General features: G+C 45.8%; 1 protein-coding gene across 1 annotated transcript; it reads right to left on the bottom strand.

Moving 5' to 3' along the window:
• Nucleotides 1-4,217: 4,217 nt before the first annotated feature.
• Nucleotides 4,218-72,822, bottom strand: NSD2 (nuclear receptor binding SET domain protein 2). The gene is made up of 23 exons (XM_083151292.1): nt 72,664-72,822; nt 55,795-56,373; nt 45,617-45,776; nt 43,122-43,288; nt 42,253-42,708; nt 41,711-41,855; nt 40,141-40,218; nt 38,949-39,049; nt 36,378-36,453; nt 35,285-35,406; nt 34,012-34,113; nt 33,565-33,688; nt 33,051-33,248; nt 31,716-31,895; nt 30,648-30,804; nt 29,968-30,173; nt 29,774-29,877; nt 29,432-29,701; nt 27,693-27,809; nt 26,356-26,497; nt 25,565-25,671; nt 24,045-24,246; nt 4,218-6,408 (listed from the first exon to the last, which is right to left on the bottom strand). The coding sequence occupies exons 2-23, from the start codon at nt 56,311-56,313 to the stop codon at nt 6,164-6,166; spliced, it is 3,978 nt and encodes a 1,325-aa protein (XP_083007418.1). The 5' UTR covers nt 56,314-56,373; nt 72,664-72,822; the 3' UTR covers nt 4,218-6,163.
• Between the last annotated feature and the right edge of the window lie 36,681 nt (nt 72,823-109,503).

Raw genomic sequence — 109,503 nt, 5'->3', positions numbered from 1 at the left:
CCCACATAGCCAGCTTGCTGCGTGTGCCTCCCTGGTGATTAAGATATGCCACAGCTGTGGCGTTGTCGGTCTGAATCCTTAAAGGGAGCCTCTGTCATCTTTCTCCCGCCAGAGAATTCACCTTCCACACAGCTCTCAGTTCCAAGATATTGATCGGCAAGGCAGACTCCTCTGGGGTTCACCAGCCTTGCAGACGCCGGTCCAAAACTACTGCCCCCCAGTCCCTGAGACTGGCATCGGTAGTGACTACCAGCCAGCTCCAGGACTGCAGGTACCGACCCCACTGAAGGGAATCCACCTCCGTCCACCATTTCAGGGAGGATCGAGTTTCTGAAGACAACACTATTTGTTCTGACTTCATGGTCTGAGTATTTCCTGACCAATTTGTCAGAATGTTCCACTGGAACACTCGAGAGTGGAACCTGACGAACTGCAACGTCTCGAAAAACGTCACCATTTTCCCCAGCAGCGCGAGGCACCTCCATACTGATGTGCTCTTAGACCCGAGGATCTCCTGGACCAAGGCAGCCAGATCCCTGGCCTTTGCCTATGGTAGAAATACCCGATGTAGGTGGGTATCCAGAACAACTCCCAGGAATTGGAGTCTCTGTGACGGCACCAACTGAGACTTTTGGAAATTTAAAAGCCAGCCGTGAGCCTGCAAAAACCCGATGGTTTCTGCCCAGTGACTCTTAAACATGTCTGCTGACTCCGCTTTGAACAGCAGGTCATCCAAATATTGAATCACCGTGATTCCCCTCAGTCGAATCACAGCCTCCATTACAGACATTATTTTGGTGAATACCCTTGGCACTGTGGCCAGGCCGAAGAGCAACGCCTGGAATTGTAAGTGCAGGTCTCCTATCGCAAACTTCAATAGAGCCTGATGTTCTGGGTTGGATAAGAACATGAAGGTACGCGTCCTGGACATCCATGGACGCCAAAAATTCTCCCTGGTCCAGGCTTAGCAGCACTGACCTTAGAGACTCCATTTGAAATGGTCTACCCACAATTGGATATTTAATGACTGTAAATTGAGAATCGGTCTGAAAGACCCGTCTGGTATGAACCCCAGAAACAGAGAGTGAAACAAAAGTCTTTTTTCCACTCCGCTCTGGGAACCGGGATCACCACACCCTTCTCTAAAAGAGAATGAGCCGCTCCCAAGAGAGCTGTACGGAGCCGAGCCTCCTTTGGTATTGGCGTGGGAATGAATCTTCTTGGAAGAAGACCTTTGAAGGGAATTCAGTAACCCTGGATTATAATTTCTAACACCCAAGAATCCCGGTCTAACATTGCCCATGCGTCTTTGAACAGTGTCAGACGTCCCCCCACCTCGACCACCGCCGAGCAAAACCCTTGGCAGTCATGCAGAGGGTTAGTCCTCTCCATTTGTGTTTGGGTTCTTATGAAAAGAACCAGATTTAGACTTTTGGGGCCTTGCCCCTGGAGGACTGAAACTTTCCCCTGAAGGGCTGCCCTCGAAAGGACGCACCTCCTATAGGGGAGGGCCGAAAGGACGGCCTGAAAGCAGAAAACCTTGATGTCTGCTTGGCTGCAGGAGCTGGCAGGAAAGTACTTTTGCCACCTGTGGCCTGCTTAATAATCTCTTTCAGTTCCGAAGCAAATAACAGCTTTCCTTTAAAAGCTAATGCCTCTAAGGCTTTCTTAGACACATTATATGTCTCCCAAGCCTTAAGCCAGAGCACTCTCCTGGCATTTACAGACACTGTGGAAACTCTGGCAGCCATTTTGAGACCTTCCTCCTCAAACTCCAGTACATGCTCTGCAGCTGCTTTTAAGCTTCTCCGCAAGCAATAACACACAAGGGTCAGCGTGTAAATAGTGCACAAATTACTGGCCCACACGATCATGGCCTTAGAGACCCAGGCTGAAGCAATCAGAGGGCGTAGAGTGTATCCCACCCCTACAAATATTGCCTTGAGGCTACCCTCCAGCTTTTTGTCTACGGGGTACTTAAACGCTGCTCCCCCTTGTACTGGTAACACAGTGGCTTTTGACAAACGTGCCACAGAAGCGTCTACCACTGGAACTTTTTTCCAGAGGTCAGCATGCGCCTCAGGCATGGAGTACAGGCTTGAAAATCTTTAAGGCATCTGAAGCCTTTTATCAGGGGTTTCCCAGGCCCCTTTGCCGGGAAAGTAACTGTTTCTTTATTCTGTCTTTGCAGGAGTTTTATCCTCCACAGACAAATTCAATGCCTGTTTAACAGCAGTAATAAAATCCTCCCCCCTGATGCTGAGGAATCTTCAGAATCATCACCCTGCACCCAGGGAATGTCTGAAAACTCTCCTTCCTCATCAGCAGCTAACATGGCACTGAAAAGGACCTTTTCGGGGTCCCCACAGAATCACCATCAAACTTGTCCAACAAGTAATTAAACCTGCTGAATCCCTTAGCAGTATCCTGCATAATAAGACAGGATCTGTCTGGATCAGAGGCAAGGAGCCAGAGGACTGCTGAGATAATGGCAATGGTCTAGGGGAAGTTACCAGCACATCACTCTGCCTGTCCAGCAATGCACCAAAGCATTAACCGACGTGCCCAGGGACTTGCCCACACGGGTTCCGATAGCACTACCCTCTGGAGTTCACTCCCCATGGGTTTCACAGCAGCGCAAGCAATACATAAGCCCCCCCTGGCCATCTGCTCAGGGACAAATTTCAGTATACAACCACAGCGCTCAATGCATTTAAGGCTCCCTCCCCCAGAACTACAGACTGTTACTCAGGCATGATGTTCTCAAATAACATAGTCACAGTGCATTAAATATACAGGCATTATATACAGTGTACTCAGTCACTTGTCTGTAGTCTTCAGTATGGGGAAAGCGATGCCCAGGAAATCCAATCACTCTGTCAGGATCTGTAAGCCGGCTCAGCTCCGCTGCAAGCGTTCCGAATGGCGCCAAAACAGAGTGAGGGAAGAGACTTCAAGTCCCTGCTGCTGCGGGGTCCGTGACTTTAGGCGCCAACCACCCCCAGACAGCCGCTCCCATTGCAGGATTTCCTAGTTCCCCCTCAGCTGGGGACCACTAGGAACATGCCTGTAACACACTGCTGTCCTCTCATATAGGAGCTCAGTGTGTAAGCTCCGCAGAAAATGGCCGCCGCCATCACGGAGCGCCTGTCCCCCATGATCCCCACCTAGCGTGAAGCCGGTTTCAGAACGCTCCGGAGCCCAGGCAGCTTCTTAAAAGAAGCTGTAAGCGCTGCACAGGGAGGCCAGACAGTGTCTCCCATGTGCACAGTAAGCTGACAGGACGCGCTTCTGTCAGCTCCTGCTGCGCTAGCAGTGTGAGGATTCACTAATGAGAATCCTCACACTGTGCCTACCTAGCTAGAGTAAAAGTTAATAAAACAATAAAAACCCTAACTAACTCTAATTCTTCAGCTGCTCCAGCAGCCCTTTAGAATAGCACCCACTCCAGTGGGCACCTAACACGAACTGAGGAGTCTGGGATGCAGTAGGGGAGGAGCCTACCCTCTAAAGCTTTAGGATAGGTACCTGGCTCCTACGGACCCTCCTACATCCCAATGTGAAGCTGTGTCACCAGGACCATTGAAAGAGAAATATATATATATTTTGTTTTAATTAAAATATATATTGATGTGCTTTAAGCACATGAATAAAAATAGCATGCCCCTTCACAGATAAAATTCCTGATTTTTAGACACCAAAATTAAAACAAAAAAACTTTTATTTATTTAAAAAGTTCACATTCCACTTCTCCATGAAAAGATGGAGAATTGCTACACGGAGAGACACGGTGAAAATCACTCAGAAAGACGGCGAGAAGTGCACGTTGAATAGGGTTGCTCGCTTTTTGAGAGCAAAAGTCACCATCCAACGCGAGAAAAGCACAAATTCGCCATAAAACACGGCAAATTTTTCTCATTGAATACCGCCCTTTGGCATGTTTGGCTGTGTGTACAGGTGAACCGCCAAGCACCTGTGCACTAGCCCCAGAGACTGGCATCCCAGCTGGGAGGGAACAACATTTAAAAGTCCATTCAGTTGACGTTTGCACAGACATATCAAGAGGCTGATCAGTTAGTACGTATGCTTACCAAATTGACGGATTTGTCAGCAATTTCACACTGCCTTAGGAGACAGATTGACACATTAGCGCGCGCAAGTGTGTGTGTGTGTGTGTGCGCATTTATGGAAATAAAAAAAAACACACTTAATACGAATTAAGTAACAAAAAACATTCTATTCAGACAGCTTGTGAAGAAGATAACAAACTTTGTAAAGATGTTCAAGTTGCAGTAATGATTAAACAACAAAAGCATTACAAGTAATAAAGTGCGTCTTTTATATCTCTGTTCATTGTAGAACCACCACTTTAGAGAACATTTGCAAAAAAATAAAAATAAAAAAAATAATAATCTTTTTCTAGGGCGTTCAGATCCTAATCTTCCACATGCGTGTACTGGCACGTTCGCACCTTCAGATGTATCGGGTCTTCATTATTCTCATCATTTATTGTTTAGTCTATTTCACAACAGAGCTCTTAAAAATTACGTTTCCCCCCCGGGCACCCGTTTGCATTTGTATTTCTGCCTGCTCAACTACAATCAAAATTCAACATCTACACAACATTTCTGAAAACTTTGTATGAAATCACTCACAATAGGATTGGTGAAAGCAGACTAAGACCGAGGTAAAATTATAAGTTAAGGAAAATAAAATTTAACAGGCAGCAGTTCCATGCAATGTTTTTGGAGGAAACTGGCATGAATTTACACACAGGCAGCACTGTATGACATCATCACAAACCTGATTGGATAAGGCCAAGAACACTATCCAATCAGACAGTGCTTTCATGCTATTCTTTAAGCGTTGATGATTTCAAAAAGATTTACTAAAGAAAAAATGACAAACCGGTCTATTAACCTGAAAAGAAAAGAAAAAAAATCCTTGCAGAAGCGAAAAACAAAGCATGGAGCTACTGATTTAGATCACAAATTTAGTTTCGGCAGCTGTAGTCTAATTACACAGAACCCAAAATAATCGCACATTGGATTTTCTCCCCGACACTAAGTTAACAAAGGGCACATACATTGCGCCTATTCCCTTCAAGATCATAATGCCTGGTGCTTAAACCAATTGTTTAGGATTCCGGGATGAACACATGCAGGTATGTGCTAGACACATTGAAGTTTAAAAAAAAAAAAAAAAAAACACAAAACGGGGAGAAAAACAAATGAAAACAAAACATAAAAACAATGCGAGCCCACCCTTTCCTGCATTCGGTCATCTTAAAAAAGGGTGTTTGGAAATTTGAGATGATGCAGCATGTAGTCTTGGCAGACTGATTGCACATGGAAACCCCTGCAGCGTTGAGGAAAGTATTGCAGGCCCATCTCTTAAAATAAAATTAAAATAAAAAACATTTAAGTGGGAGACACTTTTTTTTTTTTTTTATAAACCAGGTGAGGTAGCAACTGTACATTTGTAAAAACAATCACACACAATATATAGCAAGTCGCTCCCACAGTGAAGAAAAATAAAAGGGCGTAATACTTGATCCTGAACAAATACCTAGAAAAGGACAACAATTTGGCCTCATCCGTGACACCGTTGATATTACGGGTTATTTGGCAGTGCGAACACTGTTCATCGCTTGCAGCAAAAGCCTTGATTAAAAACTATTAAAATATTATGGTGTTATATGTACCTATATTCTGTTAAGAAAGTATTACACAAAGACTTGCCTGGACTACATAAAAATAAATCCCTAATATATAAGTATTTCCAAGATGGAGTCAATAGTGTCGTGTTAGGAAGGGTAAATATCCGCTTAACTGGTGTACGTATAAATCTGCATGCAGTTACAGACTTTTACCGATACACCGGCCTTTCCTTTCTTCCAGGCGGGTGTACCGGTAATGGAGGAGGGTGTAACGGTAATGCTGTGTAATGTGGGTTTATCCCGATGGCTATGGGAGCGGTGATTAGCACGGCTCAGTATCAGTGCAGACGCAGCTTCGGCTGCAGAAGATGGCTCAGTGGGTAAGTTTTTGTCCTGAATCAAGGTAATATATAAGAAACCTGTACAGCATTATATGAAAATGGCTATTTTGTTCGACCTTATCCACAAATAGGCATCTATGTACAATAGTGTTGCAGTCCGCTGTTATCTGGATTTCTGACTCTTCTTGTACTTGGCCTTAGAGTGCTCTTTTGGGCCAATTTCAGCAGCTTGTACTTCATTGAATTCCTTCAGGTCGTGTTCTAAGCAGCACAGCTTGCCGCCGGCAGTCCTCCTGAACTGTTTCTCGTCATGGTGACTCTTGCAGAGGGAATTCGGGCAAAGGCAACAGAAGGTCACAGACGCCTTTCCACATACGTCACAGTGATGCCACGGACACTCCCACTTTCCTATGGAATCACAGCAAGAAATGTCTCACAAATGCAGAAAAAGCAAGAAGTTTTATTTTCGAATAACGATGAACTAAAGGATTTTATGTATACAAAAAAGAAACATTAACTCACTCATATGTCCATTTACCCATGTGTGCAAATCAAGTATACCAACCTCAACAATAAACTGGTCAAACCCTGGCAGAACCACCTTTAACAAATTCAGCACCAAGGATGAATGGAACTACTGGTCCTTCAGCATATACCTCCATACTTACTCCTGAGAGATTCGGGTTCAGCCTAGTTATGGTGATCACCAAGCATTAAACACCTACACCATAGCTTCTATAGTGGTAATGGTCTAGTTATTCTTGGTGTCAAGTCCATGGTAACAAACATCGCATTTTTGACTACAACAGATCATGTGATATATTTTTTTGAGCATGTGTTTTGAGCATTTTGTGCAAAATAAATGTTGTTTGTTTGGTACATGATATGCAGTAATTTTGATCTAAAGCTTGTCATGAAAACGGGTAGCAAACTTTACATGAAAAGGACATTTTCATGGAATGACCCAACCACTAGACCATTTTGTGCAGACTCTTAGCTGTGTTAGGCAAAATAAGCAAATTAATGCAATTTCTCTTTCGTCCAGTCCGGTGACACAGCTAACCTTGGGATGTAGAGGGGTCCGCCAGGAGCCAGGCACCTATGCTTCAAACTTTGGGAGCAGGCTCCTCCCTTCTGCATCCCATCATGCCTCAGTTTCGTTTAGGTGCCCACAGGAGTGGGTGCAATGCTGAGTGGCTGCGTGCAGCCACACTTTTATTCTTTGTTTTTTTTAGTTAGGTTTTATTATTTTCTTAACTTATAGTGCAGGTTTTGCCAGCATGAGACTTCTGTGGAAGTCATTACATGCTGAGAGCGCAGCAGGACACAGACAGAAGCGCGTCCTGTCAGTGTCCTGTGTGCAGGGAGGTACATTCAGGGAGAATGTGCGCTCTGCACAGCGCTGAGCTCCGCTCAGACGGAGACTGGTCCTGGGCCACGGGGGACCCCATCCAGCGCCTTGCTAGAAGGGGATCTTGGGGAAGGGTCCTCCAGCGATGGCAGACGCCATCTTTACTGGTTTGGGAGCTGAAATCCCCCAGGGGAGTTGAGGCTCCTTACAGGACGCCCAGCGTTTCTGGGCAACTCCAAGTGATCCCTAGAGGGGGAGTCACTGGAGATGAGAGAGAGACACGGTGGGTGCGCCTGAAGGGGATTTGGCGCCAAAAGCGCGACTTCCCTCACTGTTAGGAAGATTTGGACTCTTCCACTCGTTTCTGGCGCCATTACTGTGCTTGCTGCGGAGCTGAGAAAGACAGAGCCTGCTCAGAAGTCTCTCTGGAGAACGCTTCCTCCACTATATCGATAGCAACAGGAACACAGATAAGTACACTGGGTGCATTGCTCTGTGACTTTGCCTGAACGTTGTGCAGTGTTTAATACTTTTATTAACATGGCGGATGAGTGCAGTTCTGTTGCTGGGGAGGGAGCGCTTGAGATGTTTTATCATTGCAAGAAATGTAATGTAAATATGTCGGTTGAACAGTTGGACCAGGGGGAATTGTGCCCTTCCTGTGAAGCTGTCCCCTGTGGTACTCGCACCACAAGTCCCAGGGAGGCTGAGCCGGCCTGGGCTGTGGCTTTGGGACAGTCTGTAAAAGCTTTGGCAGAGGCTTTAAACAGGCAGAGGGGATCGTTGGTGGGATCACCAGGTCCTATTCCCTCATCTCAGGGATCTCTTCCCCTTTCACAGGGAGACCCCATGTTGCTGCAGATTATGCAGGATACTGCTCAGGGGGTGCATAAAATGTCTTCCCTTTTGGAGCAATTCACAAAGGTTTCTGATGAATTTATGCTACGGCAGGGGTCTCCAGTGGTTCCTCCTGTATATGCTGATGATGATGTGGAGGAAGAGGATTTAACTTGGTCACAGGGGGAGGAAGCAGATTTCTCAGCCTCTGGTATTGAGGACCTCATTTGGGCCGTCAAACAGGCATTGGGTTTACCTGTAGAGGAAAAGTCTTCTACACAGTGTGTGTTTAAGCGGAGTAAAAAGGAACCAGTTTCTTTCCCATCCGATGAGGGCATGGTGGCTCTGCTGGGTGAGGCTGGCAAGGCCCCGGATAAGAGGCTATTAATGGCTAAAAAATATGCAAACATGTATCCCATGCCGGAGAATCATGTTAAGGTGTGGGAGAAAGTTCCGTTGGTGGACTCCTCCGTGGCCAGATTGTCAAAAGCCACGGCACTGCCAGTGCAGGGTGGCGCGGCCTTTAAAGATCCAGTAGACAAAAAGGTAGAAGGCTGTTTAAAGGCAATTTTTGAGGGAGTGGGTTTCACTATGAGGCCCATCATTGCCTCGGCTTGGGTGGCTAAGGCCATGATCAAGTGGACTGAGTCATTGGAGAGTCATTTGCAGCTTGATGCAGAAGCTTTGGCCATGGTTGAAAAGTTAAAGTGTGCCGCTGAGTACATTGGTGAGGCCAGCGAGGAGGGCGCCAAGATGGCGTCAAAAGTCTCGGTCACGTCTGTCACGGCCAGAAGGGCTCTCTGGTTAAAAGCTTGGGACGCAGATAGTGAGTCCAAGAAGTCCTTAGAGAATATTCCCTTTAAAAGGGGAGTTGTTGTTTGGCTCAGAGTTGGATGAGATAATCAAACAGGCAACGGGTGGTAAGAGCACCTTTCTTCCTACTACTTCAAAGTCTACTGGGTCGAAGTTTGGAGTGTTCAAACAGTCCTTTCGTCCCACCTTTAGGGGGGGAGCATCTGGCAGAGGGCAGTCAGGCCGGGGAAGATTTCAAGCCGCCAGAGGTAGGGCTTCCAAGTCCAGGTTTGGCGCCTTTAATAAGAAGCACGTTGCCAAGGGGGAGGACAAACCCTCGGCATGACGGGGCGGAGACTCCCTGTTCTGGAATCAGGGTAGGGGGTCGACTCCTGCAGTTTCAGGACAGTTGGAAGGTAGCCACGGAGGATCCGTGGGTGCTTTCCATTGTTTCAGAAGGATATCGGATAAAACTAAGGGGGCCGCCCCCTCACAGATTCCTTCCAACGCCCTTACCAAAAACAGCCTCTCTCAGAGCTTCTCTTTTGGCAGCAGCCATATCTCTAGAGGAGAAGGGGGTAGTTATTCCAGTGCCCCTAGGGGAGAAAAGAAAAGGGTTTTATTCGATACTCTTTTTGGTTCCCAAGCCAGACGGGTCTTTCAGGCCCATTCTAAACTTAAAATCTTTGAATGCTCATCTCTGGGTGGATCACTTTCGCATGGAATCTCTACGGTCAGTGCTGCTGAGTATAGAACCAGGGGAGTTCTTAGCATCAGTAGACATTCAAGATGCCTATCTCCATGTTCCCATTCACAGGGAATTCCAGTCTTTGCTAAGGTTTGCAATAGGAGAAAAGCATTGGCAGTTCCAGGCACTCCCCTTTGGACTAGCCACGGCTCCGAGAGTATTCACCAAAGTGATGTCCATTATGGCGGCAGCTCTCAGGTTGGGGGGGATAACTGTTATCCCTTACCTGGACGATCTGCTTTTCAAAGCGGAATCGGCAGAGAAGTTGAAGGTCCACCTGGAGAGGGCGACACAGTTTTTGAGAGATCAGGGTTGGATTTTAAATCTACCCAAGTCCCACTTGACACCAACGCAAAATCTGAAATTTTTGGGGGTGATCATAGACACGCATCTTCACAGGGTGTTTCTCCCAGAATCCAAAGCGCTGGAAATTCGGCTGATGGTTTTGGAAATCCTCAAGGCTCCGGCACCATCGGTGTGGCAGGGAGTGAGACTACTAGGGAAGATGGTGGCAACCTTCGAAACCTTGCAGTTTGCCAGGTTCCACTCCAGAATTTTTCAGTGGAACATCCTGGCTTGTTGGTCAGGAGATGCCAAGAGGATGAAAATGGAGAATCTTTACCTGTCCACAGAGTCCAGGAGGTCTCTCTTGTGGTGGACGGATGTGGAGAATTTACAACTGGGAAAATCTCTCAGGTCTTGGGATTGGCTGGTCATAACGACCGACGCCAGTCTGAAGGGCTGGGGGGCAGTGACCCTTCATTTAAGACTACAGGGACCAGTAGAGGAGACAAAATTGCCCATAAACATCCTAGAACTGAGGGCAGTACTGAATGCCTTACTGCAGGCGGAGACGTTTCTCAGAGGGTCTCCACTGAAAATTCAGTCGGACAATGCCACGACGGTGGCCTATTTGAACCATCAAGGCGGGACTCGCAGCAGGATGGCGATGGCCGAGGTCTCCAAGATTTTCAGCTGGGCGGAGATCAATGTTCCAGCGTTATCAGCCATTTTTATAACGGGAGTCAAGAATGTGGAGGCGGATTATCTCAGCAGAGAATCCCTCCAGGAGGGAGAGTGGTCTCTTCATCGGGAAGTTTTTCAGGAGATTGTCAGTCGTTGGGGTCTCCCAGACATAGACCTTATGGCAACGAGATCGAACCGTCAGGTTCAGACGTTTTGCTCCCGAGTAAGGGATCCTACTGCTTGGGCGGTGGACGCCATGACAGTTCCTTGGGAGTTCCAGATGGTGTACATCTTTCCACCTTTGCCCATGCTGCCGAGAGTCTTGAGGAAGATAAGGGACCAAAAGGTACGAGCAATTCTGATTGCTCCAGACTGGCCCAGGAGGTCTTGGTACTCCACTGTTCTGAGGTTGTCGAAGGAGTCCTGGAAACTACCTCTGCGGCAGGACCTGTTGTTGCAAGGTCCGTTCCTTCACGAGGACCCAGCTCGTCTAAGTTTGACGGCGTGGCTTATGAAACCTCCTTATTGAAGAAAAAGGGGTTTTCTGATGAAGTTATACAGACCATGTTGAGGGCCCGCAAGCCAGTGTCTGCGGCTAACTACCATAGGGTCTGGAAAATTTACATTAGATGGTGTGAGAGACAGAAGCTGCACACCTCCAGATTCAATTTATCTAGACTTTTAAATTTCTTGCAGGATGGTTTTTCTTCAGGCCTTAGTCTGCAATCATTAAAGGTACAGCTGTCGGCATTATCCATATTTTTTCAAAAAAGGGTAGCTTTGTTGCCGGAGGTTCAGACGTTTTTACAAGGAGTTGCTAGGCTCAAACCACCTTATAAGCAGCCGGTGGCACCTTGGGATTTGTCTTTGGTTCTATCCATGCTACAGAATCCTCCTTTTGAACCGCTTAGATCTGCGGAATTGAAGTATGTGACATGGAAACTTACTTTTCTATTGGCTATTGCATCAGCCAGACGTGTGTCAGAGTTGGGTGCTTTGTCATGTAAGTCACCGTTTTTAATTTTTCATGATGATAGGGCTGTGTTACGCACAGTTCCAAAATTCCTACCTAAGGTAGTGATGTCCTTTCATTTAAATCAGGATATTATACTTCCAGTTTTTGTTCCCCCAGAAAGGGTTAAAAATAGGGACAAAATGAAGAGATTGGATGTTGTTCGCGCCTTGCGGATATACATTGAGAGGGTAAAGGACATTCGCAAATCGGATTTACTCTTGGTGCTATATGATGTGCATAAGATTGGGTGGCCTGCTTCCAAGCAGACCATCGCACGTTGGTTGAGATCTACTATTGCCTTTGCCTACTGTAAAGCGGGTAGACCTGTTCCATCTCGTATTAATGCACACACTACCAGGTCGGTTGCTTCTTCCTGGGCGGTGCGCCATGGGGCTACGGCGGAGCAGTTGTGTAGGGCTGCCACCTGGTCCTCTGTTCATACCTTTACCAAATTTTACAGGTTCCATGAGTTCGCGTCGGAGGACGCTTCATTCGGACGGGCAGTGATGAGAACTGCTGGTCTGAGCGTACCCTCCCAAAGGACCGGCTCGTGAACGTCCCAAGGTTAGCTGTGTCACCGGACTGGACGAAAGAGAAAAGGGGATTTTTGTAAGAACTTACCGTTCGAACCCCTTTCTCTGAGTCCAGTCCGGTGACACAGCGATCCCTCCCTTACGCTCAGTTAAGTGTACCGTTCATGTGTTGCCATGTTATGGTTAATGTTATGTTGCCTTAAAAGATATATATATATATATATATATAAACTTGAGGAATCCGCACACCTTACAGGGGTTAATTTGGGTGCCAGGTCAACACAAAGATATAAGAAAACTGTGTATCAAGAGATACAGAGATGACAGCACTCCTTGGTCCTTTTTTAAAGTCCAGAATGACAAAATTTATTCATCCATAAAGTTGAGCATCAGACTTAAATGCAAAATTAGTAATAGTGGGGGTCACAAGCATAATCACCCATCCTTGCAGCTTATGATATAAGCAGTCGGCAGTCGACGTTTCCGTTTCGGCTGGAAGCCTTTCTCACAGACTGACCCAAACATACTAACACTCAAACCGTGTTAAATAGCCACCAACACCTCAAACAATTAGCTCACACAGCTGTTGTGTGTTGCACATCAGCCAATCATAGCTAGACAGCCCAGCCGCACCTTTGCCCGGAACTCCATAAAAGGAGACTGAGTTTACACAGTGATCTGTATGTGTGCCGCTCCCCCACACACGTGTGACCCATCGACCAATAGCCAGCTTATCGTGTATCAACTCTCCACAGGCAGGCGTGTGTACGGAGACGGAGGTGGAACGCAGCGCATCGCGCCGCGTCACCCGCGTCATCACGCAGTATCGGGGACGTCAGCTCCATACAGGGCAGCCGGTGTCCTACGTCATCACCTGGCGTGGACCCGGCTTAGCCCCTGGACCGCATCCTGAAACGCTCGGCCATCTTGGAGGGGGTACGATGCCATAGGGGAAATTGGGACGAGTGATGCGGACGCCATCTTGGGAGGGTCGTAACATGCGACCTACTAAGTACCATAGGGGACAATTCCTGTAGTAACGGTACAAAGATAGGCAAAGAAGTGTGCTGAGGCATGGGCATGTCACTAGAAAGGCTGATTGGGCTGATCACAACAATATACTAAGACATGATCACAACAATATACTAAGACATAAAACTAAGTGAATCTGACATACATAAACGCAAATATTTACAATAATTTCATTAGGGACCAGCACATTATGAATAATGCTACTGGTACAAGTCGGCATATTGAGCCCATTAGTCATAGAGACAATTGAATGCACTAGAAACAGAGTTCTCGAGATGTCATGTCACTACAGATATGCAGTGATGGGGTATTCCTCATTAAGTCCCGTCGGGGATAAAGTGTCTAATTTTCGTATCCATTGACACTCTCTTTGCAGGAGTATCTTATGTCTGTCGCCACCCCTCCTAAGTGGAGGAATGTGGTCGACTATCATGAACTTGAAGTCTCTTATGGAATGTCCGGCAGTCACGAAATGTCTAGCCACAGGGGGCGTATTGATGTCGACACCACTGAGTGCTTTTTTAACAGAGGATCTGTGCATTGCTATTCTTTCTTTTGCCATCCTTATCGTTTTACCTACATAAAGTTTATTGCAGGGACATAGGGTGACGTAAATGATGAATTTCGAATCACAATTCAATCTGTGGTAGATAGGAAAAACTTGACCAGTATTAGGATGGGTGAACTGCGTGCCTGTGACCAAGAAGCTGCAATTGGCGCATTTAGAACACTTGTATGTGCCATTTTTTGTTGCTAACCAACCACTCGATGGTTTTGCTGGACTAATGTCCGAGTAAGATATTCTTTGTTTAAGGTTGTTACTCCTTTTAAAGCTAAAGAGTGGAGTATTGATGCAATCCGCACCTAGTACTGGATCAGTGCTCATGATGTGCCAGTGCTTTTGAACTGCAGCTTTCAAACTTCTAGAGTTGGTCGAGTAGGTTGTTGGAAACACAATTCTTTTCAAGGTGGTATCATTAGAAGAGGGTTTTAATAGATCTTCACGATTAAGCACCTTACATTTCTCTACCGCGGTGCGTACCTCGTCCTCATCGTACCCTCGGTCTAGGAATTTCTGTGCCATGTCTTGAAGATCCTTCTGTAGATCATCTCGGTTTGAAGTAATTCGTGCCACCCGAATGAGTTGTGAAAAAGGTAACCCTCTTTTTAGCGGCTGAGGGTGAAAGCTGTCATAAGCAAGAAGTGTGTTCTTGTCCGTCTGTTTTTTATACACTTTGGTGTTGTATTGTCCATCCCTGGCTGTTATTGTCACATCCAAGAAATTTATCGTGACCGGGTCATTGCTGCATGTGAACCTGATAAGGCCTGGAAGCCTATTCAGGTGAAGTACAAATTCTTCCAGTTGTTTTTTGGTGCCAGTCCAAACCATAAAGAGGTCGTCAATATACCTCATATAGAGGGCTATATACTTGGAATACTGTTTGTTAGACATAATATGAAGTTTTTCATAATGGTACATGAACAGGTTGGCATACGATGGGGCCATATTGGACCCCATCGCAGTGCCAACCAGTTGAAGAAAAAATGCATTATTAAATAAGAAATAGTTCTTATGTAAGATTATATCGATGAGGAGTAGTAAGTAGTCTATCGGTGGGCCCACATAGTCTGTACTCACTGTCAGAATATCACGAACTGCCTCTATACCTTCTGTATTTGAGATGTTGGTATAGAGGCTGCTGACATCTAATGTGACTAACAAGCTGTCAGTCGGGGGTCCCCCAAAGTCTCGCAGCTTAACCAAGAAGTCTGTTGTGTCTCGTATGTAATATGGAGTTTTCTGGACCACTGGTTGCAGTTGGTAGTCGACATACTGGGACAAAGGCTGGCTTAAGGAACCCCTGGCAGATATAATAGGTCTGCCAGGGGGTGCCTCAAGGCTCTTATGAATTTTGGGGAGTATATACATGAGAGGAATCTTAGGGAAGTCTTGTTTCAGGAACAATGAAGTTTGATTGTCAACCCACCCATTGGTCACTCCTAAGTCAATGACTGAGTCTATCTCTCTTTTGTAATTTGATGTAGGATCGAAGCGAAGTTTTTTGTAACAGGTCTGGTCGTTAAGTTGTCTCATTACCTCAGTTACATAATTGCTGTGATTGAGAATAACAATACCCCCGCCTTTATCGGCGGGGCGGATCACAATGCTCCTGTTATCGTGGAGTGAACGTACAGCACTAGTTTCTGCTCTTGTGAGGTTCGATCTGATCCTGTCATGTTTTTGGGAAGTATTATGTAAATCAGTCTTTACCAGTCTGAAAAAGGTGGCTATGGAGGGGTTCACCGTGGGAGGGTCAAACGTACTTTTAGGTTTAAAGGGACGCGTGGTGTTATCCATACTGGGGCCCTGTTTCTTAAAAAAATCCATGATGTTAAGTTTACGTTGGAACTTGTAAAGTTCGACCTCTAAATCTATTGGTTTTTGTTTGAATGTCTGAATAAATGTCAGTCCTTTGGATAGGACTGTCATTTCTTCACTGGTAGGTAAGTAGTCAGAAAGGTTGTAAACTACTTGTTCCTCGGTCCTGTTTTTGTGGCGGTTCCCCTTCCCCTTGTGTCGCTGTCCCCCTCTTCTTGTCCTTTTGGTGTGTTCCGATTTCGGCTGCGCGTATGGACGCGCTCCCGAAAAAACGGCTGTCGTCTAGATCTCGAGGACTGGTCTGAGTCGCTATGTGATGTGTGAGAGTCAATGTCAGTGAATTTTCTCTCGTAGCGTCTTCTAGGTCCCTCGTTGGCTTTCCAGGGGCGTCTAGTATTCTGCTTGTTAAGCCAAGGGTAGACCCGTAGGTCCTTATAATCCTCTTTTACTTTTTTGTACTTGGTTTTCTTAAAAGTCAGGAGTTCGGTTCTAAAAGTCTCTAGTCCTTCAGTCAGTTTTGTCACCCAGGGTTCGCAAATACTCGCTATAGCGAGTATTTTACCCACTTTTGGGCACCAGGGACTCATTTTTTATGAATGGCTGGGTCCCCTGGGACTCGCTCCGCCCATTTCGGCGTGCACGCCGTGTTAATATGTGTAACAAGGACGGAGGGATCTGTTTCCCCCTCAGTTGTGATGCAACCGTGGAGAAGACACAGCGTGATGGCCGCTTCACACATCTGCTGGGCGCGAAAATGAAAGGGTCCCTGTCACCGCAGTCATAGGCAGCGGTGCACGGAAGCCGTGTAAGCTGGCTCCTGCACTGCGCCTCAACAATGCTGGAGCCAACACCAGAAGCAGCTGCTCAGAAGGGGAACAGAGCTGCGGCTGGTGTGAGGACGGAGCATGAGGAACTGATACCAGAATTGGGGGCCAGAACCAGGGAGGTGTGAAAAGTGAGGACGGAGCAGGCCCGGGCAGGAAGTAGAGGTAAGAGGGGTGCGTGGTTCATTTAGCAGGCTGCTTGGCTGTGTCATGCAAGGGGATTTATTGCTATCAGGACTCAGGCTGCAGACTTCCCTCCTCCTCTCCTACCTCGCGGTGCTGCTCTCTTGTGTGTCACTGTCACCTCCTTCAGGCTCTGAGTGCTGGCTGTTATTAGCCCACTTGTCCCCTCCTCCCCTCACTGCACAACTGCACAACTGGCAGGCTGCAGCTCACCAATTAACTCTTAACAGGCAGAGCTGCCTGTAGGAGAGGAGCCTATAGACTCTGCTGGGATTTCACTCACCCTATCCCTCCTGTTCCTGCTGCCATTACTTTTAATTTTGTTCTAGAAACAATGGACAGGGGCAGAATCCTGATTGGTGCAGCACAGGTGTCCCTATTCCGACATTATGCCTTTTTCTAGTATATGTGTATCTTGCTTTATGTGTGGGCAAATTGCCAATTGATACACCCCCCCCCCCCCCCCCCCCCCCCCCCCCGCAACCCACAGTTTTGGGGTGCCCAAATCTATGTTCACTTACCCAAAAAAAAAATCTCAGCTCAGGCTGGCCCTTGGCTCAGGGTATATGCCATATGTGGAGGAGAGGAGGAGGCTTCTGTATGTGCCATGCAGGGGAAGGGGAGAGGAGGCTTTATTCTTTTGGGACCCAGAAAAGGTCAAGTAGGACCCCGAATTTTGTAAGTGAGGGGTCCCAGGGACCCATCATTTTGGGGGCTTTTCGCGATCACTGGTCACCCATGCACCTCCGTCATCTGCAGTCATAGTCTCAAGTCCACCCCGTTCACATTCAGCAATGTCAATTTTTAACGCATCTATTTCACTATTGACCTGTTGTATTACTAGTATCATTAAATCGAGACTACATTGGTTGAGATCATACACCACTGTTTGCAGAAATCAGTATTCCCTCTGCCTATGGTGTAAGGTGCTTAATCGTGAAGATCTATTAAAACCCTCTTCTAATGATACCACCTTGAAAAGAATTGTGTTTCCAACAACCTACTCGACCAACTCTAGAAGTTTGAAAGCTGCAGTTCAAAAGCACTGGCACATCATGAGCACTGATCCAGTACTAGGTGCGGATTGCATCAATACTCCACTCTTTAGCTTTAAAAGGAGTAACAACCTTAAACAAAGAATATCTTACTCGGACATTAGTCCAGCAAAACCATCGAGTGGTTGGTTAGCAACAAAAAATGGCACATACAAGTGTTCTAAATGCGCCAATTGCAGCTTCTTGGTCACAGGCACGCAGTTCACCCATCCTAATACTGGTCAAGTTTTCCTATCTACCACAGATTGAATTGTGATTCGAAATTCATCATTTACGTCACCCTATGTCCCTGCAATAAACTTTATGTAGGTAAAACGATAAGGATGGCAAAAGAAAGAATAGCAATGCACAGATCCTCTGTTAAAAAAGCACTCAGTGGTGTCGACATCAATACGCCCCCTGTGGCTAGACATTTCGTGACTGCCGGACATTCCATAAGAGACTTCAAGTTCATGATAGTCGACCACATTCCTCCACTTAGGAGGGGTGGCGACAGACATAAGATACTCCTGCAAAGAGAGTGTCAATGGATACGAAAATTAGACACTTTATCCCCGACGGGACTTAATGAGGAATACCCCATCACTGCATATCTGTAGTGACATGACATCTCGAGAACCCTGTTTCTAGTGCATTCAATTGTCTCTATGACTAATGGGCTCAATATGCCGACTTGTACCAGTAGCATTATTCATAATGTGCTGGTCCCTAATGAAATTATTGTAAATATTTGCGTTTATATGTATGTCAGATTCACTTAGTTTTATGTCTTAGTATATTGTTGTGATCAGCCCAATCAGCCTTTCTAGTGACATGCCCATGCCTCAGCACACTTCTTTGCCTATCTTTGTACCGTTACTACAGGAATTGTCCCCTATGGTACTTAGTAGGTCGCATGTTACGACCCTCCCAAGATGGCGTCCGCATCACTCGTCCCAATTTCCCCTATGGCATCGTACCCCCTCCAAGATGGCCGAGCGTTTCAGGATGCGGTCCAGGGGCTAAGCCGGGTCCACGCCAGGTGATGACGTAGGACACCGGCTGCCCTGTATGGAGCTGACGTCCCCGATACTGCGTGATGAGGCGGGTGACGCGCTGCGTTCCACCTCCGTCTCCGTACACACGCCTGCCTGTGGAGAGTTGATACACGATAAGCCGGCTATTGGTCGATGGGTCACACGTGTGTGGGGGAGCGGCACACATACAGATCACTGTGTAAACTCAGTCTCCTTTTATGGAGTTCCGGGCAAAGGTGCGGCTGGGCTGTCTAGCTATGATTGGCTGATGTGCAACACACAACAGCTGTGTGAGCTAATTGTTTGAGGTGTTGGTGGCTATTTAACACGGTTTGAGTGTTAGTATGTTTGGGTCAGTCTGTGAGAAAGGCTTCCAGCCGAAACGGAACCGTCGACTGCCGACTGCTTATATCATAAGCTGCAAGGATGGGTGATTATGCTTGTGACCCCCACTATTACTAATTTTGCATTTAAGTCTGATGCTCAACTTTATGGATGAATAAATTTTGTCATTCTGGACTTTAAAAAAGGACCAAGGAGTGCTGTCATCTCTGTATCTCTTGATACACAGTTTTCTTATATCTTTGTGTTGACCTGGCACCCAAATTAACCCCTGTAAGGTGTGCGGATTCCTCAAGTTATCATATATCTACCGTCTCATTGGATCTGAATCTGCACCCAGATTGGTCTGTGTGTGTGATGACACACGGATACTATTGTATATATTTGTACATTCTGTATATATTTGTGTTTAAGTGTTTGTCAATTGTCCACTGGAGTGTAGCTATTTTCTCCCTATCAGTTAGCTCATATTTCTGAATTCTTTTTACAAATCTTGTCATACTATGGAATCAGATATTGGGGATCTAACTGGTACTAAGAGGTTTCTGGAGAAAGATATATCCAAAATACTTTTTCCTGACACCGATAAGTTGGCATTTGACATAGATAGCCCCAGCGAGATATATTCTGACCTGCTAAAACTTAACAAGAGACGCATTGAGCTTGAATTACACGGACTGACACTCACTCAGTATTACAAAGATAAACTCCTACCCAGGGGATTTCGCATCAGAAATCAACCCACCATAGGCAGAGGGAATACTGATTTCTGCAAACAGTGGTGTATGATTCTCAACCAATGTAGTCTCGATTTAATGATACTAGTAATACAACAGGTCAATAGTGAAATAGATGCGTTAAAAATTGACATTGCTGAATGTGAACGGGGTGGACTTGAGACTATGACTGCAGATGACGGAGGTGCATGGGTGACAAAACTGACTGAAGGACTAGAGACTTTTAGAACCGAACTCCTGACTTTTAAGAAAACCAAGTACAAAAAAGTAAAAGAGGATTATAAGGACCTACGGGTCTACCCTTGGCTTAACAAGCAGAATACTAGACGCCCCTGGAAAGCCAACGAGGGACCTAGAAGACGCTACGAGAGAAAATTCACTGACATTGACTCTCACACATCACATAGCGACTCAGACCAGTCCTCGAGATCTAGACGACAGCCGTTTTTTCGGGAGCGCGTCCATACGCGCAGCCGAAATCGGAACACACCAAAAGGACAAGAAGAGGGGGACAGCGACACAAGGGGAAGGGGAACCGCCACAAAAACAGGACCGAGGAACAAGTAGTTTACAACCTTTCTGACTACTTACCTACCAGTGAAGAAATGACAGTCCTATCCAAAGGACTGACATTTATTCAGACATTCAAACAAAAACCAATAGATTTAGAGGTCGAACTTTACAAGTTCCAACGTAAACTTAACATCATGGATTTTTTTAAGAAACAGGGCCCCAGTATGGATAACACCACGCGTCCCTTTAAACCTAAAAGTACGTTTGACCCTCCCACGGTGAACCCCTCCATAGCCACCTTTTTCAGACTGGTAAAGACTGATTTACATAATACTTCCCAAAAACATGACAGGATCAGATCGAACCTCACAAGAGCAGAAACTAGTGCTGTACGTTCACTCCACGATAACAGGAGCATTGTGATCCGCCCCGCCGATAAAGGCGGGGGTATTGTTATTCTCAATCACAGCAATTATGTAACTGAGGTAATGAGACAACTTAACGACCAGACCTGTTACAAAAAACTTCGCTTCGATCCTACATCAAATTACAAAAGAGAGATAGACTCAGTCATTGACTTAGGAGTGACCAATGGGTGGGTTGACAATCAAACTTCATTGTTCCTGAAACAAGACTTCCCTAAGATTCCTCTCATGTATATACTCCCCAAAATTCATAAGAGCCTTGAGGCACCCCCTGGCAGACCTATTATATCTGCCAGGGGTTCCTTAAGCCAGCCTTTGTCCCAGTATGTCGACTACCAACTGCAACCAGTGGTCCAGAAAACTCCATATTACATACGAGACACAACAGACTTCTTGGTTAAGCTGCGAGACTTTGGGGGACCCCCGACTGACAGCTTGTTAGTCACATTAGATGTCAGCAGCCTCTATACCAACATCTCAAATACAGAAGGTATAGAGGCAGTTCGTGATATTCTGACAGTGAGTACAGACTATGTGGGCCCACCGATAGACTACTTACTACTCCTCATCGATATAATCTTACATAAGAACTATTTCTTATTTAATAATGCATTTTTTCTTCAACTGGTTGGCACTGCGATGGGGTCCAATATGGCCCCATCGTATGCCAACCTGTTCATGTACCATTATGAAAAACTTCATATTATGTCTAACAAACAGTATTCCAAGTATATAGCCCTCTATATGAGGTATATTGACGACCTCTTTATGGTTTGGACTGGCACCAAAAAACAACTGGAAGAATTTGTACTTCACCTGAATAGGCTTCCAGGCCTTATCAGGTTCACATGCAGCAATGACCCGGTCACGATAAATTTCTTGGATGTGACAATAACAGCCAGGGATGGACAATACAACACCAAAGTGTATAAAAAACAGACGGACAAGAACACACTTCTTGCTTATGACAGCTTTCACCCTCAGCCGCTAAAAAGAGGGTTACCTTTTTCACAACTCATTCGGGTGGCACGAATTACTTCAAACCGAGATGATCTACAGAAGGATCTTCAAGACATGGCACAGAAATTCCTAGACCGAGGGTACGATGAGGACGAGGTACGCACCGCGGTAGAGAAATGTAAGGTGCTTAATCGTGAAGATCTATTAAAACCCTCTTCTAATGATACCACCTTGAAAAGAATTGTGTTTCCAACAACCTACTCGACCAACTCTAGAAGTTTGAAAGCTGCAGTTCAAAAGCACTGGCACATCATGAGCACTGATCCAGTACTAGGTGCGGATTGCATCAATACTCCACTCTTTAGCTTTAAAAGGAGTAACAACCTTAAACAAAGAATATCTTACTCGGACATTAGTCCAGCAAAACCATCGAGTGGTTGGTTAGCAACAAAAAATGGCACATACAAGTGTTCTAAATGCGCCAATTGCAGCTTCTTGGTCACAGGCACGCAGTTCACCCATCCTAATACTGGTCAAGTTTTTCCTATCTACCACAGATTGAATTGTGATTCGAAATTCATCATTTACGTCACCCTATGTCCCTGCAATAAACTTTATGTAGGTAAAACGATAAGGATGGCAAAAGAAAGAATAGCAATGCACAGATCCTCTGTTAAAAAAGCACTCAGTGGTGTCGACATCAATACGCCCCCTGTGGCTAGACATTTCGTGACTGCCGGACATTCCATAAGAGACTTCAAGTTCATGATAGTCGACCACATTCCTCCACTTAGGAGGGGTGGCGACAGACATAAGATACTCCTGCAAAGAGAGTGTCAATGGATACGAAAATTAGACACTTTATCCCCGACGGGACTTAATGAGGAATACCCCATCACTGCATATCTGTAGTGACATGACATCTCGAGAACCCTGTTTCTAGTGCATTCAATTGTCTCTATGACTAATGGGCTCAATATGCCGACTTGTACCAGTAGCATTATTCATAATGTGCTGGTCCCTAATGAAATTATTGTAAATATTTGCGTTTATATGTATGTCAGATTCACTTAGTTTTATGTCTTAGTATATTGTTGTGATCAGCCCAATCAGCCTTTCTAGTGACATGCCCATGCCTCAGCACACTTCTTTGCCTATCTTTGTACCGTTACTACAGGAATTGTCCCCTATGGTACTTAGTAGGTCGCATGTTACGACCCTCCCAAGATGGCGTCCGCATCACTCGTCCCAATTTCCCCTATGGCATCGTACCCCCTCCAAGATGGCCGAGCGTTTCAGGATGCGGTCCAGGGGCTAAGCCGGGTCCACGCCAGGTGATGACGTAGGACACCGGCTGCCCTGTATGGAGCTGACGTCCCTGATACTGCGTGATGACGCGGGTGACGCGGCGCGATGCGCTGCGTTCCACCTCCGTCTCCGTACACACGCCTGCCTGTGGAGAGTTGATACACGATAAGCCGGCTATTGGTCGATGGGTCACACGTGTGTGGGGGAGCGGCACACATACAGATCACTGTGTAAACTCAGTCTCCTTTTATGGAGTTCCGGGCAAAGGTGCGGCTGGGCTGTCTAGCTATGATTGGCTGATGTGCAACACACAACAGCTGTGTGAGCTAATTGTTTGAGGTGTTGGTGGCTATTTAACACGGTTTGAGTGTTAGTATGTTTGGGTCAGTCTGTGAGAAAGGCTTCCAGCCGAAACGGAACCGTCGACTGCCGACTGCTTATATCATAAGCTGCAAGGATGGGTGATTATGCTTGTGACCCCCACTATTACTAATTTTGCATTTAAGTCTGATGCTCAACTTTATGGATGAATAAATTTTGTCATTCTGGACTTTAAAAAAGGACCAAGGAGTGCTGTCATCTCTGTATCTCTTGATACACAGTTTTCTTATATATATATATATATATATATATATATATAAAAGATGTTCAGGCATTGTTCTGAGTTATGTATCCTAGTGTGCTTTTGAAGTCGAACTGAGCCATGATGGGATGCAGAAGGGAGGAGCCTGCTCCCAAAGTTTGAAGCATAGGTGCCTGGCTCCTGGCGGACCCCTCTACATCCCAAGGTTAGCTGTGTCACCGGACTGGACTCAGAGAAAGGGGTTCGAACGGTAAGTTCTTACAAAAATCCCCTTTTTATAAAAGATTCTAACAGCGTAATAGGCTCAGCATAGGGGTGAGAAACACAGTACATCTGGTCATACTTTTTACCACCAAAACCCATACAGAAATTCAATATAACAATCTTAAGTGACTAAAGCTACAAAGTTTCTGATTAGTTTTAATCTAGATTCATGGAACTCACCGAAAGGTCTCTTGTCGAGATCTAGACAAGAAAGATGGTAAGTCTTCGTACACAGCTTCTTATCGCATAAGATCAGCTCGCCGCCGTCGTTACAGCGGAAGCAGTAATCCTCAGACTCCTTTTTCAGTTCTCTGGTTCTCCTTCGCTTTGATTTCTTCTTCGTTTTTTTCACTTTCTCTTCATGAGATGCTGCAGAGGAATTCTAAAATACAGGAACAAAAACACAAGTATTTTACATTGTTCTAGACCAGTGGTATCACACATGCTGCCCTTCAGCTGCTTGTGGAACTACACATCCCAGCATGCCCCAAAAGCAGAAAAAAACTGTAGCAGGTGCTGGGATGTGTGGCTCCCACAGCAGCTGGAGTGCCACAGGTTGACGTTCTAGACTAGGCATCTACCATATTCACACAAAACAACTATTAAAATGGCAATACGGAGTCGTATAAAGCATAAGTGGTTTGTATATGCAGCGATGTGTGACATTTGCTTTCCTGTGATGTAATATAGCGTGGAAATAGAACCAAGACAGATTGTCTCAGACGTACCAGCTCTCACCCTTCACATAGAATGTGACAGCATATAGGAACCTCGGCCTATCTATTCTGCCCCTTTTTTTATCCTTAAGGCAATTTCAACCCTTTTTGAATCCTAGGTCATCGTAAGGATATTCATAGGTCTATCCCATGCAGTGCTCATTTAAAAAATGTAGCCGAAAACTATCAAGTCCACAAAGGTTTTCTCCGTGACTATAACAAAGATAGGAATTTCTTAATAACGAAAATGTTGACTAAACGTTAGTCCAGGTCGCCACGATGAAATACAAAAACCGCGGTATCCTTTTTCTCTAGAGACCTTCAGGTTGTATTTTTAGAGTCACTGATCTATTGCATTCTTTAATACTGTATTTTACCCATCCCCTCTGGCCCCAGATTTACTTACTAGTGCTGCGGCTGCTCAACAATTCTTGGTCATGGGAATCAGTCAGTTTAATTAGTTAATGGCTATATATTATAATATGCATCCATACAGAGCTCAAAGCTGCCCAGTGTGTACGGCCCAGCGATGCGCACTCCCGCATCATCGCCGGGAAAGCCGCTCATCTGCTGGTATTACCAGCAGAGGAGCAGCTTTGTGGACGGCTTTGCATAGCGCTGCGCTAGGCAAAGCAATCCACCCCACTGCCGACAGCCCCAGGCAGGGGGAATGTACCGAGCGCCTTCCCTCCCAGCGAGGACAGCGCTCATAGCTGTCCATACACGCTGGGCATAATCGCCCAGCGTGTATGGACCTTTAAACTTAATTGAATATCCTTGCCAAAGTCAACACTGATTCCATACGTGTTATAGCCTCTGCCACCTCTGATGAGAAGCTATTCTTCTGTTTATCACAGACTGTGTCAAACAGTTGGAACCATTCCTTTTGCTCTATGAAAAGGAACCAAGATCTGTATACTCTATGTGACACTTGAGATCAGTTACTTTGGCTTGTGAATGGGAAGAGTTCAGGCTGCAACCAACCTTTGGCCGGTCACCAAGGAATCCGCTACAGTTTGGCGCTCCACATCTGCAGACTGTTTTCTCATTCCCAAGGCAATCTAAGTTGTAGTTGAATGTTAATTCCTCGCCTGCATTAAAAAAAAACAAAAAAAAAACAAAAAACCCCATTATCTTACTGCACCAAAACAGCACAAGCGGTCTGATGCTTAGCTGAATATGGACACATTTCAAGTTCAAAATGTAATCATGACACACACTGGTAGTTTACTAATATGCATAGAAAAACACACAACTACACAAAAAGATAATTTTCACACACACACACACACACACACACACACACACACACACACACACACACACACACACACAACAGCTGAGCTTACGGGGGTATTCAATTGTTTCCGACAGCATTGAAGGCAGATTCCATCAAAACAGGTCCGACTATAGTAATCCCCCCGCCCCCCTTCCCCGTGTCACGGCTCCCCCTCCTGGCTTCAATCAATGCTATGGAGACGGACCACAATAAAATGGCCGCCCCATAAAGCAGACTGTTCTCAGAAACTGTCTGCGGTATGGGGGCGGCCATTTTATCGTGGTCCGTCTGCATAGAATTAATTGAAGCCAGGAGGGGAGCCGGGACGCGCGGACAGGTAAGCCTGCGGCAATGGGGGGGGGGGGGGGGGGGGGGGGGGGCGCCCCAAACAAAGCTATGCCACTGACCCCTCTAAGTCTAATTTGGAAGCCTCCAGTGAGGAATAAAAAAATAAAAAAAATAAAACACGGAACAGCAGTCGGACCTCAATCTTTACCTGCAGGTATGTCCCGCACCGCAAAGAGGCCTACTCGCGTGTCACCATTCACAGTCCATTTCTGAGTCTCGCAGTTTGGCTGACAGCTGTGATTCATAAAACGAGACAAGTTCCCTTTAGGTCCCGCATCTATAATTCGGTCCTGTAAGTGAACAATGGTCAGAAAATGGACTCACAAAAATTTGATTCCCCCCTCCTATTTTGAACTAGGTTTTGTTACTTTAAAGAAATTGGACACAGACTCATGTCATGTCATGCATGTGACATCTGCATCAAACACACATGCAGATTGGCTGACCAGTAGCTGGAAACAGGAGATACAGGACTGCTGAATACACAGAAGGTAGTTCTACAGGACCAGGAATTCTTTGCTCATGCCACAATGTCCTAGACTTAATAATTTAAGGAAGTAGTAAAGTATATGGGGCTGCAAGATGACAGGGAGAACACTGAAACAGACTATCGCGTTTCTCCTAAAAAAGTAAAAAGAGTGCTGAAAGGCCATTGTGTTTCTCCTTACAGAAGCTGTAGGAGGAACGCGCTGGTATATTTATAGTGGCATTGCTCTAGTAAAGAGAAACGCGATGGAATGATTTAGTGCCATAGCTTCTGTAAGGAGAAACGCGGTGGTATGTTTATAGTGCCATCATTCCTGTAAGGAGAAACGCGGTGGCATGTTTATAGTGCCATCATTCCTGTAAGGAGAAACGCGGTGGCATGTTTATAGTGCCATCGCTCCTGTAAGGAGAAACGCGGTGGCATGTTTATAGTGCCATCATTCCTGTAAGGAGAAACGCGGTGGCATGTTTATAGTGCCATCGCTCCTGTAAGGAGAAACGCGGTGGCATGTTTATAGTGCCATCATTCCTGTAAGGAGAAACGCGGTGGCATGTTTATAGTGCCATCGCTCCTGTAAGGAGAAATGAGATGGTGTGTTTTAGTGCCATCGCTTCTATAAGGAGAATCACGCTGGTCTGTTTTTAGGGATATCGCTTCTGTAAGGAGAAACGCGCTGGTTTATTTTTAGTGATATCGATTCTGTAAGGAGAATCACGCTGGTCTGATTTTAGTGCCATCGCTTCTGTAAGGAGAAACGCGCTGGTCTGTTTTAGTGCTAACAGAAGAGATAACACTAAAATATCCCAGCACGTTTCTCTTAACCGGGCGCAGGGCTTACTGTTATACTGGCCACTGAGATGTCATATATCACTGGATATAACACTCCCAAAGCTGTACAGAAATAATGTAGCTCAGGCTCACTAGCTGCTGCAGACATGGATAGATAGCAAGCAGAGCTTTGTGCAGAGCCTAGCGTTCCGCCCCAGATTTACATATACCTTGTCAATAGTCAGCATGTAGAAGTGCGAGATGTCGTTCTCCTGTGCGCGGCGTATTCTTGCCATACATTCCTCTTCGTCTATTAGTTCTCCAATATACTCATTCACAAACTCCCCCTGCAAAATACACCGTGCCAATGAGAATAGGTCTACCAGACGCAATAGATTTATCATCAAGTCTCAGTGCATAAGCCGACATGAGAGAGGGGTCTTAAAAAATCCATACGGTAATTAGTCAGTAAGATGTACAAGCAGTCTCTGCGGCTTTCACCACAACCATTCTCTACTAAAGTGGGGCCCATCTGCTAGATTCCAAGGCCATTGGATCTAGTTTTCTGAGGACACATGGTCAACAATATAGTATTGTGGGTGAGAATGGACCTTGCAGGCCCAAACCCTCCCCGCCGCTAAGAAAATCTTATATCCATGGGAATTCCTGCTGCCTACTCTACAACCTTGGCTTCAAGACAGCGCGTCTGCTCCTCAATATATGGTCTTGCCTGGGTTCTTCTGGTGGGAGAGGGCTTCCACAGGCTCCTCAGTAGTGCCTCTAGCAAAGCTTCATTTGTGCGCTGACACCCTTTCTCCCACTCTCTGAACAGATCATAGGGCTATAATATCCTTTGGACCAAATTAATTAGTATGCCCAATCCACAAAGGTCTGTCCTTCGGCTGACTCCCCCTCCCCCCAATTATGAATGCTGAGGCCTCTTCAGTAAATACCTCTCCTGTTGAAGACCCCCCTTCCCCTTCCTCCATGCACTCTCATTTTGCTATAGTAGCATAGAGAATTTGATGGCAAATAAAAACCGCTTGGTCAATATGCTTATGTCTATCCCATGTAGGTTTACATTTCTCTATTGTCATAGCCACTACCACCCTTTCTGTAAAGCTTTTTTTTATTTTTTTTGCGTGTGGTTGGCTGCACCTGGCACCTCTACAATATTACTTTCCTGCCATCTTCTTACAACATTACATCTGTAAGATGGGGTTCACTTCTGACAGCGCCCCCCCCCCCCCCCCCTCTCTGCTCATGTTGGGCTGTCTGTGGCTTTAACAATAAAATTAGTCACGTCTTGTACCAGCCCATGTAGTATAGCTCTGAGATTTAGGGGGTATTCAATCATCGGCCGCAGCTGTTGAGCTGGCCCGACAGCTGTGACCCTGTCCCGTTCTCAGTCGGCTCAACAAAGAAAAACAAGACGGGATTCAATGTCCCACCTGCTGTGGGACAAGAAGGGGGCGTGGCCGCCTGCAGAGGCGAGCTGCAGCCGGGAGCTCATCACTTCCTGGCAGAACGAGCCCGACTGCCTGTGAACTCAGGCTCGTTCTGCCAAGATACCCTGTTCAATGCGGTCGAGGAAGACAGCATGGAATAGGGCCCCGCAGCCATCTTCTCCGTCGGGAGATGGTTGCAAGTGCTTGAATACCCCCCCTCTGTGCTTCTTGGGGACCAATCTGGATGGTGTTCGGGTGCGGGCTTTGAAAAAGCAGTGTATTGGCTTGGATGTATCCGTCTACTTGTTCCCATCATCTAAACAGGACATTACGGACAGAGGCTTGTGTCTGCAGCAGCAGCCCCCAGTTAAAAAAGTAGGTATGACTTTTGGGCCACAAGGCTCTCAATCTGAACGTCAAGGCGGGCAGGACGTAAGGTAATCATGAAACCGCTTTTAAACTTCACATTTTATTATGCCCTTAGCCTACGGTTTGAATGCAATTCTTTTCAATGCAATTACCTTTTTGATGTCTCTTATCGCAATGAGACCCCATCCTTTGCCTTCAGTCTTCACGATCTTGGTCTCTGGATACTGGCGCTTGGTGAAGCCCTGATTCTGACACCTCCCCCCAGCCGGGCAGACTTGGGGGTGGCATTCGTACATTAGCATCCGGTTCAGGCATTCAGAGTCATAGCCACAGGGTTTGTCGCTGGACGGCTTACAATTGCACTTGGGAATTTCCGATATATCGGCAGTGTAAACTTGAACTTTTCCATAGGGCTTATTCACCTAGAATAAAACCAACATTATTATATCCGTCAAGCAGAAAATGAAGTGAGCGCAATTTCTGCAGGACGTTACCTTGATGTGCTTATAAGGCGGAGGCTTCTTCTCGTTCTCCTCCGTTTCTTTTGCCTTCCGCTGTAACTTCAGCTCACAGTATCGTTCTTCTGCCTGCTGCAAGGCTGAGAAGGAAATAACGTTATAGTGTAGCGCCGACTCCCGCCAAGCACTCCCTTATCGACAAGCGCTCCAAGGTAGAGGGGAACAAGTACCATTTTTGAAGACGTTGCCAATGCTTTTAACACCATGATGTTTGCTGCCCTGATCCCCCTCCACATACGGAAATACCCGCGCCTGGTGCGTCCAGTAATAATCTTTGGACCCGAAAAAGAAGACTGGAAATTCTCCAATTTCATGCTTCAACTTCTGGATGTTTGTTGGGATGTTCTTCGGGTGACACACCTCTGCAGGCCACCATCTAGTTCCAACAGAAGCCAATTAGCATCAAACACAATAAGTGAAGAAGAACGGGATGGATTTGGGTAAACATCCAAAACTCAACAAGAAGACCAAGGACGATGATGAATAGAAATGGTACAAGACTATAACATCATACATTCAGGGACAGCATCTAGTGAATACGGTTATGTAGGCTACACACCAGAACGTTTTGGCCTAAAAAAAAACCCAGATTTAGATACAATATTTACCGTTTGTATGTAAATTGGGCATGTTATGAACCATTTCCGATCCGTGGGTCGTATGGCCGATTCTCTGATCCTACGTGCAGCAGTAGGATTTGAATATGACCCCTTCAACAGAGTACCAATCAGGAGCAGATCATGTGCTTCAACAGATCGCGAGACGATCGTAAGATCGTCTTACAATCTGCTCCCGATCTCAATCGTTCTGGTGTGTACCAGGCATAAGACATCCCCTTAAAAGGTCGTACCTGTAATTCCCCAGTTTCACCCAAATGATGTCCTGATAGCGCGGCTTCTTCCCCAGCCTGCAGTCATTGCAAAACCAGCTTCCATCTGGCATTTCAATATTCAAGCAGTCAGGGTGGAAAGCGGCAGGGCAGGACTCGCAGCACAAGAGGCTTCCACCTGCAGCCGGGAGCAATGACATTTACACAAAGGACTCGCTCAGATCATTGAAGGTCTGCAACATGATAAATCTAGAACATTAGTCTCCACCGTCCCACGTATGAGCTACCTGCTTCTGCAGGATCGGCTGCCAACTCTGTGGCCAGTCACTGCCCACAGTGGAGAATATTGTCATTGAGAAAAGCAGTATTCCCAACACCATTTTTCACAGCATACATACATACATTACATTATTTCACCAGGTAACCTTTTACATTTTAAAATAAATGAATAAAAAAAATACAGTACGAAACTAAAAAAAAATATCATCCATCAACTGTTGGTTTGTTCTTAAATAGTTCACAAAAGTGTTTAAAAAAACTCTTAATAAATGCAATATATAAAAACGGGAAGACCATATACTGGGCCCCATTTAGGTCCTGACATACATCTATGCGGCTCAGGCCGCAAGAGAACCCATGATCAGTACTTTGCACATGCTACGGGCCCCGTATGGCGGCCAAAATTGGGAACAGATTAACGGCTGAAAATTTGTGGGACAGCAACTGCCTCGGTTTCCTAAAACACTGGAGCATGTCACCAGTTTTGGGGTTGTGATGAGCCAATACTCTCCATCTGAAGATGGAGGTATAATAAACTCTATGCTGGATCTTCAGCGATCGTTTTGAGATACCCCCATGGATCACTCACGCGGCTGGCCGGTTGTGTTGCAGGTGATCAGATGCTGCATCCTTGGACACCGCACAGATCACCAGCGCAAGCAGGAGGCAGCTACTTCTATATAAGACGCCTCAGTCTGCATTACCATATTAGTGCTACCAGTTCCTCCTGCTCCAAATTAAATAAACGTTAAATAATGACAGCAATAATGATAACAATCACAGTAATAAAAACAAGGACACAAAACATACCTTTGGAGCAGATAAAACACCAGCACACGTTGATGTGGGTGTGATGCGCTTTGCCCTTTGTGGCAGCAAAGTGTGCGGAGCAGATGATACTGGAGGGAGACAGTACTGCGCACCCGGCGGCTATGCAGGACTCTCCGCCGTGGTAGGCAACTGGACAGCGGACACAGCGCATCAACTTTGCTGCAGAAGAAGAATCGCAGCTTAGACTTTGTCATCATTTGTCCCAGAGGACGTTAGATAAACCATGCTATAATTGTCACACACAAGGTTTTCTATTGTGTTCTATACAATTCACAGAACACACAAGGTTTACTAGTTGCTCAAGCTAATTGTATGAACGTTCAGCAGAGTGGTCATGCAGGATCTCAGAACCATTTCCACAGCACCCAGCGTGTAGCCGAATAAGCCCATAGGGGTTCTAATGTGATCAGAACAGGGGGGGGGGGGGGCAGCAGATTTATTAAGCCTGGGTGCATGACCCCCCCTGTTATGCACCGCTTTCAGTATAAACTAGTCATACAAAGTAAAGTATTTCTGCTCAGATGGGACTTAATAATGAACCTGCCCCACAACCAGAACCCACTTCAGGCGCGGACTGGACACAGCTACTTATAAGCTGATTATAGCCAAAAGACAATCAGCATTTGAGTAACACAAAACATCTTGAAGATTTACTAGTTAATCAATATACCAAATGTATCACCGACCGCGCAGCCACTGGTTATGTAGGCTGACTTACAGAAGGGACAGACCAGCGATTATCAAGCCTCACAACCATAACTGGGAAAAAGAACCAGCCAAGCACCTTTTATAGGAGAGTGCAGGCGATGTGTTTCCAAACAGGCTGCAGTAAGAGACAGGAAGACGTAAGTGTGACTGAAGCAGTTACATGGAGAGAGTAGTGGCAGTGTGGGTCTATTCTAATGCAGAGGTATACAACATGCGCCTGTGAATCTCAAGTGGAAACATTGGGGCAGATGCCTTAACACGAGATAGATGCAAGGGTGATAAAGAGAGATAAACATTCAGCCAATCACATCCTAACTGCCATCTTACAGGATGTGTTTGAAAAAAAGTCAGTAAGGAGCTGATTGGCTGGACTTTTATCTCTGTATCACCCTTTGCATTTATCTCTTGTTAAGGCTTAAAACATCTGCCCCATTGTCTTAAAAATGTGTCACTCCATTATCGGACAATCAGTGGATCATATTGGGGTTCCAAGGCCGAGCACCAGTATTACTGCATCACTCCAATTCTGCACACTCACACAAACACCATCTACGCACGAACACACACACACACACACACACACACCACATGAAACTAAAGGCTCACCTTTGATAGTCCTGGCATTTGAAGGGTTTGAGAGCAGGCAGCTGGCACAGCGGTGAAGGGGGCAGCGGAACCCTTTGTCAAATACGGCATGAGGGTATTTTCTCAGACAAGAATCGTGATAAAATTTGCCACAATTTGATGCATTACAACGTTTAACTGCTTCGTTTTTTTCCTTGCACACAAAACACGTGTGGATACCTAGACGGGGAAAGGAAAGGGCAGGAGGGTGAGGAACAGAACTGCAGCTCAATAGAACGACCATTAAAGTGAACTAAACCAGAAAACTAAAAAACATTTACATGGCTGAAGAGAAAAGGTAGAACAGTACTATGCCATGGTAACAAACGTTTCAGAGTCTGAGGAAACGCAAAAATACTTCATGAAAACACATTTATACATATATTATTTTATTTTACAGAGCACTTTTTTTTCCCCCATTTAATTTCATCCTGCACCTTACGGCCATTTGTGTAGTGAGATCTGTATATATCCGCAAGAGAACAAGGCTTCCCACCTGATGTGCATTCTCCACACAGGAACTGTCCAGAGGGCTTCCTAGTGAGGCCGAGGCAGGAGACATGGAAAGCAGAAAAGCAGAGGCCTTCACACAGCAGGAGGTCCCCAGGCTTCTCACAGACCTAGAATACATTCGTATAGATAAAACACATAATAAAACTAATCTCACAGAATACCAGAATGTGGTAAACGTACACTGCAGAAACATACCCATGCCTGCAACACTTACATACTGCACCAACACACACACATGCAGTCCAGCATTACGGATGCCTGTGAATTGTAACAACGTTAAAGGCTGTCGGTTTGTGGAATAGTTACAGCTCAAAGGGTATAAACCAATCCCATCAAATTAAATGGAAAAATCCATGCAGTGTTGCATAATTGTTAGCAGGCAGGCTAGGTACATATATAACGGTGGGGTGGGGGGGGGGGGGGTGTTTACCTGGCAGACTAGTTCCTTTTTTGAAGATCCTTTCTCAGACTTCTTGCAGAGCAGGGACTCGTCTGCACTATCAGAGGGTGACTCGGATCTCTCATCAGACACCTACAGTAAAAGTACATTCCACATTAGCAGTAATCAGACATTACAATATGTTTCCCAGGTCCTGCTAGGGGGTTGGTCACTAAAGGGGGGGAATGATGTAATCAATAGGTCACGGGACATAGCGCAGCCTTTTATCTCCCAGGTTAAGTGCTTGGAATGATTATATTTGGTCCCAGAGCTAATATTCAGTAACAGAGAATTGGGGGTAAAAGCCAGGAGCTCTGCAAGGACTGCATGCAGTAAGCCTCCAGTGGTGAAGTTAGCGCAGATTTCTGTCAGGCACGTCCAAGTTATGGCCCCTCCAGCTGTTGTGAAACTACACATCCCAGCATGCCTTGCCATAGTTTTAGCATTCCCTAATAGCAAAACTGTGGCAAGGCATGATGGGACTTGTGGTTTCACAACAGCTGGAGGGCCGTAGTTTGGATATGCCTGCATTAAGTGAACCCTGGTTGTTATTGTACAAAACTCGGGTCTTTTGGAACGATGTGCGGCAACACACTTGTTAACCAAAAGCCGAATCCACTATTTACTAAGACATGGACGCAATAATTATCAGAAATACAAACCAATTCCTACCATTATGGGACCACGCATCAGGCCGCTATTGGGTCAATTCCACGTGGGTATGGGTTGACCAAATTAAGGTCGGTAGACGACTGAATGACCTTCAGTCGTCTACACAGGAAAAGGTCAAAATGCCTAAGGACAGTCAAAAGGTTGGAGGTGGGTTCTCACTTTTTTTTGCCCCGAATGTCGTCACAGTCACCTTACCAGGGCACCACGTGTGCTCGGAACACTATTATATTCTCCCCCCACACCCTAGTGCAGTGATGGCTAACCTTGGCACTCCAGCTGTTGTTGAACTACACATCCCAGCATGCCCTGAATCAATTTTAGCATGACCAAATAGCAAAACTGTAGCAGGGCATGCTGGGATGTGTAGTTCAACAGCAGCTGGAGTGTCAAGATTAGCCATCACTATCCTAGTGGATGGTAGAGCATGAAATATGAACCTTTCGACACGTTTGACTCTCGACCTCCCCGGTGTTGACCTAAGGCCTATCGACCTTCAGTGTCGACCTAATGACCATATACCTTCGACTTTCTGCTAATGGCTGTGGGAAATCCTTTAATTTGCAGATTACAAAAAATTTATAGGGTTCTTTACCTCATTCTCAATCAGAGAAACAGGAGATGAACTCTTGCTGACCGCATGCGTGACTGAGGCAAGATCCGGATTGCGGCTCCGCTTCTTTAACGGCTTGCAAGCATCAGAGAGGTTGTGTACGGCTGTAAAAACAAAGATTTAATTACAGTCTACATTCGCAGCACGTGCTCCGGACGATACACAAGATCCAGCTCCCTCAGATGCTACCAGCGGAATAGTTACACAGGTGAGATTGCTTTGTGCTGGCTTCCTGATATCAGGGAGAGAGTGGACACTAGGGGAAAGCTGCAAGAGAATGATAACGTTACCAACAAAAGCCGCAATGGGCATTTGACAGTGTGACTACGTATCAACAACAGAAGGAAAGACTGCAAAACACACGGTTTCTTGCCTTTAACTCAGGAGTGCATCTGGTAAAACAGGGTTTATCTGATCAGTAACCTCCGCTACAAACTGAGTTAACAATGCAAACAATATAAAGCTGCCTAGGCCTTTGTTTTCTCTGCACAACAGGAAGCATTTTCCATATGTACGGTGTAGCACCCCCTTTTTTATGCAGACATTAGCCCAGCGAAGCAGCTTCTAGCTTTCATATGGCTAGCCCAATCTAGAAAATGACAGTGAGCAGCTGATTGGTTCCTATGGGCAAATGATCCACTGTCGATTGCACAGCTTGTCAGATCTCCTTGTTTATAATAAAGTTTTCTAACTATAAGCTCATGTTGCCAAGCTAGCACAAGAGTGTCAGAAAGGATCCCAGACAATCAAAAATAAAATCACTGCAATCTCGTAATAAAAGTATATTTTGCCGGATTGCTGGTTGACCGTGTTAAGACACACAAGCAGAAATCACAGCAGTAATAGCACTGGGGCTGTACGATATATGAAGTAACCAACAGGTTACTGCTGAATAACTCGCTGATCAGAAATATCAACCTCAAGTTTGGATTCAATTAAAAGTTATAGTTGAAGGACACAGCAGAGAGCCTACAATATCAGTCGTTTCCATCCCCGTTACCCAGCACAGCAAGTGCACACACTAGTAGTCCCTAATAAATGTAAGAACCAGTGCAGTTATATGGAATCAAATTACCTGCTTGGGGCTTTACAGGGACGGTTTCTCTGCCTCTACAGGACTTTGATGGCTTTTCAATACTGACTTCCACTTGCTACAGGAGAAAAACAAGACAGCAACGGTTGTTTATAATGGATCGGACGAATAATAAAATCCTCTCGCTTTAGCTGAAACAGGAGACCAAGAAATAAGAGTCTTATCTGGCAGCCATACAGTACAGCCATATGCAAGCACATTCCACCGCTAGTAGCCTTTAGCACTTCTAAAAAGTCATATCTGTTTAAAGAGCCATTCTCAATGTCAACTGGTATCGCTTATCCATGGATATTCAGATATTGAGGGGGAAGGATAGGGACAAATTCGGTTTGTTTTTATTTTATTTGTTTTATTAAAAAAAGCACTCATCCTTCACTGCCATCTAGTGGTAGACTTGAGCAGCAGCAGCATACTTATTTAAAGCTACGCATGTCATCTCAAAGCAGGAAGTGATATGACGTTACACGTCTGTAGGATGAAGAGAAGGGGGGTGGTGGGGAGAGGGGGAAAAAAATCCAATGCAGGTGTCTCATGGAAAACTAAACAAAATAAAGACTGATTCAATATATCGCTTAGCTGGATTCAAATGTCCTGACAGCGCAGTGGCAATATGATGCTCATATTACTATGTACCGCATGCATGTACTGAATGTCGTTAGAATTCAGATCCAAAAGGCTAGAAACACAGCCTGCAGTTGATAGAAGGAAAATAAAAGGATCCAAACCTACTGCATATTGGTCATGGCATTATTAAGTAATCACAGGGAGTTAAGAGAACATGGAAAGGACCGTGCTCTGCAACACATGGTTAAGTCTTTAAGTAGGACACTGGAATCGTGTAGACGGTGCCCTCCAAATAACGGAAACCTTCCCTGTAATTAGATGGGATTAGGGTGGGAGCCGAATACACATTTATTAAGCATTTTGGAGCACTGTAGCAAAATGCTAAGCAAATCTGTTCCTAGCATATTACTGCAGTGGTGTGTGTGTGTGTGTGTGTGTGTGTGTGTGTGACAGCAGACTATTTTGATCACGTGCTTCAGATTTTTTTTTCCCCACGAGACAAGCTTCATCCTATTCACACTGTGGGGAGGATTCGGCACTAATTTGCAATCTGCCAGTTATGTGGGGGGGGGGGGGGGGGGGTGTCATGGCTGAATTCTAGCGACAGTAACATAGTATTTGTGTGCAGGAAAAATACTGGCTGTTCATGCAGCGCACCAAATACATTTTCACCGCCTGCATTAAAGCATGTTACGTCCAGGAGAAAACTAATATATTTTTTTTTTGTGATCCAGTCTCTGCGATAAATCAGTGCAAATGATATATTGCAGAAGTCAAATGGTCAATCATTTATACCATCCCCACTCACGCATTTAGGACTCATCCTTCAGAATTTCATCTGACTTGTTTACAAAGAGTCACCCAGGGCCTTCATAGGAACACTAATTGCCTACAACATCCCGTGTTGATTGCATATGGTAGATTAAACCAATATTATATTGTATTGTGGATTAACTAATACTTGAGTGTGCAGCTGATAACGTCACCAAGTGATGCCACCGGATCAAAGTGAACGGTTAGCTGCATTCCAGCAAGAACCGGCCCATCCCTTACATACTGCAGACACCTCTTTACAGGAGGTAGGTGTATTATATCATTGCTTATGTAATAGGTGATCTGCACATCAAGCTTATGCCATACAGCCATGTCTGACTGTATATGTACGTGTATAAGGGGCACTAGCAAGCTGTAAAATAACATTTTACTAGAAAATGGGGGGGTTTAAGTTGTCAAAACAATCTCAGCACTCAGTGAACGGATAGGCCCAGCAATCCTGAAAGGGAGATGTAAAGCGGCTCCTTATAGACACAGCACTCACTCATTCTCAGAGTAGCTCTCTGTACACACTCTGTATAGAAAACGGATGCAAGTCTATTAAAGGAGCAGGAATCACAGAAATCATTCATTCGTTCCAGCCTTCTTCCTATAGCTTGTTCGTTGGAATGGGGCAGTTACAAAAATACTTGAGTGAAAGAGAAAAAGGAGCGAGGTTTTGTTTGAGTCTGGCATCGGCAAGAATCTGAGCAATGAAAAGGGACAATGGACACTTTATTTTTAGAGCGTATCCCTTTTTATTTACTTTTGAGCTTATTTACCACTATTCGTTAGAGCTTACTTACCACATTATTTTAGACCTTAGAACCCAGTTTGTTCTACACGGTTTACATTAACATTTTTTTGAAGATACATTTTTGGTTGTGCGCAACCTCTATGGGAAACATTCCTGCCCAAAACGCTGTTTAATTGCTTCAGGTGGGGGAAGTTCCCATTCTTAAACTAGACTCATTTCGGTGTATACAATAGATTATTAAATAGACAATTTGTCATTGAGCTTGAAAAAAATGCTTCCTTCTATAATCTCACCTCCGAAACCGCTTCCTGGCGCGTTAATTAACACAATGTATAAGACGCGACTGACGAGCTAGCTGAAGTGTTAGTCTTTGCTACATTGTTAGTACACAAGGAATAAAACACGTGGAAGTTATTTACCTTCTGACTATGGTTCCTGAGCCTCTTCCTAGGAGCTTCGGCTTCGTCGGGCAACTTGCCGTCCGTCTCTATGTGGTTTCGTGTATTTCCATGCAATCTACCTTTAGGGGGAGGGTGTGAAACTTGTGTGAAAAAAGCCCAGGAATATTACCTACTACCCGCGCTCTTTTTAAATGTGGCCAGAGAACCCACCCCCCCATCCCGCTTCTACCACAGCTCTAACTGCAGCAGGTCAATGTTTGTGTAGTAAGCATGAAGACAAGACTTTAACAAAAACACGTAATATAAAAAAATAATAATAAAAAAAAAGCCTTCATTTTATTTATTGCTGGCTAATGTTACCCATTTTACCTTCCAAAATCATAACCTTTGTCAGCACAAGGTTCACAGCATACAAGTAATCGCACGTCTCCATCCGCCACCACTGTGCAAGCATGATTCAGTGACACTCGACTTCAGTATACACCAGAAGTGGGTGCGCTGTCCACGCGTGTTTCGCAGAGAATGCAAAAATGTGTTTTGTATCCAACATAACTACGCAATCTGCACACCACTATAGTCACTCCATGTACAAAACAGATGAAAATGATTTGTTTATTAGGATGAAGTGAGATTTGCCCGTACATATACCATTAAGTGTTAAGATAATCACTGAGCTGTTACTTATGGGTGATTACAACATATGTGACTGCACAATTAAGAGGGGGGAGGGATAGGATAAAATCACAATAAAAAGGTATTTACAAAGCGGTCTTGCAAACAGATCTCCTCATTGGGTGGGGTGGGGGGAGGCAGTATGTACTAAAGCGTATAAGGGATTACCCTCTTGTAGTCACTTGTGCCAGAAGTTGGCACCTTTCGGATTGCAAGCTCCTTGGCACGCTAGGTGCTTTAACACATCTAAGCTGGACAAGAGACGAGAGCAAGTCTAGTTTCAACCGGCAGGAAAGAGATATTGATATAAAGGCTGCACGACAAAGCACATTTGTAACCGAACACAGGAATTTCTCGATGAACATTACATGCAGTGCATTTTTCTTCTCCAGAAAGAGACAAAAAAAGTATTATCACTACACCTATAAGATACTGAAATTGTAAGAATCCATTAATATCTTAGAAAGAGGCTTCGTTTTTCATGAAGTTATGCTGGACCAATTATCAGTAATTAGTGGGTAACCCGAAATTCAATTACTTCTTGATCTCGATCTCCTCTTTGGTAACTCTTGAAATACGTTTCTCTTGGCGTCCCCAGTGTTCATCAGCGATGCACCTTGAGAGATACAGAAGGGGGTTTTGTGTTTTTGTTTTGTCTGATTGTTCCTTATCTAACTGGTGTCCAACTATTTAAAAACATGGACGGGGAGGGTGTTTTGAATAAAAATAAAAAAACGTAAAACTAAAAATTGTTCGCTGTCTAATGATTCGTAGATTACATGGCTTGTTTAACTCTGATTTGTTAAGCTATACTCAGAAGCCAGCCAATCAAGGACACATATGTTTAATACACCACTCAACCAAACGATTGTCACTTTCCTGAATGTAATATAAGGCTGCGTCTATACATTGCGTTTTAGCAGGATGCAGCGTCCTGGGTCTACATATTGCGTTTTAGCAGGAACCAGCAGGCTTGTGTATATATCCTCTTGAGTAAGCATCCTGCTAAACCGCTCCTGTTCGGCTGCATCCTGCTAAAACGCAATGTGTAGGCGCCTTCCTGACAAACATGTGTGTAGACGCAGCTTTACATTATAGTCGATGGTCACTAGTGGTTGGCCAAAGCAAGCAGTCCTCAGCTGGCAGAGGACTTGTAACAAATCTCTGCAGAGCTTGTTCACACACCAGCATTTTACACTCCTGCGGCCTGCGTAGCGCTGTACGTGGTATGCGAGCAGAGCAACAGAGGATAACTGTAATTCCGGCTAGATGCTTGAATTAGGAATACAGGACACATGGGAGATATTACAATCGGATGAACAAGCTCTGACAATAAATACATGTAGTCATATCACACTAACAGGACTTTTAGAAATGATGCCCAACTAATGTACCAAACTTCTTTACCTGGTAAGAGAAAGCCATTACCTGGGGTAGTCACTTGTACTGCCAGGCAGTGCTTGTTTTCTACTAAACATATATACAGGAAGTGTCACTGGGCAGCACCTTGGTCCATTTACTCCACAGAAATGGGTGCAAAGAAGGTGTCACTCCTACAATACCACTATTATTGCATTAAATCAGGGATGAGGAACCTTTGGCCCTACAGCTGTTGTTCAACTGCACATTCCAGCATGCCGTGCATCTGTTTTAGCATGGCCAAATAGCAAAACGGTAGCAGGGCAAGCTGGGATGAGCAGTTAAACAGCCGGAGGGTTCCTCATTCCTTCATTAAACGGCCCCCAAAAAATAATAATACAAATATGGTTGAGTTATACAGAATTTCTAACAAAAGCTGAATTAAACCAAACTTTTACACTAGAGGCAAGAGACACAGGTTTGCAAAGTCTTTGCTTTCAGGGTGGATTTTGTTTCATAAAAAAAAAAAAAAGGGTTTTCAGATTTAAAAGGGCAAGTGGTGGGGGGGGGATGATTTAAAGGGGGTGTACATGTAGCTATCGCAGGCTGGACTTCACATGACCTTGAATAAAGGGGGGGAAGGGGCTAAATCATAAAAAGGGTTAGTAGAAAAGCTGCTCTTCTTTTCCCTCATTTACAGCCATCATGATATCAAAATGTTTTAGAGTACAGTGCGGTATGGTGTTTACCAGAGTCTTCTTCAGATTTGGGAGAGGTGAGAATGGCAAACTTTGTGTTATAACGGGCTTTTTGTTTATTGCTGAGCATGTTCCACTGGGACTGCAGCAACTCTTCGATCTCTTCGCTGGAAGCGTCGGGGTGCTCACTTATTACCTGCGGGAGGGGGAGAAAGCAAAAAAAGGGGGGCTTACATAAAATTCAAAGCTGCATCCAGACTTCCCAAATACACAGTCCTAGAAGCACAGGGTTCCCCGGTAGCCTGCATGCAACCTGGTTTGTAGGACAGACAGAATATCCTTTGGTTCGATAACTTACATGAAATAAAGGCGAGTTCTAAATAATATGGATGTACAGATAGCTAGCTCTTGGTGAAACCTTACTAGGTTTTATGTACAGATAGCAATGAACAAGTGATAACCGTAGATTAATATACTGAGCAATAGCCTTTGCCAGCTATGTAGAGTAGAGGGCCAGAGAATATGACCTTTCAATGTGCACACACCTAGTGCTAAAAACTGGATTACAAACATGACCAATGCGGAACACAAACCTCATCTTTGTGCTTCTGGCAGAACACCAGGAATTGGGCCACGGTATCTCCCTTTTTGCCTCTCCCGTACGCGGCAGACTTCTTTTTGGGGGGAGCTGACGGAGTCCCAGCTTTGGGTTCTGGGCTATCGGGAGGCTTAGCAGTAGCGGATTTCACATCAGTCTCAGTCTCTGGAGAGTCTGCGGCTGGAAGCCTGGACACCCTCCTCCTCTTGCTGGGCACACCGTCATCCTTCTTTGTGCTATCAGATGGCTCATCCAAAGCTTCCTCCTCACACAACTCCACCGGAATCCCCGCTTCCCGAGCCACTTTAGGATTAAGGTGCGGACGGTCTTTGATGTAAACGAAAGTGAACTTATCCTTCCTCTGATCCGAGGTCATCAGCACTGCTGCTTTAGCCTGATCTATACCAATGTCCCACTGTGCTCTCAGTTTACCAGTTATTGGTTTTAAAAGCTGGAGGGAGACAAAAAATATAAAAGAAATATCAGTAAAAAACATTAGCGTCTGCAGGTAATTGGGGACCCTCGCTCTACGAAAGAGAAATCTCAGACAACTATGTAATGTAACAGAAAGTCCTTTATTTTGGCAATGAAGTAAAGTATTCTGTGTTACTGCAAAAGTGACCTGAAATACAGCAACAACTTGTCCCAGATAGTACTGGGCCAGAAGTCTAGACAGGTTTGTGGAATTATGGGGTTTATCAAGTCTTGGACAGAGATTGCCTGCCAATCAGTGCCTAACTGCCACGTCACTGGCTGCATTTGAAAAGTAAATGGAGCTGATTGGTCGGTACTTTATCTCCAGCCAACTACAAAATAAACAGGACACTTAGAAGACTGTAGAACAAAAATCAAGGACGAGAGTACCTTAAGTTTCTCAGCTTTATTGGGCGTCTGTTTGGCACTTTCCTGGCAGAGATGCTCGTACTCCTGCTCTCCCTTGAAGGGCACTATGCTCTTCTCAAATATCCAAGCTCTTTCAGGTGCGTTCCCAAAAAACTGTACATGATACTGACGAATACTCTTTTTTTGCCCTAAATCAAAAAAGAACGTACACAATGTTAGAGCAGGTAAAAAGTGACATCGCTTCCACAGGAGTTGACAATTATGTTGGTACGGTCTAATGGCCACATGGCTCCTTTGCTGGGCTTACATGTGCACTAGCCCCTTCCTTTGCCATCCCCAGTACCCATACATGGCTGTACAAGGACTTATAGGGTTAAACTAAACCAAATACCTTCTCTTTAGAACACTTGAAGCCAACAGGTGGAGCTAAGGAAATGGCAAAAGGTGTGTAAAGTTTTCAACAGGCAATTGCAGGGGGGAAAAAAAGATTTAAACTATTATCGCAAACTGCAGTAAAGCAGGACGATTTAACCCTTTGAGGGCCAACGCTGCAAAATATCCGCTAAAAATGCCACCAGCATTGCTCACAGCCACTGGGGTTTTTTTTTTTGGACGCAATATTTAACTAAACTTCAATTAAATTGACTTCAGATCATTTTCCGGCAATAAATATTCATTTTTAACTGACATCCCAGCTCTCGTTATACCTCGCTACTTATTATGGGGGAGCCTAATTACACATCCACATTGCTGGTGCATTAAACATGCTCGTCCCACATGAAGCAAACCAGGGAGATTGAAAGGGTTCCAATTGTTTTGCCCCGTGTTTAACACTGGGGGGGGGATAAAATGGAGCATCACACACGTTGCTCTGTTTAGGCACCGGTTAGCTGCAGGCGTGACATTTCTTTTGCAGGGTCCTGCGGCTACAGAAGAAGTGTGTGCAAAGTCTGGACTTTAGATGGGATTTGCCAGTACTCCAGATCTGCCATTACATTGTCCCAACCTGTGCGTAAGACTTGTCAGGAGCCATAGATGGTATGTTTTCCTGCAAGGCTAAGCGACTCCCAAGGCAGCTTTAGGTCTCACAAAAAACAGGAATGGTGCCAGTCGCACTGGAGATACTACATTTAATGTGTTTTTTTTCAAGGGACCCCTTTCAAGACGTACACCAATTTTATTGGGATTCTTTTACTGATAAATTTCTGTAGGGGGTGCTACCATCGGACACAAGGCAAGACAATTTTTCAAAAGAAGGAAAGAGTGTCAAGTAAAAATTAACTTTTATTGATATCTTAATAAAACGTTGCGAAATATTGACATAAAAATTACACAAAATGACAAGGACAGTGGTTAAAAAGGATACTTGATCCTAGCACTGTGGTTCCGCTCCACACTGTTTCCACACTATATATATCAGTTTTTTAGCAGCAAACGTTACACAAAGATTTGTATATTGCAGCCTTATTTGTTCCTACCCTTTCACAAATTATGATCAGATTGGCTCCCTTGTGGAGTCTGTCAGTGTGTATATCACGGTAGTATGGCACATAGATTGTATGGCTACAATGTAGCGAGTGGCTGTTAATAGTTAGGTATACAGTATCGGGCAATGCGTACTGCACCACAGCCCTTGGTGGGGGCAAGTGATGCGTACCTGCACAGACCGCTGAGATTCTCTGAGCCGGTCGGGTGCAGCGTGCGGATGGTATTTCTGACGCTGTGTCACTCTCAGCCGCTCACGGGGAGACAGTCGGCCGTGCGTGCCTCTGGATCCGGGAAGGGGATCGGGGTTAGGCAAGTATGATACCACCGATGCCCTATCCGCTCCGATACCAGTAGACAGACAGTGATGGGCGCCACACACACCACCGCTCTGGTAGCTCGGACCCAGTGTCGACTGGCGTCCGTGGGTAACGCTGCTAATTTAAGCTAAACATAAATCAAAATGCATCAAATCGGGGAAGGGAAGCAGGAGGGTGCCCACACAGTGGTACATCGTTCTGCGTATGCTTCGCAAACATGCTTCTTCAGGACCGTGCTTTAGGTCTCACAGAACACATAGGTGTCCACCCCATTAATCCCGAAGGGTGCGAGTTGCCGTTCGTGTGCCGTTTTCACGCACCCTTCGCTGGGCTGAATAGGCTGAAAATTGCGCGCACTCTTATGGAGGTGCGAGCACTTTTCAGCTAACGGCGAATCATCCGCACACACCAGGGTTGTATAAAAGTTGTTTGTTTCAGTTAGTTTCATTTTTCTCATACATACATCCCATCACCCATAGCTATATAAATAACCATAAGGCAGGGCATGTTCAAACCGTGGCCCTCCAGCTGTTAAACTACACATCCCAGTATGCCTTGCCATAGCTTTAGCATTCCCTAATAGCAAAACGGTGGCAAGGCATGATGGGACTTGTAGTTTCACAACAGCAGGAGGGCCATAGTTTGGACATGCCTTCCCTAAGGGTATCAGTCCAGATTGACCTTTAGTACATATTAACGAGCACGACATACCCTTGATCTGCGTGTGGCTGTGCAGGACGGGGTCAGATGTCACCATGCACGGCCACCATGGATAACCAGAGACCTTTGACCATACTAAATCTCCGACTGAGAACTTATATGGCGTTTCTTCGGGCTCTTTGAGTTCTGAGGTTTCTAAATCTGAAAGAGCCTTTAGGAACAGTGGGGGAAAGGGGAAAAAAAAAAATATTCAAGTTTAGCATTTACGTATGAAAAAGCAAATAAACACATTACAGTAATTTCACGGTGCAATACTCAATTGTGCGTGATATAACCTCCATCACAGTCTACTTTTTTTTCTTCATTCTTCTGTAGACACTTACTTCGAAATAAACATTCCACAGTATCTATTAGATTATCGAAAAGGCCAACTACTCCTCACCTCTTTGAGATGAAGTACCAACAGTGACCACCTCGACAGGCCAAGTTACTCCTTTGTGTCCTAACAAAATGAAAACAATTTTTGCAGGGACACTGATCTGTTTCAAACTTGCTGGATATGAACAGAGGGAGCTGTGAAGACAGAGATTGGATGTAGGAGCAGCTAGGGACTGAGGGTGGGGAGGAGAGCTTGAGCTAAAAACTGTCACAGCTCAGAGTGAAAGTACATTGCAGAAGCCAACATTTGGACAGGCGTTTAACTAGTACAGAATACACTACGTGCAAAACGTGCACCGCTGGCGGTACTTGAGGTTCGACGTTTAGAACCACCGGTGTAGCTAGCTCACCAATTGTGCAAACATTCTAATGTTACCAAGAAACCCAACTATGAATGGTTATGTTATAACGTCCTGGTTTCCCCAATACGAACACGTACTGCAAAAAACAGATTTTTTGCACACTTTGTTTTCACTACTTATTCATTAGACCGTTTATTCCATTATAAATGTAATTGAGCTCTACACAATGGCCCTTATGCAGATCTGATCGCAGTACAAATTTGTTCTCAAAATGGGTACAACCATGTGCACTGCAGGTGGGGCAGATGTAACATATATAGAGAGAGTTAGATTTGTGTGAGTTATTTTGTTTCTGTGCAGGGTAAATACTGGCTGCATTATTTTGACACTGCAATCTACATTTCCGTTTCAACACAACCCACCCATTTTGAGAACAAATTTGTACTGCGATCAGATCTGAATGTGGGCCAATGTCACAGTTACAAGTAGCAGCGTCCCTGGAAACATTTAGGGAAAGAAGCAAACTCAAAAGGTGACACGAATCAGGTAGTGAGGGTTAGATTAATGTGCGGACACCATGTTAACCCTCCCAAAGGTAGGGCATTGGTATACCAGTGGAGAGTTAGCGGTGAACATTAATTTTTCTTCACAATGTTCTATACATTATTGTTAATCTTTATTTACACCTGATCGCATGAGGCACTTTCAGCTTCAGCCTAGAGTAGCACCCCTCCTCACCTGGCCCTCATGATTTTAAAGGGGGGTATTCAATGCGAGGATCACGACAGTCGAGCTTGCTCGACCGCCGTGACCCAGTCCCGTTCTCAGAACATGCAGGCGGAAATCAATGTCCGGCCTGCAGAAGGGGGCGTGGCCGCGATTTGCGGCCGGGAAGAGGCGAGCTGCAGCTGGCAGCTCGTCACTTCCCGGCAGAACGAGTCCAACAGCTTGTGATGTTGGGCTCGTTTTGCCGAGATATCCTGCTCAATGCAGTCGGGGAAGACAGCCCTGAATAGGGCCCGACGGGAGATGCTCGCCGGTGATTGAATATCTCCAAGAGTAGGAATCTTAGCATTAAATAAGGCACAATTAACGCAAGTCCCATAAATTTATATAGTACGTTGTGGGGTGAGGTTGTGTCGTGTGGGGCCCCCTAAATGGCTGTGAACGGGCTGCTGCAGAACATCACAATAAAACACTTATTTCAGCACCGTATAGCACTCGCATGGTTTGTTTTTATATACAGCAGGTTACATGTCGCACATCTAGAACACATGCAGTAGCTGCACTTAGCAATCCAACACTAATACAGGTTGAGTATCCCTTATCCAAAATGCTCGGGACCAGAAGCTTTTTGGATGTCTCTAGCATTTATGTTGTATGAACACCCCAAACACATGAAACACACACACTAATATATTTAATTTTAGCATAAAACAAGGTTTCAAAACATGAAACAAAGTTTGCGTACAATCCCAGACACTGAATTTGCCAAGCAATCATTTTCTTGCACATATTTAGTGCCAGTTACATACCATGCCCCCAATAGTGCTGTAAACTATGGATGAGGGATAATTTGGATAAGGGATATTTGGGTAAAAGGGATATACTACCTGTACTTCACTAGTGTGATGCCTTGGGGTGCTTTGGCTGGGCTGGTTTTGGATTTGTCCAACACCCCAGACTTAAACCCTCAAGCCCCATTGACAAGGTTGCACAAGTACTTTTATACCACAGCTGATGTCGGGTAGCACAAGACTCCAGTATCCTAAAAATTAGCCAACTGGTTAGAAACCCGCCCCTGTGAAATACCTATATGATATCAGGGTAAAGACAGCTTGCTTGCTTTTCCACCACTCCCGTGTGACCTGAATATGTCATCTGCTGCCAGCGGACCGCTGCCCGTGTGATTATAGGATTATATTATAATCATACAGGGAAAATAAAAACTGCTGGTTTATCATCTATACTTCTTCTAGTGCAGGACATCAATGAGGCCAGGGACAGGCAATATCACACTGTTACCAGAGAAAAGTACTAGCAGGAATCAGCCAATGGAAGGTCCTGTGTTTAACAGGCACCAATTAAAAGGTGCAATAATTAAAGCCTATTAAAAATGCAGACCTGCACGCACACACACACTACAGTTCCCGACAAGTACTTGCTACACACTATGGCAAAAGCACTAGCCTGTGATTTACTAGGGCCAGCACTACACATTAGATTTAAAGAGGCAATTCTAGAGCACGGACAGGTCCTGCGGCAGCTCTCTCAAATCACGCACTACGGCATATGGCAGCTCCCATCTATCCCGACATTGCCAGCAGTGCTAATAAGCATTAACGCTAGGGAAATGCCGCAGCTAAAAAGGGGACGCTCGTGGAGTACATTGTGCATTACGCCACAGGTTGGCTTGGAGATATGGTAATGAATGTGCTCCTAATGCGCCAGGTACAATTACAGGGTTGTGTTATGCATTTAACTAACGTCTTTTCCTCAATCTCCTGTGTTTATAAACCTGTATAAAAGCTATTTGGTTATTTCCTTATTGAACACGTCATGATGAATTAGGTCAGTTTGCATAAGGAGACCGTTCTTTCAATTGTATGAAAAGGGGATTTTTGTAAGAACTTACCGTTCGAACCCGTTTCTCTGAGTCCAGTCCGGTGACACAGCTTCACGATGGGATGTAGCAGGGTCCGCAGGAGCCAGGCACCTATGCTTCTAATGCTTTGGGAGCAGGCTCCTCCCTACTGCATCCCATAATGCTTCAGTTAAACTTCAACAGCACACACACGGGTACAATGCATGAACATCATATATGCAACTTATAACACATAACATGGCAACCATGAACGGTACAACTTACTGAGCGTTAGGGAGGGATCGCTGTGTCACCGGACTGGACTCAGAGAAAGGGGTTAGAACAGTAAGTTCTTACAAAAATCCCCTTTCTCTTTCGTCCAGTCCGGTGACACAGCTTCACGATGGGACGTTCATGAGCCGGTCCTTTGGGAGGGTACGCTCAGACTGCCAGTTCTCATCACTGCCCGTCCAAAAGAAGCGTCCTCCGACGCGAACTCATGAAACCTGTAGAATTTTGTAAAGGTGTGAACAGAGGACCAGGTGGCTGCCCTGCACAACTGCTCCGCTGTGGCCCCATGCCTCACCGCCCACGACGAAGCAACTGACCTCATAGTATGGGCGTTTATGCGAGATGGCACAGGTCTACCTGCCTTACAGTAGGCAAATGCAATAGTTGATCTCAACCAGCGGGCTATAGTCTGCTTTGAAGCTGGCCACCCAATCTTATGTACATCGTACAAAACCAACAGCAAATCTGATTTGCGAACATCCTTTACTCTACTGATATAGATTCGCAATGCGCGAACCACATCCAACTTTTTCAAACTGTCCCTATTTCTCGTTCCCTCAGGCGGGGAAAAAAAACGGGAGTACAATGTCCTGATTCAAATGAAAAGAGGAAACCACTTTAGGTAAAAATTTTGGTACGGTCCTTAGTACAGCCCTGTCATCATGAACAATCAGAAATGGTGATTTGCAAGACAGAGCATCCAATTCTGACACACGTCTAGCCGAAGCAATGGCCAATAAAAAGGTAAGCTTCCAGGTAAGGTACTTGAGATCAGCCGATCTCAGTGGCTCAAAAGGGGGTTTCTGCAGCATGGACAAAACATGAGACAAGTCCCACGGTGCAACTGGCTGCTTGTAAGGAGGCTTAATCCTGGCCACCCCCTGTAAAAAGGTTTGTACCTCCGGCAACAGAGCCACTCTCTTTTGAAATAAAAATGGAAAGTGCCGAAATTTGCACTTTCAGAGACTGCAAACTTAACCCAGACGACAATCCATCCTGTAAAAACTTCAGTAGCCTTGCTACCTTAAACCTGGAGGTATGAACTCTCTGCCTTTCGCACCACCTGATGTAGATCCTCCACACCCTGTGGTAATTGGCCGCAGACACCGGTTTTCTGGCCCTTAGCATGGTCTGTATGACCTCTTCTGAAAACCCCTTCTTTCTCAATAAGGAGGATTCATACGCTACGCCGTCAAATTTAAACGAGCTAGGTCCTGGTGCAGAAACGGCCCTTGGCTTAACAAGTCCGGCTGAAGAGGAAGTCGCCACGATTCCGTCGATAATTTCAGTATGTCTGAGTACCATGACCTCCTGGGCCAATCTGGTGCAACCAGAATGGCCGGTACCCTCTGGTTTTTTATCCTCTTCAACACCCTCGAGATCATTCGGAACGGGGGGAAAATGTAGACCAGACGGAAAGACCAAGGAACTGTCATGGCATCCACTGCCCAAGCCAACGGATCCCTCGATCGCGAACAAAATCTCAATACTTGACAATTGGTCCTGGACGCCATAAGATCTATGTCTGGCAGTCCCCATCTTCTGAAACACGTCCCGATGGAGTGACCACTCCCCCTTCAGCAGGTCCGCCCTGCTGAGGTAGTCCGCCTCCACATTCCAGATCCCCGGAATGAAAACAGCTGACAGTGCTGGAACCTGAACCTCCGCCCAGGTGAAGATCTTCACAATCTCTGCCATCGCCATCATGCTCCGAGTACCGCCCTGGTGATTTAAGTATGCCACTTCAGTGGCATTGTCTGATTACACTCGTACTGGTAAACCCTTCAGAAATTCCTCTGCTTGGCACAAGGCATTCCATACTGCTCTCAGTTCCAGTATATTTATGGGAAGACTGGATTCCTCCACTGACCAAAGGCCCTGCAATCTCAGGTGAAGCACTACTGCCCCCCAGCCCCTGAGACTGGCATCCGTCGTGATGACCAACCAATCCCATGAGCAAAGGGACCGCCCCATCTGCAGGGTCTCTATATCCGTCCACCATTCCAGGGATATTCTTGCTTCCTGAGACAAGATCAGCCTCTCCTGTTTCATTGTCTTGGCATTGCCGGACCAGCATTCTAGTATGTTCCATTGGAAGGAGCTTGAATGGAATCTGGCAAACTGCAGCGTCTCGAAGGTTGCTACCATTTTGCCCAGCAGCCTTACTTTCTGCCACACCGTCGGTGCAGGGGCCCGGAGAATTGTCAGTACCATCTGCCGAATCTCCACCGCTTTGGGGTGAGGCAAGAACACCCTGTGAAGGTGTCCAAGATAACCCCTAGGAACTGCAGACTCTGTGTGGGTATTAGATGTGACTTGGGAAGGTTTAGCACCCAACCCTGTTCCTGCAAGAACTGCGTCGCAACACTCAGGTGTTCCTGAAGTTTTCCCGCCGACTCCGCCTTGAATAAAAGGTCGTCCAAATAAGGAATAATTACTATTCCCCTTAGACGGAGAGCTGCAGCCATGACCGCCATCACCTTTGTGAAAACTCTCGGAGCCGTTGCCAAACCAAACGGCAGTGCCTGAAACTGCCAATGGTCTTCTCCAATTGCAAACCTTAGGAGAGCTTGGTGACCCTTGAAGATGGGCACATGGAGATATGCATCCTGAATATCGACCGATGCCAGGAACTCTCCCGGTTCTATGCTCAGGAGCACAGAATGCAGGGACTCCATTCGGAAGTGATCTACCCACAAGTGGAGATTTAAAGATTTTAAATTTAGTATGGGTCTGAAACACCCGTCTGGCTTGGGGACAAGGAACAGAATTGAATAAAACTCTTGTTTTCTCTCTTCCTGGGGAACCGGAATTACCACTCCCTTTTCGGTACTTGTGTAGTTTCACGGCGCCGTGCTACTTCCGGTTTCTACGCTCTGCAAACTATCTAAAATAAACTAACTTAACTCCATGCCAACATGGATAGTTCATACCCCCACTATCCATGTTGGCATGGAGTTGATTTTAGATAGAGTGGCGAGCGTAGCGAGCCACTGAGCCCGCAAGGGGACTCAGACGCATGGCGCCATGCTGGCGCCGTGAAACTACACAAGTACCCCCTTTTCTTTGAGAGCCACAGCTGCTCCCAACAGAGCGGACCTCAGTGACGCTGACCGCGGCAAGGGTGTAGGGAGAAATCTCTTGGGTGGCGTGCCCCTGAGATTTATCCGGTAACCTTCGGAAATGATGGAAAGGACCCAAGAATCCACTATGGATTCTCTCCACCTGTCTTGAAAATGTAGAAGGCGACCCCCCACTCTGAGCCCAGAAAGGGGAGTCCCCGCCCCGTCATGCAGAGGACTTGTCATCCCCTTTGGCTGCATGCTTTTTTGTAAAGGCACCAAAGCGGCCTCTGGAAACCTTTCCTCTGCTGGCCTGAAATCTGCCAAGGCCGGACTGTCCTCTGTTGGACGCCCCGCCCCGAAATGGTGGCCGAAAGGACGGCTTGAAAACTCCAAACTTGGAGCCTGAACTTTTGGAAGTGGTGGGAAGAAACGTACTCCTGCCCCCAGTAGCCTGCTTGATAATGGCTTCCAGCTCCGAGCCAAACAATAACTCCCCCTTGAAAGGCAAGTTTTCAAGGGACTTTTTAGACTCAGTATCAGCTTCCCAAGCCTTGAGCCAAAGAGCCCTTCTCGCAGACACTGAAGTCACAGACACTGTGGACCGGCAAGGCAGTGGCTTTAGACAGTCTAGCAACTGATGCATCCACTAATGGGGCTTTTCCCCATAATTTGGTATGCTCCTCTGGCATAGGGTACATATTTGCATACCTCTTTGCCATCAACAATCTCTTATCAGGAGTTTTACCTGCTTCATTTAAAAGAGATGACATTCCCTCATCAGAGGGGAAACACACAGGGTCTCTGCAACTCTTTTTAAACACACAAGAGACAGGAGTCTTTTCCTCCTCTGCAAGATTCAAGGTCTGCTTAACAGCCACAATCAAATCCTCAATGCCTGAAGTCAAAGCCTCAGCTTCATCACTCATGTCCCAACTCCAGTTCTCATCACACCCACCATCATCATCCAAATCCTGAATAATAGGTGGTGTAAACAAAGAATTTTGTAAACTGCTCCATCAGGGCAGTCATTTTATGAACTCCCTGAGCAGTATCCTGCATAGCTTGCAGCAAAATGGGGTCCCCCTGAGCCGGGATAAGTGACCCCCCAGACACCTGAGACGAAGTAAAGTGGCCAGGAGACCCTATCAAAGAATCCTTCTGCCTATTCAAAGCCTCAGTAAGAGCATTCATAGATCTGCCCAGAGCCAAAGCCCACACAGGTTCAGCTATCTCTGGTCTGGGGGCGCGTGACAAACAGGGAACAGCTTCACAGGCCTGGCATAAATCCCCCTGATCCTCATGTTCACATGTAAATTTAGCATCAAACTTTTTACAGTAACTAAACATGTCCAGCGCTCCCTCCTCCAAAGCAGCAGAAGTAAAACCCTCAGCCATGTATATAACACAATGCAAAATGAACAGGCACCGCACAGAGCAATGTATCAGTGTACTTATCTGAGCTGGTAATCCTGTCAGCGATCAGCGAGGGAATCGCTTCTGTGAAGAGACTGGAGTCTGTGTAAAATCACCGTCAGCTCCGCAGCACGGTGAAAAAGGCGCCAAACACAGAGCAGGAAGAGACCAAGTCTCTGCCTCAGCAGATGACCAGCCCATCTGGTGCATTTCTCCCCCCTTGGCCGCTCCCGCAGTTGTCTCTTTCACCTCCTTGTACCTCCCTCAGTGGGACCACAATGGAGTTGTCCAGCAGCGCCGGACTCCTGTAAGGGACTTCACTTCCCTGGCGGGATTTCCGTCCCTAAACCCTTCAAGATGGCGGGCGCCATCGCGGGGGGTCCTTCCCCCACGACCCCCTTCTGCAAGGAGCCGGTTAGGACACCCCCGGGGCCCAGGAAAGTCTCTATCCTAAAGAGACTAAGCGCTGTGCAGAGGGAATAAAAAGGTGTCCCTCTGCACACAGAGAGCTGACAGGACGCGCTTCTGTCAGCCTCTGCTGCGCTCTCAGTGTGTGTACACTTCTGTGAGAAGCGACACACTGGCAAACCTGCTCTAGCTAGTGCATTAATAAAATAATAAAAAGCCTAACTAATCTGAAAAAAATCCAAAGAAAAAACGCAGCTGCAGCGCATAGCACCCACTCCTGTGGGCACCTAAAACTAACTGGAGCATTATGGGATGCAGTAGGGAGGAGCCTGCTCCCAAAGAATTAGAAGCATAGGTGCCTGGCTCCTGCGGACCCTCCTACATCCCATCGTGAAGCTGTGTCACCGGACTGGACGAAAGAGAAAGGTCAATGAGTTGTAAACTATGGCCGTAAGAACAGGTTTAGGGGTGTATTCAAATGTGCGTGTGTGTGTGTGTGTGTGTGGTTCATCACTAGAGGGCGTCTAACGGAGCTATTTAATTGTAGCTCTGCTCGGGCACATCCGGTATTTCAGCTCGCACCCATTAGAGCCCTCAGAAGTGCGGCCATTTGCAAAGGACAGTTGACCATTTGCTTGGAAATGCTGGAGCACTGACAATCAGGTATGAACAGGTTTATGTTCCAAATAGCCAGATCTGACAATAAATCTATAGATGTATGAGAAGTTTAAATAAATTACCTTGTTCAGTCCCAAAACTGGACACAATACAACCCTGCAATACCCCAATCTACCAGTTTATCTCCAGCTGTTTTAACATACAAAGCATCAGCACAGAAACAAGGAAAATCGAGTATCAGATATGGAAGCAGTCCAATAAGGTTTTATGCGCACCAAAGCGGTGAATGGAATCACATGTGACCGTGCACGCAAAATGAGAGCATACAATGTATTGCACGCGATTCAGCCAACAGGGAGTTGTCGTGGTATCACATACAAGGCTAGCATGCAATAACTCGCCCTAGTGTATTGTCATCAAAACTGTGCGGCCTGAACTTTAAACAGGTCAATTTACAGGCATATTTAAAAGTTTTAATGTCAACACAATTAAAATGCTTTGGGTAGCATTAGAACCAGTTTAGGATACGGAAACTGTTGTGTAGTCATCGTGACTACAGCCTGTTTGCATATCTCCCAACTGTCCCATTTTTGGGGGGGGGGGGAGGTCCCACGTCCCGCCCCGGGGTCAGCAGTGTCCCCGTGTGTGTGTGTGTATGCGTGTGTAAAACAATTATGTTTTAATTTAAGAACGTGTACAGCCTACTACATGGTCTCATTTTGTCTGATAAAGCGAATGTAAATACACTGACCAATATCTCATGTTCTGTTGAAGGTATCTTACATGAAAAAGCACCTTTTATTTTAACCCTTTGAGTGCCAACATCTGAGAGATGTTCAAAATATCCGCAAAAAATGCCAACATCACTTAAGTTATAGAAATTCAAATTTAAAAAAAAATGTGTAAGAAAAAAAAAAAAAAAAAGATTTCCGGTAAAATATATATATATTACATTACAGGTCATTTTGATGAATACATTTTAGTTTGGCAATTTTCACACCTATTTTGACAAATTCACTTGGCACTCAAAGGGTTGACGTTGGTTGCTAAATTTTGTTTTGAGATATCAAAAAAATAAATAAAAAAAAAAGTTTAACTTTTGTTAATTACCTGAACTTCAGACGATTCAGCAGAACACGAATTTGTTGGCGTTTCACCTCCAGGTTTATCCTCATTAGACTCTAACTTGATATTTTTCCTTTTCCGGCCTTTCTTGCTTTTGTTTTCGCTCGGTTCCTCGAGCTTAGGGGCCTCTTCACCCTGTTCGCCACATATAGAAGACTCAAACAGGGGTTTACCATTCATGTAGGTCTTGGTGATTTTCAGCTTTATTTCTGGAGACCCGTTCTTAGTGGGAGTAGTGTTGGGCGGCGTTGCGATGCCTTGTATTTCCTGGGCATCGATCCGCACTTTCGCTTCTTGAGCGCCTGACTCTCCGTTGAACACCCGAGAAGTCAGGTCTTTCAGTTTGTCGGCTGGGAGGAACGGCAGTGTGTCATGACCGTTTAGCTTTTGTATAACCCCCTCAGAGATGGGTGCCCGGCCCAGGAACACTGAACATTCGCGGCTCACTTCAGGGGTTGAGGGCTTCACAGCCGGGTTCGAAATTATGTGAGGAACTTGCTTCATTTTGCCAAATTGCTGCAAATTCTGTAGAGAAACTGGAAGTATGTGCCCGGCCTTACGCTACTGTAAAAAAAAATGAGGGGGAAGAAATCTTTAATACATGAAATGTGAAACACTACAGAAGTTGTGGTGCATTCATATCTATGAAACACGTCTGTACAAAGCAACGCCGGAAAATATTTCCCCTGCAGCCTTTTCTGCTGTGAAGGACCTCATAGCATTCAATATTTCATATAGCGCTGATTTGATACTACATAATCTTTTGGTTTCTATTCTGATGCAAATCATCTATTTGTAAAGCCCTACAAATAACACAGCGCCGGACAGGTCATGTAGAACAGTTAAAAGGAACAAACCAGTCCAACAAAACCATATAAAATCATGCTGTAAATCAGGGACGGGGAAGCTTCGGCCCTCCAGATGTTGCTGAACTACACATCCCAGCACGCCCTGCAACAGTTTTAGTATGTGCGAATAGCAAAACTGTAGTAGGGCATGCTGGGATGTGCAGTTCAACAACAGCTGGAGGGCCGAAGGTTCCCCATTCCTGCTGTAAATAAACAGAACCAGTACAAATGAGGTAAAAGGAGACCATGAGAACACTGGCCCTGACCATCAATCTAATGAGATTCATCCAGCATGCTGAATGAATCGCTGGGAGATAGTGACATGCGTTGCTATCCCCACTACGCACAGAGCGATGTAGGGGCATTTTCTAAGCGATCTAGTGAGAAGGCCTGTGTAATTAATATGTGTCCAGAATTAAAGGGATGAGGTGGTAACCCTACACAAATTACATGTCGTACCCACCTCCCGCTGCCAGCCCTTCATGGTCGCTGGAGCACGCTCCTCTGATTATAGCTAAAAATTGCTGGCCGCTGGTGCACAATGCACTGTGCACCAGAGATTTCTAGCCAAAATGAGGTTGAGACAGAATAGCTTGCAATTTTCAGCGAAAAATCGCTGGTCGCTGATGAAAACCGTTCACGGAGCAATATATTGCTGTAGTGCTCCCGCTAGGCTGTTTTAGCGGGGCACTGTGCCCTGCCCATTTTTTAAAGGGCAAAATACGCCCTGCCCCTCTGGCAGAGCCCCGCTAAAACAGCCTGCGTCTGACCCCTCTGATGTGACCGGGGTAGCCCGACGCCGCTGTAGATAGCGATGCCCGGTGCTTCCCTGGCAGAGTAGAGCCTTCAGGGTGGCCGGGCACACCCCCTTCAGTAACGACGGCGGCCGGGCCCGCCCCTTTCATTGACGGCAGCATCCGGGCCCTTTTCGTCACGGTGCAGGCACACACCTTTTGTGACGTTGGCGGGCCGGGACCGCCCAAAACAGTGACGTCGCCAGGCCCAGTTCGCCCCCCCTAGTTCCTACAAGGAACACTATTGCAAGTACACTGAGCAATATATTGCTCAGCGATTTTAAGCCAAAATCGCTCAGCGACCAAATCGCACCGTGTGTATACAGCTTAAGAGTATAACATGTAAAGAGCAGATAAAACAGTTTAGTTTACAACACAAAACAATAACGTTTACACTTATACGACTTCTCAGAGGGAGAAGTCACATAAGATTTCCCTTAAACCACCCGGGAGAATGTGATGCCCTTTCGCCGCTGCCGGAGGCGGTCCAATCCGACAGGCCCTTTGCGCCGCAGGTCCGACTATGATGCGCACCACACATTGGATCTGATGTCAAACACCTACGATTCGGTCACTTTTCATCCAATTCGTCGAATTGTGAAAAGTGGCCAAAATCGGACAAGTCTTTGGCCAGCTTAACAGTTTTGCTCATAATAAAACAAACAACCAGAAAGTGATACAAAAGGCAAAATGAATGGTGTGAGAACATAAACAGACACGTATTAACATTAGCTATGCTCCAGCCAATCAGCTCACAACTGTCATTTTTCAAAACCTTACAGGAGCCGATTGGCTAAAAGCACCATTTGTCATCCAAAATGCTGCACCACTCCTGCATTATGCTCATCAGTGCTTAAGGGTTTCTTTTGTCTGTGACTTGTCTGTTACTGTACTACCTACATCCTCTGTATTATGTGCATTGTTATATTGGGGCAGATGTATTAAGCTTGGCAAAGAGATAAACTGGAGTTAACGTGGAAGGAGATAAAGCACCAGCCAATCAGCTGTGTTTGAAATATGACAGTTGGGAGTTTATTGGCCCGTGCGTTATCTCCTTCCACTTTATCTCTTCACCAGGCTTAATACATCTGCCCCAATGTCTGTAAAGCACCTTGAGTCCCGTTGGAGAAAGTGCGCTATATAAATTAAACTTACATGGATGAAATGGTCAAAATACATACAAGGAGTTGGCCACATCATTGGTCTCTGTGCACTGTGTAGTGCAGAGAAAGGGACCCCATGAAATAAGACTACTTTAAAATAGTCCGTCCAACCTCTCAGCATTATTATTACGCAAGAAGTATAAGTATAAATAATTCCGATGGGTCAACATCTGTACAGTCAACTTTCAATGGGATTTACCAAACAAAGATGTAAATGAATCCAATCATGTGCAGATCCAAGTAAAAAATAGTATGTCAAATAAATGGCTATTTGTGGCAAACTACAATACTACATACAGTAACTTGGCAGCAAATGCCAGTGTTCCCAGGTGAGTAGTCATTAATGGCCAGGGGACAGTTATATACAGTAAAGACAGCAGTGCAAGGTTCCTGCTTACAGGATAAATTGGTTATTGGATATTTTGGAACCGTGGTGGAAACAAAAAGATAAGAAATGCAAAGTGATGGGGCCCAGCCACTGGGGATAACTACAAAACCATTTACTGCCATTCGTATTTTATATGTGTAAATACATATTTTCTATTCATAAGTCTTAGCTCACATGTGCCGGGTGTGAGTTCAACGGTTTTGGGCTTAGTCCTGGGGCAGCCCTCCTGAGGTGCAAGAAGTCTGGGTAAAGTAGGTTTTTGAATTTGGAATGTTCTACGAGCACTTATCACAAAGAACTGCTTAATGCTGCAAGAAAGCAAACATCACGGTCAGATCACTCAAACAAACATTAGACGGGAACCAATTCCAGCCCTTTGTGGAGTTTAGCAGAAACAAACTAGTGCTACCATTTCCCAGTGTACTTCCTGCTGCTGCTCAGTGACCATAGCATTCAGACTGACAGGACTGTACCACTTCCTTCTCCCTCTCACTGAGGCGCTGTGCTCACAGTTTAGTGAGACCCCCCCAAGTTACAGAGTCATTTTATAGGACAGCCCTGCCCAACCTGTAGCTCTCCAGCTGTTGTGAGACAACAAGTCCCAGCATTCATGCTACAGTTTTTCTATTAGGGTATGCTAAAACAGGGCATGCTGGGACGTGTAGTTTCACAAAAGCTGGAGCGTCACAGGTTGGCCTGTTATAGGGGGGTGGTTAGATGCTTTTCATGATACTTTAAACACAATTCAACAACATTTAAAAAATCCAGAATCTAAAACCTGCACATAATATTAAATATGCATTACAGATGTGTGGACTGTGTATGGATAATTAAGCGTTTTTTTACACTTGGTGAAATAGCATACAACGCCATGCTATAATACAGCCGACACTGGGGGGGAGGGGGCTGAGATCTCATTAGACCTACAGCCAGCACAGCAGCGAAAGCCAAGTTGTCATCAGACACCGCAGCAGCAGTGCCACCTGCACAGAGCAATCTCACAGGGTGGTTGTGTTCAGGAAACAAGTCAACAATAACAGACACCCGTTAAGTGTTTTAAAGACAGAAAGGAACTCAAACTCCACAGTCACCCACATTTTTTAGAATGCTTGCCAAATCAGCTACCATCTTAAAGTATTATCCTTTTATCAGAGAGGACCATGGGCCAGATTCTCTAAGCTTCAAAAGTGATAAAATGGAGAGTGATAAACAGCCAGCCAATCAGCACATGCCTGACATTTTTCAAACACAGTCTGTGACATGGCAGGTAGGAGCTGATTGGCTGGCTGTTTATCACTCTCCATTTTATCACTTTTGAAGCTTAGAGAATCTGGCCCCATGTCTCAGATAGGGACAGATTAATGACGGATTAATGACGGTTTGGGTCTGGGAGTAAAAGTGAGCAAGGGCCTGTTACATTTCCGTAGTGGTCATTCTAGCACCGTGCTTCTTTCAGAACCTGTGCAGTCCCTCTTCCCTGGCTGGCTGGCACTCTGTGGTGCTTCTAGCACAGTCTGGTCTGCATATCAGTGTTGAAATACAGACCATACTGTGCTAGAAGCACCACAGCAGATATGAACACCCCAGACAGGGAAGAGGAACCGCACGAGTTTTGAAAGAGGCAGGGTGTTAGAATGGACACTACATGCGGGATAATTGTCTGTAGTGGTCATTCTAGCACCGTGCTTCTTTCAGAACCTGTGCAGTCCCTCTTCCCTGGCTGCCTGGCTGGCACTCTGTGGTGCTTCTAGCACATGTCTGGTCTGCATATCAGTGTTGAAATACAGACCATACTGTGCTAGAAGCACCAAAGCAGATATGAACACCCCAGACAGGGAAGAGGAACAGCACGAGTTTTGAAAGAGGCAGGGTGTTAGAATGGACACTACATGCGGGATAAGTGTCTGTAGTTATTAAATTACCATGCGGTGTAAACCCACTGAAGTCGGGAGATGCAGTTTACCGCAACCTACTCCCACATTTTCCAAAATAGGTGTGATGCTGTTACTGTATGCAGTCACTAGCCAAAAGGTATAATATGCAAGCAGAAATCCACTAGTCTCAGGGTTACTGTGCAGGCAACTAAACTGCTCCCTTCACTCCCCCCCTTAAGTTTAATTTAACTCACAATGTACAGAATTCCCCCCCATGTCTACTTAAATCCATAAACTTAGAAAAAGTGAACTATTAAAGGGTGCCGGACGCGGTCCCGACAGTCGGGATCCCAATAGTCATTTACCCGACGTTGGGATCCCGACTGGCAAAACTCAGACAGATGGGTGCCCGACGGCCACCGCCTATTCTCCCTTGTGGGGGTCCACGACCCCCATAGAGGGAGAATAGAATAGTTTGCGCGAGTTAGCCACCGTGCCCGCAAGGGGCTTAGTTGCGCTGGCCACGCTGTCTGAGTCCGGGCAGTCGGGATCCCAACGTCAGGCTAATAACTGTCAGTACCCTATACCACACCCCTATTAAAAGGGGCAGAGCATTGCTATGGGCCCTACACACATACACAGCGATTTGTGCTCAATTTCTAAGCAATCTAGTCAAATCGCTTAGGAAATAGGCCAAAATTACTGAGTGTACGCCCCACTACAGCTGGGCATCATCAGGCAGTCATGACGAAGGGTCTATTTTTTTTTATAGAGCTATAGTCCACTCTCCCATTGTTAGTCTGGCCTTGGCTTGAAATAAATGTGGAAGAAAAGATTAATAGTGTGTAGAATTGCTGCCAATAACATTGACAGACATTACAAACAACTATTCACAAGCTTATGACTGATAATGAACAAAATTATTATACTATTAAAATAACTAAGTTAATAAGGCAAATCAAGTGTTGTTTGCCCTGGCAACCACAAGATAGCGCTCAACAGAGCAATTAGATTCCATCAGGACACGCGTGCACGGGAAAGGTGTGTGTGTGTGTGTGTGTGTGTGGGGGGGGGGGGGGGGGGCGGTATAAATAACCACGCACACTGGAAATGCACCTACTAACCAGGACAAAGATAAGCGCGTTATCGGGAGGCATTTTCCACCATTGGAAATTCAAATAACCTCCAGCGGCATCTTAATCCTGATATAGACATATGACTGATCCCACTCTATTGGACATTTGGGGAAACGGGGACTGAGTATAATAGGAACAGACAGGAGCAACTATTAGGGCCTACACACATGCCGATATTAAGGCATTTTCTAAGAGACTTTGCTTAGTTTGCCAAAGTCGCTTAGAAAATGCCCCTAAATCGGTGTGTGTGTAGGGGCTATAGTGACAGCAATGCGCGTCGCTGTCCGAGATTGCCATCGGTGTCCATCAATCTCGCTGATAGCACACAGTGGTGCAGAAGTGTCCAACCTAGCATAGCCAGGAAGCCCCACTACACACACATCGGCATGTGTGTAGGGCCCAATAGTATCACCTTTCAATACAGTGTCTATTTATGTAATGTTTTTATTCAAATTTTATTAAGAATGTTTTTATTGATGTGCACTTATTACAGGTTATTTTTTTTTAAATTATATATGGTTTATATTATCCAATTGAGCCAATTTTAAATCTTTATCTCTCCACTTACCGCCCATTTTTTGTTCTTATATTTGTATTGTTTGGAGGTGACAAACCATCCCTGCAGGCGCTCCAATATACCTTGGTAACACCGGAAATGCGCACCCAACTGAATATCTCCGCTAGGTGTTTGGGCGTACACAAAGCTGAGTGGCCCCTATTCGGCACACAAAAACAAAAAAAAAAGGAAGTTTCTCAAATCTACACAATCAGTGCCCCATATATCACTCTGGCCTGATCTCCATTCCCCATCCACAACACTAAATTATCCAAACCTACACGTTACTTAGAAGCCTTAGTCTACACCAGGGGTGACTAAACTGCTCTTCGACATCTACCAACGGTCCACATTTTCTAAATCCCCTAGCTGGTGCACAGCTGTAGTCATTACTAACTGTCACATGACCCAAATCCCCTAGCTGGTGCACAGGTGTAGTCATTACTAACTGTCACATGACCCAAATCCCCTAGCTGGTGCACAGGTGTAGTCATTACTAACGGTCACATTTTAAACCTGCTGCATTCATTCCTACTGTAGATCCACAGGTTGCCTGACAAACATGAACTGTTGGTGGATCTCGAGGACAGGTTTGGTCACTCCTGATCTACACATACTGCACCAAGCTGGGCGCCCACATTCTAAACATGTCCACTTACCAGAACCGCCAATACAGCTTCACATTACAGCAAACGCCCCACCTAAACCCATCACATTTACACGCAGATATGACAAACCACAACTCTGAAGGCATACAATTCAAATAAAGCATAAGGTACCGTACCATATATACTCGAGTATAAGCCTACTTTTTCAGAACATTTTTTATGCTGAAAAATCCCCCTCTCGGCTTATACTCGAGTGAGGGTCCCACTTGAGTCCAAAACGTTTTCCCATTTTTTTTGTTGTGAAATTAGGCGCCTCGGCTTATATTCGGGTCAACTTATACTCGAGTATATACGGTATATTGTACAAAATAAAGGCCAAAACAGTAATCGGTGGAAATGTAATAGACTGTGAATTGTAGATGTTGGCCTGAAACCAACCTGGGTTTTCCTTTTAACATTATTGACACTTCAAAAACATCAGCCAGGCTCGCCAGTATCTCTCCTACATGCTGCCAAAATATTACAAAGAAGAAGACATTGAGGAACAAAACGTTTGCTGTGCCTATGCCTTATCACATGAGCCTTTATGCACCTTTACTTCGACGGGCACTGCGTTTCGCAGCATAAGGCAGCATAAGGCAGCAACAGCATTAACTATGACTAATCACTATTCTATAGTTCGGGATATTTGCTACATAATGTCGGAACCACACTCGATAGAACAAGCATACAGTCTATATGTGTTCGGGTGTAGCCTGACCAAACGCACGAGAAAGACGGAAACACTCTAGATTTTATAAACCAGTAACATTTATTATTCGCTAAAGCAGGCATGTCCAACCTGTGACCCTCCGGCTGTTGTGAAACTACACATCCCAGCATGCCTTGCCATAGTTTTGCTATTAGGGAATGCTAAAACGATGGCAAGGCATGCTGGGATGTGTAGTTTCACAACAGCTGGAGGGCCGCAGGTTGGACATGCCTGCTCTAAAGGTTTTAGAGCAGGCATGTCCAACTTTGGCCCTCCAGATGTTTTGAAACTACACATCCCAGCACGCTTTGCAATAGTTTTAGCATTCTCTAATAGCAAAACTATGGCAAGGCATGCTGGGATGTGTAGTTTCACAACATCTGGAGGGCCAACGTTGGACATGCCTGTTTTAGAGTAATCCGACTACATGGAGCAGATTTAAATATCCACAGGTGTTGCACGGTCTTTTCTGCAGAGTGAAATAACCACATCTACTCAATCAGGGACTCAAGATCTCCACGTGAGCAGCAATTAACACGTCTTGGCTTCTTCACACTTTAAAAAAACACAATGCTTTTATGTGTTGCGTTGTAGTCATTATCCATGGTCACAAATTATTCAATCTGCAACTCTGTTTTAATAACTTACATGTGAACAGAAAACTACAGATATGGGGAAACTAGTAATTACGGTCTTGCACTGCAAAACCTCCCCATCGTTCACATGATAAGCTAAGAGCGGACGGCCCGTTTCTATAACTTGTAGCCATTTTGCTTTGAATTTCTAGAGAGATTTTGAAAAAGGAGGTAATGACTTGTGGAAGTACAGTGAAGATAAAGGACTACTTGAAGCATGCTTAAAAAAGGGATGTATTACAGAGAAAAGACGTGAATCCTATGTGGGATTGCCGATTTAAAAATAACAAATATGGTAATTTAGCTGGTGCACTCAAAAAGCTTACAGAGGTAGGATGAAAAAGTGACTGTGTAACAGAAGTAAACTCCAAGGAGTTCCAAGATCATATGCAGGCACCAGACTGCTGGCTTCTATTCAATGCATGGAAATGCAGGATGTGTGCAGCACACTACAGGCATTTCTCATCCTACAGTCGTTGCTATATGTAAAAGGCATGCTGGTAGTTTCGATCATTCACTCTACGCTGCATTTTGAGAAGGATTTTCACATGTTTTATTCTTACCAATAGAAACAAACTCTGAATAATCCTCCAAAAAGCTTATTACATGAAAAGTGGTCTGGTTATGTAGGTGGAAAAGACTATCCAGTCATAAAAGGGGGGCAATTCAATTAAACGTGAGTTTGGTGCACTCTGGGGATGCGTAGCTGGAGCTTTTCAACTGAAAAAGAATTTAGAGTTAATGCTCTAAGGGGCAGGAACTGATGTGATTGATTACATGTTCTGTTCACAGAACTGCATAACGTGAATGGATCATTGTAAATAGGAGACATTTTTACCCGCATGTACTCGCTTTGTTAACTGCAATAAGGTAGGTTGCCTACACTAAAGGCTTAATCTAAAATGAAGCAAGGATTTTAATTCATCATTGATTATTTGTAAGGTCTCAAACGCACACAAATTATACATCTATTGATATTGATCTACCATCTAAGATATAGCTTTCCTACCAAACTCTCTAAAGGTCACAGAGCTATTGGGATTGTAGTTCCCCCGCCAAATGGGATTTAAAAGGTCTGACCTACAAGTGCAGGAATTATTTCAGTGACCGCTGTGTGTCAGAGAGAAGTCCTAGAAGCCATTGGAGCATACAGGACTTTCTACAGCCATTCAAAGCAACTGAAGAAAGTGATTCACCCACACTAGTATTTTCTGTAAAACTGGTTTCCAGACTCCACACATACAAAGGTACTCATGAATAAAAGGATTCAGGAGTACATAAGGAACAATACAAAGTGCCGGGAAGGCCTGCCCAGAGCACAATGCCCAACTTTAGCATGGCGTCAGGCAGGCCATAAAATATAGGTAAATACAAAAAATGTATACCAGTTGTAATGCAACCATTTAAGTTCCAAGTGCCAATTATCTAGAGAAAATGCCAATCAGATATCCACTGGAATCTCCTTTTCAGCCCTCAACCCTTCTGCAAATGAGCAGTGCATAATACCCCATTCACACCAGAAATGCAGGGACAAACCCGGGAATTCAGTTCCCGGGACAAGCAGGGACATTCCCGGGTTTGGACCCATTCACACCAGAAATGTCCCTGCATTTTCTGGTGTGAGAAGGGGGCGGAAAGGAGGCCGGCAGGAGGCGGGCAGTCAGCGGAGGTGGGGAGAATACTCACCCCAGTTGCTGGTCCTCCGTGCAGGCCAGGGATCCACACAGGCGGCGGCGCAAATGATGGGAGAGGCTGCGGATGAAGATGACGCAGCTCTCCGGCGTCCTCACTGCCGCCGGAGAGCTGCGTCGTCATCATCATCCACCGGCTGTCCCGTCATTTGCGCCCGCCGCCTGCATTAATTCCCGACGGACAGGACACGGCAACCCGGGTAAGTATACCCTGTACCTTTCACACCAGCCAGGTCCCCGGGTTGAACCCGGGAACAACCCTGGTACCTAGCCGGGTTGAAATTTGCCTGGGATTTTGTCCCGGGAACCTTTCACACCAGCGCTAGTACCGGGTTGTTCCCGGACTCAACCCGGGAATTTAGGCTGGTGTGAATGGGGTATCACAGTACCTTACACAAAACAATCACAATGGAGGTTTGGCATACTGTACTGATATATGCTGGGGCAATTACAGCTGCAAGTCTATGTCCAGCTGCATTAGACACAGCTAGCCTATCATAATGCTGCAACGGAGCCAACGTATCACCAGGAATGGCATAAAATACTGACAGCGGATGCACCATTGAGGAGAAACGAAGAACTTCAAGGGGTTACAGCCCCAACCGCAGCCCTCATGACACACTAAGGCACAGGAGAATTCAGGGGCAGGTGTATTAAGCCCAAAGAACTGATAAAGTGGAAGGTGTTCACGCATCAACCAATCAGCTCCTGCAACTTCACAATTAGAAGCTGATTGGCTGGTGTGTTATTACTGGACACAAGCACTTCAACAAATTCTGATCTCAATTCTTTGAGATCAGCAATATGGGCGTTAATTCAAGTGTTTTTGGCACCCATTAGATAGCATGCTAAAAGCAACAGATTTAGCAAGTCCTCATTACCGCAGCCAAAGGAAGGTTTTTCTTAGTTTTTGGGTTTTTTTACACATTACTTCCCACCACCTAAAAAAAAAATAATTGAATCCCCCAACAGTGCAGGTTTTTAGGGCAGTATTCAATGAGAAAAGTTCTCCGTCTTTTGTGGAGAACTTGTGCTTTTTTCGCCGTGGAGAGAGGTTTTTTTTCTCCAAAGGCGAGCCACCCTATTCAATGTGAAATATTCTCAGTCTTTCTTAGTGATTCTCGCCGTCTCTCTCCGTGAAGAAATTCTCCATCTTTTGATGGAGAGCAGGAATGTGAACTTTTAAACTAAAAGGGTGTTTTTTTTAATTTTGGTGTCAAAAAATCAGGTTTTTTTTTCTGTGGAGGGCCATGTTATTTTTATTCATGTGCCTATAGCACATGAATATATATTTAATTTTTAAAAAAATATTTTTTTACATTTTTTTTTTTCTTTTTTTTACACAGTGCAGCCAGCAGGGGGCCAGAGCGCTCGAGCCGCTCATTAGATATTCATATATTCACTGCACCCGAAGCACGTTCGGGTACAGTGAATACTGGGTCCCCCGCTGGCTATAGAGGGGGGCAGCCTGTGCTGCCTGGGTCCCAGGGGGGCCCCCTACCCTCACATATGTTCTGTGGCATCCAGGGAGACTTTAATCTCCCTGGATGCCACGTCCCTGTCAGCTCCCTGCTGCGGACGCTCGTCCGCTGCAGGGGTTAAGACTCGCCGCGAGTGGCGGCGAGTCTTATAAACATTGAATAGTGGCAGCAGGAGAGGCAACGAGCCCTCCGGAACACGGAGAGTGCACGGCGAGCAAAAAAAAATGCTCGCCGTGCACGGAGAATATTACCATTGAATACTGCCCTTAGTGATAACCATACTTTAGCTGCCCTGCCAATACACTTGTGAAAGGGATTAAAACTCCATTATGAGACTTGTGTTAGGACGCTACTATTACCATTTCACACTGCTACCACCCCATTTTGTGCCATCCCTTCTAGACAGGACCTATTCCACCCTGGATAATATGGTGTAGCTTGGCCAAGATGGCTGCTTCGCCTGGTACCTTTTTGCGAATGATGTTACCTGTGGAGTTTACTACTCAAAATGACTGCACCAACCCTGCATTATGCTCATTGTGCAAGCTTTGGTTTTTTATTTTTGTGTGTGGTCTTCTTAGTACTATGGGTTTTCTCTTTACATATATAATGTGACACTGGGGGTTATTCAATTGTAAAAATTGAATTGCTCCATTGAGCACAATCTAGTGGCAGCCAGGGGGAACAACTAATTGCATTTTCCCACCTTTGAGTCCTGCTTGAAAAAAAAACCTATATAAATTATTCAGCACAGATGGTTGAATCAAAACAAAAAGGTACTAATTAAATAACTGTGCTAAAGTATGGCTATCCTTTTGACAACCTCTGAGCTACAGGCTGATGCAGTGATTAGTAGGATTTCAGGACAGCATTCCTGAATCACTTGTGTTCTGTTTATGAATGAGATTGGTACAACACTACTGGTGCTGGTACAACACTACTGGTGCTGGTACAACACTACTGGTGCTCTAGCTTCCAAATTAAGTGTGTCCAGGCCTCGAAAAGAGACCAACACAATGACGGGAGGGAAACTTCTAAATCTGTGATACACCATGGCCCTAACTGTGTGGAGTTTGTATATTCTCCTCGTGCTTGCATGGGTTTCTTCCGGGTACTCCAGTTTCCTCCCGCATTCCAAAAATATACAGATAGGTTAATTGGCTTCCAACAAAAATTAACCCTAGAATGTCTGTGTGTGCGTGTACATGTGGTAGGGAATATAGATTGTAAGCTCCACTGGGGCAGGGACTGATGTGAGTGTTCAACTATTATCTATAAAGCGCTGCGGAATATGTGTGCGCTAGATAAATAACTGGTAATAATAAAACATCTGCAAAATATACAATCACTGAACTGTGAATATAGTTAGCAGTGGGCGTGCATAGCAGGTTTTATAAATAAAGCAAATTGCTATAGGCGCACTATTCAAAAACCACCTCGGGGATGTGGACCCATACCTTAGGGTACGCCCCAGGTCGGTAATGTATAGGAAAATGCAATTCTGTTTAGCAGCTGGAGGAGAAATGTTATTTACAACACAAAGCCTCAGGGACAGGTACTGTAGCTATGGCAGCTGAGAATTTACCACTGGCACCTGACTGAAGCAGTCTCTACAGCTCAATGGAGGAGCCACCTACAGGGAAGTTTGCCGAAGTTATCCCTTTTTAGCATAGTTAACCATGCAAACAAATATGATGGAACTTATGAGTGGGAATACTCACGCAGGGAGATTGCTCTAATGAGCACAGCATAGAACAAATACTTGAAAAAGTCCATTGGAAAACGTAAAAAAAAAAAAAATTACTCTGACTCTTGTAGAAAGAATCCCCCTGACATAACAAATGACTCAATAGGTCTCAGAGGACACTCGATACCACGGATTTCCTGTTCTTCGTGTTGAGAACACGACAAATATTATGAGGCAGGTAGCCAATCAAACTGCTGCTGATGCCCAACGGCTAGGACCCATAAGTCAAAGCATGCACAGCTTCCCCGGGCTTAACTGGATTCAAAAACAAGAATTACATTACCTTAATGAATGCCAGTGGTCCAGAATTTAAGGATAGTCCTACTTGAGCACATTATTTAATTAGTACTTTGGTTATTCTGATTTAAGCATAGGCCCTCCAGTATGGATAGCCTTAAAACCTACAGTTAGGTGAAATTAAGTTGTTTTCTGGGCTCCCATATGAGCAATTTCATTGTGCATCATAAGAGAGTTGCACACATTAAACCTGTCTAAAGTACCGCTTTGGCGTCCAAACTGCCAATTTTTGTACATTTCCACTCACACCTCAGGTGGTTGCGAGAAGAAATGTTTCTCTCGTTACCATCTAGTGGCAGCCACAGGTACAACATTTGAATCGCCAGGGTAATATTCAATTGATCCCGTTGTTGCACATATCGTTATGTTTGGGTTTAGCCACACATAGCAGCTAAACCAGACTAAACTAATGGGCGCAACATAAAGTCCCATTTGAGCAATAAAAGGGGTGTCTTCACATATTTCAGCTCACAACCCCACGGGTAGCCGCCTGAAATGTTAGCACACACAATTGAATACCGCCGGTGGAGGGTGGTGATGGCAGGTAATAATTGAATCCCACCCCAATTGTGCTTTGAATACAGAGGCTGATCCTCCTCTCACATTTCTTGCAGGCCAATATGACCTTGGACTCTGATATTTTTGTATGCAACCCAAAGGGGCTGTGAATGGATATAAGCACACACAGATCTACAGTAAGTAATGCTGATTATACATTAGACCAGGGCTGGGCAACACCGGCCCACCAGATGTTAGTGAACTACACATCCCAGGATGCTTTGCATTAGTTTTGCTATGTGGCCATGCTGAAACTGATGCAAGGCATGCTGGGATGTGTAGTTCACTAACATCTGGAGGGCCAGTGTTGCCCAGCCCTGCATTAGACCAACTGTCTTCCAACTAGTTGGATGGACTGACAATCTGGTACACACTGTATGGGAGCAAATAACAATCAGCAATTTTCCCACAAACACAGGAACATGGACAAAACTTTTATTCAAAAGGTCCATACACGCTGGGTGATTTTGCCCAACGTGTATGGACAATGATTGGGGGGAAAAAAAAAATAATGATCACTGGGGTGAAAATTGCTCAGGGCAGTTAGGGATATTTGCCCTTCTGAGCAGTTTTCCCAGGGGTGGCCAACATTCCATAGCAGGACACTATGGAAAGCAGTGCACCCCGTCGCTCATCTTCTGGTAATACAGCTGCTGGCGATGATGCAGTAGCACACATCAGCTCTCACTGCTGCCCCGTACACACTGGGCAGCTTTTGAGCTGATACCAGCTCAAACAACAAAACTGAGCTGCTTTGATCTCAAGATCGCCCAGTGTGTATGGGCCTAAATCGATTAGATCAAACAGATTTAACTACAGAACCTTGACAGGTTTTGTCCATTACCTGATTTTGGGAGCAAATTACAAATCACATTTGCAACCATCCATATTGTATGCAATATTGGATACAATCATTGTAACGTGTATGGGCACCTATACAACTGCACTTACTTCACAAGACCACGTCAACTCGCTCTTAACTGAACTCCCAACATTCAACAGATCACAAGGTGGCCGATGGAAGCAATTTGCAGTTCATGAATGGCAAACCACCCATGCACACAGCAAGTATTGCATTTAGTCGCTGTATACATGCACAGCTGGGCATCGTGACAGTGCCCCACAACAAGTGCCCAATTAAATCCTTCCCCTGACACCAAGGCCTGAACTTCTACATCTCATAGCCTGCATCTGGGCATCTCAATTCCAGTCCTCGAGATGTACGTGCAGTGCTGGTTTTTATATCTCAGAACTACAAGTAAAATCATTACAAGCACCTGCAGAGCCTTCAAAACTTCAGTAACGTGTGCTCCTGTACTCCAACAAGGAGATATGGAAAACATGCACTATTAGTGCATCCTCAGCACTGGATTTGTGACGCACTAATCTACAGACCTCCTGTTGTGCAAAGTGACCCCGTGTGTGTGTGTCTGGCTATGCATCATGTACACCAGAAGGCACGTGAGCATTATGCAAATCATAATAAAAATGCAAAAAATAAAGACACATCAGAGCAGGAGAGAACATTCCCACACGTCTGTGGAATGCAACTTGTTAGAATGCAGCAGTGGTGATGCTGCTAGCACTTGAATGCTATAGTGGTCTCCAGCAATACTACAGCGAGCTTATTACCCTCCCATCCCCTCACACTTGGTACCCAACAATAGTCACACTAGTAAGCAGGATGTGATCCCTCTAGTGGAGTTCCAGCCTGTGCAACTTTACATTGCATGCTATGCACAGACACATGTTAGAGAAGCAGCATACAGGGACTACACAATAATAATACATGCAAGAGAGACACAAAACAACAACAAGCAGGGAGACATAATGACTGCTGAGCAAACATGGATGTCCTACAGCAACAGAGTGCAAAACTCCAGGAGACACAGTGAGGAGGGGGCTTTAATGATGAGGTGGTGGGGGCTGAACCCCCATTCCTAAATTGCAATTGCATAGGGATGGGATAGATATAATATAGTCCAATTGGTCTATGCAATTGAGCATATGGCCGCACACTGCTATATTGCATGATTATTATAATTATGCAAATAGACCAGCAGCAATGGAGGCAGCAGCTGGGCCCAGGCTGCCACTCTCTCTATATAGGGGCACACAGGGCCCCCATTGCACTGGGAACGGACGCAGAAAGCCGATCCCGCCAAGTTTCAGGCCCAGCCGCCTACACCCCCGTCCCTCCTCCCCTCCCGGAACATGATGCCGCCGGGAGGTCCCCGCTGCCCGGGCACATACACAGACACACACGGCTGAGGTGGGTGGTGGGGGGGGGACACAGACAAGGCGGAGGGGAATAAAGATGAAGTGACCTGTTTGTCGCATCCTTATGTGCGCGGCGGCGGCAGAGTGCGGGGAGAGCTGCGGCTCCTGCTGGCTGGCAATCAATGGAGGAGAGACAGGCACACGGCGAGCCGGGCTCCTCCCCCCGCCAGCCAGCCGGACACGCCCACCCGCCGCGGCGGACACGCCCACCTTCCTCCTCAGTCGCCCGCGGCGGGAAAATTGCCAGGCGCTGATTGGCTTGGCGGGCGCCAAGCGGCGGCAACACGACCGGCCGCAATCGCATTCAAATGGGACGTTGTTGGGAAGGGTGTGTGACGCAGCGGTGGGTGGCGGGGACGGTTCGGGACGGGCGCAGGGTGGTGTTCTTGCCCAGTTCTCCTGGTACAGCGCAGCTAGCCGCCTGTCCCAGTCATACTCGGAGATACTGGTTAGGCAGTGCCATGATACCCTGGGTAGAGCCTGGAGGGCTGCTATGCTTAAGGGTATATTGGAGCTGCAGCCTAAAGTGGGATACATGCTAAGCCCAATGCTAGGTGCACACCAGAACGATTGTGAGCAGAACGTACGATCTGTTGGAGCACACGATCTGCGTACGATCCAACCATGATCTATATCAAGCTGAATGGATCTTTTAGAGATCCTGACTGCAGGCAGGAGATAGGATCTCCACCAGTGGGGACGCGGATCGGAATTGGATCCAAAACATGCCCAATTTACATTCAGTCGGTCGAAATTGGGGGGAATTGATATTCTTCGATAGACCCAACATCGGGTCTATCGGAGCTATTCAAGTGTTGCTCCAAACAGATGCCTATTAACATTTAATGCACCTCACGGTTCCGGGTGTAGCTAAACCCGTGTAATGTGTAAGTTTGTGCCTGATCAGAGAAACACAATATATGTAAATTTGTATAGCTGACCAGCCCCTATGTGTCAGGGGGTGTGGTATGAATCACCGACAGTCATTATCCCGACTGCCTGGTCTCAGACAGCGTGGCCAGAGCAACAAAGCCCCTTGCGGGCTCGCCACACTGCGGGCAAGGTGGCGAGCTACGCCACCTATTCTATTCTCCCTCGTGGACCCCCACGAGGGGAAATAGCCGACGGCCATCAGGAACTTGGCCGCCTGTGTTTTAACAGTCGGGATCCCGACGTCGGGTTAATGACTGTCGGACCCCGTCCGGCACCCGTGTCGGGTGCATGGTACTCTCCAAGGCTTAATACCCCTTTTTCACTAGCAAACATAACCCGGGGTTTTGCGCGGGTACGTGCATCGACCCCGGGTTTATTGCTAGTGGAAACCCAAGGAAAAATCCCGCGTTGACTGCCCTGGCAATTGAACCCCAGTAATTACCTGCGACTTGGGTCCTGTTCACTGCAATGTAAAAGCCGCCGATGGGAGATGCTCTCCTCTCCCAGCACCGCCCGACCCCTCCTCCCAATAAAGTCATTATGCCAGGCCGGGAGGCTAGTGGCAAAAGGAATGCAAGCAGGGTGCAACCTAGCTTGTCTAGTGGAAAAGGGGTATTACTTATACCCCTTTCAGATTGCAAAGCCATATCGGACCCGGGTCCAGTGCATTAACATTAAACACGGGTCACCCATTATATGTGCCGTGGTTGGTGGACCCAGATTATACGGTGTGGTATGTTCATACCACACCTCAACCCAGGTTGACACGTCACCAACCTGACCGGCTTAAAAATGTCATCCAGGTAATTTGCTGAACTATACCGGTATTTCTTCAGTGTAAAAGGTTCAACCCTGGGACACAAATCCCGGGTTGTCGACCCTGGTATCGTCGATCCGGGATTTAAGACCCAGGTTTACCCACCCTGAACAAATTGGTATCTGGACTGATCATAGACTGACACATGATAGCCAGTCATATGGTCGACAGGGTCTAAAGGTCGACATAGAAAAGGTATAAAGGTTGACATGGAAAAGGTCGACAATCAATATGTCGACAGGGTCAAAAGGTCGACATGCATTTTTTTACTAAATTTTCAGCCGACACATGCTGATAGGAGGTATTTCATGCCCTACCATCCCCTAGGGTGCGGAGGGAGAATAAAAAAGTGTTCAGAGCGCAGCGAGGCGCCGAGCCCAAACCATGGCGGGCGCAGCGGTACACTTAGTGTCCATGTCGACCTATATCGACATAAACACCCTAAAAATATTAAAAACTCATGTCAACCTTGTGACTGTCGACCGTTAGTGCTCGACCATGTGACTGTCTGTCATGTGACTGTCTATGATGCATACCATAACCGAACAAATTACCAGGTAGAAATGCTTCACCTGGTAATTTGATGTGTGAAAGGGGTATTGGTGAGTTCTTTAATCAAGAAATTGCAAAAAGTATATGGCCTGGAAACAAAAGTATATAAATTATGCATAACACATATAAAAACAGGTTGTGACAATTCATATAAAGTTACACGGCATAAGAAATACGTTTCGGGAGTGGTTCAGAAAATGTGTTTGCAGAATTTGCTCTTGCACATAGAACATTTTGTGAACCATATCCAATCATATAGGTTTCTGTGGATCCTTCAGAGCTTTGCTGTTCACACAGGTAGCAGTGTATGGGGCCCTTTACATTAGAACGATTTTGCCAGATTTCGATGTTTCGGGCCGATATATCGTCTGAAAAGTGCCACATCGTTTGTGTTTTCGATCCGATGCGCGGTCCCATGAGAGTCGGATGGGAGCCTCTAGGTTGGTCGGACCGCAGCTGTGATTTGTCGGAATCGGATGTAATCCGATGGAAAATGGAGAGCTTTTGGCGCATGCGATATATCGTATGCGATATATTGCAGAAAGTATAGTACACATGCAATTTGGCCAGATAAATCTCATACAATTTATTGGACCAAATAGTATGCACAAATGACACCAAAGTACCAAATTGGATGCAGTCACTCCCGGGAAGGCCCAGGGGGAGTCCAAGGGAAATTGCATCCAATCTCAGCATCAGATGTAAGGGGCCCTTAAATCCAGCTATACATCTAATGCTTATCTTTCCAACTAATTGGAATGACAATATGGTAATATATGGGAGCAAATGACAATCGACCATGGAAATGGACGAAAACCGTCATTCAGGCAGATTTGTTAGAGCAAATTAATTTAACCAACTTGTCTGCACCATTTTCCAGTGTTTGAGAGTCATATGTGTCCTCATAAACCAAATTCCTTTGCCCTCATCTGCAGAGGCTGATATTTGCCATAGTCAGGAGCTCCGGCATTATTTTAACACTGAGAATCTGGACTCCTTAAGCCCCGTACACATGAGGCAATTTCAGCGCTCCCGCGACTAGCCCTGGGGTGGTCTCTGGTGCTCCTGCGACCAGCGGCTTCCCCCGAGTCTATTTTTTATCACCGCTGATGAAAACGGGACATTAATATTGCTCAACGATCATATCGGTCCATGTGTACGGAGCTTTAGTCTCACAGCCTCCCTAGTGCCCTCAGTTGGTTTTAGGGGATTCTCTAAATAAGAAAAAAAGTCGAACTAATTTGTCTGGCCAGCAGCCAAAAAGAGCTAGTGGTCCAGCAACCAATCAGGACACACTGCTGCAGCCGCTTCCCTGATTGGCTGACGGCCAGCACATTCAAAATCACGCTGTCTATGTGTGTGTGTGTGTCTGTGGTTGCCGTCTGACATTAGTGAATCCCTCTGCTGATCAGCCGGGAAGTGTCTGAGCCAAGTGTTACTGTTGCTTAGCGCTGCCCAGCACAACTGTAAAAGAACATGCTAATCCTGTGATTGGAGGCTCCAATCGTGGGATTCCAATCCCGGCACTTTTGGGCCAAAATCCCAGGATCCTGCCGGGTCTTGCTGTGAAGCCAAAGAGGTTTGGATTATATTGTTTTGGATGAAGATATTTCCTAAAAAGCGTTTCTCATTAATGTTTTAGATGGTTATAAGGAACTATTTTGTATGGTGACTCCCTTTGATGCCCAGATTTACCGTTACCTCTTGCTTAAGGGAGTTAGGTTATCCCTATATTGTCCAGGCAATAATTACCACTGGACACTGTTCCATAATACCTTCTTCAATTACTTTATTCACTAGGCTTATTTTGTCTTGATTACTATTTTAGTGATGTGCTTCAGATATAGGGCCCCATTACACGGTCCGTTCATTGGATCCGTTCTGTGCTTAAACAGCACTCATCGTATCGGATCGCATCCCTTGTGCATGCCGATATATCGTCTGAAAAGTGCCACATCGTTTGTGTTTTTGATCCGATGCGCGGTCCCATGAGAGTCGGATGGGAGCCTCTAGGTTGGTCGGACCGCAGCTGTGATTTGTCGGAATCGGATGTAATCCGATGGAAAATGGAGAGCTTTTGGCGCATGCGATATATCGTATGCGATATATTGCAGAAAGTATAGTACACATGCAATTTGGCCAGATAAATCTCATACAATTTATTGGACCAAATAGTATGCACAAATGACACCAAAGTACCAAATTGGATGCAGTCACTCCCGGGAAGGCCCAGGGGGAGTCCAAGGGAAATTGCATCCAATCTCAGCATCAGATGTAAGGGGCCCTTAAATCCAGCTATACATCTAATGCTTATCTTTCCAACTAATTGGAATGACAATATGGTAATATATGGGAGCAAATGACAATCGACCATGGAAATGGACGAAAACCGTCATTCAGGCAGATTTGTTAGAGCAAATTAATTTAACCAACTTGTCTGCACCATTTTCCAGTGTTTGAGAGTCATATGTGTCCTCATAAACCAAATTCCTTTGCCCTCATCTGCAGAGGCTGATATTTGCCATAGTCAGGAGCTCCGGCATTATTTTAACACTGAGAATCTGGACTCCTTAAGCCCCGTACACATGAGGCAATTTCAGCGCTCCCGCGACTAGCCCTGGGGTGGTCTCTGGTGCTCCTGCGACCAGCGGCTTCCCCCGAGTCTTTTTTTTATCACCGCTGATGAAAACGGGACATTAATATTGCTCAACGATCATATCGGTCCATGTGTACGGAGCTTTAGTCTCACAGCCTCCCTAGTGCCCTCAGTTGGTTTTAGGGGATTCTCTAAATAAGAAAAAAAGTCGAACTAATTTGTCTGGCCAGCAGCCAAAAAGAGCTAGTGGTCCAGCAACCAATCAGGACACACTGCTGCAGCCGCTTCCCTGATTGGCTGACGGCCAGCACATTCAAAATCACGCTGTCTATGTGTGTGTGTGTGTCTGTGGTTGCCGTCTGACATTAGTGAATCCCTCTGCTGATCAGCCGGGAAGTGTCTGAGCCAAGTGTTACTGTTGCTTAGCGCTGCCCAGCACAACTGTAAAAGAACATGCTAATCCTGTGATTGGAGGCTCCAATCGTGGGATTCCAATCCCGGCACTTTTGGGCCAAAATCCCAGGATCCTGCCGGGTCTTGCTGTGAAGCCAAAGAGGTTTGGATTATATTGTTTTGGATGAAGATATTTCCTAAAAAGCGTTTCTCATTAATGTTTTAGATGTTTATAAGGAACGATTTTGTATGGTGACTCCCTTTGATGCCCAGATTTACCGTTACCTCTTGCTTAAGGGAGTTAGGTTATCTCTATATTGTCCAGGCAATAATTACCACTGGACACTGTTCCATAATACCTTCTTCAATTACTTTATTCACTAGGCTTATTTTGTCTTGATTACTATTTTAGTGATGTGCTTCAGATATAGGGCCCCATTACACGGTCCGTTCATTGGATCCGTTCTGTGCTTAAACAGCACTCATTGTATCGGATCGCATCCCTTGTGCATGCCGATATATCGTCTGAAAAGTGCCACATCGTTTGTGTTTTTGATCCGATGCGCGGTCCCATGAGAGTCGGATGGGAGCCTCTAGGTTGGTCGGACCGCAGCTGTGATTTGTCGGAATCGGATGTAATCCGATGGAAAATGGAGAGCTTTTGGCGCATGCGATATATCGTATGCGATATATTGCAGAAAGTATAGTACACATGCAATTTGGCCAGATAAATCTCATACAATTTATTGGACCAAATAGTATGCACAAATGACACCAAAGTACCAAATTGGATGCAGTCACTCCCGGGAAGGCCCAGGGGGAGTCCAAGGGAAATTGCATCCAATCTCAGCATCAGATGTAAGGGGCCCTTAAATCCAGCTATACATCTAATGCTTATCTTTCCAACTAATTGGAATGACAATATGGTAATATATGGGAGCAAATGACAATCGACCATGGAAATGGACGAAAACCGTCATTCAGGCAGATTTGTTAGAGCAAATTAATTTAACCAACTTGTCTGCACCATTTTCCAGTGTTTGAGAGTCATATGTGTCCTCATAAACCAAATTCCTTTGCCCTCATCTGCAGAGGCTGATATTTGCCATAGTCAGGAGCTCCGGCATTATTTTAACACTGAGAATCTGGACTCCTTAAGCCCCGTACACATGAGGCAATTTCAGCGCTCCCGCGACTAGCCCTGGGGTGGTCTCTGGTGCTCCTGCGACCAGCGGCTTCCCCCGAGTCTATTTTTTATCACCGCTGATGAAAACGGGACATTAATATTGCTCAACGATCATATCGGTCCATGTGTACGGAGCTTTAGTCTCACAGCCTCCCTAGTGCCCTCAGTTGGTTTTAGGGGATTCTCTAAATAAGAAAAAAAGTCGAACTAATTTGTCTGGCCAGCAGCCAAAAAGAGCTAGTGGTCCAGCAACCAATCAGGACACACTGCTGCAGCCGCTTCCCTGATTGGCTGACGGCCAGCACATTCAAAATCACGCTGTCTATGTGTGTGTGTGTGTCTGTGGTTGCCGTCTGACATTAGTGAATCCCTCTGCTGATCAGCCGGGAAGTGTCTGAGCCAAGTGTTACTGTTGCTTAGCGCTGCCCAGCACAACTGTAAAAGAACATGCTAATCCTGTGATTGGAGGCTCCAATCGTGGGATTCCAATCCCGGCACTTTTGGGCCAAAATCCCAGGATCCTGCCGGGTCTTGCTGTGAAGCCAAAGAGGTTTGGATTATATTGTTTTGGATGAAGATATTTCCTAAAAAGCGTTTCTCATTAATGTTTTAGATGTTTATAAGGAACGATTTTGTATGGTGACTCCCTTTGATGCCCAGATTTACCGTTACCTCTTGCTTAAGGGAGTTAGGTTATCTCTATATTGTCCAGGCAATAATTACCACTGGACACTGTTCCATAACACCTTCTTCAATTACTTTATTCACTAGGCTTATTTTGTCTTGATTACTATTTTAGTGATGTGCTTCAGATATAGGGCCCCATTACACGGTCCGTTCATTGGATTCGTTCTGTGCTTAAACAGCACACATCGTATCGGATCGCATCCCTTGTGCATGCACTGCGATCCGATACGATGTTTACCTAGTACAAAAAGTATGTGTAGCACATACTTTTTGTACCGTACTATGTGATGCGCGGGAGCGCGCATCGCATACTACAGAACGGAGCCGGTCCACAACGGACCGTGTATGGGCTCCTTAACATACAATATGAGCTGGTTTAATCCCCCAAAAATCACCAGCTCTGAGTGCGCCTGCAGCGACCGGGAATCAGCATAAACCATTATGCACTCCTAAATCCAACACCAAGACTCCTGTGAAACTAGCCAATAGGAAATCGGGTGTCTTAACAGTGTATATTGGTTAATGGAGATTCCCAGGCGCCCGCGAAGCACCTAAGTTACTCAGCGCTGGAGATCCCTGTGGAATTGATCCAGTAAATATATTATATACATGATTGTGTGTGTGCATGCGCCCCCACTGATTGGTTGGCACTGCAGCCCAGAGGCAGCAGTCGCCACTAGTGGCAACTATGGCACTCTTGGTATCTAATGACAAATCCACCATCAGAGCAGAAACTAAGACCAACCCCCTACCAAAAGTGACATGCTGATATTCCACAGAGCAAAGTTGGGTTTATGCCATTGAAGATAAACACTGATAGCAGTGGCGTAACTATAGGGGGTGCAGCTGCTATGGGGCCTGGTGGCTTGGAGGGCCCCAAAGCCAATCCCACTGCACCCTCTTTAGTTATGCCGCTGTCCCCAGGTTACTGGTACCTGCACTGCGCTACCCACTGATCAAATTCTGCAAAGCAGGAAGGCCCCGGACTGCAGAGGCGCTCTTTGCCTTGCTGCTGCTGTCAGCTCCCGCTGATTGTGCCTGTCACAGTGAATGACATGCAGCAGCGGTGTCAGCAGCAGGAAGGGCGGGACACACAACTGTAAAGTCCTGCGCTGTATGGCTCTACCTCAAGCAGGAGCGAGCACCCCTTGGTCCCCAATCCTTAATGTCACAGCAGATAATGGCCGAACCCCCACCTCCCTGCCAGCAACGGTGCCTACGCACACACCGGGAGCCTACAGACGGCAGCAGCAGCAGTGTGGACATTGGCTCCATTACCAGGCAGCAGCAGTACCAACGTGCCAGTGGTAAGTTCCCTTATGTTGTATAAAGCTGGTGGCCAAAGTAGTGACTGCCTAGAGTCACTTACTGAGGGAAGCTGGTAGTGGTCACAGGGCCTTATTCTGATTCACTCTTAGAGGCAAATTCCTTCTCAAAAGGACAAAACCATGTGCACTGCAGGTGGGGCAGATATAACATGTGCAGAGAGAGTTAGATTTGGGTGGGGTTTTTCTTCAAAGTGAGATCTATATTGAAGTGTAAAAACAAAGCAGTCAGTATTTTCCCTGCACAGAAACAAAATAACTCACCCAAATCTAATTCTATCTGCACCTGTTACATCTGCCCCCCCTGCAGTGCACATGGTTTTGTCCATCTGAGAAGAAATTTGCCTCTAAGAGTGAACTAGAATAAGGCCCTCAGTGTGGTGTGGGATATGAATGAAGCATCAGTGTACAGTATGTATGTATATATGAATGTGAGTGGCATGTATGTATACGTGAACAGTATGTATGTATGTATGTATGTGAGAGGCAGTGTACAGATGTGGCCTAATACACTGTAGTGTTGCTGAAGCTACTTGCTTTTGCACCCGACTTCTAATTTGTGTAAGGGGGCCCACAAAGTTCTAGTTACGCCCCGGCTGATAGCCATCCCTATGCTATATCCAGAACACAGCTTTAAGGTGCCCATACATTAGGATGATATACATGTGATTTGGTCACTTTTTATGTGATTGTGGCAGTCAATTGCATAAAAAGCATATTTGACAGCAAGTCCGAAGCGATGCGCATTGCGCAGTACTGTATGCGTTGCATTAGAGTCCGTGAGATGCACCACCAGCAGAAGAGATTCATTGGATCGTAGCAAAACCTGGTACGCTTGGCTGGGAACTCACGCGATATATCATATGCAAAATTACTCAATGTGAGTCACGAGGTTTCGCATGCTATACCTCGCAGTAGTGTATAGGGACCTTTTTAGGGAATTTTTTAACCAGGTGTTTTTGTAATGCATACAAACATTTAACTTCAATGTAATAATAATAATAATAATATTATACACACACAAAAGCACACTGCAACTACATTAGGTAAACATTGCACGATGGGAATAGTAGTTCTCCAAGAGCCACTGGGACTGTGCCACTTCTGACGAACCAGCATGCACGGTACCAATCTAGATAGCAGTCAGAATATACACTGACACGTCAGAAAGCCATCGTTCTGCATGCTACAATTATATCCCATCTGCTGCATCCGATTCCGTGCAAGGCTCTCACACACACGCTGCCCCAGCCTGAGCCTACCCGCCTGGCTGGCTGTGCCCCCCGAGGAAGAGAGAGAGGAGGCGGAGGGGGCTAAATAATCTGAGGGCGAGTGACAGCTCGGGGTGGGCGGTGACGTCACTGCATCCAGAGAGCGCGCAATTCAAGAGGGCCCCGCCCACCAGACGGAGAATTCCGAAGACGTCAGTCGTCTCCGATTGGCTGTGGCGTGCGGCCTCCAGCCAATAGCAACGCGCCTTTTTACCTTACCTCAGTCAAGAGAAGTGTCAGCGGCGGCGGCGGAGTGATACGGCGCCGCCCTTGGAAGAGGCGGGCTCCTGTCAAACCATTGTGGCGGGAATATGTCATAGAAGCCAGGGGAGCGGGTATTTTCAATTCTAGAAGCCAGTACACTGCTGTAGGGCGGATACTGAGACACGAGATGGATCATTTCGTAATTTAAGTGACTCATTTACAATCTGGATGTACTTACTGGCGTCCTTCCATCAGACTTGTGGTGACTCAGATAGAGAAATACTATTTACATTATTGAGTTTGAAAGCAGTTGGCAGGGGAATCCTGTAACATTGCATTTGGTGACAGAAATAGAGCTTTCTAGTTTCTATAGCCCAGTTATGTAGGTTGTATTCACGAAGGGTGCCGGATGGGTGCCCGGCAGTTGGGATCTCGACAGTCATTAGCCCGACGTCGGGATCCCGACTGTTAAAACCCCAACACTCGGGTGCTCGACAGACACAGCCTATTCTCCCTCATTGGGGGTCCACGATCCCCATAGAGGGAGAATAGAATAGGTAGGGAGCCACTGTGCCCGCAGAGTGGCGATCCCGCTAGGGGCTTCGTTGCGCTCCTCCCGCTGTCTGAGTCCCGGCAGTCGGGATCCCAACGCCGGGCTTATGACTATCGGGCACCTATACCATACCCATTCAGGAATGAGCATGGCTACAGTGGCAGCTGGTACTCTGTTATGATGCAGTCCGTTGCATGCTGTGTGGCAGGCAAAGGTATGGAGTATTAGATAGACAGTCAATAAGCCGAAATGCAATAGGTCAACAGCATACCTCCCAACTGTCCCTCTTTGTGCATGAACGTCCCCGTTTTGGGGGACGTTCGCGCATCCCACCTGGGGCCGGCAGTGTCCCGGGGGGGGGTTTAGTTTGGGAGTTCCCCCTGTCAGCCGGTGAGCAGTGGCAAATAGACGTTGTGCGCAAGCACACAATCAGCTCCTGACTGTTAAGTTACAGGCTGGGTTTAAATAGGAGCTGATTGGCCGGTGATAAATTACCAGGCACTGTATCACTTCTCCTCCCTCATCACTGCTTCATAAATCTACCCCACAGCATCTATTCATACACCAGAGGGGCTGGGGGCATGGCTAGAAGCTCACAGCGGCAAAATGGGGGCATGGCCTACCGTAATGGCAGGCCATGACCCCACATTTCGGCCGTGCGCATATGTCTCACTGCGATGAGAAGGAAAGTTGGGAGGTATGCAACGGTCAATTTTTGGGGTGTCTATGTTGACACAGACCACCAATTAGTATGAAGCATACCATCAGCACACTTTACCGTTCTCATTTGTAGTGGTAAGTGCCAAAAAATTTAAAACATGTCTACTTTTTCATGTTGACCTGTTGATTCTATCTAGACACAATGGGTGATGTAATAGGATGAGATTTTTGGTAAGGTTCTGAAATTGTTTTGAAATCGCAAATTTTTCGGGAAAAAAATTGCGAATTGATGTGTGAAAAATGCGATTTCATGCTATTTAGATTTTTGCCCATGAAAAAAAGCGCAATTTTTTTTTGTCATAAAAATGTGCGAATTAATGAACATGTGCGATTTGTTAGACATGGAAGTGTGCTGTACTTAATAAAAAAAAACAAAAAACAGTGTGGAGTCCCCCTTCCTGAGCATAACCAGCCCCGGGCTCATTGAAACGGTCCTGGTTTAAAAAATACAGAGGACAAAATGTGTAGGGGTCCCCCGTATTTAAGAAACAGTACCATGTTGATTAGTTTTACTGTTATTGGCAGACCATCGGAATTGTGGAGGTCCGCTAGTGCGCAACCACAGTCTTCCCATGAGCAGCCATGTAAGGATTGTAGTTCTGTATTGATATTCTGGATTTATGTCGGATTGCCATATTTAAAGTGAAATATCTTGAGAATATTGTTATTTATAAGTATCAACATTAAATTCTGCGCCTTCATAATTGCAGTTTACACATACCTCCCAACATAAATTTTATACGTATATAAGACATATGCCCCGGCCAGGTGTTTTTTTTGTGTTTTTTTTTATTGTGTAAACTCTGCCAGTATTTTGAAGGATATGTCTGCCAAATTTGTTGCAGATCCATCAAGCCATGTCTGAGCCTATGAAGAACAAATTTGCATAGATATTTTCACTTTTTATATCTATAGATGACATACAGTTGGATGCAACAACTGTAATAACCGCACAAATAAAATATAGTAAGGTTGACGAATGGATAGACAATAAATACAGACCGCACATATAAAGTATATCTAGGTTAACCAGTTGAATATTTGAAATAAAAATGTAAAATACACCCAATGGGTGTTTAGCTCCACCCTGTGGGCCTGTCTATAAGACATTTGTAGCAATATCCCCACCAGTCGTGTCACATTCTTTATTAATTTATGTAAAACATAACATTAACATTATCGCCCCCAATACCAGCTCATGAAATATTGATGCTCCCAAATTTTATACTCCTATCGGTTATGCTCCATTGTTTTAAACAGCGATTCTTACTGCTGCGGTGGCTGTCCTGGCTGGCACTGAGGTCTGCCTCCGCAGTCTCAACTCTTCGCTTCCCGCAGCATACTGGAGTTTCTGGGCATTGTTCCCTGTGGCACGCTGTTTCCCTGGCACATTGTTCAGTGCATCAGGCTGACTACTTCTGCGGGTCTCCACAATATACCAATGCTCCAGTTCCATGCAATTGTTTTCTCCTGATTTTTCTCTCTGCTTTTAGTCAGTTGACTGCAGCATCCAACAGCACTCCCTGTAAAGGGAACTTAAGGTGTGTACACGTGGTGTAATTTGGTTGCTGAGCGATTTTGGCTTAATATCGCTCAGTGCACCGTTTTCACAAGCAACCAAGAATTTTGAGCCATAATCGAAGGAGCATTCTCCTGCAACCATTAAGGGCTGGTGAGGGAGCGTGCTCCTAGCGCTTTATCCCCCTGTACACACTAAAAACACAGGTGATGTGGTTGCTCTGCGACCATTTAGGGGCCCATTTATCAAGCAATATTTGCGGCTAAATCCCCGAAAACACACGTTTTCAGGAGTTAACCGCAAATATTAAGTATCACCTAAATGTATGACAGGGGACCGCAGCAGGAATCTCCGATCCCTGCTGCGATCCCCCCTGCAGTGCCGCCTGCCGCATCCCCCATAGGTTTCTATGGGGGATGGGAAGCTGCCCGATGTATCAACATCGGGCAGCCCGGCATCGCAGCCCTGGGCTATCGCCATTCTAATGTGGCTATAGCCCGTTGCAGCCTATGGCTACTTATCGCACTGCCCAAGCGGCAGTGTGGTCAGCGGGGTCGTGGGGGGGGTCAGCGCGTAACCGCGCATGCGCAGACCCCCAGCTTCCGGGTCAGGGCTTCGCAGGGACGATGCAGATGATACATTTGGGCGAAATGATCGCATTTTACAATGCGATCCTGGGCGGTAATATTCCGCCCAGATTGCATTGTAAATGCGATCAATGATAAATGGGGGCCTTAGCCAGTGATACTGGCTTATATCGCCCTGTGTGCAGGGGAGCCGAGAGAGGGGGGGAGCAGGTACTAATTACCCGGGCCCAGGCTTGCTGAAGGGGCCCCGCAGGGGCCCTGGTTCGACCCCTTCCTTCCCCCTCCGTCCCTCCCGGGTATCACCAGTAGCACACACTTCTACAGCATGTGCTGTTCTGACAGCAGGCTCAGCATGAGTGTCATGCTGAGCCTGCTGTCAGCACAGCACATGCTGTAGGTGTGTGCTGCGTCTGAGATTACAGTTTTTAGAGTTTTCTTTTACCCACCTCTAAACATTTTGGGGGTGTGGCCTAAGTGTGGGAGGTGCCCACACCCCACACACACTTAGGCCACACCCCCAAAATTTTACCGGGGCCCGGCATTCCTCTCGGCTGCCCTGCCTGTGTGTACAGGGCTTTACTGTACACCAGCAACATGCCAGTAAAACATTGCTTCACTTGAATCATAGCTTTTCTGCTGAGCTCCTTGATATTCTGTATCAGTCTGGGTCCAGTCTGTGTGTATCCAGTTCCAGTTTGGTTGCCTCAGACTCCATACTAATTTATCTATTTGTTGCCAGTCCATTTATCTTTCCTTTTCCAGCCTGGTTATCCTTCTGGTTCCAGTTCTTTCACTCTCTAGTTCCAGTCCAGCCATTCTGATTGCCAAGCTGTTTTTTTCGTCAGTAGTCTTAGGGGCCCATTTATCAAACCATATTTGCGGCTAAATCCCCGAAAACACCCGTTTTCGGGATTTAGCCGCAAATATTAAGTATCTCCTAAATGTATCAAAGGGGGACCGCAGCAGGGATCTCCGATCCCTGCTGCGATCCCCCCTGCACCGCCGCCGGCCGCATCCCCCATAGGTTTCTATGGGGGATGCGAAGCTGCCCGATGTATTAACATCGAGCAGCCCGGCATCGCATCCCTGGGCTATCGCCATTCTGGGATGGCGATAGCCCATTGTAGCCTATGGCTACGTGATCGCACTGCGAGCAGGGCAGTGCGGTCACAGGGGTAGGCGGAGGTCAGCGCATAACCGCGCGTGCGCAGACCCCCCCGGCTTCCGGCCTGTCCCTGCACCCTTCTAATGATACATCCCGGCGGTGTAACTCAACACCGCAATGCGATGTCCGGCGATGCCACTACGCCGGCATCGCACTATATTGATAAATGCGCCCCTTAGACTCCAGTCCAGATGTCAAGCCAGTTCCAGCTGTAGTTCCACCTCTGACACCAACCAAGTTGCTAAGCTAGTTCCAGTACCAGTAGTCTCTGACTCCAGTCCAGTTACCAAGCTGGTTCCAGTTCCAGCAGTCTTCAACTTGATACCAGTTGCCTAGCCAGTTCCTGTCACAGGTGAAGGATTGACACATATATGAACAACATGGACTGGAATCAAATACTTCTTTGAAGAACAGTCGTAGAAAACATAAATGGCAAGTCTTTGCATAAATCTTAGAATAAACTGAGAAGCAAGTCTTTGCAAAAATATTGGCATATACTCAGGCTGGTGGTTGAAGATTGTATCCGGAAAGAGGTTGCAGCTGATGAAAGGACAATTGGATCCAAGGTGATGACGGAAAGAATTTGGAATAATGTAGCTGGTAACTGAAGGACTCGACCCGGATTAGGAAGTGGAACCGGAGGGTACTGTGAATGTCCTGTGACTCCCTGGGAATGGAGACGGATCAATGGACCGGACTACCAGGAAGAGGCTGCGATGAGGTCAGAGGCCAGCAGGGACAACTGACCGACAGGACACCGTGAGCATAGACACTAGCAGGAGTCAGGATCTTCCCAGAGGTGTATACTGCCCAAGAGTCTACTTGCACTGACCCAGAATGACCTAGGCAGATCCCCTTTATAGCAAGGGGGTTGCTGCCATTGGCCACCTGGACAGAGGAGAAGGGAAAGACCCAGATCTGGACAACCTGGCTGCCAATAAAAATAAGATAGCAAATAATCTTCAAAATTGATTAGCTTACTTTTAAAGCCCTACATGACCAAAGCCCAAGGTACAGGAAGCAGCTTATTTTTCCTTACTGCCTTGCTTGATTGCTGCGATCTGTAGTTAGCAGTACCTGGAATCTCCTTTAATTCTTCTGGGAGTCGAAACTTTAGCCATGCAGTCACTTCCCCGGACAGTTCAAGAGGCCCCCACTCTAGAATCCTTCTAAAACAAATTCCAGAACTTGGAGGTATGGTTAAAATAAATTAGCTATTTAAAAGAAGGGGCTTAAATCGGGGCTTACTCAGAGTTGATTGCTGCTGTGTGATTTTGCAGAAGACTTAAGGCCCCCATACACTAGGGCGACTTGTCCTTAGGACAAGTCGCCCCCGGCTTCCCCCTGAGCTTCCCCGGCTGCTCCCCGGGGGAGCTTGATTAGATTGGCACTTGATGTGCCATTTTTTACATGTGATAAATCGTCTCGATTTATCACATGTAAAAAACCCGGGGAGCAGGGGGGGGGGGGGGCTACAGATAGGGCTGCTGGTGGGAGCAGGGGGGGCTGGGGATGCTGCGGGGGACACAGGCGGCATAGAGCCGGGCAGGGGGAGCCGGCGGGAGCTGTCAGTACGGAATAAAAAAAAAAAAAAGCCTATACAATGAATGGGCAGCCTGTGATTGGCTGAGTGCTCTCTCAGCCAATTGCTGACTGGCTGAGAGAGCGCTCAGCCAATCACAGGCCGCCCATTCATTGTATGGGCTTTTTTTTTTATTCCGTACTGACAGCTCCCGTCGGCTCCCCCTGCCCGGCTCTATGCCGCCTGTGTCCCCCGCAGCGTCCCCAGCCCCCCCTGCTCCCTCTACCGCCGCGCCGCCCCAATAGGTCCCAAGTCGGGTGGTCGGACGTGCAGCAGGTCCGACCACCCGATGCAGATCCGATGCGCACGGGACCGCGCATCGGATCTGAGGGGACATCAAAACTAGCCGATTTTGGTCCGATTTCGGCCAGATCCGACTGATCTGGCTGAAATCTGACCAAAATCGGCTAGTGTATGGGGGCCTTTACAATCAGATAGTCGCCACCCAGACAGAGTGATAACCCACCGTGTGCAAGTCTCAGAATGGCTTGAGAAAACGTTGTCAATCTTTGTCCAGCTGCAATTGCGTTCGCAACTCACTTACCGTCTAATGTTTTTTTTTTTTTTTTCAGTCTGTGTGTAACCCTGACCTTTCTACAAGTGTGCGATAGAAACAGGCTGATCGAGGCCAGAGCTGATGTTACAGACCCTCCCTGAAAACAGTTGGGCACGCCTGCATTTTTTCTGACACTCCCAGAAAACGTGAGGTTAACACCCCCAAACGCTGGCTTCCTGTCAAGTCAAGTTGCGAGGGGATTGCAGTAAAAAAAATTGCTGGGTTTATTTTTGTTGTCTTTTGGACTCTACTATACTTGTTAGGCATTTCTGTATCCCTGTATATCACCACTAGGGGCATCAGGCACCTGTGGACTTGTCTCTCTGTCTCCAGACTCTGAGGAATCAGGTGCCTGATGATTGGAGACTATCAGCTCAATTGAACACCTGTGAGCGGCCTATTTAGTCCTCCTCAGACCAGCACTCAGGGCTGGTCATTGTTTCTATGTTCCTGTTGTGGAAAGGAGTGTTTCCAGCTCGTGTCCTGTACCTCAGCCTCCTTCAGCCATTGCCTCGTGTCCTGTGTTTCATGTCCTGTGCCTCAGCCCCCTTCAGCCATTGCCTTGTGCCTCAGCCTCCTTCAGCCATTGTCTTATGTCCTGTGCCTCCGCCTCCTTAAGCCATTGCCTCGTGTCCAGTGTTTCATGTCCTGTACTTCAGCCTCAGCCTCCTACAGCCGTTGCCTGGGGTCTTGTGCCTCGGGCCTCAGTCTCAGCCAACTGCCGGATCATCTGCATCTGTACTCGGTACCTCGTTGTTTATTCTGTTCCCCAGTCACCTTGTATTTTTGTTTCATGAGCATTCAAGTTTGTTCCTGTTGTCTTCTGCATTAGTTCCTGTGTTCTTTGTTTATTTTTTCATTAAACCCCCAGCATTCCCCTGCATCGGTTTGTTTGTTTGTTTGTTCTGTTTTTCCTGGAGCACCAAGGGTTAACCGTAACAATACTGTGATCAGGAAGCATGCACAGTCATTTGATAATTGATCGGCTTGCGAATTAGCACAACCGTGATCGAGTGTGAATATACTAAAACCCTCCTAGTTTTAGAGCACAATAATTATGTAGTGCGCAACACCATATGTTAGACTAGAACATCAAAGGCCTTTATAGTATAATAGGTTAACAGGTACAATGTAAATAATATTGTTGGACTGTTACTGGCACTAGTGGTTTTTAAATGACTGCAGATGGAGTCATTTGAATGTATCCCATGTATAGAGACAGAAAAAGTGGAAGGTTTCTATATGATACAATCTGCTATATATGTATGCGCTATATAAGATAATAATAATAATAATAATAATAATGCATTTGCAACTGTGAATTTATGTACCAATGCTGTAGCTATCTGGAAATGCATCATTCTTGCCTACTTTAGAAAACTAGTTTCAGGGAGATTATAGTTGGTGGTAGAATTTTGCACAGCACCCCATTGAGGGGGTGTCATGCTCCACCCACAGGGCGTGTCTAGTTCCATATATGGAGTGATTGTGAACGTGGCACCCAGAAGCGTGGGTGTGTACTGCTGCATCTGAGAGGAATCTTCTAAAATGACTTATATCCAAATGTAGATGAGCCCAAAAGCAGTTAGTAAGATACTATACTTGGTAAAGTGCTGGGAAATGGTGCTGATGACTCAATGTAAATGTATCTGTCTCTCATTCCTTTTTTTTCCCCAAAAATGTACCAGTGTAATGTGGGCTAGGTGATATGAGGGAGATTGCTAGACTAATAAGGGAGAGAGGGAGATTGCTGTTATTTCAGGGAGTCTCCTGCAGAATGCAGATGCAGAATGCAGGAGAGTAGGCAGCTATGAAATGCATTAATACGCCCACAGGCAGCAGAATCACAAATCCAAGCGTTTTTGTGACCAATCCCCATTATCTCCTCCAAATAGTCTGTAACTGTCAATTAATTTGTCACTAAATCAGTACTGTGGTAATTATGACTACCTTGTATCTTGGAGTGTGCGCAGTGTGACTAATGTGTGTGTACAATTTACTGACAATTGCTTACTATCAGCATTGCGTACAAATTTGAATCAAGATCTTAGTATGACATGACAGCAGCAATTTCATACAAAGGACTTGATTAAGATGTAAACATCTTGTATCAATAAGATATTTGGGGTCGGCAGAGTGGTTAAAAAGATATACTCAGATATTGTCAAACCTTTAATGAATTGTCTATGCTAGTTATCAAACCCATATACTATCTGTAAATACTATGATGATACTAGTCTGCAATTTCATAAAATAGTTGTAACATCCATTATGTAGTCCCAATATGTCACTTCTGTCATTTAAAACATGCATTTCCTAGTTTTGAAAATACAGGATGAGTACCCCTTATCTGAAATGTTTGGGACCGCGAGCATTTTGCATAAAGGATTTTTAAGGTTTTGGGAATATATATATTTTTTGGTACTTATGAGTTATCCGGGCGCCCGATTTCTAAATCGGGTCGGATCGGGCACATCGCATCGCATCGCATGCGACCATCGGATGCGATGCGATGCGATGCGATGACCCGATTTTTCCATAGGAATCAATGTTAAAATGGACAGAGTCCATTTTAACATGGAATTCAATGGGAAAAAGGGGTCCTTTTCATACCCCTACTATCCAAGTGGGCATGGAGTTGGATATAAACCTGTGGCGAGCGTAGCGAGCCACCGAGCCCGAAGCGTGGCGAGCGTAGCGATCCCCGCGAGGGGACATAGAATACCGTCCCCTCGCGGGGCTCGCTTCGCTCGCCACGCTTCGGGCTCGGTGGCTCGCTACGCTCGCCACAGGTTTATATCCAACTCCATGCCCACTTGGATAGTAGGGGTATGAAGAGGACCCCTTTTTCCCATTGAATTCCATGTTAAAATGGACTCTGTCCATTTTAACATTGATTCCTATGGAAAAATCGGGTCATCGCATCCGATGGTCGCATGCGATGCGATGCGATATCGCATCGCATCGCATCTGATTGTATGCCTTAACTTAAGGCATACAATCAAAAAATCGGGCGCCCAGATAACTCATAAGTACCTATTTTTTATACTTACCTGGCCCCCTGGTGGTGCCCCGATGGTCCCCCAACATTCACAGTGTCCTCCAGCATCCACGGAGGCCTTCAGGATCCTCTTCAGCGGCATCTCCGGTCCCAGGGGTGCATTGTGTGAGTGTGTGGTCACCGTCATGACCGCACATTCGCGCAATGCACCCCTGGGACCGGAGATGCCGCTGAAGAGGATCCTGGAGGCTGCCCCCCCCCCCCCGTGTATCCACCACTGGTAATTGCACTTGCACCTTAATTTTCAATGCTTAACTTTAATAAAATATGGGTGTACAGTTGTTTCTTGGAACACCATTATCTATGTCAGCAAGATTGACCACCCTCGATATAATGTTTACTGGATATGATTGCTTTACATTAGGGAATGTATTGTATTATATTATTGTATTATTCTGTGATTAGATATGTTTGCTGACTTGAACAGACCTAGACACCTTAATGTCATAATCAAACCTTCTTTCTTATATGCATATTGCTAGGTCGAAGGGTAAAGAAAACATACACTCGAATTCCGTGTTTTCAAAGATTATTAGTTTACGGTTTGATTTGTCGATATCTGATGTACAACACTGTATGTACAAATTTTTTACATATGTTGTGTTACAGATGCCGCCTGGGCGCTGGGTGTAACTACTGGAGGCTGGAAGCTAGAGATCAGGCGTGAGCCCGTGACCGCTGTTTAGGACGGCCACGGCGAACCCTACACTCTCTCTGTTGAGCACCTCGGGCAGATGACAAACCCCGGCGAATGCTAGTCTTCACTTGTTGCCGCCGCGTCCGAAGGAGCAAGTTATGCCCGCTCCAACCCCAATGCAGCTAGGTCTATGAGGGGACAAAGAGCTTGCAATCGTCAGAGGTTGGCTCAAGAGGAATGACTAGCTAATGGGCCTATGCTGGTAATGACCCCTATCTGCCGGCACCAGGCCAAGGATGGGAATGCGACCCAGTCGCAGGCACAAGAGAGAACTGAGGGGAATCTCCACGGAAAAGTAACAAGGGCTGGAAATGAATCCCCAAAACCAATAACTAGAATAAACAGGAACACCCTGCCTACCCCAAAGGACTAAGGAAGGGTAACGAGAACAGAAATAAGGAACTGGTAACCACCAGAGAGGGAGACAGGCTGTACCCACAGAGGGGTGGAGGCCTGTGCCCTCAAATAAAACAAACAGGCTAGTAGCCAAAAAGATGGTAACACTGGCCGGCTGGCTGCCGTTAGATAAAGGTAAACACCAGGCTCCACCGGAGCACTTACGTGATCTGGGACAGATGATGGAACCTGAGCTGTCAGCAGGGTCACGAAGGGACCAAGAAGCACAGACCTGGAACTGGGAGTCTGGGAGCTGATAACCAGGGCGGACAGCAGGACCACTGGAGAACCTTAGCAAGAGACTCCAAAGAACTGAAAACCACCAGGGACCAGAAACAGCTTGGCAGAGCTGCAGAGGATATATCCTGGGATCCAAACAGGATTTTTTTGTAAAAAATTTTTTATTGTTATTTCCAACATGTTACATGTTGGAAATAACAATAAAAATCTTTTTACAAAAAAAAAAATATGGGTAATGAAGACCTTGAAAAATTCACAGTGCTAAACAAATTAGCATACAGTACCGTGCCCATTTTAATGACTAATATACAATGAAGTCTAGTGACCGATACAGAAAATGTATCCCACTATAGTAAACACTAAACATAGGTGATCACTTTGCAGTGCAGAGAATGTGAGTGACTATTAAACAATGTCCATTGGTGGATATTATATAGTGGAGACCTATTCATTGCTGACCACTAGGCAACCCCAGAGCTTTCCCATCGGTTCCCCCCTATTGGCCTGTAATCCTTTTCATTTACTACTATCTTCTACCTGCGGCTTTCTCTTCTCTACCACAACTTGTGCGCCACCTACTGTATACGTAACTCTCAGACAGCCTATACACTTATTTAACACGAACAAGCCCACCCCCCTTACCGGGCGGGTGCATGATGCCACACCTATCTCTTGCATCAGTAATGCCAATAGAATTGTTATTAGTTATTGCTCAGCTTTCACTTGACTGACTCAAGATGAAAGTAAATGCAAGTTAAAATGATGCCGTTTTCAAGAAATCGGTTTCAGTCTTATTGTATAAATATGTTGATATGGTAGCTAGGTTGACATACATTAGGTCGACAGGGCTTAGCTCCACACATGAAATAGTTTTTTTTTTTTTTCAAGAACAGGTGGTATTTTATACCCTACCATGCACTAGGGCGTGGAGGGAGAATAGAATAGGGTGCCGAGCGCAGCAAGGCCTCATGGCAACCATGGCGAGCGGACGTGGTGCACTGATACGGTGTCCAAGTTGACTTACATAAACATTCGGCATGAAAAAAAGTCTTAATTGACAGAGGACAAGGGACTTGCTAGCAACGTTTTTGTTGCAGATGATGCTTCCTTTTCCTTACTGCCACCCTGCTGTCCCAACAATAAGCTTCATGATTTTGTCTATTGTGCTGAAGACAGGCAACGAAGGCACCAAACAACTTCCTGCACATCCTGCCATCATTACAAATCATTTATTTTGGAGGTACCTCTACTTATTGATTTGCAATGTACTCACTTGACTTTAAGTTATTTAAAACTTACTAGAAGTTAAGGGAGTGTGTACTGGCTTCTACACAACACTGAAATGTGTTTCACTTTGGGGGAAATTTACTAAGCTCAAATGGCTACGAATGGGTGTATTTGTAGCCTTTCTTTGTCATATACGGACGTAAATTTGTATATTCGATAATAAATATAAATTTACTTAGGCCAGTATACAGATGTTTGTATTCTTTTACGAACAGTATATTCATTTATATTTCATTTTAGGAATGATTTCACCATTCACTTGAATGGTGAATGCAAATTTACTATTGGCCTGTATGCTGTGGCAGTTTTTATGAATGGGCTGCAGCCCCTCCAGGTAATATCCGCCACAGTAGTGAAGCTATATGTAGTCTGTGAGACTGCACTGGCTTCACTGTGACTGGTAGTGACTTCCTATTGGAAGTCCCACCTGCCAGTCACCAAGGTAGTCCTATTGGGAGGTGTTCCTTCCGTCTGGGACGAATTTCTGCAGGCTGCTGGGCCAAAATCGGCAATTGCGCATGTGCAATTGATCTTATGATTGCCGGGGACGGGAGGAGAGTGGCAGCGACGGCAACAGGGGGAGGGAGGTGCTTGCGTCCAGAGGCAGCCCCCTCCCTCAAACAGGTAGGAGCCGCCACTGGCCGTATGCTAAATGTGCCCGGGAATTCTTTCGAAAATATGCCTGGAAAATACTCCTCATTTTCCAGGCGTATGGGCCTGAAGCCTGCACAGATCAGTCAATCCGTGCAAGCTTCTCTGTGTAAAAATTGGAAGAAATAATTACATTTTAAAAACAGCATGCGGTCCCCCTGTCCGGCAATTACCAGCCCCGGTGCACATTGAGCCTAGTCCTGGTTGCAGAAATACAGGGGAGAAAACTTTGGGGTCCACCTATATTTCTTTACCAAGCTCATGACCCGGTCCTGGTTCATAAAATACGGGAGACAAAATGAGTAGGAGTCCCCCTTTGTATTTTGTAAACCAGCACCGGGCTCAAACAGCTAGCAGGCTAATGCCACAGCTGGGGGACACTTTTTATACAAGTTCCCCCGGGGCTGTCCCTGGTGCCCCTGGATGGTGGGCACTACACAATAAAGTGGAAGAAAATAGAATAAAGAACTATTGGGTAATGTTGTGGAACTACAAGTCCCAGCAAGCTTCCTCCAGATGCAGGAACTTGGCAAACCACAAGTCCCAGCATGCGGGGCATTAACGGGCCCACTGGGTCTTGTAGTTTTACAACATAACCAATAACCAAATAAAACACACACACACACACACAGAAAAATAACACTTTAATACACACTGCAATCACCCATCCATACTTACCTATATGGTCCACCATAGGCCTGTCCTCTTCTCCAATAGATAATCCATAGGGTGAAAATAAATTATACTCACCATGTCCTCCAGCAGAGATTGGGTCCTCTTCATTCCAAAGCTGGCATCCATGAGTAAAAAAAACAAAAAAAAAACCAAGGGTTCCGACACTATACGAACTGAGGAGCCGCAAGTTTGTTTACACTTGTTTACACAGGAGGGGGTTCCGGGAGAGCTCCGCGACTGATTGGCTGTTCGTGGCTCCATAGAAGCCCATGTTAAAGTTTAACAGAACCACCCACAGTCACCCATGTTAAACTTTGTTCGTGGCTCCATAGAAGCCCATGTTAATCAGCCATGGAACCCCCCCGGAGCACAATCCTGATTGGCTGGGTAGGACCTGGTGTCACTGGGAAATCCTTCAGTTCAGGGGAGGAGCTACAAGTGTAAACACACTTGCGGATCCTCAGTTCCTATAGTGTTGGGACCCTCAGTTTTTTTTTTTTCCTCCCTCGATGCCTACTTTGGAACGAAGATGATGCAATCTCTGCCGGAAGACATAGTGAGCATAATTTATTTTTGCAGGCCTACGTTGGACCCTATAGGTAAGTATTGATGGGTGATTGTAGTGTGCATTAAAGTTTTAGTTTTCTGCGTGTGTGTGTTTTATTTGGCTATTTGTTGTGTTGTAGAACTACAAGACCCAGCAGGCCCTTAAATGCCCCATTGCTGGGACTTGTGGCTCGCCAAGTCCCGGCATGCGGGGGAGACTTGCTGGGACTTGTAGTTCCACAACACAACATAACCCAATAGTTCATTATTCAAAGGAGCCAAACAATTCTTTGTGAAAATAGGTCGCTATAATGTAGTTAACACATTTCCATTTTTTTTTACCAAACAACAATTAATCAAAGAAAAATAAAATCAGGTCACGTATCTAATAGTAACTAATAAAAGTCAAATACACTCCTAAACATATATAGGTACATTTGCAAAATTTTGTGGGCAGGGCGGAACCTGGTGTGCAAAGCGGCCTTGCTTTGTGATGGGCGGCCTACTGCAGCCTGCCGCCACCGGTTGCAGTTTTCCAAGATTTAAGCAATTATGCTCAGTGTGTATGGCTGAACCTGGCCTCTGGGTCAGTTCTCCCGTAGGCAGCAGCGCATCTATATCTATATGTACACTTAGGGGAGCGCATGCATCTGATGGGTGTTCAGAATATCCTGCGCATGCGCAGCAGCAAATACTCACACAGCTGCGCAAACATGGCCATTGCACGTGGTTTGCGCCTTGTTTCTGTAGATATGATAAAGAGACACCTGATTCATTGCAATGAATCATTTCTGAGTGTTTTTTTTTTTCCAACTACCAATCTCCTCTATGTCTCGGAAACCCTCCCATTCATGTCCCTCCATTCCAAGGCTCCACTGCCCCCCACTGTGCTTTGTTTGTAAGAAGAATTGAACAGAAGCGCGAAGATCAGTGGGTCAGCTGCACATAATGGTCAGGTGGGGGGGATGGGACCAATCCATAGAATCCCAAACAATTTATTTAGAACTCATTCACACATATGAGCCTTCCGTCCACATGTAACGCGCTCCGTCTGCAGGAAGAAACTTATCAAAGATAAAGCGAATTAATTCAGCTGGAGCTTTTCCCCCTGTGCAGTGAAACCATCCTGCTGACGCATTGAAGTCTCTTTCCCATAGAGAATAGTAATATGCATAAAATCCACATGAACACTCATTAAAAGATTAATTTGCTTTGATTGGTTTCATTTTTATTTATTTTTTTACTTTATTTTCTGCATATGAAAAATAATTGCAAGACAAATGCACTTATGATCAGTCCCTTGGAGTAGAGGAGTTTAAATATTCATTACCACTTTTTCTCACATTTCCATTAGTGGAATCTGTTTTGCCTAAAACCCCATTTATAATGAATTCCAACAAAATCTATAATGGGCAATGAGGTTTGTCTAAATAGAGGTTTCTCAGTGAAACATCTTTGGTCGCTAATCTACCTACAGCCCAGGGTTGCCGACTTTATAATTCTCCCGGAGAGGAGAGTTCCAGCAGCCGTTTAGGGGGCGGGGCTTAAGTGTGACATCACTAATCCCCGCCCCCATGATGGCAAACTGACGAATTCACGGATCTCCGTGGAGGGGGGGGGGGCGGCTAAAACGACGCGATTGTGTCATTTTAGCTCCGCCCCTTCCTCTGAGACCCGAGGATTGCGGCATTTTAATGCTGCGATCCGGGGCGCAGGGGGGGGGGGGGGGGGGCTGAATCTGGGGGGGGGGTCCCGATTTTCGGGAGACTCCCAGCCATTTCGGGAGAGTCGGCAACCCTGCTACAGCCCATTGCCATAACAGTGCTTTCTGGGCTACCCATAGTGCACTTCTGTGACCTGTGCCGGCCCCTGCTGAAGCAGTGATAGAGTGGACCAATCAGCGTTGATGAAACATTTATCACTTGCATGCTATAAACTTATGCAGAGCACCTGATTGGTTGCCATGAGCAACTTTCCACTGGCTCCCTTCTCCACTTTTATCACTGCTTCATACATCTACCCCAGGGGTGGCCAAACTTTTTGCGACGAGGGCCAGTTTTGGTGAGGTGAAAATGTGGGTGGTCGACCATTCAGCCTGACATTCTTTGAATGATTAATCACATAAGAATGGTCCCCCACTCTGCCCCCACTCGCTGTAAGTCCCCCAGCCTGCCCCTTCACTGTATATTCCCTAGACTGCCCCCCCTCTCTGTATTTTCTCCAGCCTGCCCCCATTCACGGTATGTCCCCCACTCTGCCCCCTCCACTGTATATTCCCCTGCCTGACCATCTTTCTCTGTATGTCCCGCAGCCTGCTCCTTCTTCACTGTATGTCCACCATTTACTGTATGTTCCCCACTCTGCACCCATTCCTTCTGTCCCCCACCCTGTCCCCCCTTCTCTGAATGTCCATCACTGCCTCCATTCACTGTATGTCCAAAGCCGGCCCCTTCATTCACTGTATGTTCGAAAGCCTTCACTGTATGTCCCCCAATCTGCCCCCATTCACTGTATGACTCACATTCAGTGGTGCAATTCAGGCGGTACGCGGTGGTACGGCGTACCACTATAACACAAACCGCCGGTACGCCGTACCGCTAAGAAAAATCCACGCGCAGCGCTGACTGCGCATGCGCAGGAACACGGGCAGCGCGGACTGCGCATGCGCCGGAATGCGCAATGACTTCATTGCGCCGGCGTGTCCTGCGTGCCGCATCCACGCTTAACATCTTCAGAGGACGTCACCGCGGCCAGACTATTTGGCGCCGGCGGTAATCCTCTGCAGCCTGTCTGTGACGCTGCTGACGCAGCAAACGGGAGGGGGACAGTCGGCGGCCGCCTGAAAAGCATCCTGACTGACTCGTGTGCCGCGCCCGCACTTAGTATTTTAGAGAAGTCTGAGAAGAACTTTGTAAGTTGAACAGTTTCTTAGTAATCACCCCTGGCTGCCCCCCAGATGTATGTACTGGCCCAGAAGTGTTGTGCAGACAGCGTTGCAGGAATGTTTAATTATTAAACATTTCTGCAACGCTGTCTGCACCACACTTCTGGGCCAGTACATACATCTGGGGGGCAGCCAGGGCTGCTATGCTAGCCTAGTGCCTTAAACTTTAATACGTATATATTTCTGGGCTTACAGTAAGTCACAAAGGCACTAGGCTGGCATAGCAGCCCTGGCTGCCCCCCAGATGTATGTACTGGCCCAGAAGTGTGGTGCAGACAGCGTTGCAGAAATGTTTAATAATTAAACATTTCTGCAACGCTGTCTGCACCACACTTCTGGTTTATAGCATAGCAGATGTTAATTGTAATATCCACAATGGGGTCCGGGATAGACTGGTAGCATGGGTATCCATATACCTTACTGGATGCCCAAGAGGGTGCATTCAGAAAGTAGGTAAATACAGTATGTATATCCCTTATGATGCAGTTTGCTGGTGTGCATTTTATCACTGCACCTTTACAATTGGCATGTCAGCCACCTTGTGTGATGGAGCTGGCTACCGATACGAGTGTGTGCTGTAGGAGTTAGGAAGGCAGCCTCTCTCATCTGGAGCATGCACACACTGTGTGGCGCTGGATAGTCAGAAAAGGGGCTGTAAATTTGGTTATGCATGCCCCCTTTGTCGTGTAGCCACTCCCACTAGCGTCATGACCACGCCCACAACCACGCCCATTTTTCGCCGCGCGCCTTCGGCGCGCAGCACAGTACCACTAAGACATTAATCCTACTTGCACCACTGCTCACATTCACTGTATGACTCCCATTCACTATGTCCCACAGCCTGCCCCCCCTTCTCTGAATGTCCCCCACTCTGCCCCCATTGACTGTATGTCCCCCACTCTGCCCCCATTGACTGTATGTCCCCCTGCCTGCCACCTCCCTTATCTATATGTTTCCGAGCCCCTTGTGTTAGCCAGAGGACTGAGAGGCAAAGCAGGAACTGCAAGGACAGGAGATGCTTGGGCTCCCGCTGCCGCCCTCCTTCACTCTGCATGTTACGGGAGCAAGCTTCCTCCTTGCTGCACCCCCTCCCTACACACTGCTCTCACTGTGATTGCAGAGGAGGGTGATATACAATTGCAGCTTCAGGGGTTGGATGCATACTCACCCGAAAGACGGCAAACACATCTCACTGTGGCAGCCGGCACCTCCTCACTGCTACAGACAGCAAGGTAAAGGCGCGCTCGCCAGGGCCCCACCTTTAGTGCTGTGAGTCCCGCATATGGTGCTCCACCCGCTTCTGGCTGGAGGCTGTGGGGGGGCGCTTGAAATGACAGCACGGGCCGCAATTGGCCCCTGGGCCTGACTTTGGACATGCCTGATCTACCCCATAGTCTCTTAAGCAGAGCCTTGGTTGGGCACTAGGTTAACCCTTTGAGTGCCAACATCTCTGTGGGAGGTGTTCAAAACATCCACTAAAAATGCCAGCGTCGCTCACATTTGTTATGTAAATTCAAATAAAAAATGTTATGTAAAACAAAATTATATTTCCTATATAAGGTAACATTACAGGTGTTTGCTTGGCAATTTTTTTAAAACCTATTTTGACAAATGTACTTGGCACTCAAAGGGTTATGGGCCATAACCCTTTGAGTGCCAAGTGAATTTGTGAACTTATGGTTGTTAATGATATCAAAGTTTGGTCCAAGTTTACCAGTTACAGATAATTAGCATATTACCAGTCCGCAGTAGAGGGACCCATAGTGTCCTATAAGCAAGGACTCCTCACAGGGTTGATGTGTGTTGGTGTGCCTTGACTGGCCAATGAATGGAGGGCCCCTATACAGGTCCTGAATCAGCGTTTTGGATGGTCCATACATCTTAGTTATGTACGAATAATAAGATTAACGCATTCCTTTCAGGTAGTGCTCCTCAGCTTCCTTAGAAATACGTTCGAGAAATTCCAGATATCTATTACTGATTTCTGTCCGCTGTCAGAATTGGTCATTTAATGAATCAAGTTGCATTTGGATTCCAATGGAACACTTTAGCTCCATGTCAAGCGCAGTGGCGCACACAGGAGGGGAATTACAGTCCTCCAACAGGTGGATTTTTGTTTTGTCTGACACTGGAGCGTTGACCGTTTTGTTTGTCTGTGGAAAGGGGCAGGGCCAATATATCTATTCTATGAGAATCACTTCATTTTGCTGCCCAATGACAGATGGCCTGGTTCAGGTCCCGTTGTAAGTGGCGCATGTGCTGGAGCCGTCAGAAGCGCGTCAGATTGAACTTGTGAATTTTGAACTGCCATTTTTATTCTAAGTGCCATTTTTAAATAAGTGCAGAGTTATATCCAAGAAGGAGTGGTGTGTTTAGTAGACTTTTGCTGAAGGTGGGAGTGGTTATCTGCTCAGACTTTTGCTGAAGGTGGGAGTGGTTATCTGCTCAGGTGGGTAGCTGATTAGTAGCAGCAGTATAAGAACAGCAGGGGGCAAGTGAATGTAATGAACTTGTGAATTTTGAACTGCCATTTTTATTCTAAGTGCCATTTTTAAATAAGTGCAGAGTTATATCCAAGAAGGAGTGGTGTGTTTAGTAGGTGATTTGTGGGATTAACCTGAGGGGATTGTATATTTTGTGTGTTTAAACTGTGTTTTTTTTTATTTTATTTTTTGCTCAGACTTTTGCTGAAGGTGGGAGTGGTTATCTGCTCAGGTGGGTAGCTGATTAGTAGCAGCAGTATAAGAACAGCAGGGGGCAAGTGAATGTAATGAACTTGTGAATTTTGAACTGCCATTTTTATTCTAAGTGCCATTTTTAAATAAGTGCAGAGTTATATCCAAGAAGGAGTGGTGTGTTTAGTAGGTGATTTGTGGGATTAACCTGAGGGGATTGTATATTTTGTGTGTTTAAACTGTGTTTTTTTTTATTTTATTTTTTGCTCAGACTTTTGCTGAAGGTGGGAGTGGTTATCTGCTCAGGTGGGTAGCTGATTAGTAGCAGCAGTATAAGAACAGCAGGGGGCAAGTGAATGTAATGAACTTGTGAATTTTGAACTGCCATTTTTATTCTAAGTGCCATTTTTAAATAAGTGCAGAGTTATATCCAAGAAGGAGTTACATCCAGGAAGGGGTTAAACCAGGTTGCAAGAGGCTTCTGTCCCTTCTGGTTTTTTTTTTTTTTTCCTTCTTCTTTCTTCTTGCTTGAAGCCCAGGTGCCTGACCTGTTAAAGGATCCACAAAGTGCAGATAGTGTGCTGCATGATCTGAGAGTGGGCCACTGAGGAAAACGTGCAACTGGAAGAAATTACAGAGGAAGCGGACAGATACAGGTGTGAGGACACCAGGAGAGTGACACAGCTGCAGGAACAGATAAGTATCAACTTTCTTATATTTTGATAAAAATTAACTTGTAGTGTGTAATTGCATTGTAATTTAACTCTCTACTGTATACTAGGGGGTTAGTCGCAGGGAGGTAGATAAAATGGGTGGGGCCCTGATTGAGAATCTCACTCAGTGCATGTTGTGCAAGATGTATGCGCACCTGGAGCAAGAGTCCCAGTGCGAATACATCTGCACGAGATGTGAGCGAACGTCCGCCCTGGAAGCCCAGGTCACTGATCTAGAGCGGACCGTTCAGCGACTGAGGGATATTTCCAATCTTGAGCAAAGCCTTAATAGAACGGTGGAGGAGTTGCAGATGGGGTCACTGGTAGAGGAGGAGGATCAGGTAGCCAGCTGGGTCACGGTTAGAAGGGGAAGCAAGAGGGACAGGAGGGACAGGAACGACATCTCGGATCTATCACACCCGAACAAATTTGCCCGGTTGGACGAAGTTTCGGGGGAGGATAGAGACGAAATGACGGAGCTGGAGGAGACGGCTCCCTCTAGCAACCAGAGGAAAGGTCCCTCTAGCTCAAACGGGATGACAGTTAGTGAGGTACCAAGGCAGATAGTGGTGGTAGGGGATTCCATCATTAGGAGAACAGACAGGGCAATCTGCTATCGGGACCGCGATCGCCGCACGGTCTGTTGCCTCCCGGGTGCTCGGGTACGGCACATCGCGGACCGAGTCGACAGATTGTTGGGAGGGGCTGGGAGCAACCCGGCGGTCTTGGTGCACATCGGCACCAACGACAAAGTCAATGGTAGGTGGGATGTCCTCAAGAAAGAGTATAGGGAATTAGGTAAGAAATTAAAGGCGAGGACATCTAGGGTAATTTTCTCGGAAATATTACCAGTGCCACGCGCTAGCTCAGGGAGGCAGAGGGAGATCAGGGAGGTAAATGTGTGGCTTAAGGATTGGTGTAGGAAAGAGGGATTCGTGTTCATGGAACACTGGGCGGACTTCTCGGTCAGGCGCCATCTTTTTTGCCGTGATGGATTGCACCTGAACGAGGAGGGGGCTGCGGTGCTGGGGGGAAGGATGGTTAGAGGGTTGGAGGAGATTTTAAACTAGGCGACGGGGGGGTGGGGGCAGCAAGACATTATGGGACCATCAGGGAGAGAAGCCGGACTGGGATCAGGAATCATATGGGGGAAGGAGATGGGGGGGGGGACGGGGACATAGATAAAGTCCTGGGACATAACAAGGGTATAATCGGGGGTAACTCTCAGGGTGCATCAGGAATGTCATGTAATAAAATGTTATGTTGTAACAGTCACGTTACCCCATTACAGTTCTTAGGTACAGATGATCTTAGTATACGGGAAGGAGGGAATGACAGAGGAAGAATTCCTGGAACTATGGAGAGGGCAGGCAGTGTGCATGGTGGGGAGGCCTGTAGAGAGTCTATTGAAGGGGAGAGGGGAAAGAGGAAGCTAGTAAAGAATTCAAACGGGTCCTGGGGTGAAACTAATCACAATATTAGAGCCATATCTAAAAATAAACATAAATTAAAATGCTTACTGGCTAATGCAAGAAGCTTAGTGAGTAAAATCGGGGAGCTTGAAACGGTGATCAGTAGGGATGACTACGACATCATTGGTATTACAGAAACATGGTGTAATGAGTCGCATGACTGGGCATTAAACATGGAGGGATATACACTCTACAGGAAAGACAGGGAAAATAGAAGGGGCGGGGGTGTGTGCCTATATGTAAATAATAACTTAACATCATGTGAGAAAAATATGAGCACAGACCTGGAAGACGACAACTCGGAGACAGTGTGGGCAGAGATAACCGACAATAATAAGAAACCAAAAAACAAATTTATAATAGGGGTATGCTATAGACCACCAAATATAAATGAAAGGGAAGAGTCTCTTCTTTTAAACCAAATCAAACAAGCATCAAATCAGGGTCAGGTATTAATTATGGGGGATTTTAATTTACCCGACATTGATTGGGAAAACGAAACAGGTAAATCAGCAAGAAGCAATGGGTTCTTAAGCTTACTTAAAGACCAGTTTATTACACAAACGGTAGAAACTCCAACTCGTGATGAGGCGCTCTTGGACTTAGTATTAACAAATAACACAGACTTAGTTTCAAACACAAAAGTAATTGAACAATTAGGGAATAGTGATCACAATATGGTTTCACTGGAAATCAACTTCAGTAAATTACATCAAAAAGGAACTGCAAAAATACTAAACTTCAGAAAAGCGAACTTTGAATTATTTAGGGAAGCCCTAACAGGAATTGGGTGGGAAACGGTTATGGAGGGAAAAAATGCAGAGGAAATGTGGGATACTCTAAAAAAGGTGCTTGATTCACTAACTATTGAATACATTCCTAAAGTAACTAAAGGTAAATTCAACAAAAAAAAGCCACCATGGTTGGACAAAGAAGTAAGGTCAGCTATCAACAATAAAACCAGAGCCTTTAAATTCTATAAAAATAACTTGAATGAGGAGGCATTCGCAAAATACAAAGAATCAAACAAAACTTGTAAAGGGGTAATCAAAGCAGCTAAAATATTATATGAAGAGTGCATAGCCACTGAAAGCAAAAACAACCCAAAGAAATTTTTTAAATACATAAATAGTAAACGTTTAATTAAGGAAAACATAGGCCCATTAACTGATACTAGTGGAAAAAGTGTTACTGAGGACAAGGGAAAAGCAAAACTGTTAAATGAGTTCTTCTCATCAGTATTTACTAAGGGAGAGCAGACTGTGGAACGAACGTTTACCACAAACGGGACAAATAAGCCAGATCTCATTGTGGATTTCACGCCGAAAGAATTAATACTGAGGCTAAGCAAACTCAAAACAAATAAGTCACCAGGGCCAGATGGGATTCATCCGAGGGTATTAATGGAATTAAGGGATGAACTAGCTACCCCCCTACATTATATCTTTAGCAAGTCACTATCGTCAGGTATAGTACCAAAAGATTGGAGAATAGCAGAGGTAGTGCCAATATTCAAAAAAGGAAAAAAGGAAGATCCCGCTAATTACAGACCCGTTAGTTTAACATCAATTGTGGGTAAACTATTTGAAGGATTTTTAAGGGATGGTATCCAGGAATATTTAGATCATCACCTTCTACTCAGTACTAACCAACATGGGTTCGTGAAAAATCGTTCATGCCAAACTAATCTACTAGGGTTCTATGAAGAGGTTAGCAAAAACCTCGATAATGGAAATGCTGTAGATGTGATTTTCCTAGATTTTGCTAAAGCATTTGATACTGTCCCACACAAGAGATTGATTAATAAAATGGAGAACCTAGGATTGGGTGAAAATATCTGCAGATGGGTAGGGAATTGGCTATGTAATAGAGAACAAAGAGTGGTTGTGAATGGTGCCGTATCAGATATGATACCGGTACTAAGTGGCGTGCCCCAGGGTTCGGTTTTGGGGCCCATTTTGTTTAACATTTTTATTAACGATATTGGGATAGGGTTACTCAGCAATGTATCCATCTTTGCGGACGATACAAAACTTAGCAAAGTCATCAAATCACCAGAAGATGTCACCATGCTTCAAAATGATCTTGCAATTCTAGATGAGTGGGCAAAAAAATGGAAGATGAGGTTCAATGTAGATAAATGTAAGGTTATGCACCTTGGGAGACACAACCAGTGTGCAAGTTACAACCTTAGCGGAGAGGAACTGAGTAATTCCATACTTGAAAAGGATCTAGGAGTCCAAATAGACAGCAATCTAGGATGTAGTGCCCATTGTAATGTAGCTACAAAAAAGGCCAACAAAATTCTGGCATGTATTAAGAGGGGAATGGAAACTAGGGACTCAAGGGTAATTATGCCACTATATAAAGCATTGGTGAGACCTCACCTAGAGTACGGAGTACAGTTCTGGGCCCCACACTATAAAAAGGACATCATAGAATTAGAAAAAGTCCAAAGGCGAGCAACAAAGCTTATTAGGGGAATGGAGAATTTAAGCTACGGGGAGAGATTAAGCAATTTGGGACTATTTACATTAGAAAAGAGACGTTTAAGGGGGGACATGCTCAACATGTACAAGTATATCAAGGGCCAATATAAGGAACTGTCACACACCCTATTTTCTACTAGAAAGGAATCTAGGACGCGAGGGCATGAGTATAGATTAGAAGAAAAAAGATTTCATTCAGCTAGTAGAAAGAATTTCTTTACGGTCAGAACAGTCAAACTCTGGAACTCTCTTCCCAGAGAGGTGGTAACGGCTGGCTCATTAAATGCGTTCAAGACAAAGTTGGACAAACATTTACTGGAGAAAAACATCCATGGGTACAAATAAGAAATATAATTTGTCTGTAAAATACCAGAACCAACCAAATCAGCAATGGATATCTATACCAGGTTGAACTAGATGGACGCAAGTCTTTTTTCAGCCTTACCTACTATGTAACTATGTAAGATTGACAACAGCAGCCATTTCACAAAACAGACATATACTGGGCTTAGTTTATTTACAGTTTCCTATACAGCGCAGCATATTCCGTTGCACTTTACGGTACTTGTTTCCTAGCACGGCCACAATCGCGGGCATCGGGTGTAATTTTTAGTGGTCTGCGACGCGACCGACGCGATGCCCCCGATTTTCCCATTGAAATGCATTGAAAAAAGTCAAAATCGCGTCGGTCGCGTCGTATGCGGCTAAAAAAGGCTTAAATGGTTTAGACGCGATGCCCCCGATTTCCCATAGGAAACAATGTTAAATGCCTCAATTTACCCGCGATGCCCCCGATTTCCCATAGGAAACAATGTTAAATGCCTCAATTTCACCAAATCATCATAGGGAACAATGGTAAATGGGCCAGAAACCCCCAAAAACACCCCTGAACAGTGAAATGTCCCCCCAAAAGTAGTTTACGCCACCCCACGATCAACGCAAACCCGAAGCGTGGCGAGCGCAGCGAGCCCGCGAGGGGCTGCGGTACGCGTCCTCCGACCTTTTCATACCCCCACTATCCACGTCGGCGTGGAGTTGAGAATAGAATAGTGTGGCGAGCGGGGGAATGAAAAGGTCGAGTGTGGATAGTGGGGGAATGAAAAGGTCGGAGGACGCGTACCGCCGCCGCTCGCCACGCTTCGGGTTCACGTTGATCGTGGGGTGGCGTAAACTACTTTTGGGGGGACATTTCACTGTTCAGGGGTGTTTTGGGGGGTTTCTGGCCCATTTACCATTGTTCCCTATGATGATTTGGGTAAATTGAGACATTTAACATTGTTTCCTATGGGAAATCGGGGGCATCGCGGGTAAATTGAGGCATTTAACATTGTTCCCTATGGGAAATCGCGGGCATCGCGTCGGTACCATCGCACCCGATTTTTACTCACGATGCCCACGATCATGATCGTTGTGGCCGTGCTAGGAAACAAGTACCCACTTTACAATTGGAAACAGTGATAAAACAAATTGGGTAGTAACAAACCAACATAGGAGAGTTTACAATCTATAGGGATAATAATCCCAGCGCCCTTACATTGATAAATCCCTGCGGTATTGCACGATACCGCAATGCAATGTCCGACGATGTCACCGCGCCGGCATCGCTCTGTAATGATAAATGCGCCCCTTGTTTCTTTCTGCACAACCACAATCCGGTGGGTGTGAGCCAGGCTTCTAAGTCTCTCCCTCCTGAGAGAACAGTCCATTAAAACCAACATATATGGAAATGCGGACATTGATGTAGTCTTAACTATCACAAAGTCTAAGGGGCCCAATTATCAAGCAATATTTGCGGCTAAATCCACGAAAACATCCGTTTTCGGGGGTTAGCCGCAAATATTAAGTATCACCGAAATGTATTAAAGGGGGACCGCAGCAGGAATCTCCAAACCCTGCTGCGATCCCCCCTGCAGTGCCGCCAGCAGCATCCCCCATAGGTTTCTATGGGGGATGTGAAGCTGCCCAATGTATCAACATCGGGCAGCCCGGCATCGCACCCCTGGGCTATCGCCATTCTGATATGGCGATAGCCCATTGTAGCCTATGGCTACACATCGCACTGCCCGAGCAGGGCAGTGCGGAAGCGGTACATCTGTCAGAATGAACTTAGGTCTACAGTCATTAGGTCGACCCCACTTGGTCGACTGGCAGGAAGTTCGACCTGACTTAAGGTCGACATGGGCCAAGGTCGACATGACTTAAGGTCGAATTTGCATAAAGGTCGACATGAGGAAGGTCGACTGGTCATAAGGTCGACATGGGTTTTTCACTGTTTTTTGATCCGAATGTCGACACAGTCGACATGGACACAGTTGGCAATGAGAATCGGACCCTCGCAACGCTCGCTTCGCTCGCAATGCTTCGGGCACGGTGCCTCGCTGCGCTCGGCACACTA

This window comes from Crinia signifera, chromosome 1 (assembly GCF_055691185.1).
Source record: "Crinia signifera chromosome 1, ASM5569118v1, whole genome shotgun sequence".
NCBI classification, from domain to species: Eukaryota; Metazoa; Chordata; class Amphibia; order Anura; family Myobatrachidae; genus Crinia; species Crinia signifera.
This window is presented reverse-complemented; position numbering and strand designations above follow the sequence as displayed.

Coding starts and splice junctions, on each gene's coding strand:
- NSD2 (XM_083151292.1), bottom strand. CDS start 56,313: ATGAAGCAAGTTCCTCACATAATTTCGAACCCGGCTGTGAAGCCCTCA. Junction 39,050..40,140: donor GAGGAGATCGAGATCAAGAA/GTAATTGAATTT, acceptor CTCCCCCTAAAG/GTAGATTGCATGGAAATACA. Junction 30,805..31,715: donor GTGTTTTATCTGCTCCAAAG/GTATGTTTTGTG, acceptor TCCCGGCTGCAG/GTGGAAGCCTCTTGTGCTGC.